The 106,137-nt window shown below is 41.1% G+C and overlaps 1 protein-coding gene and 2 long non-coding RNA genes across 3 annotated transcripts; 2 read left to right on the top strand and 1 right to left on the bottom strand.

The window, feature by feature from the left end:
- Positions 1–232: 232 nt before the first annotated feature.
- Positions 233–96,976, bottom strand: LOC132871587 (butyrophilin subfamily 1 member A1-like). The gene is made up of 9 exons (XM_060905906.1): positions 96,972–96,976; positions 96,789–96,842; positions 47,869–48,219; positions 40,867–41,145; positions 40,516–40,617; positions 38,413–38,439; positions 34,408–34,440; positions 23,487–23,510; positions 233–1,246 (listed from the first exon to the last, which is right to left on the bottom strand). Exons 1-9 carry the CDS (start codon positions 96,973–96,975, stop codon positions 699–701), a joined length of 1,422 nt encoding a protein of 473 aa, XP_060761889.1. The 5' UTR covers position 96,976; the 3' UTR covers positions 233–698.
- On the top strand, positions 16,017–16,626 carry LOC132871645 (uncharacterized). The gene is made up of 3 exons (XR_009651322.1): positions 16,017–16,223; positions 16,329–16,412; positions 16,505–16,626. It is a non-coding gene; the product is annotated as an uncharacterized LOC132871645 (long non-coding RNA).
- Positions 16,716–17,943, top strand: LOC132871715 (uncharacterized). The gene is made up of 3 exons (XR_009651332.1): positions 16,716–16,777; positions 17,058–17,110; positions 17,454–17,943. It is a non-coding gene; the product is annotated as an uncharacterized LOC132871715 (long non-coding RNA).
- Positions 96,977–106,137: the final 9,161 nt, after the last annotated feature.

The raw sequence follows: 106,137 nt of genomic DNA, 5'->3' as shown, positions 1-106,137 counted from the left end.
TTAGCGCTCTAACTGTGAACAAAAATGCTGTGAAACTTTAACGTTAGTGTGCTAACTTAACAAAAACACTGTCAAACATGATAGTGCGTTAACTGTTCACAAAATGCTGTCAAACTCTAGTGCGAGCACGCTAACTGTTAACAAAAACGCTTTCAAACTAGCGTTAGCACACCGTTAGGAAAATCCTTTCAATCACTAGCGTTAGCATGCTAACTTAACAAAAACACTGTCAAACTAGCATTAGTGTGCTAACTGTTAACAGAAACGCTTTCAGACACTAGCATTAGCGTGCTAGCATTTAACAAAAACGGTCTGAAATGCTAACGTGAGTGCGCTAAGTGATCACAGAAATATTTATTCATGTAGTTTATTTATTTATGTAAAGAAGAGAATGCAGTGTTTGTAAATAAAAGCTGAAGTTGATGGTGTTTGTGTGTGATGAAGTGTGAAGGAGAAACACAGTGGTGTTGGGTTTTATCTACACAGACATCAGCAGCTGAACTTCATCCATTTTATTGATCAGATTCAATTCTGCAGTAAATCTCAGTGTGAACTGTAAATCAGCTTTATTCAGGCATTAAAATAAACTGTACAGCACTTTAAAAGGGGAAATGTCTTTCTAACATTCACCAGAAAAAGTAAAATATTTCTTTTGATTCTCACCATTTAATAGATGATTAAATCTGTGAGGTGAAAATTCATTCAGGTTTAAATACAGGAGAGATGATCAGTGGGGCTGCGTTTTTACCTCTGAAATTTAAACCAGGACAGAAGTATGGATAGAGTTTCTCAGTGAAAGACTGATCAGTGAAAGAGTAGATATGAGATCTGGACTTCACATCATAAAAGGAGACCAGACCCTCATCATAATCCACAAACACCCCCACCATCTCCACCTTCTCTCTCAGTGGGAGGAGGACACGGGGATCAGCAAAAGCCCAGTACTGATTCTCATTCCTCAGCCACACAGTCCAGAATCCATTCTGAGGTTCCAGTGTAATCCTCCCCTTCCTGTTAATGTTCTCGCTCACAACTCCTAATGCCCACTCAGTTTTCCCTCTGACCTGCACCTCATAATAAAATCTCCCTGAGGAGAAACTCTGCTTTCCCACAACACCGAAATACCGATCAAACCTCTGTGGTGTATCAGTGAGTTTCTGCTCCTCGTCTCCACGTCTCACTTGTTTTCCATCAGCAGACAGGATGAGTTCAGGATTTGCTGTATCAGGATCCAGAGTCACATCCACTGAGAGAAACACACAGTGTGTGATGTGAGTTTGCAGGTAAAAAAGATTAAATCATCATCCAGTGGATCAGATTCATTCGGATTTATGAGAGGATTTGTAGAAGATTAAATAATTCAACATTTTTAAATGATCTCTTGTAAAAAGAGAAAACTTGTCCACACTGTTCCAAATGTCTGTCGTTTTCACAGCATTTTTACTGAATAATGAACAAATGCTGACTGTCGAACCTGTAGACAGCATGTTGCTGTAGATGTGAAAAGCATCATGGTCTAAACTCTCTGCTGGGTGAATTCCACACTCAATAGATTTTTCCTGTGAAATACAACACCGTCATTTTGAGAGGGATTTTTTTAGCCGGATCTTTTTCACCTGCTTTTCTCCAGACAGTTTTGTTGTCAGAGTTTACTGATAAGATTCCACAATTTCTTCAGCCTTTGACTTCAGTAAGGTCACTGAGCTCATTATTTTACTATTGTACGGTAATTGATCAGTTTTCAGGTTCCCTGTGTGTGTAAGTTTAAAAGCGCACTGGGAGAGAGAAGGAGAGAGACACACCTTCATTAGCTCGTAGGCGAGTGTGTATAATATTCCCAAAATAAACTATTTACACACAGCATTGTGAGAGATTTTATTATCTGGAGGCATTTAGTTGATGACGTCATCAGTTTGGTGTCGGAGTAACATTATTGGATAAAAGCGAAAGTGGAATCGTGTGTGTGTGTGTGTGTCATTGAGCTCTGTGTAAAATCTGGAGGGCTCAGAGCCCATCCCCTGCTGTAGAGACGAGTGAAGCCACCTGGCCGCCATCCTACCGCTCACATCGCGTGTATTTGGTTTATGTGTTAAAGCGTTGTATCCGATCAAATTTGCCCCAAGAAAAGTATCTCCTGACTTTTTCCTCTTTCATTCCCTCCTCTTATTTTCTCCACTTTATCCCCCCATTCCTTACAGATCTTTATCGCACTCCGCTTCACTGTTATTGGTTTTTCCCTTTTCCAGTTCAGTCTCTGATCTTTTTTTTCTGAACGGCTCTTTTACTCCTATAATTATTTTTATGGAGATTATTTCAGTTTCTCTTATACAGTCGATATTTCTCTTTCGTATATTTCTTCTTCCTTTCTATCTATCTAGAGCAGCGGCTACAATTATCGACAGTCCATAATTATCGACACCTTTTCAGATTTACCAATAAAAAACAATTTTACAAAGCTGAGTTTCAGTTATAACAATTATTATTGGTTAATCAACCGGAAGACCCGCCTCACCCTTTGATCTTGTCGTCTGATGACACAGCTCGTTACCTGAGATGGAATTTTTTTTAGCACGATTAGCAATTTGAGGAAAACCCGGACGTTATCATCGCAGGTAAGCATGGTGGAAAGATCATGGACATGTTTTTACTGATCAAATTCACCGATATTTCATGATCTCCTTGTCGAAACCTACTTTGTTTCTGACTCTTTCATTTGACAGTCGCCATTTTGTATCTAAACGTGCGTTTGAGAGTCATGTGAGGTGTCGATAATAGTGATCACTTTTGTTTAGTAGATATGTTACATTCATTATGTCTTCTTATTAAATCAAATCATTAGTTTTCTTTTGTTTCAGACATGTAAAAGTTTTTTCCTTTACCTGACATGTTTCGACGGTGTGACCTCCCTGTCAATATTGACCCTCTGATGAAGACGGAAGTTACACCGTTGAAACATGTCAGGTAAAGGAAAAAACTTTTACATGTCTGAAACAAAAGAAAACTAATGATTTGAATAGTGATCACTTTCACCGGTGTCCACCATTATCGACACCCTGTGGAATTAAGGGACATTTACAACTGTTATGGATCGATCTTTGTGTAACATTGTTGAAGTAGATGAAGTACTTAAAAAAATATAAAAGTGCAGTGATTTGTAATTTTTTTCTGATTGATAACAGAATGGAATGTTTATCGAGTATTTGGAATCCAATTGCAAGAAATAGAATTAGAGCAGAATTAAATTCCTAACATATAAAAAATTACATGCTTGAAATATTCAGATTTTTCGATTCCATTCAGAATTTTTTTTTGCAGTTTGTTGTAAATATCGACCACATATTACAATATCAGGAGACATTTTATATTTTGGTTTGAGGAATGACATGCGACCTTTGACCCGGATGTCCATGTGGTTACAATGTCAATTGCCTGTTGAGATTTATTGGTAAACGACAAAACTAGAAATTAATACAAACAACAATGAATGACGAACAAAATGTGATCGATGAGAATACTTAGAAAGTGGAACAAAAAGGTTTTCTGACAGGTTCAACATTATCAGTTCATTTGTTTACAAACATTAGAATTACTTCCTCATTTACGTAAACACCGACATCCATATATTTATATAAAAGATATTTTGAACTAAATATAAAAGTCTATGTAAAACTAATTTGAAATAAAAACTGTTTTGTTAACTTAATACCACATACCAGTTATTTTTTAATGTAAATAATCATCTGGATGTCGATAATTGTGGAACGGTGTCACGTGATCTGATACGCTCAGTAATCAGGAATCAACTCTTGTTTTTTTTTTTTTCCCCCCCCAGTGGAAGTTTGAGTCATTATTCATGCACAATTTACATATTGAAAGTCTTTCCTACTTTTGCAACGGCCAAAAGATCGTTAAAGTGTCGATAATTGTAGCCGCCGCTCTATCTATCTATCTATCTATCTATCTATCTATCTATCTATCTATCTATCTATCTATCTATCTATCTATTATTATTATTCTTATTACACAAACACAAAGGCTGTACAATATTTCCTTTCTATTTCGGGCAGTTGCTGAAACAGGATTATTTTCTCGTGTTATTTGCCATTTTCACTTCATTCTCACAGTCATGTCTTAACAGTGTTTATTGGTCACATAATTCACCGTCATTTTAGACACAAACAACTCAATTTTGATGCTTTTTCTTTTTAAGACCGCACAGTGTTTAGTAAATGGTGTGACCTTTAATGTGTGAAACAAATGCAATGAGAAATAGAACTTGGCAAATGATGTGACAAACAAATGCGACTTTTATCCGCACAAACGGCGCTGTGCACACACGTGTAAAAATGATCACACTATCAACACTCGCAGGTGAAAGGTCCGTCCACAACCTTTGACCTGACGGTTTGTACAGTTCACTGCTGCACATGCAGACGTTTTTCTTGTCATTTTTCTCACCAACTCCAGAAATAACTTGTCCAGTTTTTTTCTCCTTGTCAAAACGGCCGAGTCGACAGATTTGTTGATTTTCGAAGGTAAATCTGCCATAATTTTCTGAATATCGTTGCTATTAACATCAGATTTGAGAAAATCATTAAATGATGAAATCTAAAAAATATTGGTTAATAAGTTAGTTAATGAAATCTTATTTCTTTGACATCACCATTCACTAGTTACTGCTCACAGATTCACTGGGTAAGTCCTTTATCTTTCAAATGAATATGTACATGTATTTATATGGTCATGTGACCTTACTAATGAAGTGTTAATTCGTATTAAAACAATTCTATGATCAATAAAGTCAATAAAGAAGCAGCATCAATATCTGCATATCTGTAATGTGTGTACAATGTGTTTAAATTATTCATTTAATCCCTATAATACGCCCTTTAATGTCCCTCGGCCCACATCATTTTAAATGTATAAAGTTATAAATGTGGTATTTGGGGATCATAATGTAGCCCCCTACTAATTTTAGTTCATCCTTTTGTATTTTTTGTTGTTATCTGCAGTGTAGGGTTGCCCTGGTTTATAAAATATCACCTCATTTATTACTTATGTGATTTATTTTATGCATTAAAAGAGGAAACTGTGTATTTTAGTTAAAGTGTTCAAATATCCCACGTTTAGAGCAGACCTTGAACTTCTCATGTCTGTTTTCTGCGGGGGATAGACAGGTGTCAATCAAACAAGTTGGGATAGACTTTTGCCCTGTCGGATTTTGTGAGGGGCGGGACTTAGTTCAGACACGACGATACAGAGCGAGGAGAGAAAAAGAGGATAATACCTGTTTTAAGTTCATTTTATTCTTTGGAAATACTTTTTTTTTGGAAGAATTAAAAACCCAGTGGGATTGCGACTGTGTAACTCTAACCAGCGGAGTGTGGGCTGCGTTGGGAGACGTTTTAGTGCAAACCTGGGCATTTTACGGCCCGCGGGCCGCATCCGGCCCTTTGGTTCATTCTGACCGGTAAGGTTAATTAGAAATTACAAAATAAACGTATTTTCTAATTTTACCTCATGCATGGACTGAATGTGCATTGCTTTTATTTTGAAGTTGTGTTCAACAAAAACGCAATGCGCGCGACATGAACATGACATGAAATCCCACGAAACCTAATCCCGCGATAACTACTGCCGTAATTTGTCCAGACCAACCACAAACTTGTACGTCATCCTTCAAACGGTCCAGCCAATCACATAGTGTGACGTCACCAGCAGGCGCCGGAGCCCGAGCCGATCTGTAGATCTGATTCCTACTTTTTGGTGAATAATCTCATTATTTTTACAAAATATTGCATACACAAGCGTCGATATGCCAAATCCCCCCTTCATGGCCTGCTCTTAAGAATGAACTGTCCTTGTTACAAAAATGTCTGAAATATATAAAGAATCCCCATGCAGATATACTGTACACATTCATAGCACAAGTTAACCTATCATAAACCCCTCGTTTTTTCCCATTTTACATATACTGTGTGTGTATATATATATATATATATATATATTTGATAAGTTTTCTTTTTAGATTATATTTTCAGAGGTGTGATTTTATGTTGTAATATAAAATAATTCTGTTTATGTTTGAATTTAATAAAAAAAAGATCTGATTCCTACACCGAATCGACTGATGATCATCTGTCAGCCGTGCTTCACATCTCCACCTCAGACATTCAACCTGACTCTGATGCACTCGTTAAAGACCAACAGAGACTAGATTTCTCTCACTGAACAAATAAAAAACTGAAAAACACCAAATGAGGTGATTAGACTCCAAATGTGGGGATCATTATTATAATATGATGTATCTTGCTTGATATTTGGAGTAGAAAGACAATATTGTGATGTCTTTATTGTGTTTTGGGGTGAATGTGACTGAAAAAAAATGGTACAAACGTTCACATTTTGTTAACCATTGTTTTGGGAAATTTGATTGAATAAATGACATTTTTTGTAAGGCAACCTCGTTTTTTCCATACTCTTACCAGTCTTAGCAGCTTGTAAAAACAATGTTATTTATTGCTTTATATAAAGAAATACAATTAATATTATGCAGAATTAGCCTTTTGGTCCGGCCCTCCACTAAATTTTCTGTTTCTCATGTGGCCCCATGGAAAAAATAATTGCCCAGCCCTGTTTTAGTGAGTCTGGTGACTGAGCTAGTTCTTACCGTTAGTTGCTAAGCTACTACTGTTAGCATGTAAATGGAGTTAACTGACTAGCGTGCGCCTTCACAGGAGCGAAGGAGACCTGCGTTGGGCTGCATGTAGGAAGCCTGGGATTATTTACAAGTTTCTGAGTGAGTATAGGGATTGTGGATGCTAAAATTATGCACATGGTCTTTCATCAGTGTATTCATTTGAGATTTTGACTTTCAATGTTGGTGTGCTTCAGACATTGCCACTCATGCTGCTGCAATAGAGGTGCTCAGGACTTGCAGCTGCCAGGGACTTTCTGCACGTGGACTGAGTTTTTCTTCTTCCTCCTGCTCGCTGTGTGTGGAAGGTTTGAATGGACTGTTACTACCATCTTTCTGAGTTTCCAAGGGACTGAGAGTACTAACTCTTCTCCAGCTGAGGGTTACATATGAGCTCCAACAGCGCGCCAACAAACATGGTACCATAGACTGAGTTAGAAAATCCCGGGTAATATTATTATTTTCATTTGTTTATTTTATTTGTTTATATTTTTTTTGGGGGGGGGGGGTTGAAATAAATACTGTGATATTTTTGCAATCAATGTGTGTGTATGAGAGTGATTCGTGTTAAATAGTGATGTAAGCCATTTCACTGCAAGATCTGATTTATGTGGAACATTAAAGGGCCATATCTGAGTAAGTACGAAGCATGGGAGTTAAAGCTCACACATACAGTATAGCTAAATTATAAGCTAACTGGGCCTCTTTGCACCTTGGTTTGAATCATATTTTTTTGTACAACCCCGATTCCAAAAAAGTTGGGACAAAATACAAATTGTAAATAAAAATGGAATGCAATGATGTGGAAGTTTCAAAATGGCATATTTTATTCAGAATAGAACATAGATGACATATCAAATGTTTAAACTGAGAAAATGTATCATTTAAAGAGAAAAATTAGGTGATTTTAAATTTCATGACAACAACACATCTCAAAAAAGTTGGGACAAGGCCGTGTTTACCACTGTGAGACATCCCCTTTTCTCTTTACAACAGTCTGTAAACGTCTGGGGACTGAGGAGACAAGTTGCTCAAGTTTAGGGATAGGAATGTTAACCCATTCTTGTCTAATGTAGGATTCTAGTTGCTCAACTGTCTTAGGTCTGTTTTGTCGTATCTTCCGTTTTATGATGCGCCAAATGTTTTCTATGGGTGAAAAATCTGGACTGCAGGCTGGCCAGTTCAGTACCCGGACCCTTCTTCTACGCAGCCATGATGCTGTAATTGATGCAGTATGTGGTTTGGCATTGTCATGTTGGAAAATGCAAGGTCTTCCCTGAAAGAGACGTCGTCTGGATGGGAGCATATGTTGCTCTAGAACCTGGATATACCTTTCAGCATTGATGGTGTCTTTCCAGATGTGTAAGCTGCCCATGCCACACGCACTAATGGAACCCCATACCATCAGAGATGCAGGCTTCTGAACTGAGCGCTGATAACAACTTGGGTCGTCCTTCTCCTCTTTAGTCCGAATGACACGGCGTCCCTGATTTCCATAAAGAACTTCAAATTTTGATTCGTCTGACCACAGAACAGTTTTCCACTTTGCCACAGTCCATTTTAACCCTTTGGTGACTGACCCCTTGAAAATGGTTCCTCCAGGAACCATGACGTTTCAGTTGTCAAGACAACGGAAAAACTAAAATACAAATACAAGAGCATTTTGTTTTGTGCACAAGAGCATTGTGACGTATCTTTCTGTTTTTGCATTTTAGTTTTTCCGTTGTCTTGACAACTGAAACGTCATCGTTCCTGGAGGAACCATTTTCAAGGGGTCAGTCACCAAAGGGTTAAATGAGCCTTGGCCCAGAGAAGACGTCTGCGCTTCTGGATCATGTTTAGATACGGCTTCTTCTTTGAACTATAGAGTTTTAGCTGGCAACGGCGGATGGCACGGTGAATTGTGTTCACAGATAATGTTCTCTGGAAATATTCCTGAGCCCATTTTGTGATTTCCAATACAGAAGCATGCCTGTATGTGATGCAGTGCCATCTAAGGGCCCAAAGATCACGGGCACCCAGTATGGTTTTCCGGCCTTGACCCTTACACACAGAGATTCTTCCAGATTCTCTGAATCTTTTGATGATATTATACACTGTAGATGATGAGATGTTCAAACTCTTTGCAATTTTACACTGTCGAACTCCTTTCTGATATTGCTCCATTATTTGTCAGCGCAGAATTAGGGGGATTGGTGATCCTCTTCCCATCTTTACTTCTGAGAGCCGCTGCCACTCCAAGATGCTCTTTTTATACCCAGTCATGTTAATGACCTACAGTATTGCCAATGGAGCACTTGCATGTGACGTCACAGCCGATCCAGATTGTAACAGACGCCATCTTGTCGGTCAAACACCATATTTCCGCCTTCTACTTCTACTTCTGGTTCTACTTCTGCTTTTACTTCTACCTTTTCTTCTGGAAAACCCTACTATATACAATTCTACTACAACGGCTGCGGCTACAAGCTCTCCCTACCTGTGCACGTTTTTGTGTGTATTTTTGCATGTTGTTCGTCTGTACCGGACTTCAATATCCACTACAACCGTATGGACTTACTGGACATTGGTTTCCAGCAGAAAATGACGGTTTGTAGTGATTTCCATCGCATGCACAACATTCCGGACAAGATAGCGAGACCAGCGGGGTCTCCGTGGATTGTTATCGGAAGCAAAGCGAAAGAGGCGGCGCCGGGAGAGGAAGCAAAAGCGAGGCTGCAGGCAGAGCCGGCCTGTTGACTAAGCTCAGAAAACAACCACTCAAACCTCCACTGCTAAGCCTCTACCTCTCCAACGCCAGATCCATGGTAAACAACACGGACGATTTGGAATTACAGCTGGAATTACCTTATTCTATTCTATAATCGGCTGGTCAGTGCTATACTTAAGTGACTTACCCGTCCAATGAGGACTATTATTTTCTTGTTTACAAGATGCCACATCTGAGTCGCTGACAAATCCTGAATTTCTGTAAAGATAACTGTCCAGAGATTTATAAGCATGCAGTGCTTCACCACTGAACAGCGAGGGAAAGTTAATGAGGTAATTCTACACGTCCGGGTATTCCGCTGGCAGTTCAATATCCACTGACACGGTCGTGAAAACTCCGTCCGGTAAGCCATAAGGGTCACTAATCTGTAGATCGTTTATTTTAGACATATATCTAGTTATCTATTCGTTAGAAAAATGAGCCGTGTAGTCCGTCGGTTGAAATTGATCCATTCTGTACACGAGTGCAGCAGTATTCAGCTGTGTTTTTTACCGACAAGATGGCGGCTGTGTACTTTCCGGTCACGTGACTGCAAGATCTCTATTGACCTAAGGAGTTGCAATTTGGTCCTCCAGCTGTTCCTTTTTTGTACCTTTAACTTTTCCAGCCTCTTATTGCCCCTGTCCCAACTTTTTTGAGATGTGTTGCTGTCATGAAATTTCAAATGAGCCAATATTTGGCATGAAATTTCAAAATGTCTCACTTTCGACATTTGATATGTTGTCTATGTTCTATTGTGAATACAATATCAGTTTTTGAGATTTGCAAATTATTGCATTGTGTTTTTATTTACAATTTGTACTTTGTCCCAACTTTTTTGGAATCGGGGTTGTACGCAATTCCCAGTTTTATATTTGTAGCCATCACCTATTCCTCTCCCATGCTAAAAGGTGTTTAAAGGGTAGTGTGTACTCACAAGGGTGTGTTAAAGCATAGGAATTGAGTGAGGGGGCTACAATATTATTTCATTATGTTCCATGAAAGCTGCTGTTGTGGTCAGAAATATAATTTATTTTTGTTGGCTGTAATCATTCATGCAGAGAGAGATTCATATTTTTCCAGCTTGGTAAAGCAGCATGTTTAACATGTCATGTTTACTAATAACTTCTCTTATCGCCCGCTGGCGGTCGCGACTCCTGACATTTATTTACTGTAGATCAGGATTTTAAAACATGAATCAGCCTCAGAGATGCGCAGAAACGTCAGCAGCGATTCCATAATATCCATGCAAATTTAAGCTCCAAGATTCATGTCGGGGAAATAATATGGTTTTAAAAAGCGATGACCGACACAATTCTTTGTATATTTGAGAGGAAACATCAACTTCGAGTGTTTGTGTCACTTGTTGATATTCCACGTGCGCCGGATCCGCCATGTTTCTATCACAGATTCGATGTCGGCAGTGAGGAGACTCGAGCTAATAAACTCACGAGGTGCAGGTTCACATCAGATTATTTGAGCTCACGCCAATATATGACCATCTAAGCTTCTGTTTATGTAAAAATTGATGGATTTTACAATTATTGAGCCGTTTTGTAATGAGAACTAAAGGTTTAATTGAACAGTTAAACCACTTACAGTGGAGTGATGGGCTTAATTTTTATCTGAAAATGCGGCTGAAGAAATGATCTATTAGTCTGTCAGTGTTTAAACCTCTGTGGGAAACTGAGCGAGCCGTCAGAAAACAAAAGAAAAGAGGAATCTATCTTTTCTCTGTTCCTGCTTTTGTGTTCTCGTTTCTTTCTCTGTAAGACCAAAACATTAGGTGTATAACTCCATACTCACTACTGTGGAGTCGAGCCCATGCGTTCTCAGGCTAAGATCGCTAAGCGCCAGCTAGAACAATTTGAACAATCTGTCCAGAAAAATGATGTCCTCTAATCCTGCTCTCTCTTCCAGCTGCACTCACTAGTCAGGTTTTCCTTTTCCGCTGGAGGGAGAGTCGAGTCCGCCATGTTTGCCCACGCCGATGTGTTTCGGTTAAAAGTAGGTCAGACGCCCCACGGTGGTCACGTGATATTGTTGCTCACTTGCTTCGGCAATCTCCAGAATTGTAAAATGTGAGACGCTTTTTATCTCGGCAAAACATTTACACACAGGATACACGGTGTGTGCAGCAGCGAAACATCTCCAAACTCCAACAGCAACAGAAATAAAACATTTTACCCAGAATTCAACTTTGCAGTCAGAACCTTTAACTGCATGATTATAAAACTCTTCAACTTCTTCGTCCAGCACAACAACATTCACCTCTGAAAGGGAAAGAGTTTTATACTCATCACTTTTCCACACACATGGTGGAACAAATCATTCTTTCAGAATAATCTGTTTTTTCCACACAATGTTTTACTCACATTTATAATCTTTCATTTTTACAAGTGAAGCTGAATTCAATCAAATCATAAAGCTGAACAGTGAAGGCTAAAGAACAGTGGTTTACTCAGAGTCTGGGGATTTGGACTCAACCCCTTCCAGTCTGATCTACTAGCGGATAAATAGTTTGTATGATCTATAATGATGTCCAAAGTTGATGTTAATCTGTGTTTCTCTCCTATGAATGAAAAGTACAAACAGGTCTCAGGTGCTCCATTATAACTCACTAACTCCCCCACACTCCTGCTGCAGACTCCGGAGAAAGAAATAACCTGAGAGTTATAAAACACATTTCTTTATGGATCTGATTCAAATCCACGATGACCTTCACCGTGTTCTGTTGCTATAGTGATACAGGGGCGCGCTCGTGAGAGGGGAGACGTTTAATGGCAGGAGATGTGAAACGGTACGACACGCTCCAGACTCGATGGCCTTTGCCTCGCCCAGAGTAACCCAGATGTTCAACTGGAATATTTGTGGTGTTGAATTTTGCAGCCTGAATCTGACTGGGTGAATCTGACACTGAAATTAGCGACCTGAATCCAGATTTCTGAAGATCTGAAAACTCAGTTATTCTGTCTGAATTTGTGAACACTGAAAAAATATATTTGAAGAAACAGCCTTGATTTTTTTAATCTGAATTTTAAAACCTGAATCTCTGAACACTGAAGAACAATAACTTGAATTTCAAGGATGTTAATTCAGAATAAATAAATACAGACATGAGGTTTGCAACAATATATATTTCACTCCTGGGTGTAAATTCGAGGAGGTTTGGGTTTTAAACCCCCAATAATCAAAAGCAGCCAATACAACGCCCCAAATAATCATATCGTCATGATGAATGAAAAATATTAACTGTTATAAAACATGATAAAGTGGTCGGTTTTCTTGATTCGATGTAATTAGGAAGTAAAGAATGACATTTCTTTCAGCCCCCCCGTCCCTGTGTAAGACGTGTTTGTGGAACCCATCCTCCTCTCCCCGCGTCTTCTCACAAGCAGTAGCCGGTGCGAGCGGGAGCGAGCCGTCATACAAAATGAAAAGAGGAGCAACAAAAAACCAACCAACAGCTTTAACTTGTTGGTGCAACAAAAAGAAAAAAGCCTCTTCCCAGCAGGAGGTATGTTACCGTAATGGCGCTGACACTCATGAGTCAAATAACTGAATGAAAGTCTGATTTTCTGCTGTGGTTTCACTGTGTGAGGTGAACTGTTAGCTAACTAGACTAGCCTTCAGAGAATCACACCGCTTTTATCAGAGATACTCACTAACTGGGATTATCTCGATTATTTCGAAGATTTATTAAGTGGTTATTTTTAAATAATAATTTAGGAATTACCCATTGCCAGGGTTTTAACAGCGATTAATGCTGCAACAATTATGAGGCAGGTAATGATTCACTCAATTGACAATTTGATTCACGATATACATTTTTAAAATAGCGAATGATTTCATGTCCATTATTTGCTCGGAAATCCCCTCAAATTATATCACTTCCCAGCCACAGACTGGCCTGTTTGTTTGTTTGTTTGAGATATTCCAGAAATAAACGTATCACAGTCACCAAATTTCAGAGGGAACTAAATTTCACCAGTTTTATGAAATCGAAAGGCCGTCTTGCTTTAACAATGACTGTAACAGGTTGCCACTAAATTAACACTAACAGCAGCATTAACTGCAATGAAACTTTAAAACGAACAGATCATTGTAACGCATCACAGTAATAACAATTAAAAACATCTCCACGTTTTTATTCACAACTGCCTCGAGTAATCAAGATGGCACAACATGCACTGCTAAATGTGAACACAAACATTATCCTGGTTCAGTATTTTCAAGTATTTTCTGCACAGGTTACACTATTGTACAAGACTGCTCAGTGAGGTCATTATACAATTTTACATACATTTTTATAATTATAAAAAATTAAAAATACCCCCTTTACAAAATATTTTTAATGATCCTATGCCTGGCCCTTTCCCAGTGGATCTAGTTAGTCTACGTGCTGATTAAACATGTATATTATTAATGTCCTAGCAACGGCTAAAATGGCTAGGATACAAGGTCTGTAATTATTAACACCCCCCCCCCCCCCCCCCCCCAAACTAAAAACCCAAGGCCTCGCCCTTCCACTACCACAGTGATCAGTGCACACTCATTGACAAATGGCTTAATTTACATTAGGGGGGAACCATTAAAATCCCAGGAATATTCTTAAATTAATATTAAATTAATTTAAATATCCCGGGAATGTTTCCTCGGGAATATTCTTTACTCTGTGAACGTCTTTTTATTTTTATTTTTTTCCAAGTTTAACATGGAGCAGTATTTTAAATAGAGCAGCGGCTGCAATTATAAGTAAATTGTGCCTAATTACTCAAACTTCCACTGGGAAAAAAAATGTTGATTCCTGATTACTTAGAGCAGGGGTGTCAAACTCATTTTGGTTCAGGGGCCACATACAGCCCATCTGATCTCAAGTGGGCCGGACCAGTCAAATAATTGCAAAATAACCTTCGTCAACTCCAAATCTTTAGCATTGTTTTTTCAGTAGGCTATGCTTTATGCTTCAGCCTACATTTGTAGCCGACATAATCACTGATCACAAGGGATCGAGATTATTACACATTTATTCACAGAGGCCAATGGATTTGAAATAAAATGCATTTCACTCTCAAACAGCTGGTTTATTTTTATACAGTTGAGTGAATACATTTTTACATCTGACAACCTGAACCAACTCCCCACACTAAACTCAAGTGGGAGCTATGAAGAAAGTAGCCTAAACATCCTGCCTAAATGTGCAAATTTATGAAAAATAAAATTAAATTAACAAACATAAAAGTTATAGCAGTGCATGAGCAATATGATTAGGCTACATCAGATCAAACTATTTTGTAGGCTAGGCCTACTGAAGCTGAGAATGATACACTGCACAATATTCATTATCTTTTAAAGTGAAACCAGAGTAATCTTATTTTTCAAAGAACTGCATTCTTCAGACTGCAAACATTTGTGAACATTACAAGAATTAGGCCCAGGCCTTAATGCTGATTAACCTCCCTCCCCGCTTTCTCTCACCAAGTCTATCGGCTGCTGCTGGCTCCTGACACTTGGCATTTTTTAGCCTTCACGAGGGCATCAATCTCAGGTTTCAAATCCTGAGTAGCAGCACATTTCACAATGTCATTCAAGTGTGCGTTTGATAACCTTGAGCGGTGCTTTGTTTTGTTGAGGTTCATAACACAGAACGCCTGTTCACAAAGAGAGGTAGTTCCAAACATGGATAAAACCTTTGCAGCCAGGGATGTTAATTTGGGCTACCCTGGCAAGAGATATTGATAAAACGTGTCCTAAGCCCACCGACGCAAATTTCTGCTTCATATCAGAATCACACTGCAAGTCAATTATCTTGAGTTGGATGTCAGCAGGCATATCAGAAGCATTGAGCATTTCGGTTATTTCTTTAAAAATTCATAAGTCATCACAGGAACGGGCTAGAGATTTACTTTTTTTTGACATCCTTAGAAATTTTTTCTCTACAAGTCTGGGGCCGGATTAAACCATCTAGCGGGCCGTATGTTTGACACCCCTGACTTAGAGTATCAGATCACGTGACACCGTTCCACAATTATCGACACCCAGATGATATTTTTTGAAATAAATAAACAACCGGTATGTGGTATTAAGTGAAAACAAGACAGTTTTTTATTCAAAATTAGTTTTACATAGACTTATATTTAGTACAAAATATCTTTTATATAAATATATCAATGTCGGTGCTTACGTAAATGAGGAAATAATTCTAATGTACAGTGGCCGGGAAGTGCAAAACAAAATTACAAACTGTAAAACACTTTTACATTTATTAAAACAAAATTACATTGCCAAAACACTTTTACCAAGGACAAAACAAATTTACATCTTAGAAAACAAACTGACAAAACATCTTAGAAAACAAACTGACAAGATGTGAAACACTTTTACGAGCGCTGAGACAAATCTACAAGTGGCAGAACACTTTTACGAGTCCCGGAACAAATTTACAAACGAAACTCTTGACAGAAGGGGAATGTACCAAATGCCGCAAGCGACTTGGAAGTACGGTTGCCGGGAAGTGATGGAGTGAGCGGTCGATCTGTGTCATCTTCTATGGAGTTTATGGTGAAAGAACTTCAACTGTGACTGAACGATGTTTTGCCCCTTTTGTGGAAAACACATGAACCACAAAATGGAACTCTGTCCATTCCAGCAGAATAACCGTGTCCATCATATAAACAGTTCCTGGAGTACAGAAGCTCAAAGACAGAAGAACGACAGTCCTGTAACTGTGGGCTGAAAGGAAGATATCGGCCAAAACAAGGAAGGAAACGTGTCCAGGTAAGCTGTATTGGCTGTTCTATACATAGCATTGCAAAACTGTATATCATATTTTATCTGTGCATGATGTATGAAATTAATTTTATGTTTCTATTATTTTACTAGATAAACATAAAATTGATGGTGCCACATGGAACTGATTTAAAAGCTCTAAGAGGGAAAATACTCCCGTTATTTACAGACCCGGAGGTAGCAGCACCTGATCTACTGAAACAAGCTGTCCAGAAAATGCGAACTTTCAACAAGGACATGCGTGATGGACTGTATATTCTTTTCTCTAGACTGCTCAGAGGTGATCCATGTGCCTGGGTCAGAAAGGCCATTCAAACTGCCAGAATATAAAAATGAAACAGGAAAAGCATATTCCAGGATTACTTTTTCATTTGCATAGAAAGACACTTTAAAGGAGGTTTGTGGAGCTCATGATTCAATATTTTTTACATAATTACATACTCTACTGTAGGATACATAATCTGTTGGATTTTTTTTGTTTTTACAACAGTGGATGATATGTCAGACTGATTCTGAGATTGTCATCACATCAAGGAGCACAGGTAAATTCAATCAAGCTGACAGTGTGGTACATACATTTATTATGTATTTAATTTTTTAAAAATAAGTATGCATGTATTCATTCATTTATTGGATCTACATTTTAAGTGTAAAACCTACATCCTGGTCTATATTTTAGAAGAACAAGGCTTGTTTTGATTATTTTGCAATTACTATCAGAAACACGGACAACCTTTCACCATCGATATATACTGTATGTGGGAAGGGAACAATAATGGAAGCTGTTAAAAATTGTTGATAATTGTATGCGTTTCCTCTCAGGTTTTTGAACCACAAAACCAAAGTACTCCCCAACACAAACCTGATGATGAAAGGTAAGTGCTCACTTTTATACAATCAGTAATTTATCTTTAAATTGTTGATGTGATTATCCCAGAGCATTTGCTTTGATGAACATGTAGCAGAAAACACTATACATGTAATGTGATTATTTTTTGTGATTAATCTCTTATTTATAAATCTTACAGTTCCTCTGACTACTAAATGTTACTCAGAGCTCTACTGTAGCCTGTATCATGAACGTAGTAATTTTATGAATTTTATCATGTTTCCGAGATGGACCGGGACAATCAGCCTGGACAGGTATTAAGGCAGACTGTGGCAGCCTGATGTTTCTTGCTTTCAGTGTTGTTTCATACATTTTAAATTGTTTTTCAGATAGTAAGATCTGATACTGAGGATCTGGATCCACCTGAAACAAATCCAGACAAGACTTCTTGCTACAGGGAAGTAAAAAAAATGATAAGAACTCAGTTTTAATTCATGGATTCCATGAGAAAGAAATTAGTGTTTGTAAGATGTTTTAACATGAAAATGGTAATTTCCCAACAGTAAATACACAGACCTGTACGCACCAGATGTTGAGGAAGGGGAGCTGGCTGCAGTCAGTGTGAAAACATTTACAAAAAACACACAGCAATGTAAAGTAACAGCTATTAACTGTAGCATTGCAGTTTTTCACTGTACAACGTACACCACTATCCAGCTGTGGGTGACAGATTCAGACACTTGGGCCCAATCCCAATTCTAATTTCTACCCCTCCCCCTTCCCCTTGGCCCTTCCCCTTGAAACTGAGCTACAAGGGATAGGGCTTGAAATTCAACCCTTACGTATTGGGATAGCCCTTCAACGATCGCATACGTCATCGCGTACCTCCGTCAGCGTTTACGTTAGCAAAACGCGACCAAATGCGTCATTGGCTGCGACCAGCCGCTACAGTCAGAGCCAGAACAGAAATCTCTGCTGGCAGGGTGTGATTTGTTAACTAACACCACTGAATGGGATATCTTTGGCGCTTCGTGCACCACATCCGACAGAATGAGGTGTCAGAACACTCATGTAAACAATAAAAGCGAGAATAACAGAACAAAACGTACGCAGTAAAGCAACCGAAAACAATACTCACTCCCAAAGCTTTTAAGCAGCAGCTTGGATTTCAGAAATCGCTGCTCATTCTCAGCTCGAAAGCGAATCAAGCGGCGTGTTTCCTCTGGATAACAACTTAAAACACGTAAATAATGGAGAAAATACATTTATGACAATCTTTCGCCGCGGGAACCGCCATCTTTCTGAAATCCGCATGGCATTGTGGGAAATCACTCAAACCCCTTCGTTCGGAGTCAGCTCCAGGAAAATCTCCGTTTGGAGGGGTACAGAAGCCCTACCCCTTCCCCTACCCCTCCGCGTTAACTGGGATTGGGATACCCCTACCCCTTCACGTGAACGCGCAAAATGGAGGGGAAGGGCCAAGGGGTTGGTCCAAGGGGTGAAATGGGATTCGGCCTTAGACAGCAATGTTTCACTCCAAATCAGATGACGGGGCTCACCATGGTCTGGTTTCATAGTTTGTCAAGATGCATTTTCACTTTTCCCTGTGATGTTTCCAGTTGATTCGGATACCTCTTCACCAAATGTTACATTAATAAACAACAAAAATTCAGATATTGCCTTTTAATTATTTCTGTGATAGACTGGTCATGAGATTTTCTCAATCCATTTTAAAACAACAGAAGTGCATTTTCAAATGTACATGATTCTCAGGCTAGAAAATTTTACTTATAGAGCACCAAATTACAACATGGTCATCTCTTGGCATACATTAAAAAAATGCAGGAAGAAAACCCAACAACATAACCATCAGCGTGCCACATGTAGTTCGGTTCCACTGAGTGGTAGGTTCTTCTTATAAGAACCTTCTGTGTGCTCTCCTCTCACACCCTCGAGGATTAAGGTCCCAGAGCAAATTCATCACATCATCTCTCTTCACTCGAAGATTGTACTTTTGCTCGAATACCTGCCACATCGTGTGGCAGCCAAACAGTTGTCCAGGTCCACAAAGTGATGGCGTTAATTATCGCGTTTACAGAGGAATAATCCTTTCTGCGGTACAACCCGGCTTCATTGACTACTTTTAAAAGTCCTCAAGCTGATGTTTACACTGTGTGAACTTGACATCATACCCATGATTACATCATACGAGTGGCCCTCATTCAAATATTGTACATAATGGCAAGGCATATCTGGTCCTTCTGTCTAGCCCGTGTCCTTTTAAAACCTCTAGAGACCGTCCACACGAAAAGCAAAGCAGTGTTCAGTGGTTCATGTGTTTTCCACAAAAGGGGCAAAACATCGTTCAGTCACATTTGAAGTTCTTTCACCATTAACTCCATAGAAGACGACACGAATTGACCGCTCACTCCATCACTTCCCGGCCACCGTACTTCCAAGTCGCTTGCGGCATTTGGTACATTCACCTTCCGTCAAGATTTTCATTTGTAAATTTGTTCCGGGACTCGTAAAAGTGTTCTGCCACTTGTAGATTTGTCTCAGCGCTCGTAAAAGTGTTTCACATCTTATCGGTTTGTTTTCTAAGATGTAAATTTGTTTTGTCCTTCGTAAAAGTGTTTTGGCAATGTAATTTTGTTTTATAAAATGTAAAAGTGCTTCACAGTGAGTAATTTTGTTTTGCACTTCCCGGCCACTGTACTAATGTTTTGTAAACAAATGAACTGAATGTTTAACCTGTCAGAAAATCTTTTTGCTCCACTTTCTAACTATTTTCGTAGATCACATTTTGTTAATCATTAGTTGTTTGTATTAATTTCTATAGTTTACCAATAATTTAAACAATGCTCTAATTTGTTCCAGTTAGATTCAGGTTGGTGAAGCTTCAGTATTTTCAAATAAGTGATTTTTTTTCATTGAGATTTTAAATTTAGATCTAAAAATATAAAATGTCTACTGATATTGTAATATGTGGTCGATATTTACAACAAACTGCAAAAAAAAAATCTGAATGAAATAAAAATCTGACGATTTCAAGCATGTCATTTTCTATATGTTAGGACTTTAATTCTGTTCTAATTCTATTTATTGCAATTGGATTCCAAATACTCGATAAACATTCCACTCTGTTATGAATCAGAAAATAATTATTATAAATCATAGCACTTATATTTTTTTAAAGTACTTGATCTACTTCAACAATGTTACACAAAGATCGATCCATAACAGTTGTAAATGTCCCCTAATTCCACAGGGTGTCAATAATGGTGGACACCAGTGAAAGTGATCACTATTATTGACACCTCACGTGACTCTCAAACGCACGTTTAGATACAAAATGGCGACTGTCAAATGAAAGAGTAAGAAACCAAGTAGGTTTCGACAAGGAGATCATGAAATATCGGTGAATTTGATCAGTAAAAGCATGTCCATGATCTTTCCACCATGCTTACCTGCGATGATAACGTCCGGGTTTTCCTCAAATTGCTGATCGTGCTAAAAAAATTCCATCTCAGGTAACGAGCTTATCATCAGATGACAAGATCAAAGGGCGAGGGGGGTCTTCCGGTTGATTAATTAACCAATAATAACTGTTGTAACTGAAACTCACCTTTGTAAAATTGTTTTTTTATTGGTAAATCTGAAAAGGTATCAATAATTATGGACTGTTGATAATTGTAGCCGCCGCTCTATTTCTTCTTCTAACCACAACCCCGTAAATTTATTTTTTATGGAAGAATCCAACTCTTTAATCGCCCCAATATCACGAGCACCGATGACCGTCTCCATTTTTGTGCAGGCCGTGTAGTTGACAGAATATACATCGCGAACCGGGATTCGTCAAAGATATCCCAACTGACCAAAAGTCAACACTTTAAACACTCTGTGGGCCGGGAACCGCTAAAAATCACAGCCAGTCTCAAAGCGTACAGGACTGAACAGTAATACTGAGGACCGAATCGCAGACCCGAACCAACACCCCCCAGCTTTTTTTCATCAAATTTACACTGATCTCATGAATGACCCGTATAGATGTCTAAAAATCGGAATTCCTCTAAAAACCGGAAAAATCTGATGCCTGGAAAACAATTTAATAAATTAAATAAAAGTAGTGAGAAGTGTGTAGTCTGATGTAATGGAGTATAAATGCATTTTTAAGTCATAAATGTACTTGAATAAGAGTCTTGATGGTGGCTGGTGGTAAATTATTTGGGGGCCACAGTAAATAATATACATCACTAATATATAATTTTAAAAAGTTTATATAAAAGCTTTTTTATCATTTGAATCTGAACTGTGTTTCATCTGAATAACAAACACGGTACACAGAAAAGTTTTCACCCTTTTGTTAACAAACAAAAAAACGTATCGTTTTGTCATCTGTCCTTTTGTGTAATTTGTACTTTGTTTCGAAAATGTGTGCTCAGTCCATCAACTTTGAGTTTCTCCTCCAAACATCTTTGAAAGGAAAAATAATGATGGACTAAATAATCCACTTCATTCATGTTCAGTCCACCTGAGACTGAGTCTGGAACATGCCTACTGGTGACGTAATACGGAAATGTCACCAAAATGGGTTAGAATATATTCACCCATTGGAGCTCAAAACTTTGGGGGGGGCATCATATGGTAGTCACATGACACGGTTGCTGCTGATTGGCTGCATTACCCTATAGCAGAGAGTCTCCCTGACTACAGCACTGGGCTCGTTACAGTTCACCCAAAGACTCGCGCTTTATATCATTCTGTGTGTTTTTCTGTCCGACCGCTAGTTTAAAAAAAATCACAAACATAATAATCCGGATCTGGGTCACGGGGGTAGCAGCTGAAGCAGAGCAGCCCCGACTTCCCTCTCCCCGGCCACCTCCACCAGCTCTTCTGGGGGAATACTGAGCCATTCCCAGACCAGCCGAGAGCTGTAATCTCTCCAGCGTGTCTTGGGTCTGCCCCGGGGTCTCCTCCCGGTGGGGCATGCCCAGAAAACCTCCCTTGGGAGGCGTCCGGGGGCATCACAAACATCCATCCATCCATCCATCATCTGTAGCCGCTTATCCTGTTCTACAGGGTCGCAGGCAAGCTGGAGCCTATCCCAGCTGACTATGGGTGAGAGGCGGGGTACACCCTGGACAAGTCTCCAGGTTATCGCAGGGCTGACACAGAGACAAACAACCATTCACACTCGCATTCACACCTACGGTCAATTTAGAGCCACCAATTAGCCTAACCTGTATGTCTTTGGACTGTGGGGGAAACCGGAGCACCCAGAGGAAACCCACGCAGACATGGGGAGAACATGCAAGCTCGACACAGAAAGGCCCTCGCCGGCCCCGGGGCTCAAACCCAGGACCTTCTTGCTGTGAGGCGACAGTGCTAACCACTACACCACCGTGCCGCCGGCATCACAAACAATCCTCTTTAAAACATTTGTGAGATGATGTGGATGCACAAAATGAAACCTTATATAGAATTATTTATTCTTTTTTTTTTTTTTTTAAACCTTTGAAAGATGGGCAGGGCTTATCCCTACTAGCCCATTGATCCAAGCCGCCTCTGCATTACTGTATAATGGGTTTATTTCCAGAAAACTATTATCATGATGGGCAGCACGGTGGTGTTGTGGTTAACACTGTCGCCTCACAGCAAGAAGGTCCTGGGTTTGAGCCCCGTGGCCGGCGAGGGCCTTTCTGTGCGGAGTTTGCATGTTCTCCCCGTGTCCGCGTGGGTTTCCTCCGGGTGCTCCGGTTTCCCCCACAGTCCAAAGACATGCAGGTTAGGTTAACTGGTGACTCTAAATTGACCATAAGTGTGAATATGAGTGTGAATGGTTGTTTATCTCTGTGTCAGCCCTGCGATGACCTGGCGGCTTGTCCAGGGTGTACCCCGCCTCTCGCCCATAGTCAGCTGGGATAGGCTCCAGCTTGCCTGCGACCCTGCACAGGATAAGCGGCTACAGATAATGGATGGATGTTATCATGATATTGTGTTCATATAAATCTATTATAGAGCTAAAGTGTGAAGCTGTAGTTCAGTATAATGATGAGTTTAATCCTGTAGGATCAGACTTTACTTTCTCCTTCTTCTAACAGACTCCCAGTAAACGCCCAGTGTAGGTGATGGAAACCACAGCAACTCAATAAAAATAAAAACTATTGTTACTCCATGATTAAACTGTGGATTTAAACACAGGTTATATATTGAAGTTTTCCAGAAAAAACCTGCTCAAACAGAAGAATTAAAAAACCTTCAGAATTCACTTGATTTAAAATTAATTTCTTTTTCCCCGCAGCACTTTTTTTTCAAAACAAAATCATGTCCATGTTATTTTCTTAAAGATCTCACACACACACACCCAGCAGAGACTGTGATTTACCTGTACTGAAGAAAAAAAGTCAAATTGTTCTTACCTGCCAACAACCCTTTTATAAACTCTGAAACAAGAAGCCATATTTTAGATTAATTTATACACATACAAGATTCAACAAAAAATAACTAATATCTGAATAATATTTACATTACAGACAAAAAGTAGAAACACAGTACAAATATTTAAAATACCAAAAACATGTTTGTTTTTTTTTCCATCAGTAGAGTTTCCCTAAAAATAGAGGATGTAAAGAAAGGAGAGAAATATACACATACAGTGGTGCTTGAAAGTTTGTGAACCCTTTAGAATTTTCTATATTTCTGCATAAATGACCTAAAACATCATCAGATTTTCACACAAATCCTAAAAGTAGATAAAGAGAACCCAGTTAAACAAATGAGACAAAAATATTATACTTGCTCATTTATTTATTGAGGAAACTGATCCAATATTACATATCTGTGAGTGACAAAAGTATGTGAACCTTTGCTTCCAGTATCTGGTGTGACCCCCTTGTGCAGCAATGACTGCAATTAATCATTTCCGGTAACTGTTGATCAGTCCTGCACACCGGCTTGGAGGAATTTTAGCCCATTCCTCCGTACAGAACAGCTTCAACTCTGGGATGTTGGTGGGTTTCCTCACATGAACTGCTCGCTTCAGGTCCTTCCACAACATTTCGATTGGATTAAGGTCAGGACTTTGACTTTGCCATTCCAAAACATTAACTTTATTCTTCTTTAACCATTCTTTGGTAGAACAACTTGTGTGCTTAGGTTCATTGTCTTGCTGCATGACCCACCTTCTCTTGAGATTCAGTTCATGGACAGATGTCCTGACATTTTCCTTTAGAATTCGCTGGTATAATTCAGAATTTATTGTTCCATCAATGATGGCAAGCCATCCTGGCTCAGATGCAGCAAAACAGACCCAAACCATGATACTACCACCACCATGTGGCACAGATGGGATAAGGTTCTTATGCTGGAATGCAGAGTTTTCCTTTCTCCAAACATAACGCTTCTCATTTAAACCAAAAAGTTCTATTTTGGTCTCATCCATCCACAAAACATTTTTCCAATAGCCTTCTGGCTTGTCCACGTGATCTTTAGCAAACTGCAGACGAACAGCAATGTTCTTTTTGGAGAGCAGTGGCTTTCTCCTTGCAACCCTGCCATGCACACCATTGTTGTTCAGTGTTCTCCTGATGGTGAACTCATGAACATTTACATTAGCCAATGTGAGAGAGGCCTTCAGTTGCTTAGAAGTTACCCTGGGATCCTTTGTGACCTCGCTGACTATTACACGCCTTGCTCTTGGAGTGATCTTTGTTGGTCGACCACTCCTGGGGAGGGTAACAATGGTCTTGAATTTCCTCCATTTGTACACAATCTGTCTGACTGTGGACTGGTGGAGTCCAAACTCTTTACAGATGCTTTTGTAACCTTTTCCAGCCTTTTCAACAATGCTTTTTCTGAGGTCCTCAGAAATCTCCTTTGTTTGTGCCATGATACACTTCCACAAACATGTGTTGTGAAGATCAGACTTTGATAGATCCCTGTCCTTTAAATAAAACAGGGTGCACACTCACACCTGATTGTCATCCCATTGACTGAAAACACCTGACTCTAATTTCACCTTCAAATTAACTGCTAATCCTAGAGGTTCACATACTTTTGCCACTCACTGATATGTAATATTGGATTATTTTCCTCAATAAATAAATGACCAAGTATAATATTTTTGTCTCATTTGTTTAACTGGGTTCTCTTTATCTACTTTTATGACTTGTGTGAAAATCTGATGTTGTTTTAGGTCATATTTATGCAGAAATATAGAAAATTCGAAAGGGTTCACAAACTTTCAAGCACCACTGTATGCACCTCACCATGCTACTGTATTCAACATACATTCACGTCAACTACTGCACAGAGTTTTATAAATGATCTCCCAGAGTTATTAGATTTGATTGGATCACTGTCAGCCCCCACAGAACTTGATCAGGCAACTGAATGCTTCGAGTCAACGTTCCGCTGTACTTGAGATAATGTAGCTCCACTTAAAAGGAAAATGATTTGAGAGAAAAAATTTTCACCCTGGTTTAATGATGACACTCGCACTTTAAAACAAACCACTTGAAAATTGGAATGTAAATGGCATCAAACAAAATTGGTAGGATTCAAATTAGTGTGGAAGGAGAGCTTCCTGAACTGTGGGTGGTAGAAAAGGGCAACTGGACTTGCTTGAAGATTCTTGAAAACGTTTCACCTCTCGTCCGAAAGATAACAAGGATGATAAAAGGAACAAACGCAAGAACATTGTCATTCCCTACATTTCTGGTCTATCTGAGAAACTCAGGAGGATCTTCTACAAACACAACATTCCGGTACATTTCAGACCCAGTAACACCCTGAAGCAGAAACTGGTCCACCCTAAGGACAGAATACCCAGACACAAACAGGACAACGTAGTGTATGCAATTCAGTGCAGTGATGATTGCACAGATTCGTATATTGGGGAGACAAAACAACCGCTATACAGGTGCTTGGCTCAACACAGGAGAGCCAGCTCCTCAGGCCAGGACTCGGCTGTCTACATTCATCTTAACAACAAAGGACACTCATTTCAGGATTGTAACGTACACATTTTAGCCAGAGAGGATCGTTGGTATGAGCGAGGAGTTAAAGAAGCCATTTTTGTCAACCTGGAGCGGCCATCACTGAACAGAGGTGGGGGTCTGAGACATCATTTATCAACCATCTACAACACGGTCTTGGACACTCTTCCCAGACGGCTGGGTGTGCGCCAGGACCCAGCTGTTTTCGGTGACTCACAGGAGGACAGAGAGAGTCAGATTTCCATTGATCACCCTAACGGGCAATCCTTTGATCACCCTAATGACTCGCCGTTCACACCCAGCCTCCAGTGACCCACACCAACATGATGCCTCAATGACACCTTAGATGAGCTAGTCATCAGAATTCTGATTCTGATCCAGGAGAGGATAAATATCTGATACTCCCTATTAGTCAGACAGAACTGAGGAAGCCTTTCGGACAAGAGGTGAAACGTTTTCAAGAATCTTCAAGCAAGTCCAGTTGCCCTTTTCTACCACCCACAGTTTACTATGACCTGGATGATTGAGAATCTTCACAGACATGAGAGCTTCCTGAAGTACAGAAAAGCTCTTAGTGCTGCGAGATCAACATGTCCCTACTCCCTAATAGAAGATAACAAAAATAATCCTAGATTCCTATTTAATACTGGAGCAAAATTAGCCAGGAAAAAGACAACTATAGACACATGCACACCTGCAATCTGTAGTAGCAACGACTTCATGAATTTTTTTTCGGTGACAAAATTGAAAATATCCGACAAAAAATTCAAACTACTAATTTAAGGCCTGACAATTTAAGTGACCCTGTAGTTAACAATATAACTGTATCAGATCAGCAATTACAGTTGTGGTCAGAAGTTTACCTACAGTGACATGAATGTCATCTTGGATATGAATGTCATGGCAATATCTGGGCTTTCAGTAATTTCTTTGAACTGTTCTTTTTCTGTGGCAGAATGATTGTACAGCATACATCTTTAATTAAAAAAACACTAAAATTTGGGGCACAAGTTTGAATTTTCTTTGGGTTTTCTGAAATCAATAGAAGGTCAAAATTATATATAAAGGGTAAACAATTTACATACGCTCACTTAGATTATTAATTCAGAGGTGCTGAAACTTCCAAAATGTCTCTTATCTTACCAAGGCCAAGGTCTCTTAACTTCCTGTTAGTGATCATGATTGACTACAGCTGGTAGCTTCTCTGTGCCTTCATAAAAAGGGTTTGTTTACAGCACTCATTGGATTGACCAACACACAGTAATATGGGAAAGTCCAAGGAGCTCAGTGCAGATCTGAGAAAGAGGATCGCAGATGTACACAACTCCGGAATGTTTCTTGGAGCCATTTCTCAACAACTGCAAATTCCAAGATCAGTTCAAACAATTGTATCCAAGTTATTTTGAGGTGTAGTCACTTTGCCAAGCCACTTTGCTTCAAGAAAACCCAAACGGTCACCCTCAGCTGAAAGGAAATTGGTTTGGATGATCAGAAACAACCTGGGAACCACCATGGCACAGCCCTGCCATGACCTGGAAGCTGATGGATCACTGTCTACAGTTCAGATCACCATGGACTAACCTTGTCCAATGGACACATTGGACCATTGTGTTCATTGCACAAAGTGGATGGAATAATGAAAAAGGAGGACTACCTCAGAATTCTTCAGCATAAACCATCAGAAACTTGAACACGACTTGGGACTTACAACAGAACATTGAACCCAAACATGCATCAGAGCTGGTTGTGGAGGATAAAGCAGGCTAACATTAAGCTTAAAACAAGTCCTGACTTAAACCCTATTGAAAATATATGGACCATGCTTATAAGTCGAGTCCATACCAAGAAAAAAAAATTTAATTGAACTCTACCAGTTCTACCATGAAGAGTCATGAAATATCCAACCAGAATTCTGCCAGAAGCTTGTTCATAGTAAACAAAAATGTTTGGTCAAGGTGAATCTTGTGAAGGGACATTTTACCCAAATATTAGGGTGTGCTGTATGTATATTTTTGACCCTCTGTTGATTTCAGAAAACCCAAAGAAAATTAAAACTTGTGCACCAAATTCTTGTGTTTTTTCCCCCATTATTAAAAAATGTATGTTGTACATTTTGCCACAGAAAAAGAACAGTTCAAAGAAATTCCTGAAAGCCCAAATATTGCCATGACATTCATGTCCAAGATGACATTCATGTCATTGTATGTAAACTTCTGACTACAACTGTAGAATGTTTTACTCCCTTTATAGAATCTGAACAAATTTCATTAATCTCCACATCAAAATTCTAAACTTGTATACTAGATCCCTTACCTACATGTCTATTCAAACAAATAATACCTGAAGTAATTGAACCGCTTCTAAAAATAATAAATTCTTCTCTTAGTATTGGCTATGTACCCAAATCCTTTAAACTAGCAGTTATCAAACCCCTGATTAAAAAACCTGACCTCAATCCCTGTCAGCTGTCCAATTATCGGCCAATATCAAACCTCCCCTTTATCTCCAAGATCCTAGAAAAAGCTGTCGTACAGCAGTTATGCTCATATTTACATAGGAATAACATCCATGAAATGTATCAGTCAGGATTTAGACCTCATCATAGCACAGAGACGGCTCTGGTTAAAGTAGTAAACGACCTACTGTTGGTGTCTGATCAGAGCTGTGTCTCGCTGCTTGTGTCGCTTGACCTCAGTGCAGCATTTGATACCACTGATCATTCTATTTTCCTGGATAGACTAGAAAACGTTGTGGGAGTTAAGGGAACGACCCTATCCTGGCTCAGCTCTTATTTAACTGATTGCTATCAGTATGTAAATGGTGATTTTTCTAGACATACTGAGGTAAAGTCTGGTGTTCCACAAGGTTCTGTCTTAGGCCCACTGCTTTTTTCTTTATATATGCTACCTCTGGGTGATATTATTCGTAAGCATGGTATTAGTTTCCACTGTTATGCTGATGACACACAGTTGTATGTTTCTGCAAAACCTGATGAGAGACACCAGCTTAATAGAATTGAGGAATGTGTAAAGGACATTAGACACTGGATGCTTATTAACTTCCTTCTGCTTAACTCTGACAAGACTGAAGTACTTGTGCTAGGACCACATACAGCTAGAAGTAAGTTTTCTGATTACACAGTGACTCTGGTTGGCCTTTCTGTTTGTTCATGTGCAGCCATAAAAGACCTCGGGGTGATTATGAGTTTCAAAAGAAAGACTGGGGTCAATATCGATAACATCACCCGGATAGCTTTCTTTCATCTCAGAAATATTGCTGAGAAATTTAATGTCACTACACGGCACAGAAAAACTAGTTCATGCTTTTGTTACCTCTAGGTTGGATTATTGTAATGTCTTATTGTCTGGATGTTCCAACAAGTGCATAAACAAGCTCCAGTTAGTTCAAAATGCAGCAGCAAGAGCCCTTACTAGAACTAGAAAATATGACCACATCACCCCTGTCTTATCCACACTGCATTGGCTCCCAATCAAATTTCGTATTGATTATAAAATACTACTATTGACCTTTAAAGCACTGAATGGTCTCGCTCCACAGTACCTGAGTAAACTTCTGGTCCTCTATGACCCGCCACGCCTACTTAGATTAAAAGGTGCAGGCTATCTGCTGGTACCTCGTATAGTGAAGGCTACATCAGGGGGCAGAGCCTTTTCTTACAAAGCCCCACAGTTATGGAACAGCCTTCCAAGTAGTGTTCGGGAATCAGACACAGTCTCAGTGTTTAAGTCTAGGCTGAAAACATATCTGTTTAGTCAAGCCTTTTGTTAATGGTGTTTATGAGGTAAAGGAGTAGATCTGGAGGGTCCTCAGACATAGTGTTTTGGTAAACTGGGATGTATGGATGCTGTCAGTCCCCACTCGCTTGCTCACTCGAGTTTGTTGACTGTGTAGTGGCTGGCTGCTTTATGTCCCGGGGCTCCCTCATGCCTGCGTTACCTTCTGGCTCTTCCCTTTTAGTTATGCTGTCATAGTTAGTTTTGCTGGAGTCCCTGCTTGTACTCAGTGCAAAATGTATACTGTTTTTACTCATCAGGTGACATTGGGCATACCTAACAACCTGTGTTCTCTCTCCCCCCCCCCAACTCTGTCTGTCCCTCCGATTTACATGTTGATCATGAGATCGAGATGCTGACCTCTTCTGCTCCTCTGACCTGCCTGATCCATCCTGATGCCCTACGTCTGGTTGGAGTCTCACCACATCGCTCCTGTGGAGGACGGCCCAATATGGACAGTTGAAAGTCACACCTGGAGGACGCTCTGGACACTTACAGTAATGCTTTTATTAGGGTGACCAGATTTCCCTAGTTTGAAACCGGGACACTTTTGTGCGCGACCATGCTCGCGCACGCACACCTTTTTTTTTTACGTAAACGTGACACTCAGAGAGGTGCTCTTATCATTTTGCTGAAGCTCACATTTATCAACATTTCACATGAAATAAAACAAACAGGCATTTTGTTATCTAGTAGCATAGTGGTATACAGATCAGTTAAATTATGGTCAGACAACAGATTTTGTAATGGCTGAGAATAGGCCAGGCTATGTCCATAGGCCAAATTTAAACTGATTTATTTCACCTGTTTGTGAGAACACCAAGAAGAATGCATATGCACATGTAGGCTATATCTCTAAAATTGTATGCACTATAGCATGAACTTAAAAAGTAGATATGTGACCTCAACATAGCCTAGGTCAGAATCAACCTTACTAACCATTCCCCACAACTGAATGAATAAAGCAAGATGTGTACAAAAGTGAACACTTTAATGGAAGGTGCAACAAGCTGTTCAACACAGCAATATGGACAAACTGTCTGAATGGTATGTTAAACAGAAACAAAAAAGAGACAAGTGATTTGAGAATATACACTCAAACAAAACAGCAATAAAGGAGGAGAGGGGCGACAGCCCGAGGAAAGCCCCCACAGGAGCGCACAGCATTTGCAACATAGGCTACCCAACTCAGTACAAGAACAAAGCACAGGAACAAAGCTAAGGCGACTGTCAATCCACCCACCCTAAACAAAATGCATTAGCCTACGTATATTTACAAGAAGCGTTTTAACGTGATCCTGTATACTGGCGTTACCACCGTGGGCAACGGAGAAGGAACACTTACAGTGTGTGCAGTCGGCTTCGTGCGCATTGTTCTGCACCTCTCGGAGGAAGGGGTAGGTGCCCTGTAAATCTTTGGAAAAGGTACATTTTCTTTTCAGCATAATTGCTGCGGCATTACTGCTGCTAGACAAAGAACATTCGTGCCAGTTAATGTTTATTTTATTGTTGCATGGCAACACGTTCTGTTGTCTGGAATAATGTGGCTAAATAAACACCCGTGCCACAGGGCCAGGGGGCAGTAACCAGGAAAGTTTGCGATTCCTGTCAATTCATCAAAATAGTAAATGCAGACATTTCTCCGCTAATGATTCCCACGCTGCTCAGTCGCAAACGTCGCGAGTGGCGAAAACCGGGACATATCCGTGTCCCAACAGACTTTTGTCGGGACACACAACCCCAAATCGGGAATGTCCCGGTAAAACCGGGACGTCTGGTCACCCTATTTTATCAGTGTCCCCTGATTTCAAGTCAACACTGTTACTGACACAAACACCCCTGTAAAATAATGGCACATTCCAGCAGTGACATCATTCACAGGAAGTTACATCATTTACAAGAAGAGGATGAACAATCTTTGAAACACAAATAAGTTTCTCTCTTCTATAATGTAAAATTTTATTGTTTTATGAGATTGTTGGGGGTGAGGACATCATACAGCATCATTACTGTTACCAATTTTTTACATATTAATTAAAATTATAATTTTCATATCTTGATGTTTACCATATCTACAAGTAATCTCCTTTCAAACTGTATGACATCTGCTCTTGTGACCTTGAACATTAGCTAGCTAGGGGCAAATTAGCCTAAAATCATCAATCCTGTTACTGTCAGTCCTGTTACTCTCCCCAGAGTAACAGGTTTGACATCTAAGTAACAGGAGTGACATTGATTAGGTTTCACTCTAGTCACACAGTTTTTTAAAAGTTTATTTAGTTAAATTGCTATCATTTTTAAAAAGTTTCATTGTGTATTTTTAAAAATTTCATTCAAGTATCATTGAGATGATGCCCATATTATGCAGTGTGCCTGCTTATGAGCGTTTATTACAGTCTTGGTAACATTTGCTTGTAGTGCTTAATATTTAATGACTTACTGAGGTTGCTGTCTTATTTGCTAGCTAAAGATAATGTAATATTGTTATTTTGATTATTTGTTTATATTTATGCTTCGATACACTTTTACAGATGCTATTAGTATGCCATTAAGTGCAGCAGAAAAGCAAAGGCGCTATCGCGCTCGCCGAGACCAAGATCCCGAGAGAAGGGCCAAGTACCTTGAGTGGGAGAGGAAGAAATGGAAGAGAGACAGAGAACAGGGAAAGAAGAAATCCATACATGAGTGCAGTCAGAGAGAGCAGAGGTTACAGCGGAGAAAATGAAGACAAGCCCAGGCAAAGAGCAGAGCAGCAAAAAAGGCAGTTTCAGTTGCACTCAGTAGTGTAGCAACTCCTCCAGTGAGCCCAGAACAGGCAAATCAAGAAGAAGCTGGTCCTTCAAGGTCAGAACAATAAAAAAATAAGTCACTATAAGCCAGGTGTACATGCAGGTATACATACACACAGATAAAGAGTGTTAGAAGCAGTGCAATTTTGCATGGAAGAATGCATTCAAGAACAGACACAGAACAAGTACATTATATATGTGTATTTCTAAAACTGATAGTTCCGGTCCTTGATTGTGATTGGTTGAATCACGTTCGATGCCGTTGTAAAATCCACGATGGCTCCGACAGCATTTCATTCTATATTGCTGCACCATAGAAATTGTTATCTATGAATAATTCATTGCATTTCTCTGAGCTCCATTTCTTATTAACATTATAGTATGGTTACATTCTGAGTTTTAAATCTCATTTTCCTATGGTGCTACCTCCCTCAATGGCAGGAAAGTTTTCATTTCTAATACTATGTTTGTACAGCTGTTAGTCTCTAAACTGCTACACAATACAGTTGCCATACGTTCTCAGATTTTTATGCATTTACTTTCATTCTACCCTTAAAGTACATGTTTTCAGTTTTGATGTGAAGATGATACACTTTCATATGTGCTGATTGCTATTGCTGTTCTCAGTGTTTCACACATCTTCAATGAGGCATGTAACTTGTGATAAGTGTTAACGGTCTGGTGATGTTGCATGTTCACCATGTTAACCAATTTGGTGGAGTTTTTACCCGACTCAGTGTGAATTTTGATTTGATGGAGTTTTTACCCGACTCAATGTGAATTTTGATACTTCAGAGATTTGTGATGTGTGATCGGTCTTTATGGTCTGGTTTTACTGAAGATCAGTTTCAATTAAAGTAACATTCTTCTAAAACTCTTGTTAATGATGTGTAAATACAATGACACAGAACCTCACCCTCTATCTGTTAAAGAAAATGAAAGCAAATAGCTAAAAGAACTTTGTCTAGAAGTCATGATTCCAACTACAAATCCCTCAAAACATTACATTTCTTAGAATTCAATGTGCTTCACTATTATAAATATTCAAATTCCATGCAAATACTATTTCAAAGATACTGTTACTTATAAAGCATAATAATAACAACAATAATACATACAGTAATGTTTTTAAAAGATACAAATATGTACAATGTGCTGAAGATTGTGTCTCATCATCCCTGTTACTCTTGTCAGTCCTGTTACTTCATAGGTCAGTCCTGTTGCCATTAATTTGATAAAAATGTAAAAATGACAATTAGAAGGGCCAGCCAGGTATTATCATTCCAATTAAGACTGTAAACCATTTTAGAAAATACATTTGATTCAATACCTCTCTCATAAAAATACTTATATATCTTAATTTATATGTGGTCTACTTTTTCAATTTAGACTTTCTTGGTCATTTGAAAGATAAAATATAATATTTAGAATTATATTCATAATCTGCAATAATCCTAGTGAAAAGAGGGACTGATGTGCTGCTCATACACATGTAAAATATTACACAATTCTAATTCTAAATATTTTATATAGTAACCATTTTGTCCAAAACAGGATTGACAGATAAATCGTATCAGGAAGTACATAACATGTCATAAAATGAATAAAATAAATAGCCTGAGATGGCACCATATAATTTATTGTCACTTTAAGATGTCTTCTTTCCATAGGTATTTTAAAAATTGAGAAAAAAGAGATTTTATATTTAAATTTTTCAAAGTTGAAAAGATACCGATTTCGTGGAATGACCCTTATTCTCACCTGCATTTTGCTTCTCCTTTTGAAGCTCTGAGGCTGAAACAGAGAAAATAGTTTTGAGTATTCTGTGTAAATTCTATATAAAAGTATAAATAGATGAAGCAGTGTAATATAGTGATAAAGTAAATGAACAACACATCAGATTACAGTTATGAAATCTAAGTGTCCTCTGATGTTCTATATTTGTTAAATGATGAAGCACACTTCACACAGTGGAACATGATGTTACAGGTCAGTTATGACTACGACAGAAAACAAGTCATTTAATGTATTGTGAGTGATGTGTTTGTGTCTCTGCTCTTCTTACAGAACCCTCGATGGAGTGAAATCAGAGTCAGTAGAAACTCAACCTGAATTTGTAATGCTTGAAAAGAAATGTGTAAATGTGATGATTGAAAACTGAGAGTGTGAATCTTAAGATATTTGAATATATTTGTCCTAAATTAAACCATCTGAAATTCTGACACTGAAAATTTAGCTTACGAAATTCAAGGTTTCAGAAATTCTGGTTTCAAGAATTCAGGTCGTAATAAAATGATGTAGTATAATATCGGGTTCTGCTGACTCTGATTTCACTCCATAAACCTCCTTCCTGTTTGCTTCCTGTTTACTTCCTGTTGTCCAAATCTGGATACATGACCTGAGCTGCACATAATCTGGTAGCATTCATTTCAGTAAACATGAGAAGGAGCTGTAATTTCTGCCCTCTGCTCTGATCTGCACCTTCTCATGAACCTTCACCATGTTAAACTGTGTCTCTAAGTCAGAGGCCCAAACAGTGTAACAACCTCCCAGTTATCTTTGTGATTATGTGATCAGGATAATGTGGTCTGTTCAAGGTTCTGACTACAAAGTTGGATTCTGGCTAAAATGTTTTATTTCTGCTGCTGTTGGAGTTTGTAGGTGTTTCGCTGCTGCACACGCCGTGTATCCTGTATGTAAATGTTTTGCCGAGATAAAAAGTGTCCCGCATTTTACGATTCCAGAGACTGCCAATGCAAGTGAGCAACAATATCACGTGACCACTGTGGGGTGTGTCCGACCTACTTTTAACCAAAACAAGTCAGTGTGGGCAAACATGGCGGACTCGACTCTCCCTCCAGCTAAAAGCCAGCGGAAGAGAAAAGGAAAGTCTGCCTAGTGAGTGCATCTGCAAGATAAGATGACATCATTTTTCTGGACAGATAACTAAATTATTCTAGCTAGTGCTTAGCTATCTTAGCCTTAGAATGAGTGGGCTCGACTCCATGGTAGCGAGTATGGAGTTATACACCTAATGTTTTGGTCTTCCAGAGAAAGAAATGAGGAAAACAGTAACAGAGAAAAGAGAGATTCCTCTTTTGTTTCACGGATCTATAGGCTGCTTGCATCCGACATCACATCCGCCTCATTAGATATGCAAGACATGAAGTGGTGGTCAGTGAAGCTCACTGTTTACAAAGCGTTACTATCACTGGGGCACCTTGCGAGCCGTTAAAATGCCTGACACTCGCATTGTTTTGGGCTGCTCGAATCAAACAAACCATGCAACTGATAAATTTCTTCTGGGTTCCCCGTGAAGTGATAAAGGGTGAAAGAGCAAAGGATTTTATCAAAAGACAATGAGAGAGGCGGCTCTTTAATGTTTCATTGCAATCGATGGGAACAGAGTCGAAGAACGCTCCAGTTTGCAGTGATCACTTTGGGAAAGGTTGGTAAATTCCTCTGATTTATTTTGTTTGGATTCGTAAATGACTCTTCTCACCATTTTCTGTTATTTCTTGGTGTTCTGAAGTTGAGGAGATGCTTCAGTCCTCAGGTGTGTTTTTGGTTACTGTTTGATCGTGATCTCCATATTGTAAACTAATACATATGTTTTCACTTTATTTATCAGGATGTCCTCACAATCTTGACAATATGCAGCATTTATTTATTCTCATTGCACTTTCTCTGTTTTAATAAAAAAAATGTATTGTTTGCTGGAAGAGAAGAGCAGGGAGGATTGAGAATCAAGTGGCTGTGGTTTGTTTACACCCCATACTAAAACTTGTAGCGTCCTAGCAACCATCGCAAAGATGGGTACAAAAAGCCACAAAATTCCTCCTTACCCGGGCATAAATGATACAGGATTTATACTGTAGTGTCCTGATCCCCAGATCCTTAACCCAACAACATATAAAAAGTTGTTCTCCTCCATGCTCTTCCAGGTTTTCATCTGTTTGTCTGTGTAGAACGATGTCTGCAGCACCAGGGTGTTTGAGATGTTGGGGAACTCAATGGATGGATAATTTTCCAACTCAGAGGAAAAATCCTTCTTTACTAACGAGTTAGGATCTATCCCATTGCAAAGAGCAACTTTCTGAAGGTATCTTGACCGTGTATTGGCCTCTAAATTGCAAAAATAATCAGACGGTTTCACTCGCTCTTTACAAAATGGCAGCCAAATTGGTTTGTCTGACCACCACTTCATTCACCCCGAAGTAAACTCACAAGCAAAAGTCACGTGACTGACATTCGCGAATAGCTTCTATTCAACCACAAATTACATCCCTGTGACTCAAAACTCTCTGAGGTCGATGTAGACTCAGTCAGTGCGTTTACATGCACATCCAAATAGAGCTACTGTCGGTAATCGAGCAAAGGGTCCCAGCAGGGGTGCCAGAGAAATCCAATCCTACGTGCACACAAGGAAATCGAGCTATTGTGTGAGGTACATTGTGCACCCGAGCCACAGGTGGCGCTACACGCCCCATCGTGTTGGTACACTTCCAGTTGTCGTCATGAAGAAGAGCTATTCAAGAGTATAAACAAAATTATCAGTTCCGTGTTCACAAGAAGAGTGTTTGTAGTTTGTATGTACGAACAGAAGTGTTCCTAATAAAATGGGCAATAAGTTGAAGTTGCTCTGTAATGGTGAACATATTAACTGTTAGCCTGCTAACATGCTAATAACTTACCAACTCATTGGAAATGGGTGCGTACATGCCCAGACACAAGTGTTCCTAATAAAGTGGCGGCTAAGGTGAAGTGTCATGCCGACCGAGGCTGTTGTGTTTCCCGCTTGTGGTCTCGTCACTCGTCACTTCCGGAAGGGGCAGTGCTGAAGTAAGCAGCTCGACTACGTAGCTCGATAGGGTTCACATGCACTAAGTAGCTCGGCTACAATCGCATAATCTAGGTCGCGCAGCTCGATTACGAGAAATCCAGTTCGGTTCAATTTCAGCCGAGCTAAGGTATTTCCATGCCATTTAGAACTTTGATTTCAGTTGAGGGCGGCACGGTGGTGTAGTGGTTAGCGCTGTCGCCTCACAGCAAGAAGGTTCTGGGTTCGAGCCCCGTGGCCGGTGAGGGCCTTTCTGTGTGGAGTTTGCATGTTCTCCCCGTGTCTGCGTGGGTTTCCTCCGGGTGCTCCGGTTTCCCCCACAGTCCAAAGACATGCAGGTTAGGTTAACTGGTGACTCTAAATTGACCGTAGGTGTGAATGTGAGTGTGAATGGTTGTCTGTGTCTATGTGTCAGCCCTGTGATGACCTGGCGACTTGTCCAGGGTGTACCCCGCCTTTCACCCATAGTCAGCTGGGATAGGCTCCAGCTTGCCTGCGACCCTGTAGAAGGATAAAGCGGCTAGAGATAATGAGATGAGATGAGATTTCAGTTGAGCTACGGCAGAAATTCAGTTTTCTCTATGTGCATGTAAACGCACTGAGTGTTTTCTGTGTGATCTTGGTGTGACGCAGTTCCATAGTTATGCTAATTAGTTAAAGCTCCTCACATTCGGCTGTTTCCGTGGGGCCGTACTGTTTACCTCAAGAAGTAGGAAAATGGTCCCAAAATGGAGGAAAGTGACTCTTAGCGCATCAGAATGATCACATCTCATCCACGTGATCTTGTTCTCGCAAGACACAGGAAAATGCCATGCACGATTAAAAAAAACCCTGAAAATTTCAGATGACTTTGCAGTCAGCACCTTTAAGTTTCCTTCAATTAATTAATCAGTGTGATTTTAAAAAGACAAAAAGCTCATTCTTACCTGCTTTTTGCTTCTGCTTTTGAAGCTCTGAGGAGAAAACAGGTCCATTATTTTAACAAACAAAGAAACAAACATTAGTCAATTAATTCCAGAGTAAATAATATCATATACCGTGAGTGATCTGAAGCCTTGCTGAAATTCTCTGTGAATTCAGCTGTGGATTTACTGATAAATCATCTGTTCTCCTGTTTTGTGTTTATCCATCAGTTTATGGTTTTTGAAGATCATATTCTCTTCAAATTCTGTTTTCTGGATTTCTCTGTCTGCAGCTCTTTAATAAGTCTGCAGTACTGTGTCTATAATGCAGTCAGCCACAGAAGCACTGGGCAGCACCACTGTGACTGCTGTGCTGAGAAACTTCAGAGCTGCCCACTGTGGCAGTGGCTCGGCGATGTGGAGGATCAGCAGCAGTAGCATGCAGTGCTGACAGACACAGCAACATGCTCTCGACTCTCAGTTCTTCCAGCTCCTGATTACTGCTCCCCAGTGTTGAATTATCACTTTCAGAGTTTATTTGTGACCAATTGGACATATATAAACACTCTGGGTGTTAATTCAACACTGGGGATTTTGCTGAATGTAAGCTGAAGTTCACTAGTACACTCGTATATTAGCTCATGGACAAACAGTGTGTGTTTGGTGACCCCTGTATATTTTTTTTTAAATCACTGCAGCCACTTTTGGTTGGAGATATATATATATACACACACACACACACACACAGAGTATATTTGATATACACACACACACACCTTATCGGGGTTCCTGGCCTGCCTATATAGAAACTTGAGTTTGGCGTTGGCCTTGCGTATAACATTTTCAGCTATATGGTTACCACTAAGAGACTGGTCTAAATCAATGCCTGAGTATTTAACACAGGATTTACTGGTAATTTTTTGACCATTACATGTGATGTCCAGAGATTCGTTACTATTAAGTCTATGTTTGGAGCCAAAAAGTACTGTATGGATTCTGTCTTGCCAAGGTGCAGAGACAACTTGTTGAGCCTGTGATCTGTGAGATAATTAAGAAGTTGTACAGATACAGCTTTTTCCAAAACTTTACTTACAATACTGAGGATTGAGACCAGACGATAGTTGCCAGCTTCAGTTTTGCTATGTTTCTTACAGATCGGGGAAATTTTAGCAGACTTAAATGTCAGAAGGGATCTTACCAGTAGAAAGGGACAGATTTAGAAGATGAGTGGAGAGGTTATGAACTCAGCTCCATCTTTTAAAAGATGTGTGGGAATCTGATCCAGTCCAGTTATTCGGATTTAGATTGAGGAGAGTCTTTTGGATGAATTCCTCAGAGATTGGTTCAAATGAGAACTGAGAGCCAGAGAGACGCACCTGTTCATAGCACTTATACACATGATTAGGGCCATATTTTCCACATCCGGATGGTAACTGCAGTTGCAGAGGTGATGCAGTGGTTGAAAAGAAGTTACTGAATTTCTCTGCTACCTTGGTCTTATCAAAACAGATCTGGTCATCAATGTTTAAACGAATAATCTGAGAGTTTGACTTTACCTTAGAAGTGCCAAGTTTTTTTTTTTTAAATTCACCAAAGTTCAGTTAAAGTTAAACAACACTGATGACATTTTAAATTAAGAGCTTTTGTTTTAACTTCAAACTTTAAGGTATAACTACATAACTTTTTCAAGTGAAATGTGCTGTAAACCTCCTTGTCCTTTTACTTTTCACTTTTGCAGAAAGGGTTTGTGGTAATTGAAGTGAATAGATAAAGAAATAGAGGTGAGAGTTTGAGACAGGACTGAATTAAATCATCCTCTTCACAGAGAGCACGGCCAACTGGACTCCTGTGGACTGCTGACTAAAGCACAGGTTCTTTATCCTGGTCCTGGAGAACCCACTGTCCGACACATATTAGTGTTCTCTGTGCTCTAACACACCTGATCCAGACGATCAGCTCATTAACAGCTCTTCCTGAGTTAAAGTGAGTGTGTTAGAGCAGGAAAAGCACTGAAATGTGTAGGACAGGGGCTTCTCCGGGACCAGGGCTGGGAATCTGTGGACTAAAGCTCCGGGATAAACTGATTGAAGCTGGAGACATTACGATGGAAAATGACTGAAATATTACCTTTCTTGTAACAGATAACTGCAGTTACTATCGATCCGACAGCAATAAGACATGCTGAAACTGAAACACCGACAACCCACCTCCAAGCATCAAAGACTTTACCTAAAATGAGAGCAAGAATAGAGATATTTTTAAGAAACCGTGCAAGAATTTGTGAAGAATTTGATAACTACTAAACACACACTTACTGACAGAATTGTAACAAAATATCCAATGGATATACAGGAATAAAAATAATGCAAAAATCGTGTGTTCATCATGCTCATGCTTCATCTTTAATCACCTCATCTGTGATGATGAAAGTAGAATCTTACAGTATAAATATAAGAGCTTTTAATCATAGACACTTACGATTAATGATGACCTCTGTCTCCATCATGTGATGTTCTTGTAGAAGTCTGCAATAATATCTGTTGGAGTCGCTATAATCATAAACAGTGGTGCGGCTTTTCACACTGAAGCCCTCAGTGTCTCTGTGTGTCTGTGTATCTTCAGCAGGCAGAGCGGCTCCTTCTCTGTCCAGCCACACAACCACAGGTTCAGCTTTCCAGCCTCTGGACTCACACACTAGATTAATCCCTCCTGAGTGATCATAACTCTCCATCATGATCACTGGGTGGCTTCCCTGAGCTACAGGCAATCAACAAAGTATTGCTTTAAATATATTGAAATCATGTTCAACTGCTAACCCCCATAGAGGTGATTATTTTATGCTCATTTTCAGTTTAAAGACTGTTCTTAACATGGTCAAAGAGAATACTATGAAATGTGACACTAAATATAAAACTTTACTAATTTCACGAATTTCCTCATCAAAATCACCAACTTGCGTACCAGATCCCATACCTACATGTTTTTCAAACCGATAATACCAGGAGCAGTCAAACCTCTTCTAAAAATAATCTGTTCTTCCTTCAGCACTGGCTATGGACTTAAATCCTTTCAACTAGCAGTTATCAAACCCCGGATTTAAAATCCTGACTCAACCCCTGTCTGCTGTTCAACTATATATCAAACCTCTCAGTTATCTCCAAGATCCTAGAAAAGGCTGTGACACAGCAGTTATGCTCACAGGAATAAAATTCATGAAACGTATCAGTCAGGATTTAGACCTCATTATGAGGTCTAAGTAATGAGACACTAGTTAAAGTGGTAACTAGAAAATGTTGTTCAGGAAATGGCCCTCTCCTGGCTCAGGTCCTATTTGACTGATTGTTATCAGTTTGTAGATGTAAATGGAAACTTCTCTACACATACTAAGGTAAAATGTGATCTTCCACAAGGTTCTGTTTTAGGCCCAGACTTTTATTATGAAATTATTCATAAACATGGTATTAGTTTCCACTGTTATGCTGATGACACACAGGAAACTACACATGGGAAACTAATACCAAGTTTAACCAGAGCCAGATGAGAGACCCAGTGTTTTTTTCCCCAGAAAAAAATTAAAGCCCTAAATTCTGGCATGATAAAACACAGACAATTTAGCGCCAACAGCGCGAAGCGAAACTAGGGGGGCATGCCCCCCCCCCCAAATTTTTTAAAAACAGATGCTCTCAGGTGCATTTTCAGGGTCTCTGAGAGGTTTTAGATCCATGATTATAGGATAGATTTTACCAGTGTTTCAATGATTACTGACCTAAATAGTATTAAATGTATACACATTTGAAATTTCACCTTAAAGTTCAACATGCAAGTTAAACTGTTTTGTTATAGATTACTTAGGTATACGATAGATTTGAAAATCTACGGGGATCCCTTGCACTTAATTATCTATGATCAAGTAGTGTCGTAACAAAAATGTGCATGAAAATATGAACAGCGGTTTGCTCCATCTTATGCAATCCAATGAAGAGAATCGATCATCATGACCTCCTGTTGATCACAAAGGGATCTGAACCTCAGAACTGCCACCTTAAAATAAGTTGCTGTATTACTATAACTAATGATTTAGAATATTTCTGATGCAATTACCGTAATATATGTATACTGTAACTAAGATACACTGAAAAGAAAAGTAAGGCAACTGCATATTATAAAGTTTAAATTTTGGCACTTTATTAAATGGACTAGATTAAGATTAAAACAAGTTTAAAGGAAAAGAAAACTTAATTCATATATTTAAGTTTGCAGAAAGATTATGTATTTATAAAAACATTCATGAAGAGATTATGTTTATAAGTGTCAAATGTAGCATAATTTCGAATAATAATGATCAGCATATTTGGCAGTGTGATGTCACTGTGAGCCTTTAACAAAAGAATAATCCGGAGCCTTCTTTTGTTAAATGGATCCCAGTGACATCACACTGCCAAAAATGCTTATGATGATTGTTTGAAATGATGCTATATTTGACACATTTGGACAACTTCACTTCATGAGAGTGTTTATAAGTACATAATCTTTCTGCAAACCCAAATTAATGAATTAAGTTTTCTACTCCTTTAAAGCAGATTAATTCTCCTTGGCTTTTGCTTGGCCTAATGTTGGGCGACCCTCTCATAGTCCATCTCGCTGTCATCCATGCTGATGTGGATCAAATTGTCCAGCGAGTCTTCTCCTAGCTTATTAAAGTCAGTCGGCTTTGTTCGTCTGGTGGGGAACAACATCGGCAGCCAATGAGATCGCTTATAATGAATTGGAAACTTCCGGGATGTCTGACGTTTTCTTTTGATATTTTTATTGGACGGTTTGAACACGTGATCTTGACGTAGCCAACAGATTACAGTTTGTTTACATCATACCACGCGGACATACTTTGACAGAATCAACACAAACATTGGGAAAAAAGACCGCTTGTTTAACACAAATATCAATCAGTATGTAAATGGATCTGTTATTTGCTCTCCTATGTATCGAGTTACTTGTGGGTAGGAAATTTTAACGTATCGGTATAAATCTAAGCGTATCGGATTTTAACTAAAGCGACTAAGCGTTATCGGTAGGCAGAGCAAGCGTATCGGGCCCGATACGCTAAAACGCTTTGGGGAAAACCATGGAGACCACAGCTTAATGAGGTTGAGGAATATGTAAAGGACATTAGACACTGGATGCTTATTAACTTCCCCGTACTTAAATCTGACAAGATAGAAGTCGCTGTTCTAGAACCACATGCAGCTAGAAGTACGCTTTCTGATTACATCATAACTCTGGATGGCCTTTCTGTTTCATCATGTGCAGCAGTAAAAGACCTTGTTGTGATTATTGACTCCAGACTCTCATTTGAAGCTCATGTAGATAATATTCCAAGGATAGCCTTCTTTCATCTCAGAAATATTGCTAAGATAATAAATACAATGTCCCTACATGATGCAGAAACACTAGTTCATGCTTTTGTTACCTTTAGATTGGATTATAGTAAAGCCTTACTGTCTGGATGTTCCAGTAGGTGCATAAACAAGGTCCAGTCAGTACAGAATGCAGCAGTGAGAGTCTTTACGAGACATGACCAAATCACCCCTGTCTTATCCACACTGCACTGTCTCTCAATCAAATTTCTCAGTGATTATCAAATACTACTCTTGACCTACAAAGAACTAAACAGTCGTGCACCACAGTACCTGAGCTACTTCTGGTCTTTTATGTTCTGCCATAACTACTTCAATCAAAAGGTGCAGGATATTTGTTGCTGCCTCAAATCATGAAGGCTTCAGCAGGGGGAAGAGGCTCTATATACAAAATCCCCACATTTATGGAAAAGCCTTCCAATGAGTGTTCAGGACCCAGACACAGTCTCTGTTTTGAAGTCTATGCTAAAAACATTTGTTTAGTCAAGTGTTTTGTTAATAGGTATTTATTAGGAGCAGATCTGGCAGGTTCATGGGCATCAAGTGTTTTGGTAAACTGGGATGGGATTTTGGTAAACTTTGGCTGCTGTCAACTTAATATACTCCTTCTTTTGGACCTTAGCTGTGCTTTGGCATTGTTCGTCATGAATTGCTTCTGTCTTATCTCTTTGCTTTTGGTATTTCTGGTTCTGCCTTTTCCTGGTTAAAATGCTTGTTGGTAAAATCCTGGTTAATTATCTGCTGTCATGGTTTGAATTTTCATTGCTATGCAGATTTACATCAGCTGTAGGCCTTCTACATCTGCCCTGCCCCCTCCCTTTCTGAACGCATCCATGACCTAAAGCTTTTAAAACTTAATACTGGTAAAACTGATTATCTTCTGATTGGTTCCAAATCAGTAACCTTCTCCAACAGTAGTCTTAATCTGGTCATTGATAGCACTGTCATTAAACCTTCACCCCACTGTACATAACCTTGGTGTTATCTTTGATTATGCCCTCTCTTTTGAAAAATATATAAAGTCCCTGTCTAAAATGGCCTTTTTTCCACCTTCACAACATTGCACGTCTCTGTCCTGCACTTAGCACCAAGGATGCTGAAACACTCATCCGTGCTTTTAATGCACAGTAATGTAGTTGTGGTAATGCTCTGTTCATTGGTCTTCCAGCTAAATCCATTGCTCGGCTTCAATATACAGGTAGTCGTCGACTTACGACCTATGCAACTTACGACCGATCAACTTTATGACCGTCTGGTTATGACTGGCAAGTGTTTCCCAGCTGAGCGTACGACAGTTTCCACCCCAGCTCCCGGCAGCGCCCAGCATCCAGCCTCTCACCGCGTACGACAGTTTCCGCCCCAGCTCCTGGTTTATGAAACGAGCAAATCCGCCCACCAGCCCGAGCGCTGCAACAGCTGATGATGACGTAGATGACCCACAGCCAAGCACCAGTGATGTCAGCAGTCACTAAGTTTTGTATTTTGCTATGTTTTACATTTGCATTTTGGTATGTTTCAAACTAAAATGTGTTTTCTATTTTTCACACCTGTATTTCATATTTTTTTGTTTTGCACATATTAAACGAATTGCACTGTACACAGTGTAGTATGCAGTGTTTGACTTAAACCAAATAATGAGCCACGGTAATGAAATAAGAAAATGTTGATAAAATAAGATTTTAAGATGATTACAATATCATTACACATCACGGCAGCATGGTGGTGTAGTGGTTAGCGCTGTCGCCTCACAGCAAGAAGGTCCGGGTTTGAGCCCTGTGGCCGGCGAGGGCCTTTCTGTGTGGAGTTTGCATGTTCTCCCCGTGTCCGCGTGGGTTTCCTCCGGGTGCTCCGGTTTCCCCCACAGTCCAAAGACATGCAGGTTAGGTTAACTGGTGACTCTAAATTGACCGTAGGTGTGAATGTGAGTGTGAATGGTTGTCTGTGTCTATGTGTCAGCCCTGTGATGACCTGGCGACTTATCCAGGGTGTACCCCGCCTTTCGCCCATAGTCAGCTGGGATAGGCTCCAGCTTGCCTGCGACCCTGTAGAACAGGATAAAGCGGCTACAGATGATGAGATGAATATATTTATGTTCATTTAACATAGGCCGACTTATGACCAGATCGGTTTACGACTGGTCAGTCATAACCAAACGCAGTCGTAAGTCGACGACTACCTGTATTTAAAACTCTGCAGCCAGAATACACACACACACACACACTAAACACTTGGACACTTAGCCCACATCACCCCATCCTCCAGAAGCTCCACTGGCTCTTCTATCTCACATTCAGTACAAAATTCTTCTGTTTACATTTAAATACTCCCTGGCCATGCTCATCAATATCTTATGGAATTATTTCAACCCGACTCTCCCCTTCACAGTCTCAGGTCTTCATCTTCTGGTCTGTTGTCTGTCCCCACATTTAAATTATCCACCATGGGTTCCAGGGCATTTAGGGTTGCAGCCCCCAAGCTGTGGAATTCTCTCCCTCAGTGTCTTTGGGATTGTACATCTCTTCCCAAATCTTCTCTCTTCTCTCTCTGCTGTTCCTCCTCTCCTGAGCACTAACTGTTCTATCTTTTTCAATGCTTCGAACAAATCTGTTATCTTTATGCTCATGTAAATTGTCATTTTGTGTTTTCCTTTCCTGTGTCTCCTATCTGTGTTTTCTTTTGGTTGATTTGTTTCTCTTTCTGTCGTGTCATTACTCTGTAAAGCATCCTTAGATGGGTGAAAGGTGCTATATCAATTAAACTGGTCGTTGTTGACTTTTAACCTGCTGATAGAGAATTACTCTCTGTTTAGACAGTACCACAACTCATTCATTTAAACAAACTTGCACATCCTGATGAGGTGCTGCCTGTTTAGACAGTGAAGGAGCTTCCTGGCATGTAAATTGAACATTTAAGATTTTATAGGAGGCTCAAGCATCTGGACATTTTCATGGACTTAAATGATCAGTCTTTGAGTGCTCAGAGCTTCACGCAATTCACTGCTTTTCCTGTTCTGTAGATACACGTTCCACAATCTGGGTCACAATCTGGGCCTAATAAAACTTCTGAGTATGAAATCAGTCTAAAGAATTCTGAGAGAGATTACATTTTGGTTCATTTCTTTAAAAGAAGTGATTAAGATTCTTAATTCCTGATTGTGCTCAAATTCATGAGAGTTCAAGAAAAGTTCTAATGAGTCAGAAGTTGATAAAACAGCTGTAGTCAGACACAAAGCATGTATTTTTAGGAAAGGTTTCAAACGGCCAAAATGATCATGAGATAATTAAATGAAAATTGTCAAATTTTTGTGATGGAACTGATTTCTTCATCTTAAAAACAGAGAAGATGCAACACAGAGCTGGAGTGATGATTTCGACACATCAGGAGAGAATAAATAGAGAGCACCGTGTCCAGCACGACCATCTGCAAGGACTTGAAGAGGGAAAGGAACAATACTGTCATCACTAAGAAAGCAGAGCAGGGGGTGTACTTTCTCCCCCAGCTGAGGAAGCAGGAATATTGAGAAAGTCGTCATAGGCTACTCTTTGATATTGAGATGTACCTCAGTGTATTCTCTGTCAATATTCCTTCTTCCTGTGGCCTGGTTGCTTTACTGTTTGCGAGGCCTGGGACCAAATGACGTGTGTGATGCATTTCCCTCCAGTTAAAAAGACAGACAGTGCGTTCTGACAATCAACGACGATCCTTATCAATAACAAGTCCCTACAATTTCTGAGAGAAGTTAATGTTGTTGTATTTTTGATTTTGCTGTTGTGTTTTGTTATTTGCCGTTGTGATTACCGATTTCTCATTGTGTTTTTTGATTTGTTGTTTTGATTCTTTATTTGTTGCTGTGATTTGCCCTTCAGGGCCACTGTGGTAAATGTGCACTGTAGGATCACTATAAACTGACAACAAATTCCTTGTACATTCAGGCTTGGACCCGTCCTGCATGTTTTAGTGTTTCCCCTTCAGCTAATTAACAGCCCTTCCTGAGTTAAATCAGGTGAGTTAGAACAGCAAAAACACATTTCACTGCATAAAGCTTCAGTGCAGAAATGGATCTTACCCTCGACAGTGATGTGAACAGTGATGTCATCATACCAGGATTTGTCCTGAATGAGACACTTATATCTTCCTTCATCAGAGATTCGGAGAGGTGAGAGTCTGAGTGAAGCGTTGCCTTTCTGTAGCTCCTCTTTAAATAGTGATGCTCTTCCTCTGTAGGGCTGAGCCTGCTCTTCATTTCTGTCTTCATGATCCTGATAGAGATGCACTAATGAAGCTCTTTCCTCTAGTCTCATCCATTCCACTGTCATGTCCACAGCGCTGGTGCTGGGTTTGAGAAAACAGGGCAGAACCAGATCTTCACCAGCTACAGCAACAAGAGGAGCTTCTGGACCAACCACCTGGAATCTCTCTGTGTTAAAAAAAAAAAAAAACAACAACAGTATATCAGTATGTAGCACCTGCGATATGCAATGTGCTCAGGACCAGTGTGTAGGTTCGATAAGAGCAGTAATTAAGTATGTAATAAAGAGACCACAGACCGTGAGATAAGTTTTAACTGCCGGCGTACTTTTATCGAGAAAATTGTATGAAATTGATACACCAAGATATGTGATTATGTCATGAAATGCAAACATCAATTGCAGATATAAAGAGAAAATGAAATACAATTGTTATTAAATTTGTCCACTGCAATTCACAAATCACCATAAACAGTTCCTGCTTATCAGCCTTGAAATGTCCAGATAGCATGAAGTGCAGACCGCAGTGAAAAAATGACAAAATGAATGTCCAGGCTATAGACCAGGGGTGGGCAATTATTTTTTCCATGGGGCCACATGAGAAACAGAAAATTTTGTGGAGGGCCGGACCAAAAGGCTGAACTAAATTCTGCATAATATTAATTGTATTTCTTTATATAAAGCAATAAATAACATTGTTTTTACAAGCTGCTAAGACTGGTAAGAGTATGGAAAAAACGAGGTTGCCTTACAAAAAATGTCATTTATTCAATCAAATTTCCCAAAACAATGGTTAACAAAATGTGAACGTTTGTACCATTTTTTTTTCAGTCACATTCACCCCAAAACACAATAAAGACATCACAATATTGTCTTTCTACTCCAAATATCAAGCAAGGTACATCAGATTATAATAATGATGCCCACATTTGTAGTCTAATCACCTCATTTGGTGTTTTTCAGTTTTTCGGATCTGCTCTCCGCAAACTAAACACACGGCTTTATCTCTGACTTCAGTAAATAAATACTTAGCAGTCCATGTTTTGTTGAAAGCCCTACATTCGGCATCTACCTTTCTTCTTTTTGCGGACATTTTGGGGGCTAAAGTCTTCTTGAGACCTGCTCGCAACAACGTAGATTCAGTGTAGGAATCAGATCTATTGACCCATCCCACGTGACGTCACGACAAATGCGGCTGCCATTTTGGACATGAACTACCAGTAGTCTACCACAGCCAACAACGAGGAACGACGGCGAAGCATCGAAAGGAATATAGCCATCAAAGAAAGTTTTTACTTTCAGCAAGACTTCCATCATGCCATTATATTGTTGTGTACCTGGATGTAGTACCATCAACACACAAGGCAAGATTTATCATTTTATCGGATCCCGACAGATGCTGACCGAGGGAGAAGATGGATGGTCTCTAAAATATTGGCAAAATGATGTTTATTGACATAGCAATCGTGTGTAACGGGAAGCATTTGCATATCCGAAGTGTTGTGTTTACATCAAAGATAAAATAAACCGATATGACAACGACTGCTGCTGCCAGGTTGGGGACACAAACTACTGTAGTAGAAAGGAAGTGTGCCAACAGTGCCAACAGACTTCCTTTGTGGTCGATTCTGCTTTAAGGTAAGATGCATTTAATTATTCGTCTGCTGTGGGTTTGGAATCGGTAGCCTGACCGATTCGTTCATGTTTGTGGTGCCATTTGTTTGTTGACGCGTGTTGAAATGGAAGATTGGTTGTTGACATGATTTCCAGTGATGCTTTGGTGCTGCTGTGGATCAGATGTGTTGAGTAGCCTGACTGTTTTTTTTTTTCTTGCGTGTGGTATCATTGTTGACGCGAGGTTGTTTTTTGAACATGCCAATGCGGACACGATTTCCCTTGATGAGTTATGACTTCAGATGCGATGCGTGTGTGGAGGTGTGGAGTCCGCGTGATATATGCGTAAGATAGGCTTCTCATGTGTTTGGAGATCCGCGCTCTGAGACAAGTGCAAACACCCCCCCCAGGGAAGAAAAGGGACCCCCCGAAAATATCGGCATAGTTCGAACACTGGGTTGGAGAAAGTAATGGCAAATAGTGAGTGCACAAACCATAGAAGGTAAACTGTACACAGCGCCAGGGCAGTGTGATGGTATGTCTACTTTTAGATTGTGTTAGCTTATCAATGAACACACTCGTCACTCGACGAGTTTCACGTCTTTACGACGGATACTTAAATGTGTGTTAGGTATTATTGTTGCAGTCTAAGCAGTCATTGTAGCAGCTAGATGAGTGAGAACCGAAAGGGTCTGTGCCATAAACCGTTATTTCTTCATGTCCAAAATGGCGGTCGCATTTACGAAGGTCACATGAGTGGGAAGGGTCAATAGATCGGCTCAGGCTCCGGCACCTGCTGGTGACGTCACACTATGTGATTGGCTGGACCGTTTGAAGGATGACGTACAAGTTTGTGGTTGGTCTGGACAAATTACGGAAGTAGTTATCGTGGGATTAGGTTTCGTGGGATTTGAGCGGGGAGAAAAAGATGGCGAACTGAGCAGGTGTTTCCGTCTGAGCTCCTAAATAAAGTCCCAATGTATTAGTTTTTGTAGTTATATAATCCACTTTCCTGAACAGTAAAAAAGAAAAACTCAATCCAAACATGAAAAAAAACAACAGTACGAAACCTTCAGTGGCTAAAAGCCTCCCATTTACAACCCGTATGAATAGTGAGCATGACTATTCAACGCCGATGGAGACAGCTAATGCTAGCAGCAACAAACGGGACAGAGTGTCGACAACCCCTGCAGATACTCCAGAAAAATCACACATGGAGAAGAAAGCAAAAGGTACGACTCAGGAGAATGACTCCGATACATCTACTGACACCATACTGAAAGCTATCGACACTCTTGGAAAACGTGTTGACGACCGCATGGGCGAAGTTAGAGAGCAGATGCAACAACACAGCACCATGCTGGCTGCTATCGCCAAATTAGTGCAGCTCAACTCAGAGGAGCTGAAAGAGTGTAAAACAAAAATAAAACACCTGGAGAAACAGATTGAATCACTCACAAAGGAAAATTATGACATTAAGGATCGGCTGTTGAATCAAGAAAGATACAAAAGGCGATGGTGCCTTCACATTCAAGGAAAAAAGGAGAAGGTGAATGAAAACATCAGAGCAGAGGTGGTGAACCTTCTGGGCAGAATTGCACCAGACCTGAAGATGAAGATGGACGAAGAGGTCGACGTTGTCCACAGAGTGGGACGAGCGATGGAGAGCAGGTATCGACAAATCATCATTCTGTTTGTGAGATGTACAGTGAGAGATGACATCTGGAGGAGAACAAGTGCTTCCCATGTGTGTAAAGAAGAAGGGATCTGCTTTGCTGAAGACCTGACCCAAGAGGACTGGAGATCCAGACAGGCAATGTGGCCAAAAATCGACCAGGCCAGGAAGGAAGGCAAGGCTGCAGGTTTCAGGGGCCCATTTGGTTTCATAGAAGGCAAGCGCATTATGATTGAGACTCCAGGTATGGGTTGACATCTAAATGTGAAATAGATACACAGTGGAACATTCCGGTAATGGGACTTTTACCTCAAAGCTTTTCACTCCACCTCCCTAAACCTTTTCATAAACCTTGTTCATGTGTTCTGTGTTCCAGTTGAAAACTGACATTTCTTTTTTTTTCTTTTAATTCAAGGGGACTCAAAGACTCTGTAAAATGCAAAGCTGTTTTGTTTTTTTTTCTGCAAGGGGCAACAAGCAAATTGCATCTTTCTCCAGGAAACTCATTCTGATGAGTCTGATGTTAAGTTTTGGTCACAACAATGGGGAGATAAAATCTTCTTAAGTCATGGTACAAACCGCTCGGCTGGAGTTGCCATTTGTTTTAACAGATGTCCTGGTAAGATTTTGTGTAACAAGGTGGATAAAGATGGACATTGGATTGCATGTGTTTTGAATATTGATAACATTCTTATTATCTTGATTAACATTTATGGGTATAACAATGATCAAAAAAATAGGAATTTGTTGCATCAAATATCAACAGTTATAAGGGAACTTAATACAAAATTTCCCACTGATCATTTGATAGTTGGGGGTGATTTCAATGTAACCCCTGATGAGTGGATGGATAGATGGCCTTCAAAACTCTCAAGGGAACATAGAAACCCTATCATGGAAAGTTTCACTAACGATAACAAATTAATAGATATCTGGAGAACCTTAAACAAAGATGTCAAACAATTTACCTGGCACAAACCCAATGGTCAAATTAGATCTCGTATTGATTACTGGTTGGTCTCAAATTCAATTTCACAATATGTTACAGAGACAACAATCTCTAATTGTCCTTTGAGTGACCATTGTACTATTAATTTAAGACTAAAAAACAGAGTTCAAAACAACAAATTTAAAGATTATTGGAAATTTAATGCCCAGCTGCTGAGAAACGTGGAGTACTGTGACTCAATTAAAACATTAATTGCGGACATCAAAAACAACGACTCTATTAGCACACCGATATCCAAATGGGAATATATAAAATTTTGCATTAGAAAATTATCAATTGCACTTGGTAAAAAACTAAATAAACAAAGGAAAGAAGAAGAAACAATTGTGGTTAAAGAACTTATGAAGCTTTATAGCAAGTTGGATTGGACTGAGGAAGAGAAAGTAAGAATTAATAACCTGCAGTCCCAATTGGATGTGATATATGTGAATAAAGCCAAGGGTGCCTATGTGAGGTCCAGAGCCAGATGGATAGAAGGGGGAGAAAAAAAATACAGCCTACTTTTGTAATTTAGAAAAATGCAGACAAGAATATAACTCAGTTTGTAGTCTAATAATCAATGGAGAGGAATGCACAGATCCTAAGTGTATTTCAAAGGAAGTCTTTAATTTCTATAGTAACCTTTATAAATCCTCATATTCAGAACAGAAGGTTACATCCTTCTTTGACAAAATTAATAATTTGATTCCGGTAAATGATGATGACTTTAAAGAAATATGTGACAAAGACTTAACTGTGGATGAATTTGATTATGCTATTAAAAATATGGCATCTGACCGCTCACCAGGGCCAGATGGAATAACAACAAATTTCTATAAACATTTTTGGGAAGATATTAAACTCCTATTGTTCCAAGCTTTAATTGAGTGTATAAGTCAAAAAGAACTCATGGAAACAATGAATAAAATTGTAATAAAATTGATTCCAAAACCTGGAAAAGATAAGAAAATTTTAAGCAACCTAAGACCTATAACACTTTTAAATACGGACTGCAAAATTTTTACAAAAGTCTTGGCAACAAGATTAAAAACAGGTATCTCTAAAATAATTAGCCCAATACAATCAGGATTTTCTTAAAGGAAGGATGATCCATAACAATATTCGTTTGGTTCTGGATCTCATTGATTATAATCACCTAATTAAGGACGATGGTTTTATGTTGTTCCTGGACTTCCACAAAGCATTTGACTCAATTGAACATGCCTTCATTATTAACACCTTTAAACGTTTTGGATTTGGTAATGCATTTCTTGATATGATTGCTATGTTATACACTGATATTAATAGTTGCGTTTCCCTCTCAGAAGGTACATGCTCCAGATTCAGGGTAGACAGAGGCATCAGGCAGGGCTGCAGTATTTCACCTCTTTTATTTATTGTAGCTACAGAATTACTAGCCATAACTGTTATAAACTCAGATATTAAAAGATTAGACATGAACAACCACAAATTAATTATAAGTCAGCTTGCTGATGATACAACAATTTTTCTAAAAAATAAAGAACAAATTCCTTTGGCCTTAGAAACAATAAGGTTTTTCTCTTGTAGGTATCATGCCGCCATCTTGTGTCAGAACTACAATTCCCAGTCCACTTCCGTGTGACCTACGTCACGCGTGGGCGGGATCATCTACGTCATCATTCAAGGAAACATAAAACAATGGGACAACGCTTCCATCTTCGTCTCTCACGTCTGGCTTCCGATGAATCTGGATGTATAAAGAGGCGCGCTCTCCACCCCAAAAAGACGTCTTCTTTCTTGCAAGATCCATCACTCAGCGCGATTTTCCTTCTTACCCTTGGCAAAGGTAAACTCTAGAGTCGCGCAATCTTTAAACTCAACCTGAGTTACAACCGGTTTACTTGCATTAGAAGTGACGTCACGACTGCAGCCCAGGCAGTTAAAAGTTAAGAAGCGATTGAATCCTTTTTAACTCAAAAGCGCTGTGCATCTTATTCTGATCAGAGACTTTTCCTCACGAACGCTGAGGTTCGGACCAAGAATCCTCTGCTTTCCACGGGAACCACCCAAGTGCTCCGCTGGACCTGAAAGTTTTCTACACCTCCATCACGAGCAGCTCACGTGCTCCCACGGCGAGGCCCGAGACTACACCGGCGAATAGTTCTTCATATCTTGCTAAAGGCAGGATTAAGTAAGATTTTGGCATTTGGGCATAATTAGGATAGTCTTAGGAATTTGCTTTTATTTGAAATAGTGTGAATTTAAACCCAGGTTTATCTGTTACACTGTTAGACACGCAGCGTGTTGATTTATTTTGTTCTATGTTCTCTCAATTGTTTAATAGATAGGCTGCGCATGCTTCTCTCTCTCTCTCTCTCTCTCTCTTATTCTGACTAACACTAATTTCTTTATCATACATTTTGACCTTATCAAGGTTTCAGTGAGTTTGGTAATGTTATGAGTGTGGAATCTTTTTGTTACTGAGAACACGTGCTCACCAGGCCTGACCAGGCCTGATACACTTTAGATAGCTTCCCTTTGTCTTTAGCCACACGTGCTCAGTAGGCCTCACCAGGCCTAACAAACACACTTTAGCTAGGCCATAGGGCCTTTCACAAACACACTAGCAACACAAGGCTAATCTAGGCCTCCACCACGTGTAGTTAGCTACACGAGGCTAAACACAGAGCTAATCCTTTGTTCTGTTTAGATAACATTCTTTTGTTTAGCTACCAACAAGCTAGGCCTCCACCACGTGTAGTTAGCTACACGAGGCTAAACACATGGTTAAGTCCTACACACACACACACACCTCACTGCTTGTATATATTGATTTATTATTTTACCTTTTTATCTTTGTATAATAAATTCATTTATTAAACAAACTGTTTATTTGTGTGAACAACAATATCTGAAATCCCCAATCTTCTCGAAGAATTCAAAAGGGTGCAAATGTTATATGGTAAGTGATCTTAATAATTTGGAAATGTACCATAATTTAGCTGTTTGGTAACTTATTATTAAGCACCAGGATTAATGGTATGATTCACTAAATGATTCATTGAACGATTCACCAAATGATTCACTAAACGATTCATTGAACGATTCACCAAATGATTCACTAAACGATTCATTGAACGATTCACTAAATGATTCACTGAATGAGACTGATTCTATGGTATGATTCACTTCAAGTGAGTTAAAGTAAATGATTCAATGGGATTGATTCATTTTAATTATTAACCTTCAAAATTTAATGAGACTGATTTAACGAGATTGATCACTTAATTTCAATAATTAACTGATTGCACCCACACTCTCAAGCTTCCGGTTTGCACCTGAATCTGGAAAAATGTGAACTCATGAGTATCCATAGTTGTTCTGATTCTTTATTGTATGATATACCTATCAAAAATGAGATCAAATATCTAGGAATTTGGATAATTAAATGTGCAGACGTTAGTGAAAAAAGAATATTCAAAATACTTTTGATAAATGCAAAAAAACCTTTAAATAATTGGCTGCAAAGGGATTTAACACTGTTTGGTAGAACAATATTAACCAAGGTTGAATCATTATCTAAATTAATCTATCCAGCATACTCCCAAGCTATCCCACCAAGGATTGTAAAAGAAATGAATAGAACACATTTTAATTTCGTATGGAAAAATAAACATCACTACATTAGAAATGGAGATTTGATAAAGGACTATGAGGATGGTGGCATAAAAGCAATTGACTTTGAAATTATGAATGAAATGTTAAAGATCAAATGGATCCGTTCCTTCTTAAGAAATGATGATGAGATATGGTTCTCGTTGCCTTCTCTTATTTTCAACAAAGTTGGAGGTATTGAGTTTCTATTAGTATGTGATTTTGAAATATCCAAACTGCCCATAAAACTTTCTCAATTTCACCAACAGGCTCTGTTATATTGGAAAATTATGTTCAAACATAATTTCAGCCCCCATAATGTGCCATTGTGGAATAATAGGGTGATATTGAGTCAGAGGAGGTCTATGTTTATGCAAGACTGGATGGCAAAACAAATTTGGTCTGTTATGCATATTTTGGATGGAAACATACTTGAGCTAAATGATTTTAATGCTAAATATAGTACGAGTTGCTCCAGTGAGACCTATAGGAAAGTCACACAGAATATCCAAAGAGCTTTTATCCATTTGATTAAGAATAATATTTGGAACATACCAACTCCAAATTTACACAAAGTAAAGATAGATGATCTGGATTTAGTCAACGAAAAATGTAACAATACATTTTTAAGGCAGTACACTTTATATCCAAGTATAACAAAAAGCTCACTCATTCTGAAAGATTATAACAATTCTGATACATCATCTATTCGAACAAGATACTTAAAATTCACAATTACCCCAAAATGTAAAGAAGTTCATTTTAAAACTATAAATAACATTTATCCCTCAAATGAATTTATAAAAAGATTTAAATTTGATGTAGCAAACTGTTATATTTGTAAAACAGATATGGAAATGACAGAGCACCTGTTTTACAAATGTGAAATTGTCCAAAGTCTGTGGAAATCTCTCCATGATTTAATATCATCCAGCTCCAGAAATATTGACTCCTGGTCCTTTCAAAATATTCAAATGGGAGTAATCCTTAAAGATAAGAAAACTGAGTTTTTGGTGAATAATCTCATTATTTTTACAAAATATTACATACACAAATGTCGATATGCTAAATCCCCCCCTTCATGGCCTGCTCTTAAGAATGAACTGTCCTTGTTACAAAAATGTCTGAAATATATAAACAATCCCCATGCAAATATACTGTACACATTCATAGCAGAAGTTAACCTTTCTATGGCAGCGGGGGCGTGGTCTAGCATCGGTCTGTGACAGGAGGGCGGAGTCGGGGAAGTTAAGTGGCAGAATCACTACACCTGTTGTTAATTAATGTGTTTGTGTGTCTTCCCAGTGACCGCGCCCTATTTAAGGAGAGACAGCGAGCGCAGAGGGGGCTCTCTCTCCACAACCAGACGGCTGACGTGTGTGCGCGTGTGTCTGAGTGTGTGGGAACATATATTTAACGCTTAAAAGCTGAATAAAAGAGAGTTTGTGAAATCAGTTCTGTCTTGCTGTCCTTCTGTGCTCCACCCACCTACATGGACTGCTACAGTGGTGCCGAAACCCGGGACCCGAGCACAGAAGACAACAGCCCCATGGAGTCCTCCACCTTCGCCGACCTGATCCACGCCCTCGCCACGGCCCAACAGAGCCAGCACCAGACGCTGCTCACCCTCCGAAAGGAGCAAGAACAACGGTTCGAGGCCCTGGTGCTGGCGCAACAGGAAGATCGTCGGGCGTTCCGGCACCTCCTCGCGTCGGCGGGGCCCTTCCCCCCTCACCCTCATGAAGATGGGCCCGCAGGACGACCCCGAGGCATTCTTCACGCTTATTGAGCAGGTAGCAGAGACCTCGGGGTGGCCGGTGAAACAGCACGCGGCGCACCTCCTCCCCCTGCTAACGGGAGAGGCGCAGCTGGCTGCGCTACAGCTCCCCGCCGACCGCCGGCTGGCCTACGTGGACCTTCACCGGGCCGTCCTCCAGCGGGTGGGACGCACCCCGGAGCAACAACATCAGCGTTTCCGCACTCTGCGCTTGGAGGAAGTCGGCCGGCCATTTGCGTTTGGCCAGCAACTCCGGGACGCCTGCTGGCAGTGGTTGAGGGCCGACAATTGCGACGCCGAGGGACTCATCGACCAGGTGGTACTGGAGCAGTTCATCGCACGTTTACCAGCAGGAACCGCAGAGTGGGTCCAGTGCCACCGCCCGGCATCGCTGGATCAGGCAATCGAGCTGGCGGAGGATCATCTGGAGGCTGTCCCGGCGGCAGGACAGCAGATGGCATCTTCTCTTCTCTCCTCTTCTCTCTCTCTCCCCCTCCTCCTGTGTCCCGTCCGCTCCCCGTTCCCCCACCGCGGAGGCCGGCACCACCACGGAGGCCGGCACCACCCCAGCCGGCCCGCCGCACCCGTGGTGCCCTCCCGTTTCTCCCTTCTGTGTCTGTCTCTCCCCCACCTCAGGTGAGTGAGCCCCAGATCACCAGTGCAGAGGGAAAGCCCGGGCCGGTTTGCTGGCGCTGCGGGGAGCCGGGCCACCTTCAACAGCAGTGCACGGCGATGGAGGTGGGCGCGGTGGTTCAGACCCCCGACGTGCCAGAGGCCGCCCTCGATCGGGCGGGAGCGTATCGCATACCGGTGAGTATCCAAGGGACTACATATCAGGCGTTGGTAGATTCTGGTTGTAATCAGACCTCAATTCGCCAAAGCCTGGTTCAAGACGAGGCATTGGGGGGAGCACAAGGGGTGAAGATGTTGTGTGTGTGTGCACGGGGATGTTCACCGCTACCCTTTGGTGTCGGTCCACATTATTTTCAGAGGGGAGAAATTTATAGTGAAGGCGGCGGTTAATCCTCGCCTTACCCACTCTTTAATTTTGGGGACTGATTGACCGGGATTTCGGGGTTTAATGACACGCCTAGTAAAGAGTGGGTCCTGCCATTTGACAGGGGGAGGTCCTGGTGTCGCTTTGGCGGGAGCAGCTGTCACAGAGCCGTCTACGTCATCTCCGCGTCAGAGTGAGGAGCCACCGGCTCCTCCTCTCTCTATTGGGGAATCCCTCGCGGATTTCCCATTAGAGCAGTTGCGAGACGAGACTCTGCGGCATGCGTTTGACCAAGTGAGAGTAATCGATGGTCAAACGCTCCAGCCGAACGCCACCCCATCCTTCCCCTACTTCGCGATTATGAAGGATAGATTATACTGAGTGACGCAGGACACTCAAACGAAAGAGCGAGTCACGCAGCTTTTAATTCCGAAGAGCCGCCAGGAATTGGTATTCCAGGTGGCTCACTTTAATCCCATGGCTGGACACTTAGGGCAGGATAAAACACTAGCCCGAATAATGGCCCGGTTCTATTGGCCGGGGATTCGCAGCGATGTCCATAGGTGGTGTACGGCGTGCCGCGAATGCCAGTTAGTAAATCCAGCGGCCATTCCAAAAGCGCCTTTGCGCCCTCTACCGTTAATCAAGACCCCGTTCGAAAGAATTGGGATGGATCTCGTCGGGCCATTAGATCGGTCAGCACGAGGGTACCGCTTTATATTAGTTCTGATGGACTATGCAATGCGATACCCGGAAGCCGTGCCTCTTCACAATATCTCAGCACGCAGTATTACGGAGGTGCTCTTCTGCGTCATCTCCCGAGTTGGAATCCCGAAAGAGATTCTGACTGGTCAAGGCACCTCGTTTATGTCACGAACACTGAACAAACTGTATGGGTTATTAGGTATTAAGCCGATCCGCACCAGCGTGTATCACCCACAAACGGACGGTTTAGTGGAACGGTTTAATAGCACCCTTAAAAACATAATTAAAAAATTTGTAAGTGAGGACGCGCGTAACTGGGATAAATGGCTCGAACCCTTGCTCTTTGCAGTGCGAGAGGTCCCCCAAGCCTCCACGGGGTTCTCCCCGTTTGAATTATTATATGGGCGTAAGCTGCGCGGCATTTTAGACGTGCTGCGAGAAAATTGGGAGGAGGGACCTTCACCAAGCAAAAATGAAATTCAATACGTTATTGACCTGTGCGCAAAACTCCACACACACACACACCTAACCCAGGAGAATTTGCGGCAGGCCCAAGAACGGCAAACCTGCCTGTACGACAAGGGTACACGCCTTAGAGAGTTTGCACCGGGAGAGAAAGTACTCGTACTGTTGCCCACATCGAGCTCTAAATTAGTCGCCAAGTGGCAAGGACCCTTTGAGGTCACACGGCGAGTCGGGGACATCGACTATGAGGTGAAGGGAACGGACAGGGGTGGGGCGCTACAGATTTACCACCTCAACCTACTCAAACTCTGGAACGAGGAGGTCCCCATGGCGTTGGTGTCGGTGGTTCCGGAGAAGGCGGAGCTGGGGCTGGAGGTTCAAAAGCATCATTAGCATCACGTCCCTCTCCGGTCCCCTGTGGAGACTACCTCTCCCCGACCCAACTCGTGGAGGTTGCCCAGTTGCAGACCGAGTTTTCGGACGTGTTCTCACCCCTGCCCGGCCACACTAACCTCATAGAGCACCACATTGAGACGCCCCCGGGGGTGGTAGTGCGTAGCCGCCCTTACAGGTTACCCGAACACAAGAAAAAGGTGGTTCGGGAAGAACTCGAGGCCATGCTCGAAATGGGCATTGTCGAGGAGTCCCACAGTGACTGGAGCAGCCTGGTGGTCTTGGTACCCAAGGCCGACGGGTCGGTCCGGTTCTGTGTGGACTATAGAAAAGTCAACGCGGTGTCTAAATTCGATGCGTACCCAATGCCTCGTATTGATGAGTTGCTCGATCGGCTAGGCACGGCTCGTTTTTACTCGACACTGGATTTAACAAAGGGTTATTGGCAGATCCCCTTGACTCCATTATCCCATGAAAAAAACGGCCTTTTCCACACCGTTCGGCTTACACCAATTCGTCACACTTCCTTTTGGGCTGTTTGGGGCGCCCGCTACGTTTCAGCGGCTGATAGACAGGGTCCTCCGCCCCCACGCCACCTATGCGGCCGCGTACTTAGACGATATCATTATTTATAGTAATGACTGGCCGCGGCACCTACAACACCTGAGGGCCGTCCTGAGGTCGCTGAGGCGGGCGGGTCTCACGGCCAACCCGAAGAAGTGTGAGATTGGGCGGGTGGAAGTACGGTATCTGGGCTTCCACTTGGGCAACGGGCAGGTGCATACCAAAATTAACAAGACTGCAGCGATTGCGGCCTGCCCGAGGCCCAAGACCAAAAAGGGGGTGAGACAGTTCCTGGGGCTGGCTGGCTATTGTCGTAGGTTTATACCTAATTATTCGGACGTCACCAGCCCACTGACTGATCTGACCAAAAAGGGGGCACCAGATCCGGTCCAGTGGACAGAGCAATGCCAGCGGGCTTTTTCTAAGGTTAAGGCTGCACTGTGTGGGGGGCCACTTTTACACTCCCCTGACTTTTCTCTCCCCTTTATGTTGCAGACGGATGCGTCGGATAGAGGGCTGGGGGCCGTTTTGTCCCAGCAGGTGGAGGGGGAGGATCACCCCGTCTTGTACATTAGTCGCAAGCTGTCGGTGCGTGAGGGGTGCTACAGTACCATCGAGAAGGAGTGCCTGGCGATCAAGTGGGCGGTCCTCGCCCTCCGGTACTACCTGCTGGGACGCCCTTTCACCCTCTGTTGCTCCACCGCATGAAGGATGCCAATGCATGGATCACCCGTTGGTATCTGGCACTCCAACCCTTTAACTTCAAGGTGATCCACAGGCCGGGGGCGCAGATGGTCGTGGCGGACTTCCTCTCCCGTCAAGGTGGGGGGGGGGGGTCGGCTGCCGGCCAGACGGCTGCCCGGCCTGAGTCGGGCGGTGGGGGTATGTGGCAGCGGGGGTGTGGTCTAGCATCGGTCTGTGACAGGAGGGCGGAGTCGGGGAAGTTAAGTGGCAAAATCACTACACCTGTTGTTAATTAATGTGTTTGTGTGTCTTCCAAGTGACTGCACCCTATTTAAGGAGAGAGAGCGAGAGCAGAGGGGGCTCTCTCTCCACAACCAGACGGCTGATGTGTGTGCGTGTGTCTGAGTGTGTGGGAACATATATTTAACACTGAAAAGCTGAATAAAAGAGTTTGTGAAATCAGCACCGGTTTCATTAAGTTAGACTATGACTTTAACTTAGACAGCGGGTATAGTCGGGCTTAGCATAGACGTCTAACAAATACTGTTGCACAAAGCAGTTAAGACTCCGACTATCTTAAGTCGTACTATGCTGCAAAGGATTGTGGGTATTTTAAGACTCTTTTCAAAACAAAAAAATGGCGGACAGTGGTTCTTTAGCCACTCGGAAAATCTGGCTATATTAGAGGAATTTAATTCCTACAAAGACATTTTATTAAGCAAATTCAGCGAAGAATGTAGCAATAAGAAAAAACATGAAGTGTGGGAAAAAATAACGTCGTCTGTGAATAGCGTTAATCCATCTGTGAGAAGAGATGTTGCTGCCGTGCGTAAAAACACCCCCACTGGAGGAGGGGGTTTGAAGAAACTAAAAGTAACCACCGAAATGGTCATCAACATTTATGGTGACGAGTCGCCCTTATTCTGGCGAGTGAAAGGAGGAAAGGAGAGCGGAGTAACCGGCTTCGCCAAACCCAGCAGCAACTCCCTTAGCAACGTTGCTAGCAACGTTGAAGCTGAGGCTCCTTCACCCTCGGAGTTGTCATCACCCAGTACCTGCGTGGATCCGGGAGTCTAACACCATTTGCCAAAGTTAACTTAAGGTAACTTTCACGGTCTTTTGTTGATAATCCCCTTGCATAGCTTGACAGGCTGTTTAACTCTGCCATACTTCCGCTGCCAAGCTGCGCGCGCAACCCTCTACGTGGCCTCTCGCGCTGAGATCCTGGCAGTTGTTCCCTTAGAAGACCACGTGGTCGATCCTCATGGTCGGCTCGCCATCTTAGATTCTTCACAGTGGTATGAAAATACCATGCAACCAACCCAACAAAAAACCTGACCTGTTTATGCAACAGGTTATACATAAACATTAATTCGCAACATAAAACTGTCAAATTCAGATACATTACAAACTGATAAGGCTGATCGGGTTTCATTACCTAACTGTTCACCATTAGGCCTACAGCTGCTGGAACACTGGTTCATTCTTGTATACAATACTCCAAATGAACAGAAAACAAGAAAATGAAATGACATGAACTGACCAAATCCATTCAACAATTTTTCCACGGCAAGTTCGGAAGGTTTGCACATGAAAGTGAGGATAATTGGCAAGATATCGGTTTAACCAGTCTAGCTTAAGTTTGTTTAATAATCTGTTTTTAATTCAAAGGTTTGTCTTATATTCATCCAAGTATTATGTATTTTAAAACACGATTCGAGCGCCGGGGCGGCACGGTGGTGTAGTGGTTAGCGCTGTCGCCTCACAGCAAGAAGGTCCTGGGTTCGAGCCCCGTGGCCGGCGAGGGCCTTTCTGTGCGGAGTTTGCATGTTCTCCCCGTGTCCACGTGGGTTTCCTCCGGGTGCTCCGGTTTCCCCCACAGTCCAAAGACATGCAGGTTAGGTTAACTGGTGACTCTAAATTGACCGTAGGTGTGAATGTGAGTGTGAATGGTTGTCTGTGTCTATGTGTCAGCCCTGTGATGACCTGGCGACTTGTCCAGGGTGTACCCCGCCTTTCGCCCGTAGTCAGCTGGGATAGGCTCCAGCTTGCCTGCGACCCTGTAGAAGGATAAAGCGGCTAGAGATAATGAGATGAGATTCGAGCGCCGAAGAACTTTCTTGCATCTCCTGTTTTTAGCTGCTTCATTCAATTGAAAGAAAAAAAATGGACTTCCGGTGTAGCGACTAATGGAGTAGGACGCGTTTCTCCGAGCTCCTGGAGCAACCTTTAAAAAAACTATTTTAGGTACACCTTTTGTATCTTTTTTCGGTGTGTGTGTTCTCCACCATCATAATTTGAATTTAATGCCGTCTTTTTGCCGATCAAAATGCCTCCAAAGCCTAAAGTACCTGTACAACCACCGCGGCCTGCTTCGCACGTTGCATCCCCCCCTCGCAGTGACTCCCCTTCTGGCTTGGCCGACGCCGCAGGCGGCGCTGCTTTCCACGATTTTAAGGCCGAGCTGCTCTCGTTACTCCGTGTTGAGATGTCGGCTATTTTTAAAGCTGAGCTTCAGGCTGCCTTGACCGAAAACTTGTCAAATATCAAGACTGAGCTACAGGCAGTGAAGTCTGAATTATCTAGTAGCATTACAAACATCCAGTCTGATGTGTGCACTCTAAAGACTACCGTAGGTGAAATGGAGACATCGCTGTCCTCCTGCGCCTGCGACATTACTACCTTACAGGCTAAAGTGGAGCATCTGACAACTGAACTGACGAGATTGGACAATAAATGCGAGGATTTGGAGGTGAGATCGCGGCGCAATAACATACGGCTAGTGGGCATTCCCGAAGATTTTTCCACCTCTTTTACTGCTACAGCTGTTTCCTCTCTGCTCAAGGAGGCTTTTTAAGCTTGAGAAGGAGCCTCTCGTGGACCGTGCTCATCGTACTCTCCAGCCGAAGCCCGGAGAGCGCCCGCGCCCCATAATCGCTCGTTTGCACTACTATACAGACTGTGTGGACATACTGCGCCGAGCCAGGGCTCAGCAACGGATCAAGATTGGAGACATGAGTTTTTCTGTCTTCCCCGACCACACTCCGAGGACGGCCCGTGCCCGAGCCTCCTTTAATGAGGTCCGACGCCGACTCCGCGAAATACCGGGGATTCGCTTTGGTTTGCTGTACCCGGCGCGCCTCCGGGTCACTCATAATGGTGCAGAGAAGGAGTTTAAATCACCAGACGAGGCCAGTGCATTCATCAGGTCGCTCAATAGTGAGAGAACCGAGAAATGATACACAACCTTGAGGAAGCAGTGTCAGTTAATATTGCAGGGTTCCCGCGGGGTCTAAAAAAGTCAAATTCAGAAAGTTAAATTTTAGGCCTTAAAATGTCTAAAAAACACACACATTTTCATCCCAGGTCTAAAATTTAATTTATCCAAGTCTAAAATTCTTACACCCGCTCAGTCCGTTCCTAGAAGTGCCTGCAAAACATTAATAAAAAATGTGCCGGTTGCGTTGTTGTCTGCCTGCTAAAAAACTTCAATCACCGATGATCGCGGCAAGTATGCAACGGTCCAGTTTGTCCACTACGCCTACCGTAGTTCTACCTTCTAAGTTCCCGCCAAGTTTATGCAGTCTGTGGCAGTCAGAGAAGGTTAGCGGTTGTGTTGGCAGTGCGATGAACAGTGTGGATTGCGCGTCGAATAATAGTGAGTAAAGAGGTTCACATACTTTTGCCACTCACAGATATGTAATATTGGATCATTTTCCTCAATAAATAAATGACCAAGTATAATATTTTTGTCTCATTTGTTTAACTGGGTTCTCTTTATCTACTTTTAGGACTTGTGTGAAAATCTGTTGTTTTAGGTCATATTTATGCAGAAATATAGAAAATTCTGAAGGGTTCACAAACTTTCAAGCACCGCTGTAGGTATGAAAAACGAGAACGTTTTGCGAGCAATAGGCTGAAGCACACTATCGCTAAAAGGAGCTGTGTTGGGCTGGAACGGTGGGTTAAATAGCTGCTCACATTAGCGCGGAGAGCTTTCACACTGTCAGCGGTCTCAAAAGTAGCCGGTCACCGGTGGCAAATCGCCGTCTGTGGCTTGTTATGCCGCCGGCTATTGTCAGTCGAGTCACAAAATTTAATATTAAATATTTCTGACGGCAAAAAAAAGTTGTGAACGTAAATTACATCCACTATGTCATGCATGTCCGTTGCCACGTCAACTTTGTTTACATCCTCGACATGAGTGCAGCCATTAGCTGTGTTGCCAGATTGGGCGGTTTTAAGTGCATTTTGGCGGGTTTTGAACATATTTTGGGCTGTAAAACATCAGCAGTATCTGGCAACATATTTTTTTTACTTAATACAGGAAATTAATGGATGCCAACGTTTTTGCCAAAATGGTATTTTATTTTCCATTGTTTAGGCAGCTTCAGCATCATACTGTGAGATTCTGTTCAAATTGTTTTTTTTCTTCTATGAAGCCTGAGCCATTTATTTTCTTAGTTTATAATTATTGTTTAATTTAGTCTTCAGGAGAGACTGCCTGCACACAGTACTAGTATTAATAGTTTTTTTTTCTTACATGAAAGCTGAGGCATTTATATTATATTTTAAGGTAACTTCATGTTGTGCTGTGAGGTTCTGTGCACTTTAACTTTTGAACCAACAGGTGTATTTGGATAAGTAAAGCCTATTTTTCTGCATTTTTGTAGTCCTGGTAATCTTTTATATTGGTAAAGTTGTTTATAGGACCATTTCTCAGTGTCTTTGTTTTTTTAATCAATAGTTTTTCAGTAATAGCTTAATATTTAACATATCACTCAATTTTAAATGACCACCCCCCCCCCCCCATGGGCTGCCCTCATAGTCTCCAAAATTTCTGTGGGAAACACTGGTGTGCGTAACAATGCTAATCAAGCTTAAGCTAGACGACCCGCCTCAAATACCCGTCCCGGGTAAATGTTATCCCAATTTTAGATGACCTGTTCCAAACCATCCCGCCCCATGAAAAATTTGTACTTGCATCTCTCTCTCTCTCATTTTTTATTTATATTTATATATATATATATATATATATATATATATATCCCTGCACGCTTTGCGTGCATTATGTCTGTCGCTGGCAGACATTTTACCATTTTGCACCCTGCTGTAAATTATTTGTACCCTGCTATTCTCCCAAACTTTGAAGCCCCTGCACTGTAGACAATCTTAGCGTGCACATTACATGTCGTCAACGTTACCATGACCACATGGAGCGCATGAGTCCAGTCAGCGTATTCAGCTTTCTAACAGTGCTCTTTTTTTTAAATATATTATTCTCTCCCCAATGGTGTGTCTTTCCTGGCTTTATTATTTAGTATTTATTAATTTTGCATTCATATTTTGCAATGATTTACACCTCTGTCTCAAATGGCCCCTGTTTGCTCTGCTACTGCTTAAAAACCTGCTGTCTCCCTTGTATACCTCTCGCAAGGTATGACTTGATTTCATTGGTAAATCGATGCCGCCTTGCGTGAGTTTGCTGTTTAACTGGAAGCAAGTGTGCTACGGGGCTACTACGTATGTTTTAACTATTAGTTTTAAAAGATGTGTATGCATTTTTACTGTTAATGTGGTTGAAATGGTTGCTACAGCAAGTGGAGGTCTGCGATGCTGTGGTTTGCAGCATGGGGTTCACATGAGCAATCAAGAAAGTCATCATCTGACAACAGTGCATTATATAATAACGCTGTTTTATTACCAGAACACCACTAACCAAAAGTTTAAATGAGTTCTGTTGCAGTTAGGGGAAAAAAACAAACCCCTACAGACTGCATTTACTGCACAAATGCCCTTTATCACTCTGTCTTGTACTTTTGTTGCTATGTGACATAATGTACTAATGTTGTACTAATGTTGCCATATGACATAAATAAGCACACAATCAGTTTGTATCCCTGATAGTCAGTTTACCAATACAAATGACTTTGTTTTGAGAATTGAACTCGATTGTCTTTTTTTGGGAAGGGCGGGGGTAGGGCAGGTTGTAATGCTTCGTGTTGGTCTAAAAAAAATTTTCATAATGGTCTTAAAAAGTCTAAAAAAGGTCTAAAATTTAACTTACTGAATCCTGCAAGAACCCTGTATTGACAGTTATTACTTTATTTCATTTGTTTCCTCTTTTTTCTTTACTATTCTCATATACGCACACTGTGGTTTTCAGTTTTCACTTCAACTTGGACTTGAATGGTTGTACCGTTCTGTCAAATGTTGCTAGGCCTGCAGGAGCTCAATCTGAAGCTCGATAGTCATGCTTAAAGCCGTAAGTTTTTGTTTTGGGGATCTGACTCCTTGTGGAGTTAGCACTGGGTTCTCCATCGTTTGGGGATGGGGTCGTTGTAAGTGCAATGGGGTGGAGTGGGGGGTTCAATCTGTAAGTGTGGTGGGGTTTTTTTGCTTTTGTTTTTTTTTGTTTTTTTGCGTTTTTCCCCCTCTTTTCCTTCCTTCCTTGGGGGTCCGCATTCACTCTATTTCTATCTCTAGGAACTTAACATATGTCCACCAATGCTAGTACTTCTGATATTCCACATATTGGGTCCTCTGTGAGATTTTTGAGCTGGAATATTAAAGGCATGGGGAGTCCAATTAAGAGATCAAGGATATTTGCTCATTTGAAATGTCTTAAAGCTGACCTAGTGTTTCTGCAGGAAACCCACATGCGCGTCAAAGATCAGTTCAGACTTAAATGTTCCTGGGTTTCCGAGGTGTTTCACTCTAATTTCAACTCTAAAGCCAGGGGGGTTGCTATTTTAATTGGTAAGTCAATTCAGTTTTCAGCTTCTAAGGTGATATCAGACAAAAACGGCAGATACTTAATTGTTACAGGCACGCTATTTCATACTCCCGTTTTATTAGTTAACATATATGCCCCCAATTTTGATGATCCACACTTTATGAATAAACTTTTTGAATGTCTTCCCTCATTGAACAACAGCCTTCTTATAATTGGAGGGGACATGAACTGTGTAATCGATCCCAACCTAGACCGCTCTAACCCACGAACTCTGACCCCTTCTTTAACGTCGAGGTCACTTTCATATTTTATGTCCAAGAACAGTTGCATTGATCCTTGGAGATTTTATAACCCTTGCACCAAGGAATATTCATTTTTTTCTCAGATGCATCAGTCTTTCTCTCGGATTGATTATTATTTTATTGATGCTAAACTAATTCCCAAAGTACTGTCTGTCAATTACCACCCGATTGTTATTTCTGACCATGCTCCTCTTTCTTTAGATGTTCAGTTCTCTTCACAACCCCGGTACTCAACACCTTGGAGGTTCAATACATTACTTCTTTCAGATGATAAGTTCACCGAATTTATTGCAACTAAAATTGATGATTATATCTCTATAAATCAAAATGATATGGAACTTGTTTCTTGTTCACTACTGTGGGAATCATTAAAAGCATACTTGCGGGGACAAATTATTTCCTACTCTGCCCACTTAAATAAGTCCCGTAAAACCAAATTGCAAGAACTCTCTATCAATATCACCAAATTGGACCAACAACTCTCTACTTGCCCCTCTCCCAGTTTAGTTAAACAACGTGTTGATTTACAGACTGAATTTGATCTCATCACCACAAGTGATGCAGAGCGACTTCTCTTACGATCACGCTCCACATATTATGAACATGGCGACAAGGCAAGTCGGCTCCTGGCTCATCAACTACGTCGCCAGGCAGCCTCACGTATGATCCCTCAGATAAAAGATTCATCTGGCTCATTGCATAAGGATCCCACTACCATTAATTCTGTTTTTCACTCATTTTACTCCTCTTTATATACATCTGAATCTCCACCTGACACCACTGAAGTGAATTCATTCCTAGATAGCCTCAGTTTTCCTGTGTTAAGCTTAGATGCTGCTAAAAAACTTGACTCACCATTAACGGTAGAAGAAATCACTCTCGCTGTGAGTAGCATGCAAAATAACAAAGCTCCTGGCCCTGATGGATTCCCAGTTGAATTTTTTAAGAGATTTCAGGAAAAACTGTTCCCTTTACTGCATGCTGTTTATAAAGAATCACTGGAACATGGCACTCTCCCTCCCACTTTAAGGCAAGCCTCCATAAGTCTCCTCTTAAAAAAAGATAGGGATCCAAATCTCTGCAGCTCATACAGACCTCTCTCATTGATAAATGTAGATGCTAAGATCCTTGCTAAAGCTTTGGCCTGTCACCTGGAAAACATTGTACCAACTATTGTCTCACATGAGCAAACTGGATTTGTTAAGGGGCGGCAGTTATTTTTTAATGTCCGCACACTCCTAAATATTATTTACTCTAAAACTACCACAACACCACCCGAAGTAGTAATCTCGGTTGATGCAGAAAAAGCATTCGACAGGGTTGAATGGGACTATTTATTTACTGTACTAAAGAAATTTGGACTGGGAAGTGGGTTCATTTCATGGATACGTCTCCTTTATACATCTCCACAAGCAAGCATCTCCACTAATGGCATCCAATCCAGTTTTTTCACTCTAACCCGTGGTACCAGACAGGGGTGTCCCCTATCTCCTCTATTGTTCACACTAGCTATAGAGCCCTTGTCAATCTTTCTGAGGTCCTCCTCAACTTTTAGAGGGATCTCACAATTGGGCATAGAATTTGTCACTTTATGCTGATGATTTATTGTTGTACGTCTCAGATCCTGTCCTTTCCATTCCCACAATTTTATCTGCTTTCCAGAGATTTGGATCATTCTCAGGCTATAAAGTGAATATCTCTAAAAGTGAATGCTATCCTATTAATGCTTCAGCATCACAGCTTACACAGTCAGACGTCCCTTTTAAGATGAACCTGTCTGGCTTTAGGTATCTTGGGATCAGCGTTACTAGAACGTTAAAGTCACTTTTTTCTGCTAATTTTTTTACCTTTAATGTCTAAAATTAAATCTAACTTCCAAAGATGGAGAAGCTTGCCTCTCTCGTTAATTGGAAGAATTCACGCAGTTAAAATGAACATCTTGCCCAAATTTCTATTTTTGTTCCATTGTCTCCCACTTTTCCTGCCAAAGCAGGTTTTTTAAAACAATTGATCAAACTATTTCTGATTTCTTATGGTGTGGAAAGGCTCCCAGGATCCGTAAATCCATACTTCAGAGATGTAAATTCAATGGTGGATTGACACTTCCGAATTGGGCAGCACATATTCATAAAATTTCATTTTGGTTCAAATCTACGAATCTGCCATGGTGCAACTTGGAGGCACAGTCATGTGTTTCATCCTCCTTACCTGCTTTACTTACCTCTTCTATTCCATCTAACCTCTCTGGCTTTACAAATAATCAAGTGGTTTACTCCACACTTAAAATTTGGTATCAGTTTAGGAAGCACTTCAAATTTAAGTCAGCATCTACATTAGCTCCTTTACTGAAGAATCATTTATTTCAACCTCCGCTTACAGATTCAGCCTTTCTCGCATGGCATAATAAAGGCCTGAAATGTTTTAAAGACCTTTACAAGGATGGTATTTTTCGCAGCTTTATAGATCTCTCAAGAGAATTTCATCTCCCACCTTCTCATCTCTTTCAATACTTTCAAATTAGACACTGCGCTAAAGCTTTGTTTCCAGTTTTTCCTTCCTCACCGCCTACTCTACACTGGGAGGTGTTTTTAAACCGCGATCCACTTCAAAAATCATTTATTTCTAAAGTTTATAACGAACTTCTTTCTTTTGATTGCTCACCAGTTACTAAAGTTAGGACTGCCTGGGAAGTAGTCTGGTTAACACCAGACCATATCACAAGTGAAATATGGTCTGGAATCCGCCTATTGAATTTCTCGTAGGGGAGGTGTGGTTTACGAGTGTCAACGGCCGTTTATTGGACGTTGCGAATGTCTATCATTTGGCGTATACGTAGCCCATGGCCAATCATGGCAGTTGTACCCGGTGACGTAGTTAGAGCGACAAAGAAGAGAAGCAAAGAGAAAGCAAAACAAAAATAGGAAAACAATGGCACCGAACGATTACTGCCGTTTGTGCAAGACAAATATGAGAGAAGCTGGTTTGGTTAGTTTGGTTCGTATCGCTCGCCGCCATGTTAAATGTGATCCGTAAACAGTCCCAAATAAACTACAAGCTTCCGTTTGTCGAGTAGTACGCGTCACCGTCTTTCCACCCCTCCCCACTCCCTGATTGGCTCCCTAACTCAGGCGAGCCTTGAGACCATAGTTTCCATGCTGTCTTTTCAGATAGGAACGATTGTGCAAAGCAGCATGGGATTTCCCAGGCTACCTGGGAAGATGAACTGGATCTAAACTTGGAGGATGACTGGTGGGACACTGCTCTTAAGAAAATTCACACAAGCTCATCCTGTGCTCATCTCACACTTATACAGTTTAAAGTACTGTTTAGAGTCCATTTTTCCAAAGCTCGATTGTCTCAAATCTATCCCAGTATTGCCGACAAATGTCATGCCTCATCCTGCAATTTAACCCATATGTTCTACTCTTGTCCGCTACTCTCTTGCTTCTGGTTGAATTATTTTGATACCATGTCTAAAGTACTTTCAGTGACCATAAAAGTCTCCCCCCATGTTGCCATATTCGGGCTCCCAGAGGACCATAACCGGTTTACCCCTCATCAATTAGATATTTTAGCTTTTACTTCCTTACTGGCAAGACGCCACCTTCTTCTCCACTGGAAGTCGACTAAAGCTCCCTCGAGTAGTCAGTGGCTCAATGACGTCATGTCTTTTCAAAAGTTGGAAAAGATCAGATATTCAGTGAACGGTAATTCTGCTAAATTTTATAACAAGTGGCTTCCCTTTCTTACATTCTTCCACTCTGTCCAGTCTCTGCCCCCTAACTGACGGACCCTCTCTCTCCCTTTTTATTTATTTATTTATTTATTTATTTTTAGGGGTGTTTTTTTTTTGCCGTTTGGTTTTATTTGTACTGTGCAGCTTTAATATTTAATTATTACATAATAGAACTTCGTTATTTATTTATTATTTTTATTTTCTTTGAATTGTGTAATGTCTTGTTCTTGTTTGTATGAAAAAAAATCCTAGGAGGTAGACTGTATGCCTTTCTCTTAATTCGAGATGCACAGTATTTCTGTGGTATTGGTAGGTGAATTTTGTAGATTGTTGTGCAGGGATGGTGTGGTACTTAATGTTGATTTGACATTGATTCCTGTTTTGATGTGCCTTGCCTCCTAATAAAAATATTAAGAAAAAAAAGAAAAAAAACTGCATCTCGTTTGCCTTTCTTTCTCCGGCTTATTAAAGAGACAGTATACAATTTCAATACCAGTAATTACAATGAATTAAATCGAATTATGGATATAGTTCACAATGTGTTATATTTATAATAATGTATTATTGTATAGTTTTAATTAATTATAATATAATGCTAGTTTATATTTATTCATCCTGGTTTCATAAGGGAAATTGGAACCTGTGTTACAAATCTCTCTCTCTCTCTCTCTCTCTCTCTAATTTAATTAGACACGAGTGATTTACTGGGAAATATGCCACTTGTATTTTTCATATGAACTACATTCGAGACCTGAGTAACGTATTTTCCATATCCTGAGGATATCGATGAATTGTTTTGATTCACTTGGGTAGTTTTTATTTAGGAATGTGTCCATATAATAAGAAGAAAATTACACCTTGGTTTGAAGATATGAAGATTTTCTTCTTGGGAGCACAGTGGTGTAGTGGTTAGCACTGTCGCCTCACACAAGAAGGTTCTGGGTTCGAGCCCCGTGGCCGGCGAGGGCCTTTCTGTGTGGAGTTTGCATATTCTCCCCGTGTCTGCGTGGGTTTCCTCTGGGTGCTCCAGTTTCCCCCACAGTCCAAAGACATGCAGGTTAGGTTAACTGGTGACTCTAAATTGACCGTAGGTGTGAGTGTTAATGGTTGTGTGTCTCTGTGTTGGCCCTGTGATGATATGGTGACTTGTCCAGGGTGTACCCCTCCTCTCGCCCATAGTCAGCTGGGATAGGCTCCAGCTTCCTCATGACCCTGCACAGGATAAGCAGTTGCAGATAATGGATGGATTTTCTTCTCATGTTGGAAAAACTCATATTTTTCATCTGAAACACATCCTGGATCTGAGTGACATATTTTCCAATATCTTCACTCTGATGATGTCACTTCCAATGTTTTCCTCCTGAGTTGATGCACATTGTCAAAATGGCAAACCAGTTAAAAATTAAAATACTTTTAAGTTGCTTTTTTTTGTGGATGTGTCTACAGTTAGGTCCATATATATTTGGACACTGACACAAATTTTCTTTTTTTACCTGTTTACTGAAACATATTCAAGTTATAGTTATATAATGGACAAAGTCCAGACTTTCAGCTTTCATTTGAGGGTATCCACATTAAAATTGGATGAAGGGTTTAGGAGTTTCAACTCCTTAACATGTGCCACCCTGTTTTTAAAGGGACCAAAAGTAATTGGACAATTGACTCAAAGGCTATTTCGTGGGCACATGTGGGAAATTCCTTCGTTATGTCATTCTCAATTAAGCAGATAAAAGGCCTGGAGTTGATTTGAGGTGCGGTGCTTGCATTTGGAAGAGTTTGCTGTGAAGAAAACATGCGGTCAAAGGAGCTCTCCATGCAGGTGAAACAAGCCATCCTTAACCCTTTGGTGACTGACCCCTTGAAAATGGTTCCTCCAGGAACGATGACGTTTCAGTTGTCAAGACAACGGAAAAACTAAAATACAAAAACAGAAAGATACGTCACAATGCTCTTGTGCACAAAACAAAATGCTCTTGTATTTTAGTTTTTCCGTTGTCTTGACAACTGAAATGTTTAAAAACGTTTAATGGTTCCTGGAGGAACCATTTTCAAGGGGTCAGTCACCAAAGGGTTAAGCTGCGAAAACAGAAAAAACCTATCCGAGAAATTGCTACAATATTAGAAGTGGCAAAATCTACAGTTTGGTACATCCTGAGTTCACTGGTGAACTCATAAATGCAAAAAGACCTGGATGCCCACAGAAGACAACAGTGGTGGATGATCGCAGAATAATTTCTATGGTGAAGAGAAACCCCTTCACAACAGCCAACCAAGTGAACAACAATCTCCATGAGGTAGGCGTATCAATATCCAAATCTACCATAAAGAGAAGACTGCATGAAAGTAAATACAGAGGGTTCACTGCACGGTTCAAGCCACTCATAAGCCTCAAGAATAAAAAGGCTAGATTGGACTTTGCTAAAAAACATCTAAAAAAGCCAGCAGAGTTCTGGAAGAACATTCTTTGGACAGATGAAACCAAGATCAACCTCTACCATAATGATGGGAAGAAAAAAGTATGGCAAAGGCGTGGTACAGCTCATGATCCAAAGCATACCACATCATCTGTAAAACACGGCGGAGGCAGCGTGATGGCTTGGGCATGCATGGCTGCCAGTGGCACTGGGTCACTAGTGTTTAATGATGATGTGAGACAGGACAGAAGCAGCCGGATGAATTCTGAGGTATTCAGAGCAGTGTTGCCAGATACTGCTGACGTTTTCCAGCCCAAAATATGTTCAAAACCCGCCAAATCTGGCAACACTGATTCAGAGACATACTGTGTGCTCAAATCCAGCCAAATGCAGCCAAACTGATTGGTCAGTGTTTCATAATACAGATGGACAATGACCCAAAACATAAAGCCAAAGCAACCCAGGAGTTTATTAAAGCAAAGAAGTGGAATATACTTGAATGGCCAAGTCAGTCACCTGATCTCAACCCAATTGAGCATGCATTTCACTTGTTAAAGACTAAACTTCAGACAGAAAGGCCCACAAACAAACAGCAACTGAAAACCGCTGCAGTAAAGGCCTAGCAGAGCATTAAAAAGGAGGAAAACACAGCGTCTGGTGATGTCAAGGAGAGCTTCCTGAAGTATAGAAAAGCTCTTAGTGCTGCGAGATCAACATATCTCTCCTCCCTAATAGAAGATAACAAAAATAATCCTAGATTCCTATTTAATACTGTAGCAAAATTAACCAGGAATAAGTCCACTATAGACAGATGCACACCTGCAGTATGTAGTAGCAACGACTTCATGAATTTTTTTAATGACAAAATTGAGAATATCCGACAAAAAATTCAAACTACTAATTTAAGGTTAGACAATGAAAGTGACCTTGTAGTTAACAATATAACTGTATCAGATCATCAGTTAGAATGTTTTACTCCCCTAAAAGAAACTGAATTACTTTCATTAATCTCTACATCAAAAGCCTCAACTTGTGTACTAGATTCCTTACCGACACATCTATTCAAACAGATAATGCCTGGAGTAATTGAACCGCTTCTAAAAATAATAAATTCTTCTCTTATGATTGGCTATGTACCCAAATCCTTTAAACTAGCAGTTATCAAACCCCTGATTAAAAAACCTGACCTTGATCCCTGTCAGCTGTCCAATTATCGGCCAATATCAAACCTCCCCTTTATCTCCAAGATCCTTGAAAAAGCTGTGGCACAGCAGTTATGCTCATATTTACATAGGAATAACATCCATGAAATGTATCAGTCAGGATTTAGACCTCATCATAGCACAGAGACAGCACTGGTTAAAGTAGTAAACGACCTACTGTTGGCGTCTGATCAGGGCTGTGTCTCGCTACTTGTGTTGCTTGACCTTAGTGCAGCATTTGATACCACTGATCATTCCATTCTTCTGGATAGACTAGAAAATGTTGTGGGAGTTAAGGGAATGGCCCTCTCCTGGCTCAGGTCTTATCTAACGGATCGTTATCAGTATGTCGATATAAATGGTGATATTTCTAGACGTACCGAGGTAAAGTTTGGTGTTCCACAAGGTTCTGTCTTGGGTCCACTGCTTTTTTCTCTATATATGTTACCTCTGGGCGATATTATTCGTAAACATTGTATTAGTTTCCACTGTTATGCTGATGACACACAGTTGTATGTCTCTGCAAAACCTGATGAGAGACACCAGCTTAATAAAATTGAGGAATGTGTTAAGGACATTAGACACTGGATGCTTATAAATTTCCTTCTGCTTAACTCTGACAAGACTGAAGTACTTGTGCTAGGACCACATACAGCTAGAAGTAAGTTTTCTGATTACACAGTAACTCTGGATGGCCTTTCTGTTTCTTCACGTGCAGCAGTAAAAGACCTCGGAGTGATTATTGACCCCAGTCTTTCATTCGAAACTCACATTGATAACATCACCCGGATAGCTTTCTTTCATCTCAGAAATATTGCAAAGCTAAGAAATTTAATGTCATTGCATGATGCAGAAAAACTAGTCCATGCTTTCGTTACCTCCAGGTTGGATTATTGTAATGCCTTACTGTCTGGATGTTCCAATAAGTGCATAAACAAGCTCCAGTTAGTTCAAAATGCCGCAGCAAGAGTCCTTACTAGAACTAGAAAATATGACCACATCACGCCTGTCTTATCCACACTGCATTGGCTCCCAATCAAATTTCGTATTGATTATAAAATACTACTATTGACCTTTAAAGCACTGAATGGTCTCGCACCACAGTACCTGAGTGAACTTCTGCTCCTCTATGACCCGCCACGCCTACTTAGATCAAAAGGTGCAGGCTATCTGCTGGTACCTCGTATAGTGAAGGCTACATCAGGGGGCAGAGCCTTTTCTTACAAAGCCCCACTGTTATGGAACAGCCTTCCAAGTAATGTTCGGGAATCAGACACAGTCTCAGCATTTAAGTCTAGGCTAAAAACATATCTGTTTAGTCAAGCCTTTTGTTAATGGTGTTTGAGGTAAAGGAGTAGATCTGGAGGGTCCTCAGACATAGAGTGTTTTGGTAAACTGGGATGTATGGATGCTGTCAGTCCCCACTCGCTTGCTCACTCGAGTTTGTTGATGGTGCAGTGGCTGGCTGCTTTATGTCCCAGGGCTCCCTCATGCCTGTGTTACCTTCTGGCTCTCTCCTTTTAGTTATGCTGTCATAGTTAGTTGCCGGAGTCCCTGCTTGTACTCGGTGCAATATGTATACTGTTCCTACTTATTCAGGTGACATTGGGCATACCTAACCACCTGTGTTTTTTTTCTCTCCCCCCCCACTCCAAATCTGTCCCTCTGAGTTACATGGAGTCAACAGGAAATCTTTTGGTGGAGACGGTGGGGACCTCGACTGGCTATCGTAGCCTGCAGGGAATCGGCCGTCAGACATTCTGTCGCATGTCCCAGACCCGGTGAAATGTAACTGAATTGTCTTGGCCAGGCCTAAGGGTCCCATCTGCATCTCATCATTGCTGAGGAGTGTGCTCCCATCACCCAATCAAGCATCCAGCCAGAGCAGGTCATGATATATTTTTTTTACCATATTAACATGCCATTGTGTGTCATGCCTGATGTAAAGACTCTCGTCTCTGCGAGCCTACCACACAGATTTAATACTTGTCATTTTTAGGGCATACCTAACAACATGTTTTCTTTCTCCCCCCCCCCAATCTGTCCCTCTGAGTTACATGTTGATCCTGGGATTGAGATGCTGGCCTCTTCTGCCCCTCGGACCTGCTTGATCCATCCTGGTGCCCTGTGTCTGGTCGGAGTTTTATCGCCCCACTCCTGTGAAGGACGGCCCCATGAGGACAGTTGAGGGTTATACCTGTTAAAACTGTTAATATTATAGTCAGGCTGTCTGTTGTTGCCCAAATGAGGATGGGTTCCCTTTTGAGTCTGGTTCCTCTCGAGGTTTCTTCCTCATGTCGTCTGAGGGAGTTTTTCCTTGCCACCGTCGCCACAGGCTTGCTCATTGGGGATAGATTAGGGATAAAATTAGCTCATGTTTTAAGTCGTTCAAATTCTGTAAAGCTGCTTTGCGACAATGTTTATTGTTAAAAGCGCTGTACAAATAAACTTGATTTGATTTGATTTGATGTCCATGAGTTCAAGACTTCAGGCAGTCATTGCCAACAAAGGGTTTTCAACCAAGTATTAGAAATGAACATTTTATTTACAATTATTTAATTTGTCCAATTACTTTTGAGCCCCTGAAATGAAGGGATTGTGTTTAAAAAAAATGCTTTGGTTCCTCACATTTTTATGCAATCATTTTGTTCAACCCACTGAATTAAAGCTGAAAGTCTGAACTTCAACTGCATCTGAATTGTTTTGTTCACAATTCATTGTGGTAATGTCTCGTCTCATCTCATCTCATTATCTCTAGCCGCTTTATCCTTCTACAAGGTTGCAGGCAAGCTGGAGCCTATCCCAGCTGACTACGGGCGAGAGGCGGGGTACACCCTGGACAAGTCGCCAGGTCATCACAGAGCTAACATATAGACACAGACAACCATTCACACTCACATTCACACCTACGGTCAATTTAGAGTCACCAGTTAACCTAACCTGCAAGTCTTTGGACTGTAGGGGAAACCGGAGCACCCGGAGGAAACCCATGCAGACATGGGGAGAACATGCAAACTCCCCACAGAAAGGCCCTCACCGGCCACAGGGCTCGAACCCGGACCTTCTTGCTGTGAGGCGACAGCGCTAACAACCACCGTGCCGCCCGGACCTAACTGTATATAATAAAAAGAATATTACATGGTGATGTGATGATATGAAGTTTATCTTCTTGTGTTGAAAAATATTTCATTTGTTTGCTGTGCTTACTTGTGAAATATATTCAGCACTCGAAGATAAACTTCATATCTTCACTCTCTCTCGTATCTTCTTCCTCCTCCTTGTCCAGCACAATTGCCAAGTCGGGGTCCATGTGGACCCTATTGATCCACATGTCAGATTAATTGGAGCACAGTTTTACACCAGATGTCCTTCCTAACACAGCCCTCCAATTTCTGGACTTGGGGAACAACCATTCACACACACGGGCAATTTCGAGCCAGTTAACCTAACTGCATGTCTTTGGACTGTGGGAGGAAACCAGAGCACCTGGAGCAAACCCACATAGACATGGGGAGAACATGCAAACTCCACACAAAAAGGACCCCATCGGCCACTGGGCTCAAACCCACAACCTTCCACTGCACCACCGTGCCGCCTCTCTCTCTCTCTCGCTCACTCATACACACACACATACACAAAAAAAAACAACAACAAAAAAAAAATGGCATTGAGCAGACACTCTTATCCAGAGCGATGTACAACATACCCAGAGCAGCCTCGGGAGCAGTTGTGGGTTAGGGGCCTTGCTCAAGGGCACTTCAGCCATTCCTGCTGATCCAGGAAATTGAACCGGCAAACTTTTGGTCTCAGTGCTGCTTCTCTAACCATGAGGCATATGCTTCCACACACTGGGGCATCTCAAAAAATTGGAACATTGTGGAAAAAGTTAATTTTTTAAATTCATAATTTAATTAAAAAAGGTAAACATCTCATCTCATTATCTCTAGCCGCTTTATCCTTCTACAGGGTCGCAGGCAAGCTGGAGCCTATCCCAGCTGACTACGGGCGAAAGGCGGGGTACACCCTGGACAAGTCGCCAGGTCATCACAGGGCTGACACATAGACACAGACAACCATTCACACTCACATTCACACCTACGGTCAATTTAGAGTCACCAGTTAACCTAACCCCATTTCTGTATTATAAATCTTTTTTTGATTGATCTTAGGAAATATTCTAATAATTTGAGATACTGGATTTCTAATTTTCATGAGCTATAAGCCATAATCATCAAAATTAAAACAAAAAATAGGCTTGAAATAGTTCAGTTTACATGTAATAAATATAGAAGATATGAAAGTTTACCTTTTTGTATTAAATTACAAAAAAAACTTTTTCACAAGATTCAAATGTTTTGAGATGCACTAGTGTATATTGTTCTGTGTGTAACAAGACAGAGCTTCTTTAATTGTACTTTGTGGAAGCAAGGTAATTTTTTGTTTCTTGTCTTAATCCAACATTAGGTAGGAATAATACCTCAAAATATCTTTCAAAATAATTTTTGATGGAACATTGACATGTAATATGGAGAATGGCTTCTCTTCCATTCTGAGTCCACGCCTGGTTCGCCTATTATAGCGCTATGTAACTCAAAATAAAATGGCTGAACAGATTCTTGTAAGAATAAGCTTTAACAATATTCTCAGTACAGACATCATGGCAGTCGAGGTGAAAAGACCAAAGATGATGCTGTTGGAGGAAACCAGAAAAAGAGAGAGTGACCGAGCCAGACAGGAGTAAATCTTTGAATGGAGTTTCCTCATTGCTGAGAACAAAGAGAGATAAAAGGCTTCAAGACAGACACCAAGCTGGGTTTCTTTCTGTTGTCAAGTCAAAGTTGTCGACTCACTAGCTTTTGATCATGAGCCAAGTCAGTCCCTTTCCACAGAGGCTTAGCAGCTAGCTACATCTTGAGGTGATGTGAGCAAACTTGTGAGATAGCACTCAGCCATCGGTACAGTTAATAAGTGCGCTTGTGTTGGTTGCGGTCTAGCTTTGTTGGTGACCCAAGTTTACATTATTTTGTGTCAGGGCATCCAAGATTTATCAGGTTAATTTAGTTGACTAACTGTTCTTTGTCTGGGAGCATCCTACAGCATTAGATATATATATCTCTCTCTCTCTCTCTGTGTGTGTGTTAGCATGGTTCTGGTTAGTGTCAGGAAATTTCACACCAAGCTTTCATGGCATGTGTTGAGCAGGAAGGGGCGTGTCACATGAAACCTTGTTTCAAGGCTTGTATTGTTTTACAGAAAACCATGTGACCGATGACAAATGAGGCCTCGGTTTGTGTGGTACATGTCAGCGTGTCACTTTGAGTGTTGGTTCTAGGATAACAGTGCTTGAAACAGCTGGTACTTTGTGGTTTGTTAGATGGTGGTTTAGTTTGTGATGAAGTCAGTGTAGCAGAGCGGAGTATTGATGCCTTGTGGTTGTGAAACTTTTGAATAAAACTATATATTTCATGGTAAGATAATATAGTAGAAGCATAAAATAATAGTTAGTAGTGGTACTTATTCTAGTAGTAGATTTATTATTTATCTCTAATGTATCCTTTCTTTTCTTTTATCCTTTTATTTTCCTTTCTTCTTCAATTTCTTTCTAAAATTGAGTCTGAAAGGAACAGGAAATCTTCCCTGATATGGGAATATTTTCAAATTGTTATAACCAGTCAGGTTTGTAATGTGTTCAGTGGTATTTTATGTTTGTCATTTTGTCTGTTTAAAATCATCATCATAACACATCATGCACTTTTATGGAATTTTCATGTCGTTCAGGTGAAGTGTTTGCTGTTCCAGAAAGAGCTTGTGTACAGCAATAATACTTCATCAATGCTTCAGCATCACTGAGCTGTTCATGAGAAGGCAAGGCTTTCCAGAAGTCAAGACACAAGCCACCGTAATAAACTAGTAATACTGTAATATTATCAAAATTATCTTCTTCAACAAAAGTCAATAAAAATTTCCCTCCTTCCTCTTTGTGTGTGTGTGTGTGTGTGTGTGTGTGTTTTCAAGTTCAAAGTGTTTATTGTCATCTGCACAGTAAGGACGTCCTCTTGCACAATGAAATTCTTAGTTTGCTGTCCACCATGAATGCCAATTACAAATAAATAAATAAATAGGCAAAAGAAGTAATACAAAGTAAAGGCAATATAGTGCAAAAATAAAAGCAAAGAAAGCAAAAGCAACAACAACAAAAAAACACCCAGTATAGTACAAAATAAAGGTAAGTGTAGTGCAAAATCTCATCTCATCTCATTACCTCTAGCCACTTTATCCTTCTACAGGGTCGCAGGCAAGCTGGAGCCTATCCCAGCTGACTATGGGCGAAAGGCGGGGTACACCCTGGACAAGTCGCCAGGTCATCACAGGGCTGACACATAGACACAGACAACCATTCACACTCACATTCACACCTACGGTCAATTTAGAGTCGCCAGTTAACCTAACCTGCATGTCTTTGGACTGTGGGGGAAACCGGAGCACCCGGAGGAAACCCACGTGGACACGGGGAGAACATGCAAACTCCGCACAGAAAGACCCTCGCCGGCCACGGGGCTCGAACCTGGACCTTCTTGCTGTGAGGCGACAGCGCTAACCACGACACCACCGTGCCGCCATAGTGCAAAATAGGTAGTGTAATACAAAAATAAGGCAAATCATCAGACATAGCAGCAGAAGGGCAGTAATGTGCGAAAGTGCAAACAATGTAACCAGATGTAAACAGTCAAGGAACAGCTCTGGTCATTAATTTTTGCACCAGAGTATATGGGTGGCACGGTGGTGTAGTGGTTAGCACAGTCACCTCACAGCAAGAAGCTTCTGGATTCAAGCCCAGTGGCCGGCGGGGGCCTTTCTGTGTGGAGTTTGCATGTTTTCCCTGTGTCTGTGTGGGTTTCCTCCAGGTGCTCCAGTTTCCCTCAAAGACATATGGGACGGCCTTGGGGTGAGGTACCTAACTCCCAACTGCTCCGTGGGCACTATTAGCATGGCTGCCCACTGCTCTGAGTATATGTGTGTGTTCACTGCTTCAGATGGGTTAAATGTGGAGAGGAATTTCACAAGCATGTGATGAATAAAGTTGTTCTTCTTCTAACCAAGGGCTCATGGCCGTCACTTGATTTGGCTGCTATTCATAAAGTTTAGCAGTAGGTGTCACCAATGAGCACTGGGTTGAATGAAGTCTTTTGAGTTATGAATCTTTTGGTGAATCAGTGGGCTGGAAAGTCTCATTGCTTCATCAAGCCTCATTTGGTCTTCACTAATTCTGGTTATGATAGCTTAGCATGCTGCTGTTCTGAGTTGTGTGCAATACATGTATTTCAGCAAAAAAAAAAAAAAAAAAAAAGGTCTGATCATGTATGTTTACTTCAAGACATAAGTAATGATGTCTCACGGCTAACGGGGAAAATACTGACAGTCAACAGCAGAGTCTCCATCCCTGTTAATAATATTTATGAAAGATGGTAATGTAGGCTGTAACCTTATCAGTGTTACCCCTGTCTCACACAGATTTGTAGTTTTTCAATGACAAAAGTCATCTAACCTCAGTCCTGTCTCAGGCCAGTATAGAAATAAATAAATCCATCTCACTCCAGAACATTGGGTCAGTCTTTGTCAATCTCACGCCTTGAGTGTTTGCAACTTTGAAAGCCTGTCTCAGCTTGTAATAAATTACAGTGCCCAGCATAGATTATGTACAATATGTGTCTATGTCATGTCGATTACACACAAACTCCACATTCACCTGGTTAGCAAACAATGTATATGGCCTGAAAATACAGAGTATTTCAGCAAAACTAGAACTTTGTTATTCTTTTTGTTACATAATTATTCATATCTGATGTCACAATAAATGAAACTATGCAGTAATATTTGTGTAAAATTCTGTAATGTTACTCCATCTTGTCAGTCGATGTGTTTCTTTGGCTTCTGCTGTTTTCATATCCTTTAGTTTGTAAACAGATGCATGAGCACAGCTGTCCATGAGGGGAGCTCAAAACATCTCATCTCATCATCTCTAGCCGCTTTATCCTGTTCTACAGGGTCGCAGGCAAGCTGGAGCCTATCCCAGCTGACTACGGGCGAAAGGCGGGGTACACCCTGGACAAGTCGCCAGGTCATCACAGGGCTGACACATAGACACAGACAACCATTCACACTCACATTCACACCTACAGTCAATTTAGAGCCACCAGTTAACCTAACCTGCATGTCTTTGGACTGTGGGGGAAACCAGAGCACCCGGAGGAAACCCACGCGGACACAGGGTGAACATGCAAACTCCGCACAGAAAGGCCCTCGCCGGCCACGGGGCTCGAACCCGGACCTTCTTGCTGTGAGGCGACAGCGCTAACCACTACACCACCGTGCTGCCCAGCTCAAAACATCAGGGGCATAAAAGTGAATTACACCATGGAACTGTAGAGGGCGCCCAAGAGCATAATGGGGTTTTAATGAATAGATGCAATAGATACAGGGTCAAGACAGTAAGAATAAAACTGTCTGAATTAATTTAAAATTTTTAATGTTAAAAACTTTACACTATATATGAACCAAGAAGATGGGGAGGAGCCGTCTAGTTCTTCACTGAATGGTTCATTGGAAAGAAGATGAGATGTGGGAAGAAAGTGCAAGTACCATTCCAGGATGCACAAAATAAAACTGGAGTCTCAATAGCTTTCCAGAGGAATTTAATATACAAAAAATGTGGATGCATTTTATTTTTGGGGTTAGTCCCTGAAAATTTCAGTCACATATTCGTGTTGTGCTCAGTGCATTTCACTGAAGACAATTTTAGCAACTTGGGGTCGGATCAGATGGGCTTTGTTATACAGGATATATTGAAAGACAGAGCTGTTGGAGTTGACCGTGAGTCTGCAAACAGTAAATAAACCATTCAAAATAAAATTAAAATGTTAAATTCAGTATTAGATATTGTAATAGATTTCTCCTTTTGGAATGAAAATGATGCTAAATTTAGATAAAACACATTGTTTGACAATCATAATTTTCTCGGCTACATTATCTGAATTAACCATAATATTGGGGAAATAATAAACTCCCTTGCTTCAGACAGTTAGCTGTTGTTAGGTCAGTTAGCTTGGTCAGGTATCTTACCCAACTTTATGGATGTGATCGGGCACACAAGCTAAATAAATACTACATGTATATAGCTTGGGGATATTTGTTTCAGATGTACACAAGCATCTGAATGTCATCATGAAAACAGCAACATGAAGACCGGAGCAAAACAATTCTGTATCGGTGTGATCGAGTGTGATCTTTTTGGTGAACGTTGAGAGGAGACTCCCAGATTAAAGACTTTTTTCTTTTGTGATGCATTTGCACTAAACTTTCAGTAAAGTAGCTGAAATTATAAAATTATCTTAAAAGGGACATGCATACACCTTTCAATTATTTTATATTATTCCCTGAAATTCTTTTGTAAAATTTGTGAGTTGTTTTTATTGGGAAAAAATGCCTCTGATCTTTTCTCATGCTGTTTTAGCATGGTATGAAACCCCAATCATGATGACGGGCTGATTTTGCGGCTGTGCCTTTAGATTTAAATATGTAAATAGCTTTTATCTGATTGGCTAACATCTTTTAATTGTCATCCACACACAGGTTCTGTTAGCCAATCAGAGGGATGTCGAACACGACAACAACAAGAGACACACACTACGTTTACATGCACATAGAGAGAATCGAATTTCTGCCGTTGCTCGACTGAAATCGAAGTTCAAAATGCCATGTATACACCTTAATTCGGCTGAAATTGAACCGAACTTGATTTCTCGGAATCGAGCTACACGACCTAGTTTATGCGATTTCTGCCGAGCTACTTTGTGCATGTATACCCTATCAAACTACTTGTCGAGCTACTTCCGGAAGTGACGAGTGACGAGACCACAAGCGGGAAACACAACAGCCTCGGTCGGCATGACAACGGCATGAATCTTTTCTTTTTGTGGCATTGTTTGCACTGTTAAAATTTAGCTCACTTACTGTATCACCAAATACATCTGTACAGCTGTTGCATAGCTGTGAATTGTGTACATAAACAAGTCATTGTATTTGTGTGTGTGTGTGTGTATATATATATATATATATATATATATATATATATATATATATATATATATATATATGTCCAACATCTGAAGAATGTCAATAAAAAACAATTGAACTTTTTGTGTGTTTATTAAGACATAAGTTAAATTGTAAGCAAAAAAAATATTTTTTTGTAAGCAAAAAATGGACTTTAGAAAAATATTATTGTGCAAAATAAGTTGTCTTACAAAACAGTGGTCTGCGCCGGACAGTTTGTAGCCATAGTCTGTTAGAGCAAGCCTAACAGCTTGAGCACGGAACTGCTAGTGTTGCCAGATTGGGGGTTTTAAGTGCATTTTAGCGGATTTGAACATGTTTTGGGCTGGAAAACGTCAGCAGTATCTGGCAACACTAAAGCTCTTCTTCATGACGACAACCGGAAGTGTACCAACACGATGGGGCGTGTAGCGCCACGTGTGGCTCGGGTGCACAATGCACCTTTAACAATAGCCCGATTTCACTTGTGCATGTAGGATTGGATTTCTCTGGCACCCCTGCTGGGACCCTTTGCTCGATTACCAACAGCAGCTCGATTTGGACGTGCATGTAAACGTAGTCACTGACTGCAGGCTGGAGTTCTGTTGACTGTGGGTGGTAGAAATGGGCAACTGGACTTGCTTGAAAATTCTTGAAAACGTTTTACCTCTCGTCCAAAAGGCTTCCTCAGTTCTATCTGACTAATAGGGAGTATCAGATATTTATCTTCTCCTGGATCAGAATCAGAATTCTGATGACCAGCTCATCTAAGGTGTCATTGAGGCATCATGTTGGTGTGGGTCACTGGAGGCTGGGTGTGAACGGCGAGTCATTAGGGTGATCAAAGGATTGCCCGTTAGGGTGATCAATGGCAATCTGACTCACTCTGTCCTCCTGTGAGTCACTGAAAACAGCTGGGTCCTGGCGTACACCCAGCCGTCTGGGAAGAGTGTCCAAGACCGCCTTGTAGATGTTTGACAAATGATGTCTTAGACCCCCACCTCTGTTCAGTGATGACCGTTCCAGGCTGACAAAAATGGCTTCTTTAACTCCTCGCTCACACCAACGATCCTCTCTGGCCAAAATGCGCACGCCACAATCCCGAAATGAGTGTCCCCTGCTGCCAAGATGAATGCAGACAGCCGAGTCCCGGCCCGAGGAGCTGGCCCTCCCACGCCGGGCCAAGCGCCTGCACAGCGGCCGTTCCGTCTCCCCAATACACGAATCCGTGCAATCATCACTGCACCGAATTGCACACACTACGCTGCCCTGCCCGTGTCTAGGCACTCCATCCCCAGGGTGGACCAGTCCCTGCCCCAGGGCACCACTGGGCCTGAAATGCACCGGAATGCCGTGTCCGCAGAAGATCCTCCCGAGTCCCCCGGACAGACCAGAAATGCAGGGAATGACAATGTTCTTGTGTTTGTTCCTGTTATCATCCTTGTCAGTTATGTTCCTTTTTATGCTCTTTAGGAAAGCCCAGTTGGGATAACCGCAATTCTGAAGTGCTTTCTTGATATGATTCTGCTCCTTTTCCCTCTAATGTTGTAGGAATGTTCTGAGCCCTGTGTTCCAAGGTCCTAATGACCCCCAATTTATGTTCCAGTGGGTGGTGAGAGTCGAAAAGTAGGTACTGGTCTGTGTGTGTGGGTTTCCGGTAGACCTTGATACTAAGGCTTCTGTCTTGTCTAATGTGTACATCACAATCCAAGAAGGCTAGATTATTCCCACTGACATCCTCCCGAGTGAAGTTGATGTTGCTATCCACTGCATTGATGTGTTTCGAGAAAGCTTCCACCTCATGGATTTTGATTTTAACCCAGGGATCATCCACATATCTAAACTAATGGCTGGGAGCAACTCCTGCAAAAGTGGTCAAAGCTATATGTTCCACTTCCTCCATGTATAAATTGGCCACAATAGGGGACACTGGTGATTCCATGGCGCATCCATGCTTCTGTCTGTAGAAACTTTCATTAAACTGGAAATAAGTGGTAGTCAGGCAGAGGTCAAGCAGGGTGCAAATCTGATCCGTGGTGAGTTTCGTTCTATCCAGTAAGGAGCTATCCTGAAGGATTCGTTTTCTTACAGATCTGACTGCTTCTGTGGTGGGAATGCAGGTGAACAGAGAAGTGACATCGTAGGAAACCATGGTTTCATCTGAATCCAGTTTGAGGTCTGCAACTTTAGAAGCAAAATCTTGGGAATTTTTTGACATGATATGGTGTATTCCCAACTAGAGGAGCCAAGATGGTGGCTAGGTGTTCAGCAATGTTATATGTGACCGAGTTTATACTGCTGATAATAGGTCTGAGAGGGATGGAGTGCCTAGACACGGGCAGGGCGGCGTAGTGTGTGCAATTCGGTGCAGTGATGATTGCACGGATTCGTGTATTGGGGAGACGGAACGGCCGCTGTGCAGGCGCTTGGCCCAGTGCGGGAGGGCCAGCTCCTCGGGCCGGGACTCGGCTGTCTGCATTCATTTTGGCAGCAGGGGACACTCATTTCGGGATTGTGGCATGCGCATTTTGGCCAGAGAGGATCGTTGGTGTGAGCGAGGAGTTAAAGAAGCCATTTTTGTCAGCCTGGAATGGCCATCACTGAACAGAGGTGGGGGTCTAAGACATCATTTGTCAAACATCTACAAGGCGGTCTTGGACACTCTTCCCAGACGGCTGGGTGTACGCCAGGACCCAGCTGTTTTCAGTGACTCACAGGAGGACAGAGAGTCAGATTGCCATTGATCACCCTAACGGGCAATCCTTTGATCACCCTAATGACTCGCCGTTCACACCCAGCCTCCAGTGACCCACACCAACATGATGCCTCAATGACACCTTAGATGAGCTGGTCATCAGAATTCTGATTCTGATCCAGGAGAAGATAAAAATCTGATACTCCCTATTAGTCAGACAGAACTGAGGAAGCCTTTTGGACGAGAGGTGAAACATTTTCAAGAATTTTCAAGCAAGTCCAGTTGCCCATTTCTACCACCCACAGTTTACTATGACCTGGATGATTGAGAATCTTCACAGACATGAGTTCTGTTGACATGAGACATGTGACTTAGCCCATGTTTACATTAGACCGTATCAGTGGATCATCAGATTAACGTTTTTAAAACGATGAGTGTGCACACAGCAACACCAATACACGATTTGCGTGCACACAGCAACACCAATACACGGATACGCTCGGCTCCGCAGGCATCCTGCGCTCCAAATCACTCCGCCCTGAACAGCGAGTGCCCTCTGGAGGGTGCGCACTCCGGCCCTGCGCAGCTCACAGAGCGCGCGAGTGAAGTGCACAAGCTGTGATTCGGGACTGAGCCGCTGTGTGTGTGATCCCAGCGCATATCACTTACCACTTGCAAGTGGAAGGATGGCAAGCCTAAAGACAATCATAACTACACAATGGGCAGTATTTGCATCAGTATTTGCAGTATTTTCATACTTTTATACTCTTTAATGAAAGGTGATACAAGGCGGAAGTCCGCGCCGTTTTTCAGCAGTCGCGTCACATGACCAACGCCAGCGAATCAGGAAGGTGGATGTCACAGTGACGTTGTCCAATGACGACGCCAGCTAGAGCTCAGCACAGCGTATCCGCGTGTCTCAATGTTTACACAGCACCGGAGCGGACACGATCTGGATTGACTACGTGGACCCTGGCGGATTCCCGTTTCCCGGCGTTTCCAGGCGGTTTAATGTAAACAGACAGTGCATCCGCGAAGAAAACGAGACAGATATGGTCTAATGTAAACTTGGCCTTAGGGTTAAGGTGAGGCGGTCACGTGAAGGTCATGCGTTTCCTGTCTAGAGTGGAGCTCCAGTCTGCAGCCAGACCCTCCTCAGACAGCGAGGCATCAAGGACCGTTCAACACTGATCTCGAGAACTCTCATTTTCGGTCTTCTAAGATGCCTTCAAACTGCTCCTGGTTGAAGGCAACGTTTAATTTAATTTTATTTTACCAACTTTATTGGACTGTTACAAAATAAACATAAAAAAAAGAAATAAACATAATAAAGTAAGTCAGCCCAAAGGGGAGAACGCGAACGGGCGACCCATGCAAGGCGTTTCCCCGAAGGTATAAAAGAGAAAAATCATACAATTAAAATTAGACTAAATTGATCTGTGGCAACCACAGTCACGGTACACAGACCAAGTACATGAAAAGTCCGTATTATAGGTGGAGGTCAGTAATTCAAAGTACAGCTCTAACAGGGATGATTTGAAAACAGGGAGGCTACGGAATTTATCTGGGGAAAAATATTTACATACATAGTTCCATTGATGTATCCTCAATGCTCCCCATCACCTATAAATCTGTGCAGCAGCTCTCTCAAGGAGTGGAAAAAAAAAAAAGATGGCAGACCAAACTTAACAGAAAAGTGATTTTATATACAAAAGTTTTGGGGCTTTTTTCACTTAGATTTTTGAAAAGTAAATGAGTTTAATATGATTTGTGAGGCATCTGTTAGCCAACTAACTAATTTGGTTTAGTTACATGCCGTTCTGATGTCACACGTTACCGTAAATTCTGTCCTAAAATGTCGTTCCAAACAAAAGTCCTGAGATGCCTTTAGTTGAAAGTCCTGCCTTATGAGACACCTGTCTATTACGACCATGAGGCAACAAGGCAGCAACCTTCTGTTTCGAACGCAGATGATGGTTGACAGGAAAAGAAAGTTCGATCAGCTTATAATGATCCTTGATGCCTCGCTGTCTTGTTAAACATCCTCCTGAGACAGCATTGTCCCCTTTTTTCGAAAGCACCTGATGCAATTCTCGTGTGCTCAGTAAAAGTTCTTCATTAAAACAGTCAGTCTCTTCAGTTAATACACCAACATAATGGGTGTCTTTTCCTCCGTCCTTCACGTCTTTCCTTCAGCTCATGATGTTTTCCATCAAGGTTAACGAAAAGTGGTGAGGAAAGGACAGAGGACAGAGTATTGGGATGCAGCCCAGGGTTCAGTTAAAGAGAGTCACACACCAAGAGGAGCTGAAATCAGTTCTCTCAAACAACATTTATACGCCAATAAACTCCACTAAACTTACTGAATTCCACAAGCTTAGAGTTTACTAATGCACAGAGAGAGAGAATTTGAATTTTCAAAAGATCTTTATTACAATCTTAAAAATACATCAAAATCAATTTTCCACTGTATTCAACATGTAAAAATAGTTTAAAAATAAATAAATAAAATATTTTAAAAAAAAGTCTATTTTTTAAAGAAATGTGCAAACTGCAGCTTATCATTTTCAACAGCACACAACATATTGTTGCAACACCATCTTTCCTCAAATACATCAAGGCTTTTCATAGATTTATAAAAATGAAAATCAATCAAAATACGACATCTTACAAGAGTAGAAAACACCACTAAAATATCAACATTTAAATCCTGTTCAACTTTCCTTTTACGAGTTACATATATCGCCATCTTCGCTTGCCCAAGCAGGAAGTTTAAGAGTTGACATTTAAAACGATATTTTTTTTACGTATTTAAACCCCAAAATGAAAGTCTCCAAAGAGAAACTTTCATTTAGCTCAAAAAAAAGTGTAAACAAAATAGCAAAAAGAGGGCTCAGCCGCTGACAATGCATAAAAGCATGGAATACAGTTTCCCTTGAGGAACAAAAAGGGCACCCTTGATCCACACCTGGATCTAAAACAGAGACAAAAGCATTCACAGCTATTGCACCATGCAGAATACGCCACTGTAAATCCCCAGCTTTTTTGGTTAATGGTGACTTGTACAGAGCTCACCATTGTGGTTTGACATTATTATCAACCTGCAAGACCTCACGCCAGGGTGTATCCACCCTCTTGTCTAGGAACCTTTTATTGAAAGATAAAACACACAGTTTATACAATTGTTTACCTGCTGCAGTAAGAAAAACCAAACTCTCCGTATCTAAATAACAACCTGTACACCCTGCTAAATCTGGGAGCAAAGTAAACCTGGGAAAAAGGTCCTGATAATCAGGACCCCTTTCCCCCTAAAAAAATCCCGTAGCATTTGCATTTCCTCTCCAGTTAAGAGAGACCGCCATTTCCCTAGTAACCGATCTATTATCCGAATTGACCTCACACCCAAGTGATGGGCTAATGTACAGCTATCAGTCAAATCAGGACCAACAAACTCCACTAAATCCCCAAGGGTTGTAACTCCTGAGCTGATAAGTTTAGATGTAGGTACCAGGGAAATTTCTTGGCTTACATCAATAACAGAGCCATAAGTCAGAGGCTCATTAAGTAGCCAGAATAATGACCCTATTGGTCGTGTGCATTGTGTAGTAAAAAGGGACCAGACTTTAAACAGATTCTTATAAAAAACAGGAAACAAATTAAGATTCATTCTCTTTGGACTGAACCTGAACAAAGTTCTATCCATCCCCAGCCCTTCAAAACGTTGTAAAATACAACAGGCTGCAGCTTTCCAGCTTGAGTTCACTGATCCTGTGAGAAGACGCTGTATAAACTGCAGACGAAAAGCAGCAGTTCGGCTCTGTAGGTGAACGAGTCCATGTCCACCCTCCTCCTTGGGCAGGTATAAAACGCTCTGTGGTACCCAGTGAAGACTGTCCCAGAAAAAAAATCAACCAGTATTGACTGAATCTTCACCAGCAGGTTTGATGGAGGGTCCACACAAGCCAGACGATGCCAGAGAGAGGATGCAACCAGGTTGTTAATAATTAGAACACGCCCCCTGTAGGAAGTGATGTTAAGTAAAAATTTCCATTTTTCTAAATGACCTTTAACCTTTTCAACCACTCCTTCAAAATTCTTTTGGATGTACACATCACCTAAGAAAACTCCAAGGTATTTAAACCCACCCCTATTCCAGGATAAGCCATCAGGCAGACAAGGTTCACCATTCACCCATCTCCCAACAAGCAAGGCTAAGCTTTTTGACCAGTTCACTTTTGCTGAAGAAACAGCTTTAAACTCATCACAGATTTTCAAAAGGGTGTCAACATCTCTCTGGCCATTAACAAGGACTGCCACATCATCAGCGTAGGCTGACAATTTAAAAACCTCCTCACAGTTTGGGATTTTCACCCCAGCAATATCCCTCCTCAACTTTACTAGGAGTGGCTCAATAGCCAGACTGTACAGCATACCTTACAGGGGACATCCTTGACGGACACCTCTGTATACTTTAAAAGGAGCACACAAGTCACCATTAACCTTGAGTATACTTTCAATGTCACAATATAATGCTTTAATCATACAGATAAAATTTGGGCTAAAACCAAAGGCTGACAAAGTATTCCACAAATAACTGTGCTCCACCCTATCAAAAGCTTTTTCTTGGTCAATTGAGACCACACCAAAATCAAGGCTACAAATGTTACTAATGTGAAAAACATCCCTAATGAAGGAAATATTGTTATGAATCAGTCTGCCTGGCACGCAGTAGGTCTGGTCAGGGTGGACTACCTGGTCGAGAAACTCCCCCAGTCTATTTGCTAAAGCTTTTGAGAGCATTTTGTACTCAGAGCAGTGGACTGACACTGGCCTCCATGATCTTATGTCTGTCAGGTCTCCCTTTTTTGGCAACAAAGTAAGCACTGCTCTACGGCAGCTCAGTGGCAGCTTCCCCCTGGTAATACTGTCTTTCAGAACAGCAAGCACATCTGTGCCTAATTCTGGCCAAAAGGACTTATAAAAGTCTACTGGCAGGCCATCCACACCAGGTGCTTTGCCACTCTCCATGCTCTGGAGGGCTCTCTCCAGCTCCTCTAGGGTCAACACCCCTCCAAGGGCTGCATTTGCCTCTTCGGATACCTTAGGTAGATCGCAAAGGAACGCCTTGTCAGTCGCCTGATCTTGCGGAATCTCACATTTGTAAAGCTCCTTGTAAAAATTGACTGCCCTCTCACGTATTGCCGCAGAATCAGATAAGATATTCCCATCCTCAGACCTCAAAACATGAATGAACTTCCTCTGGCCATTCCTTATTTCCAAGTTAAAAAAGAATTTTGATGGTACATCCATCAACTCCACACTCTGAAAGTGGGACCTGACCAGAGCTCCCTGTGCCCTCAACCCTAGAAAATCAGCCAATGTTTTCTTCTTTGCTTTGAGAATTTCAGTAGACCTCTGATCACCGGATTGCTCTGCCTGATTTTGAAGTACAATAATTTCCTCCTCCAGCTTTCTCATTGAAAGTGTTATGCTCCTTGTGACATTGGCTGTATACTCCTGACACAATTGTTTAATTTGTACCTTGCCACAATCCCACCATTGCTGCAAAGACTTAAAACAGGATTTTGTGGTTCTGAATTCCTTCCAAAAAAAGAGGAAGACTTCTCTAAAATGGCCATCAGTCAATAAATTGGTGTTAAAGTGCCAGTAGACACTTTTTGGTTTGACAGATTCTAAAAACAAAGAACAGAAGACTAAGCTATGGTCTGAAAAGCCAATTGGAATTATGGAACATTTCTTGAATAAACTAAGCTGGTGTCTGAAACCATAAAATCTATCAAGTCTTGCCAAAGACAACAAGTTATGTGAGTGTACCCAGGTATATTGCTTCTGCCCCCCATGAAAGTTTCTCCAGATATCACTGAGGTCATTGGAGTTCACAATCTCTACAAGTCGTCTACGAGAGGGCATGTGTGGCTCTACATGATTTCTATCAATACTTTGTGCAGTGCAATTAAAATCTCCACCAAGAATAACAATATCATCAGGACAACAATTTCCTAAAACATTTCCTATGGTATTCAAAAACAGCATTCTATCTGTTGCTGTTGTAGGAGCATAAATGCAGATAAACACAAAAAAGTGATTCTCAAACTGGGCTCTGACTTTTAAAAGTCTACCCTTTGCAATTTCATCAATCTGATAGGTAATAGGGATAAAGGACTTTGAAAACAACACTGCAACACCACCACTATTAGATGTACCATGACTAAGAATAGATAGCCCATCAAACTCCTGAGCCCAATCAGCTACATTAGACATGTCACTGTGCGTTTCTTGCGCAAAGAAGACATCAAATTTATTCTGTCTTATTATTTCAAAAACAGCGGCTCGTTTACTTCTTTCTCTAGCACCATTTACATTTAGAGACGCCACACGAACCTCACCCATCATTAAAAAGAAAAAAAGAGAAAATAAAAATAGACCTATACAATCAGCCATCCCAAGACACATGTTGAAAGGGTGTTTAACACTAAACATCTTTAGCAAGTAGAACATTGAGTTTTGTGAGAATTTTTTTGAGACGATAGCACTCTTGATCAGAGAAGCTTCCCTCTCGCATAAATGTTAGTGTTTTCATCATAAATTGTTCAATATCAGGAAAATAATCATCAACCCGGACCTTCTTAGCATGCTTTGTATCCCTAAGGAATTTCTTTATATCCTCCATTCTGTAATTGCGAGTGCGGTAGCCACTTAGTCGCAGACTGCAGGATATACTACAATCAGATAGATCGCTCTCACTCTCATTATCGCTCAAATCAATAAGAGACCGTTCGTCTTTTTCACTCTTTTGAATTGGTTTCTTTTTCCTTTTCTTTGACGGTATTTTAAAAAAACTTATCACCCTCTTCCAAAACAGAAGTTTCCATATCTTCCTCTGGAGCCTCCTCAGCAATAGTGGCCTCATCATTGCTTCCCTGACACTGAGAATCAGTGATTATCTCCCCCAAAGGTGTGGAAAGACCCTCCCCATCAGCAGTTTTATCGTTGAGGTTTTCTACTTGCGCTTCAGACCCATGCGCAACATTTTGTTCCTGGGCTTCGCTCACAGGCCCAGTAGCACCAGCGGTACCCTCCCCCTCAGTAGTTGCACTAACGTTAGTGTTAACATTAATCACGCTCGACGCTCCCTCTGCCACATCACCCCTAGTTTCATTAACATTACAATTTTCTTTGTTTCCAGAATTATTAGCGTCTTCCTTTTTATCAGGACACGCACGTACGAGATGACCCGTTTGTCCACAACCAAAGCATTTCATCACGCTAGTTGTTGCATAAAACACATAATTAAAGTTATCCACAGTCACATTCATTGTCAAATCCAAATCATCTTTGTTATCCTTAAGAACCATGTACACAAAACGCCTGAAGGACACTATATGTTTCAACGAAGGGGATTTGCTCGCAATCGGAATTTTCTTAATTGTCGAGACCAATTTACCATAGCGCGACAGTGTTTGTCCTAGAACTTCATCAGAAATGAAGGGGGGAACATTTGAGAGAATTACTTTCTTGGATGGCTTAGAAAGAGGGACAACAGATGTAAAAACACCATCTATCACCACACCCGTCTCCGTCAGGTGATTGGCAAGCTCAATTGATTTTAGGAACAAAACAATCGCATTATTCATGCGGGAAGCTGATACGATATTCTCATAACCAACAACTTCACCAGCAGCCAAACTACAATCCTCAACACTGGCTGTCGATGCTATTTTAACAGCATGACGCCGAGTAAGTTTATCAAAATCCTCTGCCATGATTCCAGCACAAAGGCTGACGGCAGTCACTTTAGGGGAAAACCCCTGTTTATTACCAGAAAGGGACTAACCCAAGTACGAAGTAGAAGTTCAGCAGAAAATTACAAGGAGAAAAAAAAGAAAGAAAGAAAATAAGAAAAAAGTAAGAAATAGAGATTTAAACAGACCACTCATTCGCGGCACAGCGGCCACAGCTCCACACTCACTCACAGCGCTCTGGCTCCGCCCACTCACTCCGCATGCGCACACAGAGAGAGAGAGAGAGAGAGTTTTTCCATACCTGACTGAGATTCCACAAAGCTGGAGAGAATCAGGAGAGTCACACAAATAACCCCTGAAAGAAAGGTTCTCATTATTGCTTCAGTCTGTTTCACAAGATAAATAACACTCTACACATTACACTTGTTTTTGTGCAATTTAACACATCACTTCTCTCAAAAAAAATCTAAATACTCCAAAATACTCATTTTAAGATGAATATTTTCACAAGACACTAAAAGTAAACGCGCTTTGTTCCAAAGTTCATGCTTTCAGTTGGTGTACTTCTGTTTTTGTTCTTTTGAGAGACACCTTTTTTCTAAAGAAACATGAGAAGAGGTCAGGTGGTGTCTTTGAAGCAACTAGTTTAGGTTCAACTTGCACCAGGCCGAAGTTGTGTGATATAAAATTATAGTATGAGGCTGTATGTATGATAAAGTGTGAGTGATCTAGAAATATAAGTCCTCTGCCGCCGAGGAGATTCTGTCTCACAGATATCTGGGAGCAACAGTCACTGACACAGACTCAGCTGCTCAGAGATGTTTCTCAGTTTATTGAAGGATAACCATGAGGATATATCCACATTCAGGAGTGTGGTGGAGTGATATGATTGGAAAATGTAATCTCAGGAAGCAGAGTTGTCGGAGTGTGATGGGGAGCTTCAGTGGGTGATGGAAAATTACTGAGCAGGATCGCTTTATGACAAACAGAGAGCAGATGTGCGAGCAAAGATAAGTTTCAAGGATTGAACTGAAACTCACCAAAACAAGCTACAAGCACAAATCTCTCTATTAATGTATTCATACTAAAATACTGACTCGGTTTTTAAAGGAAAAATCCACCCTAAATGATTTGCATGTTAATCTTTATCAGCTGAGCTTCAGTGGAGTTCAATATTTATTTTGGAATGAAATGCAAAGTTCATCTTTTCATCTGCACTCCCCAGCCACTTTATTAGGAACACCCATACTGTTTTACACACTTCTCGAATCAGCCAATCCCTCGACAGCAGTACAATGCATAAAATCATGCAGATACAAATCAAGAGCTTCAGTTAATGTTCACTTCAAACATCAGAATGGGAAAAATTGTGATCTCTGTGACTTTCACTGTGACATGGGTGTTGGTGCCAGATGGACTGGTTTGAGTGTTTCAGAAACTGCTGATCTCCTGGGGTTTTCACACACAACAGTCTCTGGAGTTTACACAGAATGGTGTGAAAAAAAACCTTTAAGTAAGTGACAGTTCTGTGGGTGGAAATGTCTTGTTGATAAGAGAGGTCAGAGGAAAATGGACAGAGTGGTGCGAGCTGCCAGAAAGAATATAGTAACTCATAGCAACTCTTTACAATCATGGTGAGCAGAAAAGCATCTCAGCATGCAACAGCAGAAGACCACACTGGTATCCAGTCCTGCAGCCAAGAACAGGAATCTTAGAATCAAGAACAAGTTCCTATTAAAGTGGTCGGTGAGTGTACATGTTGGTGATTTGAAATTTTAATCGTATCCTGCATTACCCACAATGCCATTCGACTGCCTGGTTATAGTGATGTCAGAAAGACTGTAACTCTCACTTCATCTCTGTGTAAATACTGATGCAGCAGAGCTTTAGTCCTTTAGTCTGTCCAGCTCTCTCACCTCCTCCTGTGTTCATGAAGCTCAAACTGAGCTCCTCTTAATCCCATTTTACACCAGACTGCTGTAACACCACATTCAACACACTCACATGTTCACCAAGTGCACTTTACCCCAGACACTGACAGAGTAGCGATTTAAAATTAAATTAGGACATTTATTAGGAATTACGATATCTTGAAACACGACAAATTAAAATGTTGATGCTGATAATCTAAACAGCACAAGGGCAATATTTCAGTCTGTAGATGACTGTAACAGCGAGTGTTCTGGTATCAGGGAAAACTTTTAAACTGCCACAGAGCAAAGAACTGAAAATCTCACTGCATTAACACACTGTCAGCTAATCATATACAGTGGGGTAATGCATGTTTATAATATTTAAAGATATTTACAGATTATGTTCTCATCCATTGCATAAAAAGCACAGGAATTAATACTTTGTTTTAACACAGTGCAGGAAATCCTGCAGTTCCAGTAGGAGATTTTGAGCCATGCAGGTCGGCACGAGACATGACTTTTTTGTGTTGATCTCAGTGGAGTCTCTCACACCACAAAGCTGAAATAATTAATCACATATAATTATTTTAAATCAGGTTAAATGAAGCCATTAACCTGATTTAAAAATAATTATATGTGATTAATTATTTCACATTTGTGGTGTGAGAGACTCCACTGAGAGTCAAGTTTTAAATCAGGTTAAGTGAAGCCATTAATCCAGCCACTGGGGGTACATAAGCGTACTCTTGGTGCTTGTCCCAAACCCGGATAAATTGGAGAGGGTTGCGTCAGGAAGGGCATCCGGCGTAAAACTGTGCCAAATCTAACATGCAGAATGAAAAGAGAAATGCCATACCGGATCGGTCAGAGCCCGGGTTAACAATGACGGCCTCCGGTACTGTTGGTCAACAGGGTGCTGGTGGAAAGTATGCTACTGTTGCGCCAAAATGGAGAAGGAGAAAGAGAGGGGGGAGGCGTGTTAGCAGGTATGTTGGAAAGAAGGAAGTTGGACATTTTGTGTGCAGGAGACAAGGTGGAAAGGAAGCAAGGCCAAGAACATTGGAGATGGATGCAAGTTGTTTTATTATGGAGTCGATGGAAAGAGAAATGGTGTTGGTATTGTTTTGAGGGGAGAGTTGGTCAACAGTGTGATTGATGTGAAGAGGGTGTCAGAGTGATAGGCATGAAGTTGAAGATTCAAGAAGTGTTAGTCAATATTGTGTGCACGTACGCCCCACAGGTTGGATGTGAGAATGAAGAGAGAGTCTTTCTGGGAAAAGATGGATGAAGTTGTAGAAAGTATACCAAGGGCGGAGCGCGTGCTGATAGGAGCAGATTTCAATGGACATGTTGGCGAGGGAAACCGAGGAGATGAGGACATGATGGGCAGATATGGTGTAAGAGAGAGAAATGTGGAAGGGCAAATGGTGGTTGATTTTTCAAAGAGGGTGAATTTGGCAATAGTCAATACATACTTCGAGAAGAAAGAGCAGCGCAGGGTGACGTTTAAGAGTGGAGGAAGATCTACACAGGTGGACTACATACTCTGCAGAAGGGGTGACCTGAAGGAGGTTGGAGACTGTAAAGTGATGGCAGGGGAGAGTGTTGCTAGACAACATCAAGTGATTGTGTGCAGGATGAGCTTGAAAGTGAAAAAGAGGAAGCATGAAATAGCGGAGTCGAAGATTAAGTGGTGGAAACTAAGAGGTTGAACATCAGAAGGAGTTTAGGGAAGAAATGAGATGACCATTGAGTGGTAATGGAAGCCTGCCAGAAGATTGGAATACTACTGCTGTACTAGTAAGAGAGGCAGCAAGGAAGGTGCTAGGGTGGTCATCGGAAAGGAGGAAGGAAGACAAGGAGACATGGTGCTGGAACAAAGAAGTGCAGGAAATTATAAAAGGGAAGAGGCTACCAAAGAAGAATTGGGACGATCAGAGAGACGAGAAAAGCAGGCGGTTACACAGAGATGAGACAGAAGACAAAAAGAGCAGTAGTGAAGGCAAAAGCAGATGCATACCAGGAGTTGTACAAAAGACTGGAGACCAAAGAAGGAGAGAAAGACCTGTACAGACTAGCTAGGCAGAGAAACAGGGAAGCGAGGGATGTACAGTAGGTAAGAGTGATGAAAGATGTAAATGGAAATGTGCTGACAAACAGTATTAAGAAGGTGGAAAGAGTACTTTGAGGATTTATTAAATGAGGAGAATCCAAGAGAGAAAAGGTCAGATTCATTGGAGACAGCAAATCAGGAAGCAGAGTTGGTTCGTAAGGATGAGGCGAGGGCAGCCATGAAAAGAATGAAGACTGGGAAAGCAGTCGGACCAAATGGTCTCCCAATTGAGGCTTGGAGATGTTTGGGTGAGATGGCTGTGGAGTTCCTAACAAGATTGTTCAGTAAGATCCTCAAGAATGAGAAAATGCCAAATGAATGGAGAAAGAGTGTGCTAGTCCCAATATACAAGAATAAGGGAGATGTACAGAGCTGCAGTAATTACAGAGGAATAAAATTGATGAGCCACACCATGAAGCTATGGGAAAGGGTATTGGAGGAGAGATTGAGAAGAGAGGTAGCAATCTGTGAACAGCAGTGCGGGTTTATGCCAAGGAAGAGCATGTCAGATGCAATTTTTGCTTTAAGAATGTTAATGGAGAAGTACAGGGAAGGCCAGAGAAAGCTAAATTGTGTGTTTGTAGACCTGGAGAAGGCATATGATAGAGTGCCGAGAGATGAGTTATGGTATTGTATGAGAAAGAGTGGAGTGAATGAGAAGTATATTAGAGTGGTGCAAGACATGTATGAGAACAGTGAAACAGCAGTGATGTGTGCAGTTGGAACGACTGAATGGTTCAAGGTGAAGGTGGGACTCCATTAAGGATCTGCTTTGAGTCCTTTTTTGTTTGCCATAGTGATGGATAGCTTGACGGACGAAGTGAGGCAAGAGTCACCATGGAACGTGATGTTTGCGGATGATAGTGATATGTGGTGAAAGTAGAAAGGAGGTTGAGTTTGGCGAGATGGAGGTATGCATTGGAACGAAGAGGAATGAAGGTGAGCAGTAGCAAAACAGAATACATGTGCATCAGTGAGAATGGGGATGAGTGTAGTGAAGATGCAAGGAGTAGACGTAAAGAAAGTTGGTGAATTCAAGTACCTGGGGTCAACTGTGCAGGAAAATGGGGGCTGCAATAGTGAGGTGAGAAAGAGTGCAGGCAGGGTGGAGCAGTTGGAGAAGGGTTTCAGGAGTCATTTGTGATAGGAAAGTCCCAGCAAAAGTGAAAGGTAAGATGTATAAGACAGTAATGAGACCAGCTGTGATGTATGAATTGGAGACCGTACCCTTAACGAAGAGACAGGAGGCAAAGTCGGAGGTGGCGTAGTTGAGGATGTTAAGGTTTGCGATGGGAGTGACGAGGTTGGATAGGATAAGGAATGAGCACATCAGAGGGACAGCACATGTGGAGAGCTTGGGAATTAAGCTAAGAGAGATGAGACTGAGATGGTATGGGCACATCCTGAGAAGAGATGCAGATCATGTTGGAAGGAGAATGTTGAGGATGGAGCTGCCAAGCAAACGAAAACGAGGAAGGCCAAAGAGGAGCTACATGGATGTGGTGAGAGAGGACATGAAAGTGGCAGGTGTGGTAGAAAAGGATGCAGAAGACAGGGAGCAATGGAGACTAAAGATCCGCTGTGGCAACCCCTAATCGGGAGCAGCCAAAAGAAGAAGAAGGTTAAGTGAAGCCATTGATTTGAAGTTGCTCGCATTTACATAAAAACAGTTACAAGTTTTCATAAGTTTGTACACCCTTTATAATTGCAGAAACCAGTTCTCAAAAACAGCTTTTATAACTCAAATGTACACAACTCTGCGGGAAATAAACCCTGAAGTAGTAAAATGAGCTTAGAATTCACTGTATATAGCTAACACACACACACACACACACACACACACACACACACACACACACACACACACACACACACAGAGATATCTGATTGAGATTCCATAAAGCTGTAGAGAATCAGGAGAGTCACACAAAAACAGAATGAAAGACAGTTTATCATTATTACTTCAGTCTGTTTCACAAGCTATCAATAACATTTACAACATTTACAAGGAACAACTTTCATTCAGTGAACAATTTTACACATCAGTTCTGTCAAAAACTCAAAATACTCACTCATTTTTAAGGTTTATAAAAAGACGCTAAAAGATAAAGCCTCTTTGTCTCTGTGCACACTTCAGTTTGGTGTGCTTTCATTTCTGTAACCTGTTTCTGAAACACACCCTTTTTCTACAGAAGCACACTAAGAATTCAGGTTGTCTCTCTGAGGTCATGTAGCCGTTCAATAGGAGTGGATGGAGCACAGAGGACGGCAGGACAGAGATCAGGTTTGTATGTAAGCTTTTTATTGCCACACTTTTCAGTCTAACAATATTTTCTTCCTACAGTAGAGACACACACTAGCGTCTCGTCCGGGGATGAGCCCCTCTGCTCTCGCTCTCCCTCCCTAAATAGGGTGCGGTCACTGGGAAGACACACACAAACACAGGTTAATTGCAGTCAGGTGTAGTGATTCTGCCACTTACCTTCCCTGTCCACAAGTATGCAGGCAAGATGGCGGAACGCTTACGTCGCAAGGCAGGTGCGGCAGGTGCCGAAAACGCCACTACAAAATTAATCAATAATTTTCCGGGTTTGTGTTTCATAATTAAACATAAACAGCGCAAGTTGATAAGTGATTTGATACAGTCGGCCATAATTGCAAGCTACATCGTTACAGTGCTAGTTTTGTCTATCCGTTGTTGTTGGATAACAACAAACCAGCAACAACTTGTTACCTTTGATCCACGGAGTCAATACATCTCGTACTCCGTGATTTTAAATCATGGAAATGTGGCTCCCCCGACAAGGCAGATCCGAATCAGGGAGAAAGAAAGATCATCCCTACAACTGAGAAGATCTCTCGGTTACCTCGTCATGACGCTACTACTTGCAGGGGATATCCACCAAAACCCTGGGCCCATCAGCTGTAGTGGTGACACGGATTCTGCTGCTGCTACAACCATCAGACAAGGTACTGTTGACACCTCTGGTAATTCGATGAACGTGCAACAAAATTATAAACTTCTGCCACTTCTTCCTCTGAACGTTACACTGGAAAATGGAAATGGAATAATCCCCCCATTCAACAAAGTGTGTGATAAACTGTCCATTCATAAACGGCGCAACTTCCTGTTTTTCCAAACAATGAACCATGCAAAAGTTCTGTGGGACCCGCGCGCAAAGCCCAAGGGGCTGCTAGGAGGACATTTAAACATCCGAAGCGTCACATCAAAAACTGATCAACTGGAAAAATTATTAATGGACTCAAATCTTGATTTTCTTTGTCTGACCGAATCATGGCTGGCAGACTCGTCATCTGACGTTGCATACCGAGTGCCTGGTTTTAACATTTTTAGAAAAGACCGAATATCTGGTAGAGGAGGTGGTCTGTTGATGTATGTTAAAGATTCCATAAATTGTAATGAAATTGAAATTAAGTGCACGGACCTGGAATGCATGGCAATAAGAATGGCTTTATCCACCAACATGTCAGTCACCGTAATGTGCATATATAGACCACCCTCATCAAACACTATGTTTTATGAACATTTGAGAAACATTTTGAAGGAAATGAACACAAATAAAGAAATAATTTTACTTGGTGATTTTAACATAAACTGGGCTAGTAAGTCAGATAGAAAGAAACTTAAAGACTTAACAAATCAGTTTTACCTCACTCAACTAATTCAAGGGCCCACCAGAATTACATTATCATCTCAAACACAAATTGATTTGATATTTAGTAATAAGCCTGAGAGAATAACAAAAACATTTAATTTTCTAACTGGAATATCAGACCATAACTTAACATTGTTATCAAGGAAATTAATGAAACAAAGGTTTATGTATCGACAGGAAAGGAGAATATTTAACATTATACCTAAGAGGCTTATTAGTGAATTTGAATGTCAGTTTAAGCAACAAAATTGGAACACGATTCTGTCAATCAGGGACCTTGAAAATGCCTCTGAGAACCTAATGGCTACTATTAATAGGATTAAAGGTGAGTTTAGTAAAAATGTTACATTCTCAAGAAAAAAACAAAATCTACCCTGGGTTGATGAGCAAGTTTGGGCCTTAATGCGTCAAAGGGATCATGCATTGAAAATTGTACTTAACTCTGGATTAGCATGTGACAGGAGAACATTTCAACAGCTACGTAACAAAGTTGTTAATGACTTGAGGAAGGCTAAAGCTAATTTCTTTATTAATATTATAAATGAATCAAAAGGGAACACAAGGAAAACATGGAAAAATATCAATAGAGTACTTAAGAAAGACAATAATAAAAAATATACTGAGTATGAATTGCTAGTGCAGGGGACCCTTATAAGGGATAAAGTCCAAATTTCCTCTATGTTCAATGACTATTTTATTAACTCAGTCTATGATTTTGCATTAGGTTTTGGTGCAAGAGAGAAAACCATTACACTAGTGAAAGATGATGTGTCATCCTTTAGCATGTCAGAAGTGTCAGAAACCTCTGTAATTAAAATCCTAAGGCAGTTAAAAAATTCTAAGGCAAAAGATATTTTTGACTGCGATTGTGCATTTGTCAAAAAATATGCAAATATACTCTGTACCCCTATCACCCACTTGGTTAATTTATCCATTACAGAAAGTTATTTTCCTGTTGCCTGGAAGACAGCAGTAATAACCCCCATTTTTAAATCTGGGGATGTTACCAACGTTACCAACTATAGGCCTATTTGCATTCTTCCCACCATCTCTAAAGTAACTGAAAGAGTTGTGTGTAACCAGTTGATGGCCTACTTAGAAGACCGTTTCCTGCTGCATCCTATGCAGTTTGGATTTAGGAAAAAACCATTCAACAGAAACGGCCCTCTGTTACTTTATAGAACAAATAAAATCTAAGCTTGATGGAGGTGGTGTAGTTGGTGCTGTCTTCCTGGATTTCAGGAAGGCATTTGATACAGTTAATCACAATGTTTTGTTATCTAAACTCTCACAGCTTGATTTTTCTACTACCGCTTTGACATGGATGGAATCATATCTAGACTCTAGAAAGCAGTGCACAAGAATTAATGGCACATGCTCCACCCTGTCCAATAGTACAACTGGAGTGCCACAGGGATCAATTTTAGGACCAATTTTATTTAGCTTATATATTAATGATTTACCTTTGGTTTGCCCAGATGTTCAAATGCAAATGTATGCAGATGATACAGTTATTTTTGTTCATGCCAAAACCAGAGAACAAGCTGCACTAAAACTTACCTCAGCCTTAAACAAGGTGTCAGATTGGCTGACACACAACTGTCTTACTCTCAATGTGGGCAAGACAGTGACCATGTACTTTTCCATCAAGAGGTGTGATGTAAGCCAGCAACCTGACATCTTTGTTAAGGGAGAGGCCATAAAAACTGTTGATAACTTTAAGTATCTGGGTGTTATCATTGATTCTAATTTGTCTTTTAAAACGCATATCAAGAAGATATCCAAATGTGTTAGAGCTAGTTTAGTAAATTTTAGGCATATCAGACACCAGTTGCAATTGTCTGCTGCAAAATTGTTCCTACACTCAATGATCTTTTCACATCTGTCATACTGCTGGCACAAGTTGGTCACAGGCAGGTGTGACCACCATAAAACCATTAGCCTCTC

The sequence above is a fragment of the Neoarius graeffei genome, chromosome 1 (assembly GCF_027579695.1).
Source record: "Neoarius graeffei isolate fNeoGra1 chromosome 1, fNeoGra1.pri, whole genome shotgun sequence".
In the NCBI taxonomy this organism is placed as follows: domain Eukaryota; kingdom Metazoa; phylum Chordata; class Actinopteri; order Siluriformes; family Ariidae; genus Neoarius; species Neoarius graeffei.
The sequence above is the reverse complement of the archived record's forward strand: the minus strand, read 5'-3'. Positions and strand labels throughout refer to the sequence as shown.

Bases quoted from the DNA above. Each gene is read 5' to 3' on its own strand.
- LOC132871587 (XM_060905906.1), bottom strand. The intron at 38,440-40,515 runs GTAATATTTCAG...TTTTCTCCTCAG, and splicing joins AGTTATCTGTTACAAGAAAG to AGCTTCAAAAGCAGAAGCAA. The intron at 23,511-34,407 runs GTGAGAATAAGG...TTCTTGTTTCAG, and splicing joins AAAGGAGAAGCAAAATGCAG to AGTTTATAAAAGGGTTGTTG.